Raw genomic sequence first — 142,662 nt, 5'->3', positions numbered from 1 at the left:
CCATTATGATCAGATAGGATGCATGGTATTATCTCTACTCCTTTATATTGTCTAAGAGTTTCCCTGTGACATAATATATGATCTATTTTTGAGAAGGATCCATGTGCTGCTGAGAAAAAAGTGTAACTGCTTGATGTTGGGTGGTGTATTCTATATATGTCAATTAAGTCTAGGTTATTAATTGTGTTATTGAGTTCTATAGTTTCCTTATTCAACTTTTGTTTGGAAGATCTGTCCAGTGGTGATAGAGGTGGGTTGAAGTCTCCCATGATTATTGTATGGTGGTCTATTAGACTCTTGAACTTGAGAAGAGTTTGTTTGATGAACATAGCTGCACCATTGTTTGGGGCATATATATTTATGATTGTTATGTCTTGTTGGTGTATGGTTCCCTTGAGCAATATGTAGTGTCCCTCTTTATCCCTTTTGATTAACTTTGGCTTGAAATCTATTTTATTTGATATGAGTATGGATACTCCTGCTTGTTTCCGAAGTCCATATGAGTGATATGATTTTTCCCAACCTTTCACCTTCAGCCTATGTATGTCTTTTCCTATCAAATGTGTCTCCTGTAGGCAGCATATTGTTGGGTCTTGTTTTGTGATCCATTCTACTAGCCTGTGTCTCTTGATTGGTGAGTTTAAGCCATTAACATTTAGGGTTATTATTGAGATATGGGTTGTTCTTCCAGCCATATTTGTTTATTTATGTTACTAAACGTGGTTTGTTTTCCTCTTTGATTATTTTCCCCCCTTTAGTGTCCTACCTCCCACTGTTGGTTTTCATTGTTATTCTCCATTTCCTCTTCCTGTAATGTTTTGCCAAGGATGTTTTGAAGAGATGGTTTTCTAGCTGCAAATTCTTTTAACTTTTGTTTATCGTGGAAGGTTTTAATTTCATCTTCCATCCTGAAGCTTAATTTTGCTGGAAACACAATTCTTGGTTGGAACCCATTTTCTTTCAGTGTTTGAAATATGTTATTCCAGGATCTTCTAGCTTTCAGAGTCTGTGTTGAAAGATCAGCTGTTATCCTGATTGGCTTACCCCTAAATGTGATCTGCTTCCTTTCTCTTGTAGCTTTTAAAATTATCTCCTTATTCTGTATGTTGGGCATCTTCATTATAATGTGTCTAGGTGTGGGTCTCTTATGATTTTGCACATTCGGCGTCCTGTAGGCTTCTAGGATTTGGGGTTCTGTCTCATTCTTCAAGTCTGGGAAGTTTTCTCGTATTATTTCATTGAATAGATTGCTCATTCCTTTGGTTTGAAACTCTGTCCCTTCCTGTATCCCAATGACTCTTAAATTTGGTCTCTTGATGTTATCCCATATTTCTTGGATGTTCTGCTCATGGTTTCTTAACAGTCTTGCTGAGCTGTCTATGTTCTTTTCAAGTTGAAATACTTTATCTTCATTGTCTGATGTTCTGTCTTCTAAGTGTTCTACTCTGCTGGTAGTATTCTCAATTGAGTTTTTAAGTTGGCTTATTGCTTCCTGCATTTCTAGGATTTCTGTTTGTTTGTTTTTTATAACCTCTATTTCCCTGTATAGTTGATCTTTTGCTTCTTGGATTTGTTTATGTAATTCATTGTTGAAGTGATCTTTCATTGTCTGATTTTGCTGTCTGATGTCTTCCTTGAGACTCCAGATCATCTGAAGCATGTATATCCTGAATTCTTTATCTGACAACTGCAGCTATTACCTCTTCTAACGTTGAGTTGACCTGCATTGCTTGTGGTCCTTTCTTTCCTTGTCTCTTCATACTGTTCGCGTTCCTTTCTACTTGGTGAAACTGTTGTGCTATTGAATTTTCCCCCTATATATTTATATTGGTCTTGTATAGTTGCAAAGTCTCCCTCGCAGGCACGGGCGGCGGCTCTGCCCCTCCTCCAATTGGGGCAATGTGCCTACCACGCCGGCAGGCCGCTGGGCCTGCTCTGCCGGTTGGTAGCAGGTCCGCCGACCTTGCAGGCACAGGCGGCGGCTCTGTCCTTCTGCGGGCCGCTAGGCTTGTTCTGTCGGTGGTCGCAGTTCTGCCTACTTTGCAGGCGCAGGCAGCGGCACTGCCCCTCTGCAGGCCTCTGGGGCTGTACTGCCAGTGGGTCGCAGGTCCGCCTACCTTACAGGCGCGGGGGGGGGGGGGCGGCTCTACCCTTCCTCAGGCCACTGGGCCTGTTCTGTCTCTCGGTTGCAGGTCTGGCCTGTTCTGATGGTGGTCACAGTTCCGTCTACCTTGCAGGCGCGGGGGGGAGGGGGCGGCTCTGCCTCTCAGCAGGCCGCTGCTCCTCTTCTGCCGGTGGGTCGCAGGCCCGCCTACCTTGCAGGAGTGATTGGAAGCTCTGTCCCGCCGCGGGCCACTGGGCCTTTTCTGTCGGTGGTCACAGTTCCGCCTACCTGGCAGGCGCGGGTGGTGGGGGGCGGCTCTGCCCCTCAGCAGGCCGCTGGGCCTGTTCTGTGGGTGGTCACAGTTCCCTCTACCTTGCCGGCGCAGGGGGAGGGGGCAGCTCTGCCTCTCAGCAGGCCGCTGCTCCTCTTCTGCCGGTGGGTCGCAGGCCCGCCTACCTTGCAGGAGTGATTGGAAGCTCTGTCCCGCCGCGGGCCACTGGGCCTTTTCTGTCGGTGGTCACCATTCCACCTACCTGGCAGGCGCGGGGGGTGGGGGGCGGCTCTGCCCCTCAGCAGGCCGCTGGGCCTGCTCTGTGCGTGGTCACAGTTCCCTCTACCTTGCCAGTGCAGGGGGAGGGGCGGCTCTGCCTCTCAGCAGGCCGCTGCTCCTCTTCTGCCGGTGGGTCGCAGGCCCGCTGTAGGCTCCTCTTTGTAAGAAATATCTGTTTGTCAGAGCTTGAGAGTGCAGGCATGAACTATGGGAAGGGATCCTGGGTTTATGATGGGCAGGCCTGAGGGAACAGAATCCTGTGCCTTCACTCATGTCCACGTGAGGACACCTTCAACTGTGAAAGTCCTCTTTTATTCCCCCAAAGCCACAGTCCTTTCCTTTCCCAGAGGTAATTTGTAATGGTCTGGGCAAATAAACAGAAATCCTCCCTATATCAAAGAGGAACAGAGCAAACCAGGAGAAAAGGCAGTGACCAAATGTATTCCCCTCTTTCAAAGGCAATGCAAATGGAGAAAGAGCCATTCATATTTCAGTGACAATTCAACACTCCCAAAGATCTTATTGGATGTTTTTGTTTTAATTATTTAATTTTGATCTTATTTTCACTTTACAATATGTTTTAAAGGCACGAATTGCCTTTCAAGCAGTGTTAGACAACACCAGAACTTAGGTGATGCCTGATAGAGGCTTTTGGGAATCCTCTACTTTATGGCTCTGCTGCCTGCTCGAAACCATGCCCTTCTCTGCCCAAATGGAACTGAGCTGGTTGAACCAGTGAAAGGCATGATGGAAAAGACTGGGCTTGGAAAGAAGAGAGGAAAGGATAGAGAAGAGGGAAGAACTAAAGGGGGAAAAGGGAAGGGAAAAGGAGGGAAGAGTTGGTCAGATGGTGGTGTAAGACTCTAGAGGCAAACAGGGCTCAGAATGGCCTCTCCTATAAGGAGAAAACTGTCTTATAAAGTACTTTATGCAACATGTGACTTGGGGTAAGAACTCAGTAAATATCAAGGCGGCCATGATACTCAGCCCCTCAACTGCCCTCTCATGTCCCGTGGGGCTTCATTACTACTTCTAGGGAAATAAAGCAGAATTAGATTCTGGTTATAATGTATTTCACTTTCCCTTCTCTTGAGTCCCATGGAGCTTGGGGCTGCTACTGCTGCTTCAAAACTCAGGGTGGCCCAGGCCTACCCCCAATCATCCTTACTCTTCAGACAGCTTGAGAATAGAATCCCAGTGGTGTGCCTTGCACCTAGAGACAGGCGCTCCTGAGAACAATGCCCTGTGTACTCAGTATATTTGGTGGCAGTTGCAGTCAACATTAGACTCCTCTTGAGGACACCATTTCACACACCCACAAAACCCAGGGCTGTGCCCACCATGCTGTAGGGTGAGAGGGTTGTCACTGACAGGTCCTCATAGGCTGAGTACAGCCTGGGACACATTCTCTTTCCTCATTCAGGTAATTCTTATAATGCCTCTCATTTCAATGAGTCCTTGAAATCCAACAGATGGGGCCAGGCATGGTAGCACACACCTGTAATCCTAGCTACTCAGGAGGCTGAGGAAGGAGGATCACAAATTCAAAGCCAGCCTCTGCACCTTAGTGAGACCCTTTCACAAAATAAAATTTCAAAGGCACTGGGGTCATAGTTGAGGGGTAGAGCCCTTGTCTAGCATGTACAAGGCCCTGGGTTCATTTAGAAGTACCAAACACAAACTAACAACAACAACAATAACAACAACAAAAACCCAAAACCCAACAGGTAGTGCTAGCCTTGGGGATCAGAAGTGCCGCAGTCTGGCTGGGCACAAAATCACGAGCCACCACACACCTTGTAGATTCAAACAGCAACTCTTTATTCTCGAACTGTCACCGGCACTTTACACACACGTTCTGGGGAAATCCACATTCTGGGCCAAATCCATGTTCTGGGCAAAATCCCCAAAATCTCTGAATCCCGCGAGAACTCAACGGGAACTCAAGGAACGGGCGCGCCTGAGGCAGCAGGATACGCCCTATTCCCAGCAGGGTACACCTTAAACCTGGAACCGCCCTAAACCCAAGGAGTGGGATACTCCCTAATCCCAGCAGGATACACCCTAAACCTGGATCCGCCCTGGTCCTTGAGCAAGGTCACCTTACATGCAATGTCACTGCAAATGACCTGGGTCCAATATGGAGAGTCCTTCCTCTAAGCAACATTGGGTAGGCTGACAAAGAAATTGCCATGCGTTATTCCTACTTGGCAATGGCTCTCAGCATCTCCCCTCTTCTGATTAATAAAACAACAAGCAAAGTGGCTTAAGGACTGTGCCTGGTAGGTTGTCCAATTCAACATATGGTTCTTACCCGTCATGGGAAAAACTGACCTCTAGGCGTCAGCCTCCTTGTCTTAGGTTGATACCACTGCAATTGGATCATACCCTTCACTGACTACCGGTCCAGTATACAGCCATACTTGTGGATAAGCCTATGCACCAGTGGGGGGATGAGGTTCTTGCCTCACCTCTGTTGGCCCCCAAATTTGGCCTTGGTGCCAGTGGGGGGGTGAGGTTCTTTGCCTCACCTCTGTTGGCCCCCCAATTTTAGACCATCACTAGCAGAAGGGAGGAGGATACAGAAATGCCACGACACCAAGCCAATTGACGGCTCCTTTGGAAAAATTGCATCACTGGTGACACCATCAGCAAAGATATGCCAGCACTACCACAATTCGCTGCACCAAATGATAGTTACATAGTCCAGGCAAGTTCTGCAAGCAGTTCAAAGTGGAGGAGTCTATCAATATGTCCATTTCCTCCTAAAGTAAATCGAGTCCTTGATTGAGCATTACTTGTTGAGTTATATTCATTGATGCATCAGTTTATACAGTTTACTGTGATAGCTATCATAGAAGCTGTAGTTTGGTTTTATCTTCATCTTCACCGGCACTGGGATGGAGATGGGAATTCTGACAATGATGCTAAAGAGACATTATCCTGAACAGAATTATTAAATATAATGAAAAGGAAAGGTGAAAGTAAACAAACAGATCTGTTAACCTCCTTTAAAAACAATCCTTAACAGCTGTTTACCTAATTTAAATTAAACCATTTAAATCATGTGAATAAAAAAAATTTGGATCCATTTTTTCATGAGCGCTCCTCATATATGATCTATGGACATACGCACATATAGACATATAGCACAACAGAAGTGTGCACACATGACATACAACACATAAGACAATAGTAAAGGCCTTGTAGCTTTACCTAGGTGAAATCTCCATTGCAATGTTTAAAAACTTCATAGTCAAAAAATAAAACTGATCAAAAAAACATTAACCTAGGTTTGTATGAGCTCAAAAAATAAAATAGAACTTTATGATGTGGGAAAAGGCAATAATAAAATAGATATTGAAAAAAGCATCCTGGTTAATCAATGTCACAGATGTAAGAATAGCCAAGCTGGAGCTCTGGATATCAGCTGTTATAGATTTGAGTCAAATCATCTTCTTTTTGGTCTGTAGAAATTGTTTTGGTTAATCTCTCTGGAATCCAAATCGGCTGCTGTTCTCCCTGTGGAAACACACAAACAGACCTCCGACTACAGACAATCACTGGGTCAGGACCTTTCCATTGTCCTGTTAGAATATCTTTCCAAAGTACCCTAGGCTTATGTACGTTTTTTGGATACATATGTCTTTCCGCAGCACTAAGTCCTGATAAATCCAAATTTAAAAAGTTTAGAGTAAAAAGGGTTATTTTAAGTTTATCTTTGGGGGATATATACCCCTTTCCAATTCCCTCTTTTTGTTTTAATAAGTACGTTTTAATAGTTTGATGAGCTCTTTCAACTATGCCTTGTCCTTGTGGATTGTATGGGATTCCTGTTATATGAGTAATACCAAATGATGAACAAAATTGTTTAAAAGAGGTAGAGGTATAGCCAGGACCATTATCTGTTTTTAACTGTTTAGGAATGCCCACAGTGGCAAAATTTTGTAAGCAATGAGCTATAACATCTTTAGTTTTTTCTCTGGCATGAAGGGAGCCCATCAAAAATCCGGAAGAAGTATCAACTGTAACATGTAAATATTTTAATTTTCCAAATTCTGGCAAGTGTGTGACGTCCATCTGCCAAATATGGTTAGGTATCAGTCCTCTAGGATTGACTCCAAGATTAACTTGTGGTAAAAATGTCACACAATTTTGACATTGTTTTATTATATGTCTGGCTTGTTCCTTAGTTATTTTAAAACGCTTTTGTAAAGTATTAGCATTAACATGGAATCTTTTATGAAAATTTGTAGCTTCTTCTAGTGTAGAGAAAATATGTATGTCATGTGTAGTTTTATCTGCTAAATTATTGCCCAAACTAAGGGCTCCAGGCAATCCTGTATGTGCCCTGATATGTCCTATAAAGAATGGATCTTTTCTGTCCCAGATTAGACTTTGTATAGTGGAAAACAAAGAGAAAACAGTAGAGGAAGGGGAAATCCTACCAGCATCTTCAAGGGATACTATAGCATTAACTATATACTGACTATTGGAAAATAAATTAAATACAGAATCTTTAAACATCACAAAAGCTTGTAAAACTGCATTAAGCTCTACCTTTTGAGCTGATTGTTTGGGTATAAAAATGTAAAAGTTTGTTCAGGGGTAACTACTGTAGCTGTACCATCATTTGACCCATCAGTGAATATATTTGGAGCATTCATGATAGGGGTTTTTCTTGTCATTTTTGGAAAAACTACAGGATGCTTAGACCAAAAAGACAATAAAGGATTAGATGGTAAGTGGTTATCAAATGAAACATTAGATTTGCACATGATTATTGCCCAAGTATTTAACTCATTAGCTAACTCATCAATTTGATCCATAGTATATGGAGTAATAATTTTATTGGGAGAAATTCCAAACACTCCCTTTGCTGCTTTTATTCCTTTGAGTATTAATTGTCCTAGAGCCTCAGGATACCTAGTAAGAATAGTGTTAGGAGAATAAGATAAATGTATCCACAATAATGGACCTTCTTGCCAAAATACTCCTGTAGGAATATTTTTTGTTGGTAGTACAATAAATAATAAAGGCAAACTTATATCAATTCTATCCAAATGCATATTTTCCATATATGTTTCAATAATTTTTAATGCCTTTCTTGCTTTAGGAGTTAACATGCGGGGTGATTTTGGATCTGATGGACCTTTTAGAATATCAAATAAAGATCCCAACTCTCCTGTTGGTATGCCTAGATAAGGCCTTATCCAATTTATGTCTCCCAATAACTTTTGAAAGTCGTTAAGTGATTTGAGTTGATCTGCTCGTATTTGAATTTTTGGGGGACGGACCATGGTTGAGGATAATAGAACTCCTAAATAATTAATTGGAAAATTTAATTGTACCTTATCTATTGCTATCTCTAGATTATAATTTTTTAATAAGTTTGTAAGTGTGGCATAACATTCCAGCAATGTGTTTTTATCTTTATGTGCTAATCACACATCATCCGTATAGTGAAATATTTGTAGTTCAGGATTTTGATTTCTAAGTGGCTGGATTGTTTTGTTAACATAGATTTGACACATAGTTGGACTGTTAGCCATCCCTTGAGGGAGTACTTTCCATTCATATCTCTGATCAGGACCTTCATGATTTAATGCAGGGATAGTAAATGCAAAACGTGGAGTATCCTCGGAATGAATTGGAATCGAAAAAAAAAAAAACAATCTTTAATATCTATAGCTAAAACATACCAGGTTTTTGGCAAAGCAGACAATTGAGGAATCCCTGATTGAGATAGGTCCCATAATAACCATCTCATTATTAATGGCTCTTAAATCTTGCAATAATCTCCATTTACCAGATTTCTTTTTGATGACAAAAATGGGAGTATTATGGGGAGATACGGAAGGTGGTATATGTCTCTCCGCTAATTGTTGTTTGACCAGATCATGGGCTACTTGTACCTTTTCTTTAGTCAGGGGCCACTGAGGAACCCACAGTGGTCTTTCTGATTTCCAAGTAATTTTGATTGTCTCAGTGGCCCTTTCTGAAAATCCAACCCATGTTTGTCTGTTCCTTGATCTATTTGTATTGGTGCTGCTATACCTTGTTCTTGTTCTCCTAATCTTTTTTCTTTCCTAAAACCTTGTCTAGCCCTAGTAGTGGGCGCATTAGGATTGATGTTATTTGTTAACGTCAAACCTAATTGATCTAGGACATCTCGTCCCCATAAATTTATAGGAAAATGATCCAATACATATGGCTGTATAGTTCCTTCACATCCTTCAGGATCCTTCCAATCTAATATCATTGCACTTCTATGGGGATTAGTCGCCACTCCTAGGTCTCGAAGCGTTTGAGTGGCTTGTTGTAATGGCCAATGTTTTGGCCATTCTTGACGAGATATGATGCTAAGGTCAGCACCTGTGTCTAGTAGCCCATTAAACTCATGTCCTTGAATATTTAGTTTTAGCATTGGGCGAGAATCTAAATTTAAAGACAGCATAGCCCAATCTACACTTGTGGAGCCTAATCCCCTGGAACCTCTTTCTGCACTACGGCTGGAGAATTTATCATGTAGGCTTGGTATTATTAACAACTGTGCTATTCTATCTCCTGGTGAAATTACTGATATACCCTTTGGAGAACTAGCTATAATTTTTATTTCACCTACATAATCGGGATCAACTACCCCAGGACTTATCATAAGTCCTTTTAATGTAGATGAACTACGTCCCAACAATAAGCCTACTGTTCCTTGGGGAAGAGGTCCTTTTACTCCTGTGGGAATGATTTGAACTCCCATCTCTGGAGTTAGTACTGCTCTGGCAGAGGCGCAGATGTCCAACCCTGCGTTCCCTCGGGTTTGTCTGATGAGGGATTTAATGGACAATGTGTCCTGGGTACTACCCTGATGGTTTTGCTGGGTTCCTCCACTGCCCCGTATATTTGTGGTTGTGGGCCCCGGAGCATTGGGCCCCCCAGTCCGTTTTTTGGCAATGGAGCCTGATGCCTTTCTCCACGATATCTTGGGTAAATACCTGGTCCTTGTCTGTTTTTTGATAAGGGAATACCCTCTATGGTGGTTTGAGAACGGCATTCATTAGCCCAATGTCTCCCTCTATGGCATCGTGGGCAAATACCCGGTATTCTATTCCTTTGATACCTACTTTTGTTAAACCCTCCTCCTATGGGGCAATTCCTTTTAAAATGTCCTGTTTGTTCACAATTGTAGCATGTTTTTGGCCTGGCATCTAAAGCCTGTTGTACTGCAGCTGCCAAGACTTGCCCTTGTTCATTAATGTCTCTACATAATTTAATATATGTGTTTAAATCTTCATGTCTCCATGGTCTAATGACCTCTCTGCAGCAACGATTTGCTTGGTCATAAGCCAGTTGTTTTATTAATGGTATTGCCTGTTCTGTATCCCCAAAAATTCTGGAAGCTGTTTGAAGAAGCCTATCTACAAATTCAGCATAAGGTTCATTAGTTCTCTGTATTACCTTAGATAGCTGACCTTGTAAATCTCCATGTCCTTGTAAAGTCTTCCATGCCCTAACTGCGTCTGCAGCAATTTGTGCATATATAGTAGGATCATATTCAGTTTGTTGCCGTTGACCCTCATAAAGTCCTTTTCCTAACAACATATCTAGATTTCTTTGAGGGTAACTGGCTGCTGCATTTCACCTTGGTGTCTCCGTGCAAAATTCCTCATTGGCAACCTTCCATAACAAATATTGTCCTCCATTTAGCACAGATTTATACATGCTAGCCCAATCTGCTGGTGTCATGTCCAAGTTAGTAATGGACTCGACCATGCTTACCGTGAAGTGTGCTTGGGGACCATAGGTTGTTACAGCCTCCTTTAACTGCTTCACTGTTTTAAAATCTAAAGCACGGTGAATTCGCTGCCCTCCTACCTATTCAAGTACAGGGCATGCTAATCTTTGAGGTCCTGTCTCAGGATCCCATTTATCAACTACGGGGTTTGAGGGCCACTCAGCTGTCTCCATAGGTGGGGCTGTTGGTTGAATTACGCCCTCTGGTGATAAAATGGAGTTAGTAACAGCCTCCTGTTGTGGCCTTTTTTCTAATAACCCCTTTTCCTTTAAATTTTCTTCCTCTGTCTGACTAGCTCGAGAGACCTTCTCTTTTGCTTGATCTAAAATGTTTTTTTTCATGGTCTGAACCTCTAACAATTTACTTAACACCTTTTCGGTTTGTTTTTTACTAATTTTTAATCTACTATAAAGATAACACAACCCAATAAGATAACACAAAACAAAACCGAAACTGAATGAAACAAAAACGGAATAAAAAATCGTTCTATCAATTTTCTCTTCCTCAGGGCCGATAAACTTCAAACCTTTAGCCAACCATTTTTCCTAGTTTGCCTGAGAAATTTCTAGGGATAGGCAGCTTGAAACAAAAACAAAATAAATCAAAACAAGAACACATTGTTTTTTGAAATGGTCACCCATTCTCTCGCCTTCCCTCAGGGACGAGCAATTTCACTTACCTCCAAGTTTTAGACGTTCCCCGTATGGGCCACCAAATGCCGCAGTCTGTCTGGGCACAAAATCACGAGCCACCACACACCTTGTAGATTCAAACAGCAACTCTTTATTCTCGAACTGTCACCGGCACTTTACACACACGTTTTGGGGAAATCCATGTTCTGGGCCAAATCCACGTTCTGGGCAAAATCCCCAAAATCTCTGAATCCCATGAGAACTCAACGGGAACTCAAGGAGCAGGTGCGCCTGAGGCAGCAGGATACGCCCTATTCCCAGCAGGGTACACCTTAAACCTGGAACCGCCCTAAACCCAAGGAGTGGGATACTCCCTAATCCCAGCAGGATACACCCTAAACCTGGATCTGCCCTGGTCCTTGAGCAAGGTCACCTTACATGCAATGTCACTGCAAATGACCCGGGTCCAATATGGAGAGTCCTTCCTCTAAGCAACGTTGGGTAGACTGACAAAGAAATTGCCATGCGTCATTCATACTTGGCAATGGCTCTCAGCACAGAAGTGAATGGAAGAGTCAGAGACTACCCTCAAGGAATGCCCATGCATGGATCTTGGAAGCAAGAATGAGAAACAGTCTTGAATTGTCCTGAGAATCAGGGAATATTTGCTAATTTACTGATATGTTTTACCCCTCTCCCCTACCCCAAAAGTGGAGGTGAAGTTGAAGTTGAAGGGCAAGGAGACTTGTGGTGCCATGTTACTTCAAAAATGTGGAGTCTTAGAACTCCCCTCACACCAGGTTAGCATAGTTTAGCTACAGAGGGAAGCCCCCGCCCCCCTGCCGAACTTCCTGTGATGTTGAAGCAGCGTGGGGAGGCAACTGAGTGCTATATGGGTTTGTAATTTGGAGTGGACGCTGTTATGGACAGGTTGCCAATGAATTGACCAGATATTCTGTCTCCCTACAGACCCTGAGACAGAATTTATGAGCCTCACAGAGTGTATGTGGTAGTCTGGGGCAAAGGAGACAAAAATCCTGAATTGTTTGATCACAATATTTGGAAATCAGTAAGAAAATCCTGGAGTAACTGGGAAAACATTGGTATTGACTAAGTTTTCTATTAACTGGTAAAACTGACACTCAAGCTCATTTGTGTTAGGTGAAATTCTAGAAGGCTCCAAGATTTTTTTTCCCCTTATGTATTTGTCCTTTCATAATCCCCTTCCATGAGTTTTGGTAGAATGTACTACTTGCTTATAAAAAGTAGAGTATGGCAAATGTGAAGGGATTTTACAGATAATTTTAAGGTCACTAATTGTTTGACTTTGAGTTCATTAAAAGGGAGATCATTCTGCAGAGATCTTGCATAACCAGATGAGCCTTTAAACTGAAGAACAGGGGCTAGAGATGTAGTTTAGTGGTCGATAGCTTGCCTAGCATTCGTGAGGCATTGAATTCAATCACCAGTTATTTAAAAAAAAATAACAAAAAAGGCCAGGTCTTCCCTTAGGTTAGATCCCACTGCTGGCTTTGGGAATATAAACTACTGTATTGTGAAAGCACCTATGAGAGGCCATCTGACAAGGACTGGGGAGCAGATTATGGAACTGAGAGCATCCATTAGATGATAGCCAGCAACAAATTGGCAGCCTCAGTTTTATAACCACAAGAAATTGTATTCTGTCAACACCATGAATAAGCTTAGATGACTGTGAGCCTTGAGGGAGAGCATGTCCCTTCATTACAGTTTGTGAGACCCCGAGCAGAAGACCCAGCTAAGCTGTGCCTAGACTTCTAACTTGCAGCAACTAGAAAGTGATAAACAAGTATTGTTTGCAGTCACTAAGATTGTAGTAATTTGTTACACAACATTGTTTGGTCCCTCCCCCTCATGCATTGAGGACTCAGGCACCTGGATCAGACTTATTTGGCATCTTGAGTCCTGCCACCATCCTAAGTGACTTCACTGTCTATATAAGCAGTGTATGCCACACACAGCCTGCTGATTTCTTCAACTATCACCTCTAACAAACTCTCTTCTTTGCCACCTTGAAGGTGATATCTTAGACCTTTCCACCAAGATCTGGTGGTTCTTAAAGGTCTTAAACTTCAGTATCCCACTGTCTGACTAAAACAATCTTTACTCCCTCTCTACTTGCTCCTCCACTTCCTCCGTCTTTCTTTGTCTCCAGTCAACCAGTTTTATTAACCATGACCAGTCTCCCAGACTGCTCTTTTACTGGCCTACTTAACTTGATTTCCCTCTTGTCCTTCTGCTGCCATGGCCCAGCAAACCTCAAGATAATACCAGACTATAAAAAAAATAGTTGTGCCAATTGGTGCATATAATCTTCTGTATCAGCTCACCTTCTACACAGCTCACCAATATCCCTATTTCGAATTGTTTTGAAAGTTGCATTCATTTTCTAGGGCTGTTGTAACAGAGTATCTGTATCATGAATTACATGGCTTGGAAGAACTATATTTTATAGTTCTGGAGGCTAAAAATCTGAAATCAAGATGTCAGCAGGACCACTGACTGTCTGAAACCTGCAGAAGGAAGAATCTTTTCTTGCCTCTTCCTAGCTTCTTATGATATTCTGGCAATATGTGACACTCCTTGGCTTATGGATGTATCACTTTAGTCCTCCATCTTCACATGAATGCCTTCCCTCTTTGTGTCTGTCTGTGTGAAAATTTCCCCTTTTCGTAAGGATACCTGTCATGTTGGACTAGGGTCTACCCTCATGACCTCCTTTTAACTGGATGAATCAGTTAAAGACACTATTTCCAAGTAAGTACATATTCTGAGGTGACGTAGGTTAGGACTTCAACATATCTTTTGGGTGACATTGTTCAACAAATAATCAAAAGGAACTCAAAGAAAACAAAAGGCATATAATGCAAAGCAAAGGTCCTCTGCATTACACCTCTATACCTCTATTTTCATTTTCAGTGTTTTTAGTTTTAGTTCTGGTAGTTTGTTTCTTAATACTGTACTTATATCTATATCAACATTATAATCTTTTCAACTTTAATTACAGACTTCCTGCTATAATAATGAGCTTACAAAGTTCCCTTATGCCTTCCTTTTTATATGTGTCTATTTTAATCTTGGACTATAAAAATTGATCAAATCTATAGAAGAGTACAGAAAGTAGTATTAGAAACTCCATGTGCCCACCACTGAGATCTATCACTTTTCAAAGAGTGGCAAATTTTGTTTTATCTCCTCCTACCATTTTCCCTTTCTTTCACTATATAGTTATAGCACCATTTTGAAGTTTTCTACTGGTTACTTTTGTGTCTTTAAATAATATCCCTAAACCTCAGTTTCTCCTTGCACAAACTGGGGACAACATCTATTGATTTTTAATTTGTAATGAGGGTATTACTGTGCCTATTCTTCCCTCTACTTCTCTTCCCTCTATCTCCTCCAAACTTTGTTCACTGTTGTTTCAGGTTGGGCTCCCAGGGAAGCACATTCTAAGGTGGATATTAATTTGCAGGAAGTTACTTAGGTGTGCTCCTAGGATCAACACCTGTGGAAAGAGATGAAAGGGAAAGGAGGGGAAGGAAGGGAGGGAAGGGAAGGAGAGAGGTGGGGTGAAAAGAGATGAAGAATAGGCAAATGGACGGAGTACTCTATGATACAGTCTCAAAAAGGCCTTAGTCAACTCTACAGGGAGTTCTGAAGCTGGATGGCCTTTTAGAGATGTCCCAAGTTAGGGTAAGGGGATGGATCTTTATTTTAACATTAAGTTGAATCATTGGCTGTGGGATTCCAGAGAACAGACATGATGTAGGTCAATGTGACTGTCTTTATCTAAAGTAATTTTCCCAAGGAGGACTAACAGCAGCTAATACTTTCAAAATGCTAGGGAAATAAAGATTTTTTATATTGAAGGGAGATCTGAGCATTGCACAGCACCATCATAGCTGTATTTGTCATAGCTGTATTTATACTTTCCAATTGTCCATTGTTCTTTAACTATAATTAAGTCTTCCAGGCTTTGTTACAGATTGATTTTTAAAGTTGAAAGTTAAGCTATGTTTGCAGTATTATGACTATGGGGATAGTATTCATTATAGTACAATGTAGGACTGGGATTCCATTTCTATTTCTGTAGTTACAGTATCATGAACCTAATGCTGCTCAAAATAGAATGTTTGAGTGTCCTTTTTTTATCCTTTACATTTTGCCCCGAATTTCACCACCCTCTAGTTTGTTTTATATCAAACCATGACTTTCTTTTTTTTTTTTTCATGACTTCATTTCTTTTTGCTTTTTAAAAAAATGTTCTACATTTTAATTGGTGCATTATAGTTGTACACAATGATGGGATTTGTTGATATATATTTTTACATGCACAAAATATGATAATGTAATTTAGCTAATATTACTCACCAGCACTTCCCCCACATCTCCCCCTCCAACCCCTTGATCCCTTTCCTCTACTGATCTCCCTTTGATTTTCATGAGATCCCTGCACCCCACCTTTCTTTTCCTTTTTCCTCTCTATATTCTGCATATGAGAAAAAACATACAATCCTAAACCTTCTTAGTTTGACTTATTTTGCTTGACATGTTGGTCTCTAGTGACATACATTTTTCTACAAATGCCATAATTTTATTTTTCTTTATGGCTGAATAAAACTCCGCTGTGTGTGTATGAATATTTTATATAGATATATCACATTTTCTTTATACATTTGTTGGAAGCCATGAATGAACTGTGGATGTGTCTGAGCCATCTCTAAGCAGAGGTGACCCCTCGGAGAACTCTCAGTATTATCATACTGATCTGAGATCACTTTGTTGAATTGGTAAACATCCTGCTCAAAAAGAATTCTGTGATACCGGGGAATTTATTGGCTTAGACAGCCCTAGGTTCAAATTCAACTCCCTGGAGGTGGAAAGAGATGTCAGTGCATCCTACTAGTCTTGTGGCACCAGCTGCCTGGAGGAGGAAGAATTACTGTGCAAGTGATCAGTCCCCAAACAGGCCAAGTTCCCCGTAGCCTCTTGCTTCTTGTTTACTTTGAAGAACTCCTCACAATAAATTCTTTTGGTGTGTTTCACTGTAAACAAAGTATTTGTGGGCTTTTTCTCTTTGTTAGGATCAGACCCATCAAGTCTCTTCCACCTCTTAAGTCCTCACTTTCAATATATTTCTTGTCCTTTGTGTTTATTTCTCAATACTACTTTTTAAGATTTTTATTTCCAGTTGGCCCACACCTCTGAGGGTTACTTATACCCTCCTCACACAGGCAGTAGGTGAGATATATTCATCCATTGATGGGCACCTAGGCTGGTTCCATAATTTGGCTATTGGGAATTGTGCTGCTATAAACATGGGTATGCATGTATCACGGTAGTATGATGACTTTAATTTTTCAGGATAAATACCCAGAAGTGGTATACCTTGATTGTATGGTGGCTCTATGCCTAGTCTTTTGAGGAACCTCCATGCTGATTTTCACATTGGTTGCACTAATTTACAATCCCACCAACAGTGTAAAAGTTTTTATTTTTTTCCTCCACATCTTGTTCCTATAGTTTCTGATTGCACTTTTTTATAGTGAAATAGAAATTTTATAGTGCCATATAAATTTTCATTGCTTATTCATCAGTCAGCCATATAGCATCAGTCATTGTAGAAATGATAATTCAAACACTCAATGGAAAAAGGGAACATATACCTTCTTCACCATAATCCTAATATCTTTTATTCTTATTCTATTTATTTCTTGGAATCCACCCCATTTTTTTATTGAAGTTCATTGGATCTCTGTTCCTGTTTGAACTAGTTTAATAATATCTGGATTGAGACATTTAGGGACTTTTGTTTGTTTTAAGGTTTTGTTGTAGGTATTCTCTATGTTTAGCATATACTTGATTACTTCAAATATTTCATCTATACTTTTTATTTTTTTAGATGTAGTTGGACACAATACCATTATTTTATTCATTTATTTTTATGTGGTGTTGAGGATGAAAACCAGTGCCTCACATGTGTTAGGCAAGTGTTCTACCACTGACCTACAACTCCAGGCCCTATACTGTCTCTTAAGTGAAATTATCTTATTTCCTAGAGATTTTCCTCTCAGAATCTCTGACTTTTTGTTTAAATCTGGACTCCTTATTCTCTAGACTTGTTACACAGTTGTCATGTTGGAAAAATGTTTGGCTATGTGTTTTTCATTTGATTGTTTGTGGTGGTAGAGGTGATGTTGGTATATATTTCCATTCTTCTTTGGGCTTTTTGGAATACATTTTTCTCTCTGTGGTAAGACATAATAGAGTAGGAGATAAGTTTTTTAATTATTTCATATCTGAAAGTCTCTATTCTAATAATAAAAGACTTTATTTTATTGTTCATTTGGTCAGCCTTTTTGCTTCTGTGACTAAAAGACCTGACAGAACAATAGTAGAGGAAGAAAGAGTATTTGAGGGCTCATGGTTTCAGAGGTATCAGTCCATAGACAGCTGGCTCATTCCTCAGGGCTGGAGGTGAGGCAGAATATCATGGCGGAAGAGTGTTGGGGAGGGAAGCAGCTCACATGATGATCAGAAAGCAGAGAGACAGAGAGACTCTACTTGTTAGATACCAAATATATACTCGAAAGGCATACTCCCAATGACTCACTTCCTCAAGCCACCACTATCTGCCTTCAGTCACCACTCTGTTAATCCCATCACGGACCTATTAACTGATTGGGTTAAGGTTCTCATAACCCAATCATTTCTTCTCCACATCTTCTTAGTGTAGAATAGGAGATAATCTCAAAAATGAGATTTTTGGGCTACACATCACATCCAAACCATAACAAATGTTGTCCTTATTTGATAATTTGGCTATATTTAAAATTTGATACAGTCATTTTAATTTCTGGAAGCTTTAGGATCTTTTTTATCTTTGGTGTTCTGAACTTTCAAAAAGCTGTGAACGTGCTTGGGTATGTTTCAATCATTGGGCTGGGCACCCAGTAAGCCATAACACTCTGAACTCAAGTTTTGCAGTGGCACACCCCTATAATCTCAGCAACTCAGGGGGATGAGGCAGGAGAAGCACAAGTTCAAGAGTACCCTGAGCAATGTTGTGAGGCCCTAAGCAATTTAGCAAGACCCTATCTCAAAATAAATAAAAAGGACTGTGGATGTGACTTAGTGAGTAAATGCTCGTGGGTTCAACACCTGGTACCAAAAATAAAAATGAACTCAAGTTTTACTTTAGCTCTAAAGTTATTTTCTAATATATCTTTAATAATTTCTTCTCTATCTTCTCTGTTCCATTTTTATAACTTAGTAAAATGTTGGTCTTCCTAATTAATATATTTTGTTTCATATTTCCTATATTTAGCTTTACCTACTTTGAGGGATAATTTATCATGGTTATTAGAGCTTAATTTCTGCCTATGAGCCGACTCATGAAACTGCTACTCATATCAAGTATTAGAGTATTTCCAACATTCTTTATAACTTCCTCATGCCCCTCTTCTTGGTCAGTACCTTTCACAAAATGATCTTCCACAAAGATGTTCTGGCCTATATCACTAGAGATTAGTTCTTCTGTTCTAGAAATTCACATAAATGTAATTATACGCTATGTACACTATGTTCTTTTTTTTTAATTTATGACTTATTTTGGTCAACACTATATTTTTGGAATCAGCAATATTGTACATGTATCAGTAGTTTCTTTTTATTTCTACTTTGAATTCTATTTTGTGACTATATTACAGTTTGCTTATCTAGACGATTGGATACTATTGAAGGATGTTTGAGTTGCTTCTTGTTTGGGGCTATTATGAATACTCCAACTATGAATATTTTTGTGCATCTCTTTTGGTGGTCCTAATTACTCAACAACTGTTGGGTATCAACACTGGAATAGCATTGCTGGGTCACAGGGTAGTCATATGTTTAGCTTTGGATTTAGTAGGTATTGACACAACATGTCCCGAAATAGTTGTACTGAACTTATATTCCTACAAGCAATGTATGACAGCTGGACTCACTTAACATTTTTTTGCCAGCACTTGAGGTTGTCCTTTCTTATATCTTGGCTGTACATTTTAAAGTTCCCCTCAGCTTGCTTTAACAATTATGTTATTGACTATTTAATTTTGCTATTGTAGTTTTCATTTCTATGTGATTTTTCATGTTTTCTGTTTGTTTTTACAGAAAACTGAAAATTGAATTTTGTAGATTCAATATTAGAACTCTCTGAGCATATTAAAAGCTATTTTTGTTCATTTTACATTGTTCTTTTCTTACACATTAATTGTTTCTCTATGGTCAGCTCTGATAATTAATTTTCTTGATATTTTTATGTCATCTTGTAGATCATCCTCAAATGTGTGCTCTTTGTTGTCTGATTGCATTTAGGAATGAGGCTGATTGGCAGCTATGTGTACATGGATGAGATTTGTGGATTGGAAGGCTTTGTTTTAAGATAGTGTACTGATAGTTTTATTGGGGCCTTCAGGAATGTCATAATCTGAAGAAAGGTAGGTGTTTTTGTTTGTTTGATGGTTCCAACACCCATTCCAACTTTCCTAGCCCTCCCTAGACAATTTATTGAATTTCTGTAGAGAAGAACCTTTCTCTTTAATTTCTTGCTTTGAATACTGGTTGTGGGACTTTCTGGGGATGATTAACTTCCATATGGAAACCTTCAATAATCTCTCTGGTTTAAGTTCCATTTCTCATTCCTGACCTCTATGATTCCTTCTGTCTCTGAGTTGGAAGATTGTTTATGCTAAGTTTGTTCCCTCCTTAGCTCAAGTTTCCTTTCTAGGTATTCTAAGATGTGGTTTTATCAGTCTTTACTATGGCAGGTTCTAGAAATTTTATTAGAATTCTAGAATTTTTAGCCCATCGAAGTTGCATTATATATTTTTTTTCTAAAATTATTTCAGTGATACTTATATAACATAATGCCCATAATATAACATAATATTAACCATTTAAAATGTACAACTCATTGACACTATATTCATAATATTGTGCAACACTACCACTAATCTAGTTCTAAAATACTTTCATAATCCTCCAAAGCAAATCCTATTTCTATTAGACAATTTTTCCCTATCCCCTCTCTTCCAGACCCTAGAAAACATCAAACTTCATTCTGTCTCTGTATATTTATCTATTATGAATATTTTATATAAATGTAATCATACAATACATGACATTTGTGTCTGGCTTCTTTCATACAAACTTGTGCCTGGCTTCTGGTATGCTGATTTTAAAGATTCATGCATATTGTAGCATGTATTCAAACTTAATTCATTTTTATGAATGAATAATATTCCATTGTATGTTCTGATGAGATTGTTCATCCATTGATGGACCTATGGATTTTTCTGCCTTTTGGCTCTTATGAATAGTGCTGCTATGAAAATAGATGTATATTTTTTGAGAGTTTTAAATTCTTTTGGGTATATATAACTAAGAGTAGAGCTGATGGGTATGGTAATTCTATGTTTAACTTTTTGATGGACTTCAAAACTTTTTTACAGCAGCTGAATAATTTTAAATGATTTAAATGCAAAGCTTCCAATTTCTCCATATCCTCATCAATACTTGTCATGTTCAACCTTTTTTTTAGCTTTCTTAGTGGCTGTAAAATACTATCTCATGTGGGTTCTTTCTTCCTTTCTTTCCTTCCTTCCTTCCTTCCTTCCTTCCTCCCTCCCTCCCTCCCTCCCTCCCCCTCCCCCCTCTATTTCTCTCTTTCTTTTTTGGTACTGAGATTGGACCTATGGCCTCACACATACTAGGTAAGCACTGAGCTACATCCCCTGCTCTTTTTAAAAATTTTGTTTTGAGACTGGGTCTTGCTAAGTTGCTCAGACTGGCCTTGAACTTTTAATCCTCCTGCCTCAACCTCGCAAGTTGCTGGGATTATAGGCATGTGCCAACACACCTAGCTCATTGTGCTTTTTAAAAACATTTTTTGTGCATTCTAATTTTTCATAATAGTTGGATTTGGCATATTTGTACATGCACATAACATTATTTGATCAACTTTCCCCACTACTTCCCCCTTTCCTTTCTCTCTTTGTTTTTCCTCACCCCCTCCTCTACTCCACTGGTCTTCCTTCTATTTTCATGTGACCCCCCACTTTAAAAAAAACTTTTTTCTTTCTAGTTTCCATATATGAGAGAAAACACTTGACCATTTTCTTTCTGATCTGGCTTATTTCACTTAGTATAATGTTCTCCAGTTCTATCCATTTTCCTACAAATGACATACTTGCATTATTTTAATGGATGAATAAAACTCATTGTGTATACAAACCACATTTTCTTTATCCATCAATTTGTTGATGGACACTTAGGCTGGTACCATTATTTGGCTATTGTGAATTGTGCTGTTATGGGATATGCATATATCACTGTAGTATGCCGATTTTAATTCTTCCAGATAAATACCTAGGAGGGATTAAGCTGGGTCATATAATCTTTCTTTTTCTAGTCTTTTGAGGAAGCTCCATATAGATTTCCATAGTGGTTGTATTAATTTATAATACCACCAACAGGAAAAAAGTATTCCTTTTTTACCACATCCTCACCAGTATTTATTATATTATATTTATAATATATTTATACTTGCCATTATAATTGAACTGAGATGAAATCTTAGGGTTGGTTTGACTTGCATTCCCCTGTTTGCTGAAGATGTTGAACATTTTTTTCTTATAATTCTTGATCATTTGCATTTCCCTGTTTGCTGAAGATGTTGAACATTTTACTTATAATTGTTGGTCATTTGAATTTCTCCTTTTGAGAAATGTGTTTAGTTCATTTGCCTATTTATTGATTGAGTTATTTGATTTTTTTTGTGGTATTGGGGATTGAACCCAAGGCCTTATGTATGTGAGGCAAGCACTCTACTGACTGAGCTATATCCCCAGCCCTGAGTTATTTGATTTTTGGTGTTATCATTGTGTTTTTGATTTGCATTTCCCCAATAATTCATAATTTTGAGCACCTTCTCCCTTTCTTTCTGTCAATTTATGTTATTTTTGTTCCTTTTTATTTTTATTTTTTATTTTCTTGGTACTGGGGATTGAATCCAGGGGTGCTTTTCCACTGAGCTACATACCTCGCCTTTTTTATTTTTTATTTTGAGACAACGTTATGCTAAGTTGCTGAGGCTGGCCTTGTGACCCTTCTGCTTCAGCCTCCCAAGTTGCTGAGATTACAGGTGTGTGCCACTGTCCCTAGCTTCTTCATGATTATTTTAAATGGAGGAAGAGAAGTGTTGAACATAGAGCTTTGCCACCTTGACCCCTCTTTCAATGTAGACTTTTTTGCCTCAGTTGCTGGGAATCCTGGGAAGACAGCCTTCTGCTTTCCCTCTCTTCAGGACTTGCCTCAGTTCCAGAAAGCCACCTTGCCTAAGATCAGACCTTTTCTGGAGTATTCATATGCAATGACTTATCAAGGTGGTTTATAAATGTTTGGCCGTCTCAGCCTAACTCAGGACAACTCTGAAGGGCTATTCAATCATTAGATTGTCCCATGGGGTAGCCATGGCCCATATTACAGTTTGACTGATTCCTCTGCTAATCTTGCTTCCCTTCCTTTCCTTCCACAGGTGTTCTTTCCAAAGGCATTCCATAACAACATCCTGCATGCTTACCTCTTTCAGAGTCAGCTTTCTGATAAACTCAACTCACAAGAGGTAGTAAGTGCATGCATATTTTGGCACATTGATTTGTACTGAAAAGGAACTGATCATTAATTATTTAATATTTTAGAAATTTGTTTGATATTATTTATATACATTTTTATAGAAAGATTGAGATTGTTTGCTTTGAATATTCCTAGTAAATCTCATGTGAGAACTGAGGTATGAAGGAGTGCCAATCTTGAGGCATTAAATATGAAAATAGAGGTTGAGTTTATGATATTTTCAGCTAAATATTTTAGTTTTTGTGAATTTCACACTTAAAAATATTCAATGAAAGGAAGTTAATGTGTGAATACTGCTGATATTTGGGTGGGGATGTTTCATATCCCAGTCTGTTGGAATGAATATTTAAGTACTTTGTAAACATATCAGCGTTGCCCTTTCAATAGTGGGAAATATTCAAGGCTAGGGTGTCGATAGCCAAGCTGGGACATTTTGTGTTTCTTAAACTGAACTATGTGACTCTCTTCAGCTTTGGTTTTCATTTCTACTGCACGATTATCACCATCTATTTTTGCATTTTAACCCTCAAACCCTCTCATTGCCCTGCAAGTTCAGTCTTAGTTATAGATCTGTCCTCATTTGAGCCATGGCCATAATCGGAAAAAAGACTGAGGGAAAAGAGACATCTTTAATGTACCCCATATGTGGATGGGTGATATTCAGGAAACTTATTTGCCAACTAGAAATGAGTCCACAAAAAGAACTGAACGTATTTTTCGAAGCAGGAACTGTGTTTACCTTTTTGCCTCATTCCCTTCTTTGAGCATCCTGGGGTTTATAGAATTATTAGTTTTTTAAATGACTGTTCAATAAGGGCAAGAATGATACAATAAGACCCTTAGCTTGTAGGCTCAAAGCAAGTGCCTATTGCTAGTAAGAAGGTATTACAGACGATGAAGAAAGAAAAAAAAGGTAAGAAAGCAAACTTTCTAAAGATCTATTGGAGTTCTTTTTGTCACAGTGTTTCCTGAATCATTAGGGATGTTGTTTTAGGAGGGACCCTGAACTGTCATCAGTGAAGGAAAAGTGTTAGGATGATGAGGTATAGCTGAAGTGTCTAAGGCCTGGCAGTTTAGGCCCTTGGCTAGAGCTGACCCAACCTGAGGATCTTCTTATTCTTTGGCTTGAGGACTGCAGACATAAACTGGCCCTTCCCAAGGAGAAACCTGCAAGGCTGCAGCGTGAAAAGCTATCAGTTCTTGTGCCTGAAACAGCAAAGCAGGTGCATTAGCAATAGCAGCAAGGCATGTGTGATGGCCATGCCCTGGCTACCTTCTGAGGAGATATGCCTCTCAATGGAGAGCCACCTTGTCCTCCATTTCCTGGCTGTGTGTCCTTGATCAAGTGATTTAGCCTGAGTTTTAATTTCTAGATCCATAAAAATGGGAATGTTACTAGCATCTAGCTCATGGTGTTGCTATAAGGAGAAAAACTATTGCTTTTAGTTTACCATGGTGCCTGGGCTATAGGAGCCCCCCAATAACAAAACTAATGCTTCTGCATTCATGTATTCAGGAGAAGTGTCTGGTTTACTTAGCATTGAGCTAAGTTATCTTACTGGAGGATTGGAGGTAAGTTAAAGATGGAGGGCCCACTTTTCCAGAAGCTCTGAGTGTGGTAGAGAGAGGCTCACTGTCTGTCCTGATTTTCAGCCAATGTGGACAGTGAATGATTTTTGCTACAGGGCATAAGACACACATTCCTCAAATCTCCTTTGCACTCTGTCCAGCTGCTTTTCCCAGGCCATCCACTACTGCTTCTATGCCATCTAACACTGGCAAGCATGTTCCCCCCAATTGCTGCTCCCTCTGCTTGGACTATCCTTCCTGTGACAACAATGGGGCTTGCTCCTTTCCTGTAAGCTTTTGTTTAAATATCATTTTCCTAGTGAGGCCCTGCCTGGCCACTGCATAGAAAACAACAAGCACCCTTTAGCCCCACTTTTATTTTTTCCAAACCAGGTATGTCCACCAACATTCTGCATGTTTATTTATTTGTTGTTTTAAGCTCTACAATGGCAGGACTTAGAACTCCAGGACTACCAACAGTATCTGGTGTACATATTTGTGTTGCTTACTAAATACTGAACAAAAGAATAGGAAAGAGGATCCTTACAGATGGAGGAAGGCGGTTCTCAAAAGGCCTCATTGAAGAACAGTGTTGGGGCAGGGCTGTAAGGAAAAGTGTTACATTTATACAGAGATGGGGGAAGTGCGTAGCAAGAGCAAAGGCAGAGAGAGGCAGGAAATTGCTAGTTGAGGACAATATTTGAATCTCAAAACCTTCACAACACCTCCAAAGATTCTCGCAGCTGCTGTCTACTGAGGCCTGTGTTGACAGGTCTGCTGGTCTGCGGATGGGCAATACCAGCAGGTAGCTGGGAGGCTCAGGCTCTGCCCTTGGCCCCGCCTACTGTGGTTGGGATCACGGGATCACTCGCTGGGATCTCCGGGCTTCCCAGCTGCGCGGAGGGTGGGGCAGGGAAGAGGCGCGCAGGCGCACTCGCACTGCGGCGGTAGCCCGGGCCTCTGGGCCCGCGGCGCTCCGCGTCGCGCTGTCTTTGCAGCTTCCCAATAAGGCACCTGTGGCGGCAGCGGCAGCGGCAGCAGCAGCAGTTCCGCCTTTCAGCCTCAGACTGTCATTGCTACCCTGAGCTGCTACGCGGAAGCAGAATGTTGCCGCCGTCTCCGCCCGGCTGGCGCCTGCTCGGGCTCGGCCTGGTCCTGGTCTCCGTCGGCGCCGTCCTCGAAGCCTCAGTGCAGGCCGACTCTGCCACAGGTGCCTTCCGCACCCGCCCTCCCGTCTCCCTTCCATTCTTCCCTCCTTCCCGGCTCACATCCATCCTTGCCTCCCTCTCCCTCCTAACAGTTCCTTCTAACCATCCATCTTTCTCCTATTTCTTAGCCCCCTCCCCCATTTTCACTCCTTCTAACCTTCCATCTTTCTTTCCTTCCTTCATCTGTTCATGCCTCCATCCATCTGTTCTACCTCCCTCCCCCTATGCATCCTTCTGTTTTTTCCTCCATTGTTCCATCCCTCCATCAATCCATCCTTTTCCCTTCCTCTCTCCTTCCAACTCTGTCATTATATTCTTCCTTTTCCTTCCCTTCCTCTATCCTTCCCTCTGCACATTCCTTCATTTTTCTCTTTCTCTCTTACCCTCTATCCCTTCATCCATCCTTTCTCCCCTTAAACTCTGTGCCCCACCCCTCTCTCTATTCTAGGCTTCAAATTATGGCCAAGCCCAACCCATCTACCCAGAATCCAGGCTTCCTCTTTACACCCCACTCCAACCCAGGCTGAGACACAGCCTTGATTGTCCCCATCCTAGCTGCATTATAAAGGTGCAGGGGCCAGGTTTGAGTCTCTCAGTACCATAGGATGAGGAGTTTCAGCATCCCTGCACATGACATCACTAAGCCCCTCCCTCCTGTGCAGGTGCTTTGAATGTCCTTCTCATCATTGTGGATGACCTGCGCCCATCCCTGGGCTGTTATGGGGATAAGCTAGTGAGGTCCCCAAATATCGACCAGCTGGCATCCCATAGTCTCCTCTTCCAGAATGCCTTTGCCCAGGTAAGTCTGGGGACCTCTAGGTATGGAGGTGTGCCTCCTTGTGCATTGAGGGTTGGGGTCCCTTCAGCTACAGTTTGGTGGTACTGAGTGTGCCAGATACCTGCCTGAAAGAGGGAAGCATTTTCTGGAAAATTGTGGTCCAAGAAATGTGATTATCCACTTAAGGAATCTTATGCCTTCAAGGCCGCCTCACTTCATTGGGTGGAGGGTATCCTGGCCCTAACATGCTCAGGGCCTTGGCCAGCTCTCTCCTGGTAGCGGGTATGGCCTGGTACTATAGAATGCCACCCATGGGCAAGGGCCAGCCAACTAGCCATGGTAGCCCTCCTCCATGAGCCTCTTCTTGGAGTTGCCTCCAAGCGTATTTCTCCCTTGGGGTGACTGGGGACACTGTCTCATTGGAAGATACAAGCATCTGCTTGTTTGAGGGGCTGACTTCTGCCTTGTCTTGCCAGGAGGATGCAATCTCTGGCACCTGGGTGAGGCCCAAATCCCACTGTGTGGCTTTGAGATCTGCATGACTCAGCCACCAGGCTGTTGCTGAGGACCTGGGGAGGTTGCTTGGTTACCCTGGAGATGGCAGACACATTATACTGTGATGATGTTGACCTCTGCTTCTGCTCCCTAACAGCAAGCAGTGTGCGCCCCGAGCCGCGTGTCCTTCCTCACTGGGAGGAGGCCTGACACCACACGCCTGTATGACTTCAACTCCTACTGGAGGGTGCACGCAGGAAACTTCTCCACCATCCCCCAATACTTCAAGGAGAATGGCTACCTGACCATGTCGGTTGGAAAAGTCTTTCACCCTGGTACTGCTCCATGCCCAAAGTCTGAGTTCTCTTGTTCTGTGATGAGTGTGGGAATCCCCTGCTGGGCATGAGGCTGTCTCTGCAGACACCTTTTCTGCCTGGATGATTACACTGCTGCCTTTCTAGAAAAACCACTTCTCAGCTTGGCTTCAGTTCTCAGTCAAAGTGAAAAGAGGGTAGAAAGAGTCTGGCTCCCTTTCAGAGCTCTGGGGCCTCCTCTGGCTCCTCAGGTGGTGGGAAGGGCACTGGGTGGGGAGGTGACAGTGCTGGGTGTGAGTTCAGCTCTGGACTGATCCTCTGCCCTGTGAGGTCCCTGTCTGTGAAGGTATGGGTGGGGTATGCACATCTCAGGAATTTCTTTGTGAATAGTACTGCTGTGTTTGCTTGTTTGGTGAAGGTACTGTAGTTTGTTGTGTCCTACTTCCCACTCTCAGTGACCTATGTCAGAGTAGGAGTATAAGGTACCACCCAGAACCTGTAGAGTGCCAGGGATGGCCAGTCCTGACTTGGAACATTGGTGTTCTCTCTCTCATTCTCTTTTGGTTTGGGGGATTGATCCCAGGAGCACTTTACCACTGAGCTGTATCACCAGCCCATTTATGTTTTTATTTTGAGACATGGTTTCACTCAATTGCTTAGGCCTCACTAAGTTACTGAAGCTGGCCTTTAACTTGGGATTCTCCTGCCACAGCCTTGTGAGTTGCTGGAATTATACACAGGCATGCCTGGCAACACAGGCTTTAATGCCACAGGCTCTCATGCCAAAATTAAAATCATGAGGGCCTAAACAAAACTATTTTTATTTGTAGAAACAATTCATGATTGACAAAAATGGAAAATGTAAATTAAAGAATATAGATCACTTTTGATTTCAGCATCTCAAGAGAGGATGCATTTTAATGTTCTTATTTTGGGCATATTATTTTTTCCTGATTTAGCTTGTATATACATTTTTATATCCTGAGTTATTTTAAACATTTTCCCATAATGTTTTCTAAAAGTCATTTTTAATGACAGTATAGCAGTCTAACATACTGTACTATTTTTTGTACCACTTTTTTTTTAGGTTTTCATTGGGATGACCATCTCTAGAAGCAGATTGAACTGCTTATTGGCACTAGTAACAGGATTTTGGGCACCTGGGTTCTAGTCTCAGCACTACTACTTCTTAGCTTTATGGCTTACATTGGAAAATTGTTTATCCTCTTTGAGCCTTGGAATCCTTATCTAAAAAGCTGAAGTTATAGCTATCTTGACCTTCCCAGAGGAGTATCTCAATGTAGGTAGGTTGTAAGTATGGAAGGAAATTGAAAGCAAGAGCTCCATAGGGTTCATGGGGCAGGGTGACAATGTGAACATTTGCAGTGGCTTTCTCTGTGTACCAGTTATATTAGCAGGCTTGGCAGTCTTCTCCCAGAGACTAGTTGGCTAGTCCAGATTGGGGATAGCATTAAGCTGGGCTAAATTAGGCCCATTTTGAAAGTAAATCTGCCATGAATCATATTTTCCAGTCAAAAGTTCAATATCAGTCAGTTTCTGCAGTTTGATAGTCACATCACAATGCTCTTTGCCTAAGGGCAGCTGGGAGCGAAGTTATACTTTTGGAGAGAGAAGGAAATACATCAGAGGCAGGAGATTGGACTTCTGGAAGGAAGGCCAAAGAAGGCCTGAGTGGAATTGCTTGGCCTCCTTCCTTATGATTGGCTTTGGGCTCTGAATGTGATGCCCAACTTAGATCCCAAAAGCTTGCTTGTGGTCCATGGTTAAATATATTTTTCAATGGGGTCTGTTCTCAACACCTGTTCTATTAGAATTCGGCTTGCTCAAGGATGGCAGTACCCACCACTAAGTGCCAAGTACATGATATTTACTATGTTGGCCTCTAGCATGATCCTCTCAGTAGCAAACAAGGTATATTTTTATCATTTCCTGAGGAGGAAATTGAGGCTTGCACAAGTAGTTTTCCCAAGCAGGCATAGATGCTGAGGTACAGTGTCAGGATTCAACCGCAGGTCTGTTAACCTCCTGTGTGCTCTTTTCACCATGCTTGTTGTGTCACTGGGCCCTTCACCCAGCACCCCTCCCTCCAGTCCTGTGTCCTCTGGTGCTCCTTGTTGAAGCTCCAGTGTTCTCCTGTGCTAGGGATGCCCTTTCTCCCTTGGTCTTGGCTGTGATGTCCTTTCTGCTCCTCCTGGATAACCACCACAGGTGTCACTTCCCTTCAGATCCCTTACAAGCCTTGCTGACTTCTAAAGACCCTCCTTGCCAACCTTCACCAGACCCACATCACCTCTGTGTCTTGGGGATCCCTTTCAGAGACTTCAGTACTTTTGTCAACTGTCAGTCTGTCCTTTGGTGTTTGTTTGGTAGACTGTAAGCTTCTAAGTTTAGGGGTGGGTTTGTGCTTCAAAACTGAGCACTTGAATTTGGAGTCTGAAGGAATGGGTTTGAGTTCTAGCTTACTTACTTGATGTCTGATTGGCACTGGGCAAGGTACAGACCTCTGAGCCTCTCTTTTCCTATTTGCCTCATGGTGGGGAGGTTGCTCTGCTACTTCCTACAAAGGGTGGGGAGAGGCTCCAATGTGGGTTTTAAGGAACTGTGCTGCTGTAACAGCCTGACTGATCTTTTCCTTGTGAATCACTTCCACAGAACCTACTACAAATCTCCAGGTCTTCTGGACAGGAAGTCATACATTCCTTATTTAAATGGAGACCTATAGAGTTCTTGTTGGTGGGGATATCTCTTTATCTCACCTCAGTTCCTTAATTTTACAGAAGAGGGGACTGTGGTCCAAGAAAGAAAGTTCTACTTCCCCAGTTTTTACAAAATTTTAATTTTGAAAGACGAGGCACTAAAAACCCTTTATATTTTATTTAACAACTTTCTTTTTCTCCTCCTTCAAGGTATATCTTCCAATCATAGTGATGATTCTCCATATAGCTGGTCTTTTCCACCTTATCATCCTTCCTCAGAGAAGTATGAGAACACTAAGGTAAGGTTATGGAAGGGTCACTGGTCTGGGGAGGAAGCACTCCTTGTTCTTCTAAGCTGGTTTTGACATGAGTTTTGTGGGTTTCACTTATGTTATTGTCTTGTCAGAGACTAAAGTTGGCATTTTTAGCATTAGGACCAATGGGAGCAGTGGTTTCATTCTAGAAGCTGATAGGTACTCCTTGTTGTAGAACTTTAGGCTGTAGTGTGTCAAACTCACTTAATTGCTCCTTGACACTTACTCCAGATGAGGCTCTGAGCTAAGGATTATAGAAGGTACTGAGACATGAGAGGGAGAAAGGAGATAAGAGCTCTAGGAACCTAAACCCAGAATGGTACAAAGGCATGCTGTCTGTATGCCTGTCTTGGGCCTAGTGCAGGTGTTCAGCTGCTGAAAAATCCAATAGAAGTTTTAACATTTTAGAGCATTAAAGAAAAAGAATCTTCAATGTATAGGGCAGAGCTATGAAAGGACACGGGTCTTTGAGATGGGGCAGTAGCTGACATAGCTCATGGGTCTTTGTGATTTGGAAGTCATGATCAAAACAGACTTTGGCTTTGTAGTCAGTGTGGCTACTTTGGAAAATGAAGAGGTTTCATTTTGTGTGTGGTAAAGCTAAGGATATGGAAATTCCTTGAACTGTTACCTTATCCAATTAATGTGGACCCTCTTGCTCACAAGCCTAACTCTGTCTTTGAAATTTAAGATAGTTTTTTTTCTTATTGAGACATAATTCATATACCATAAAAAGTCCCTTTTATTTTATATTATTTATTTTTACAGACCAGGGTATGGAACCCAGGAGTGCCTTACTACTGAGGTATATCCCCAGACCTTTTTATTTTATTTTGAGACAGGGAATTGATAAGTTACTGAGGTTGGCTTTGGATTTGCCATCCCCTCCCTGACTTAGGGTCCTGAATTGCTGGGATTACAGAAAAAAAACCTGTCTCTTATTTATTTATTTATTGTTTTTTTAAACTTTTAATTGATTAAAAAAATGACAGTGGAATGCATTGCAATCCTTAATACACATATATACCACAATTTTTCATATCTCTGTATATAAAGTAGGTTGACACCCAATTCGTGTCTTCATACATGTACTTTGGATAATGATGTCCATCACATTCCACATTCTTGCTAACCCCTGGCCCCCTCCCTTCCCCTCCCACCCCTCTGCTCTATCTATAGTTCATCTATTCCTCCCATGCTCCTCCTCCCTACCCCACTATGAATCAGCCTCGTTATATCAGAGAAAACATTCGGCAATTGTTTTTTTGGGGATTGGCTGACTTCTAGAACTCGTAAATGAATTCAGCAAAGTAGCAGGATGTAAAATCAACACCCGGGGCTGGGGTTGTAGCTCAGTGGTAGAGCACTTGCCTTTCACGTGTGAGGCCCTGGGTTCTATCCTCAGCACCACATAAAAATAAATAAATAAAAATAAAGTTATCATGTCCATCTACAACTAAAAAAATATTTAAAAAAATAAATAAATAAACATAAAATCAACACCCATAAACCAAAGGCATTTCTGTATATCAGTGACAAAGCCTCTGAAAGGGAAATGAGGAAAACTACCCCATTTACAATAGCCTGAAAAAAAAATACTTGGGAATCAACTTAACAAAAGAGGTGAAAGAGCTATACAATGTAAACTACAGTACCCTAAAGAAAGAAATCAAAGAAGACCTTAGAAGATGGAAAGATCTACCTTGCTCTTGGATAGGTAGAATTAATATTATCAAAATGGCCATACTACCAAAAGCACTATACAGATTTAATGCAATTCCAATCAAAATCCAAATGGCATTCCTCATAGAAATAGAAAAGGCAATCATGAAATGCATCTGGAAAAATAAGAGACCCAGAATAGCTAAAGCAATCCTTAGCAGGAAGAGTGTAGCAGGTGGCATCACTATACAAGACCTTAAGCTATACTTCAGAGCAATAATAACAAAAACAGCATAGTATTGGCACTAAAACAGACTGGTAGACCAATGGTACAGAATAGAGGACACAGAGACTTACTCACAAAATTACAATTATCTTATATTAGACAAAGGCACCAAGAACGTATGTTGGAGAAAAAATAGCCTCTTCAACAAATGGTGCTGTGAAAACTGGAAATCCATATGCAACAAAATGAAATTAAACCCCTATCTCTCACCATGCACAAAACTCAACTCAATGTGGATCAAGGACCTAGGAATTAAACCAGAGAGTCTGCATCTAATAGGAGAAAAAGAAGGCCTTAATCTTCATCATGTGGTATTAGGCCCCAACTTCCTTAATAAGACTCCTATAGTACAAAAATTAAAAGCAAGAATCAATAAATGGGATGGATTCAAACTAAAAGGTTTCTTCTCAGCAAAAGAAACAACCTGTGAGGTGAATAGAGAGGCTACATCTTGGGAGCAAATTTTTACCCCTCACACATCAGATAGAGCACTAATCTCTAGGATCTATAAAGAACTCAAAAAGCTAAGCACCAAAAAATAAATAATAACCCAATCAATAAGTGGTCCAAGGACCTGGACAGACAATTCTCAGAAGATGATATAAAAACTGTCTCTTTTAACTCTTATTTTTTTAGTGTATCTACAGAGTTGTGCAGTTGTTAATCAAATCAATTTTAGATCATTTTCATTACCCCTGAAACAAACTCTGTTCCCATTACCAGATACTCCATATTTCGTCCCAATCTCTGGCCTGTGACATCAACTAATTTACTTTCTTATTCTGTAGATTTACCTATTCTGGACATTTCATATAAATAGAATCATATAAAATGTAACCACATATATCTAGCTTCTTTTATTTTAGCATAACGTTTTTGAGGTTCTACCATATAGTAGTATGTACCATTCTTTATATGAGTACATAGCATTCTATAATATCACATTTTGTTTGTCCATTTATCACTTAGTGGATATTTGAGTTCTTTCCACTTTTTGGGTGTTAGGAATAATGTTGCTATCAATATTCACATATTTTTGCAGACATTTAGAAACATTTTCCTGGGTATATACTTAGGGATACAATTGCTAGATTATATAACAAATATGTTTCACTGTTTGAGGAATTATTGACAAACTATCTTTCAAAGAGGCTGTACCATTGTATACTTCTGTCAGCAATGTATGAGGGTTTCAGTTTCTCTAAATCTTTGCCAAAACTTGCTATTTTCTGTTTTTAAAACATTGCCATCCTTGTGGGTGAAGTGGTATCTCATTGTGGTTTTCATTTGCATTACCCTAATGACTAATTATGTTAATCATATTTCCATGTGCTGTTAGCCATTTGTATATTGTTTTGGAAATATGTCTATTAGAGTCCTTTGCCCATTTTTAATTGGCTTGTTTACTTTTCATTGTTGAGTTGGATATAGATTTTTTTCCTATAATTAGTTTACTTGGGTTATTTTATAATGAGTTATGGCTTGGAGACAGATAAATAGCAGTAAGAAGCTTAAGTGCTGTGGATTTCTGGCTCCTGCCCAGAAAAGAGTTACCTCTCTGGTTTAGTTCTACTTCTGATATGCCTCTTCACTCTGTTTGACTAACAGCTAAGGGACTGGTGATATGAATATTAAATCTCTGTATGTAACCTTCATGATTTCTGTTTCTTGTATTTAAAAATCTGATGTTACATAATTTTGTTTTGAAAGACATGTAGGGGACAAGATGGAGAACTTCATGCCAACCTGCTTTGTCCTGTGGATATAGTGGATGTGCCCGAGGGCACCTTGCCTGACAAACAGAGCACTGAGCAAGCCATACGATTGTTGGAAAAGATGAAAACAACTGGCAGTCCTTTCTTCCTGGCTGTTGGGTACCATAAGCCGCACATCCCCTTCAGATACCCCAAGGTGAAGAGCTGGCTGAGGGCTGATCTAGCAGCTACTACAACTTTGTTATTTGTTGAGGAAGGGATTTGTGTAGTGAAGCTGGCTTCACCCTGCCATCCCCAGTTACCAGGGATGCCTGATAGGGGCTACCTAGTATGCATAGTGGAGTGAAGACAGGAGTCAGATCTCAAGGACAAGTAGTCTTAGAACATGTAAGGATCTTACAATAAATATTTGGCTTTCTACTTCTCTCCACTGGAGGATTTTATTTCCTTTCATTGAACTCAATGTGCAAATGTTGGGTGGGATTATGATCATAGATAACTGAGCCAAAGCCACTAAAAACCTATAATAAGGGATAGTCCTCAGGACACAGTTCCAGGGAATTTGGAGCTCTCTTCACCAACTCCCTTTTCTTCTACCCCCATGAGCCTGTCAGATTAGATCCTATACACACTGCATTGCTTGTTGGAACCTCAAATCCTGTTGCCTCAAATCCAATCACTTAGAGCATGTAGTAATTTCCTTTTAATAATATTTTTCAGTTTTATTTATTGTGTTTTCCTTGGGCCTGAGCAGCTCAGCTTTTTTGACTTCACAAAGACGGCCCCTCACTTGTAATGAGAGTAGAGACCAGAAGGTATATTCTTTGATGTTGCAGGTATCTTGTTTTGACTGGCCTAGGGTATCATGCCTTCCTGTCAGAAACTACCAACCCTCTTGATAGAATTAAGAGACTTGCCTCTTCTGCTTCTTTGCAGAAAGGAGTTCTCAAAGCTATCCTAGCCATGAACCTTTGAAAGACCTGCTTATAAGGCTGGCCCTTGGTAGGCATTTAGGAACTTTGATTTTGGGAGTGTTGCCACCATTCCCAGAACTCATAAGTGTGGCTTACTATGCCTAAACTGTTTAGGCAAACATTAAGGTATATGCTGAACCCCTGGTTTCCTTTTGGGAGCCTAGACTTTTGGTGTGTTCCAGGTTGAGAGTGCCTATGTGATCAGGCCCAAACCACACTGGGTGCTGAGGCTTTAATAGACTTCCCTTTCTGGTAGCATTTTATACATGTTGTCACACACCTCATTATTGGGACAAGAAGGTGCATTCTGTGTGACATTTTGGGGAGAGGACTCTAGAAACTTGTTATTGTTTTCCTCCAGATTTTTGCCTCATGAGCTTTTTCCCTTTGCTGATTGTATCTGGTAATACACCATAGTGGTGGGTGTGACTATATGTTGAGTCCTGTGAGTTGTAATGAATTATTGGGCCTGAGAGTGGTTTGGAGAACCCAGAACACCTCAGCACACTTTCATGGGTTGGAAGTGAGATAGGACCGAAACAGAAGGGCATCTGCCCACATGAGGGAAGAGATATACCACTGCTTGTTTCCTAGGAAATAAAAGTTGCATGATTTCATTGCTTTTTGCATCTCACGAGGGTGACCTAAGGCCTGACTTCAGGAGGGGAATGAGTACCTGGGGGTCATTAGTAAGCCATGATGTAAATACATCTCAGGCTTAGAGAAAAGGCCACATAAACACCTGAAGAGCCACAGCCTTGTGCCATTGCCAACAGAATGACAACCTTGTGGCTCTGTGTTTGTTTTTCCCAAAGGAATTTCAGAAGTTGTACCCCTTGGAGAACATCACCCTGGCTCCTGATCCCCAGGTCCCCGATGGCCTACCTCCTGTAGCCTACAACCCCTGGATGGACATCAGGCAGCGGGAAGACGTCCAAGCCTTAAACATCAGTGTACCCTATGGCCCAATTCCTGTGGACTTTCAGGTACCAAAGACATATTTCCAGAATGTATCAGGCACTTATGTCATTGGTCAATCCAATTTCTTCATTACAACATCCACTACTCCATTTATAGTGTTTTATTAAGAACTTTTATGCATGGTGTTGTGCCAAGTGCTGGGTGGGGCGTGTTCTGTAGGACATGGACAGTACTGGGTGAATCAAAAGTCTCCTGGCCAGTGTTTAAACTTTCAGAGAAGGGAGAATCCAGAGATTTGGTGACTTGCTACAGGAGGGATGGGGGAGAGGAAGGAGTCTGGTTCAATATCCCTAACTCATGGAAGATGCTGTTTAATGTGAGTTACGATTCTTCAATTGTAGGATATGGGCAACTCTTGAGCAGCTCAGAATACTCACTTTGCTGGTACTGGAGGTTCCCTCTGTGGGAAAGCCTGTATTGGCACCTGTCACTCTCAATTTGACTGGGTTAACTAGGTCTTGGCACAGAGGTGACTGGGTGCCATCATGGCCAGTGCTGTCCAGCTATGATGTCTGATATCCCTTTGCCATGATTGGGGGGAAGAGCAGCCAGAAAATTAGAATTATCATGCTGACTGATTATCCACCATCTCTCCCACCTGAGTGAAAAAGACATGCTGACCAACAAATCTTTCCAGAATCTTCCATGTAGAGCCCTTCCTTTATTACATGAATGCTGAGATGGGTAGGCTATAGTGAATGGAAGGAACATGGCAATGTTTTCAAAGTGTGTTTCCTGACACACCTGCATCAGAATTTCCTAGTAGGCTTGTTGGATATAAGATTTTTGACCCAGAGTTGGAAGCTGGAGATGGAACCCCAAAATACACATTTCCTCAAAAGGCACATCAGTGATTCTGATGCACTCAGAGTCATCCATGTGACTCCTGAGTTTGCACAGCCAGAGTTTGAGGGGTGAGGGGTATATGCTCCTCAAATCTGTTTGATTCCTGAGTTTCCTTATTAGCAAGTGGTGAAAGTTTGTAAAGCAACAAATTTGACAGTTTGTTTATTTTCTAATTTTGCATTGCTGGGTTCTGATAATGAGGTGGCTTAAATTGCAGCTCTGAGTCTTATGTCTGGAAGCCTTATTAGTGACAGTCACTTAAAATGGACTTTGCAATGGACTGGGTGTTGGGATGAATACTCGGTGCTGGGATGGGTATTGAGCATTTGTTTTGGCCATCTGCTTTGGCCCATTTGGGAATCCAGTGGTGTCTGTCCCTTCTGTTGTCAGGTGAGGAGACTAAAGGCAGAGAAATGACACTGGCCTCACTGCATCAAGTTAGCATCAGGTGGAACTAGGTCACCCCAGAGAAGTGTAACTAAAACCACATGGTTGGTTTTGTTAGTTCCAAACAGTGTGAGTTCAAATTCCCTTTCTACCTCATACCAGTTGCATGAACTCTGCAGAGTTACTTTATTTCTCTGAGCCTCAGTTTCTTTATCCTTAAAATGGAAACATGATGGGTGAATGTTTTCTGCAATAATACCAACTGAGGAGGTTTTCAGAGAGAACTAAAGGGTACATGTGGAAGCATCTAGGACAGTACCAATTACATGATGAGTTCTCTTTGAAGTTTTCCAACTCCCTTCTTTATACCTGTGTCTGTTGGACAGGTAGCAGAGAGCGTGACCCAGAGTGAACCCTGATATTCTCAGGACCTGAAGCTTTGGATGTTCATGTCTAAGCCCTGTCTCACTTCTCTCTTGAGCCTCTCAATTATATGCTCTTGTCAGCTCCAGCCCTCTTACTCAGCCCTATGTGAGCCAGTGTCCTCAGGTGTTTGCCATCTCCCAGGCCTGCTCCTTCTTGGTCACCATACCATGACCCCTTCAGCTTGCAGCTCACTGCACACCTCCAGGGATTGCCGGAGTGTGGACTCTTCCTTGTCCACTCTGTCTAGGTGGCCTCTTGGCTTTTTTTCTTCCCTGAATTGCTAAGGCCCTGTGGCTTGCCACTTACTGTTCTTGCCAGCCCCTTAGCACTCTTTTTCATTCATCCTTGTCTCACATGTAGTATTCTGATCATGAGACAGTCCATAATGAGGGCTGCTGGAGAGAATCTATGCAGCCATGAGGCAGCAACGCACTCAGCTGCCCATGTGAGCTCTCTACTTGGCTTCTTTCCCGTGTTCAGTGAGTTTTCCCTTCCCATTATCTTTCCCTGCAGCCTCTAAGTCTGCTCATGTCACTGACATCTTTAAAAAGTACCTTCTCCTTTGCAGCTGCCTATTTCTCCTCTTTTCCTGCTTTCTCTCTCCCTTTTTGCCCCCTCTCCCCACTCACCTGCCCTTTGAGCAAGAGTAAGGAGTGGTCTATTCTACCTGTGTCCATGGCTTCCTTGTGCATTTGTTCTTTTTATCTGCTTGGGCTTCTGCCTTCCCAACCCACTAAGTTATCTCACCTGAGTGGTCGCTGACCTTGTTAGTAAATAAGATCCATCCTTGTTGTTCTTGACCTTACTTGAGCTCTGTGCTATTTTCTCATCATTGACCAGCCTCATGTCTTCTGGAAGTTTTCACCTCCTGGGCATCCTTGCCAGCCCTCCTGGGACCCCTCTGCTCCAGTCTCCATGGCAGGCCACTGTTTCTGTTTCCCCCCACTTACATGCTGTCATCCAGGGTCCGTCTAAGTTCCCCTCTGTTCTTCCCCTTCTTATCTGCCTAGCTCATCTCAGACCTGCTGACAGATGACTCCCAGAAATACCCCTTCAGCCCAGGTCTTGCTTCTGATTTTCAGACTTGCATGTCCACCCACCTTTGAGAGCCATTCTCAGGCAGGTTACTGTGGAGACCTCAGCTGCATAGATTTCCATGTGGTCAGGCCACCACCGTGGTCTGTCTCTTCTTCCTCTTATATTTCCCTGCTCATCACATGCCTGTGAATCATGCCACTAGCTGAATGTGAACTCTAGAGTCACCCTTGGATTTATCATCTCCTTCCTCTTCCCTGCTTCTTCCCCTCCTCCACATCTGCTTGATCTCCCCAATTTCCTCTAAAATCTACCGGTTCTCTGGATCTTTCAGTACATCTTTCTGGTCTGGGTCTTGCAATGTTTTGTTCACTCAACAAATTGTTGAGTACTTCTTAGGTGTCCAGCAGTTATCTAGTGATGTTTGTCTAAAGCCACTAGAATTTGTACTCTGGACAGTAGTTTTATTTGTACTCTTATTAACCTGTAGCTCAAATTGTGTCATCTCCTCACCTTGAAAGACCCCAGTGATTCCTTCCCTTGGCCTGCAGCCTGGGACTTCGGCTACTTGGAGGGACCTGCTAGGTCCATTTCATCTGGTCCTGGCCTACTTTTTCAGTGTAACTTGCCTCCCTCTGCCCTCCCAGGTTATTCTTCAGCCCTAGGGATTCTCTGCTTTGTCATGATTCCACACCATTCCACATCCCGCAGCCCCTGCTTAGAACATCCTACCCCCATTTGTCTGATAGCAGCTACTCTTCTGCAATGTGAAATCCTCTCTGAAGCCTTCCCTAATTTTCCAAGCACACTTGAACACTCATTGTCCTTGGTCAGCCCTGGGCCCCACCAATAATGTATGTGTAATTATTTTTCACTGATCATATGGCTCAATAGAGTTGAGAACCATGCCAGTTTATTTATTGCCTAATCTCAAGGGACCAGGAGAAGAAGGAGGGAATACCCTTATATAGGGCAGAGACATCCTGACTGGTGTCTCTGGTCTCCAGGAGGACTATAGTTCTCCAAATTACAGACTGAAGACTGTCTACTAAAATGTATAAATAGGCCAGGATTCAGATTAATTCTTCTAGAAGGCTAGATGTGTATCTGTTCTCTTCCTCACAAGTAGAGATTTGGGAAAGGTTTATGACTGTCCTAACCTTAGCAATGAAAAGAAGCTGACAGGTCCAGATGATAAGATAGGGACCATATGTGCAAAAGAGGCTGTGGCTGATCTGATAAGTCAGCAGCTCTCATGCTTCTTACCCCTTGGTGAGGGGCAAAGGGGGATTCATCCTTTTCATTAACACTTATTAACAAGGCTGAAGGCGAGCTGGCCTAGGAGAGGCTGATGGCTCCTTTACTTCAGGGTATGATATAGCTGTCCCTAAAGTTTCTCCTGGGTTCAGGGACTGTGGCTGCTCCTTTCTTGTTCTTCAGTTGCTCTTCTCTTGCCTGATGAGAATTTTGTAGAAATGAGCTACACATGAAAGTCATGGCACAGAGATAAGCAATTGCCATCTCTTGCTGGGTGTGAAAGTGGTCAGAACACTGACTCAGGACTGTTGTTGTGGGTTAAATTATGATTCCTAGCAGATACACTGAAGTTAGAACCAGAACTAGAAAGAGGCCTAATCCTCCCCTAGAACTTTCAGGCAGACATGGCCCTCTCTACCCCTTGATATCAGCTTTCTAGCCTCCAGAGCTTGGAGCCAATCCATTTATGCTTTCTTAAGCCATCCAGTTTATGGATCTCCTGGGACCCACCAGAATATGTGAGGGACACAGAAAGGAGTAGTAAATGGCATCCATCTTCCATGATCTGTGTGCTAAAATGAAAGCTAGTTCACTTAGAAATGAATCTTTGGACCTGCAGATCGTGTTGACTCAGTGTGTGAGGGGATGCAGAAAGTAGGAAAGGGAGTGCTATTTTTTTTAAATGAGAGCATCAACAGAGGAATTGGGATTGAGAGAGATGCTCAGGTGGATATTATCTCTGTGTATGCCACAGCGATTAAAATTACACTCACTTTCATTATTGATTTATTATTGTTTATTTTATTTGCAGCGGAAAATTCGCCAGAGCTATTTTGCCTCTGTTTCCTATTTGGATACACAGGTTGGCCACCTTTTGAGTACTTTGGATGATCTTCAGCTGGCCAACAATACGATCATTGTGTTTACCTCTGATCATGGTAAGCATTTTGAAATGCCCTGATGAGTCACTCAAAGCATCTCAGCTTTCCTGTGAAACATACTTTTTAAAATTCCATATACATGGTCATGTTCTTTTTTGTGTGTGTGTGAATCTGCAGTACCCTGAGTCCAGGTTCTTGGGTGTTTTAGGATCAGATTATTAGTCCTGGGACCTCCATCTTTGATACTTGGAGGTGCAGGTAGGTGGGGGGGCCTGTAGTAACTTTTGCTTTATGCACTCAGCAAGAACCTTCCATTTGTGGGAAAGCTCTTCTAATCACCATTGCTAACCTTGAGGGTTGGAGGACTTTTAGGGTTTTTTTTTTGGGGGGGTGGGGGTGGAAGAGAATCCAGAACAGTCTTGGCAGAACCCAACAAAGCCCTCAGATATGGCTGGTTTTGATATGTCTTACCCCATCCCTACTACCCTTTCCGTCAAGAGACCAGGCTTCTCAACTGTTTATATCTCCTAAGGTTGTTTCCTACTTTTTCCAAATATAGAAATGCTCTTTAATTTGAAAAATGTGCTCTTTAATATGAAAATTTTTCAGCATGCCCAAGAGTGGAAAATAAAACAACAGCTTCCACATTTTCTACTAGTGATAGTCTTGTTTATCTCCTCCTTACCCACTCCTTCTAACACTGAATTTTTTGAAACAAATCCTAGATGGTTCTGTTTTCTAATCACTGTTTCTAAAAAAAAAAAAAAAAAAAAAGCATTGCCTCTTTAAGTGTAACCATAATACCATTATCATACATAGAAAAAGAAAGATGGTTCTTCCATATCATCAAATATGCAATGATACAGTAGTAAATCATAGTATGTTCTCATAAAGAAAAAAGGATATGAAGAATATAATACAGGGCCAGAATGCCCTATCCTGTTATGCTACCTTCCCAGGACTAAACAGGTGCCAATAGATTGGAGTTCCGATGTATACCTTGTACACATACATATATGGGGATATATGTATGTATGTAACATATAACATATCATAAGACATAGTTGATTATACTATGTTTACTGTTATATGAACTTTTAAAAACATTTTTCCTACTTAACTTTGTCACAGAAAATTCTCCCTGTCATCTCTCAGGCCTGACTTTTCCTTTGTAAAGGTCTGTTGTGTTGTATTATATACAGAAATGCCATAATTGTTCACATATTCCTAATGCTCTGTCATCCACTTCTTACCCCACTTCTCAGTGCCTAGCTTACTTAGACATACTCTTTGCTCTGAGGCAGTTGCAGTTGATTATAGTAACCCACCTCAGTGTGCCTTCCTGGGATATACTGCATCAGAACCACCAGAGAATTGGTAAAACATGATGGTTTCTGCACATCTAATCAGGAACTGGCAGGTCTGAGCATGAGAATGAACCGGCTCCCATCTAGCTCATAATTCTTGGGCTGGCTTTTACTGCCTTCCCCTCATGCAAGGCTTCTGGGGAAAGAGCCAGAAGCCTTCTCAGTTGCTTTTCAAAGTCCTTGGTTTCTTCTTCTTGGTGTCAAGATGAACCCTTGGGACTCTCACAGGCTTATGTTCTCCTTTCTCAAATATTTGCCCCTGGCTATAGCAGACCAGACGGAAACCCAGCACAAGACTGAGCAATGTGTTCTTGCAGTTAGGCAGTCCATAGCTATCCATTGAGTATTTGTCAAGTACCAGACCCTGTGCTTGGTGGGCTAGGGGGCTGTCCATGCATGGTGCTAGACAGCCTATCATGGCCAACAGGCCTGTGGGCTCTGAGTGCCCATATTTGGGGATGCCGCAGAGAACTTGGCTGGTGTACCTTTAGGACTGCTGTGTGTACCCCAGTTAGATTTCAAGGAGGTGACTCCTGAGGTCCCATTGCTGGGACCCTTCACTTTCCTGTCCCAAAGGCTTCTTGGACCTCATATTCTTAAGTTTATGCCAATATAACCTGCAAGTTGGTGCCCTAGGAGCCTGCTGATAACTGACCAAGTCACCAGGCCTCATGGGTCAAGGCTACCTTGTCTTCCTAGAGATAGTGGACATGTGGAGGTATAGTGCTGGCCCTCACCCAGCTCACTGAGCTCATGGACCCTGGAAACTGATTCTCATTGACCTCCTTTAGAGTACTTGAAAAATCCCTACCTAACCTCAGCACTGTTGGCCAGAGAGAAGGAGGGAGAACACGCCAATCCTCCAACTATCTTGCATGCTTAAAAACCTTGAGCATTTATAACAGACATGAAGTCTGCTTTGATTACTGATATATGAAAGGTTCTTTTCAACTCTGGGTTTTCTAGGAGAGCACTGTTGACTCAGAACATGTTCCAGCCCTATTCTGTAATTTGTAGCCCCAATATCATCTGTAGATTGAGTCAGTGAGTTTTTGTGCTGGACTCTGTACCATCCTCTGGGAAAGTTTAGCAGATATAGCTATGATGGATAAAATACAGAATCATTCCAATGCCTTATTGAATCCACTCATAGCCACTTTCAGTGTCTTTGATTGTTTTGTAAATACTTCATGAACAGTCTATATCATGAACAGTTTTTGTATCAAAAAAGATAGTACAAAACAAGTTTTGTATTAAAAAGATAGGGAATTTCCAACTTGGAATATGTAAACTATTTTCTACAAGGGTATTTTAAATAAGTTTTAAGGATGGTTTTTAATCAGGGTTAAGGATTCAAAACTAAAGGTTTGCTTTTCTTCACATATGGTATGTCTTATGAAATGTGCAAGGTATCCTTGTCTAATGCCACAGTACCATAGCCTCACATTTTGGTGGTACAACCCCAGATGTGTAAACCTGAGTTTCTGGGGTTATGAGTCAAGAGATAGATGAACATAGGACAGGGAAATGATGACACTCTGTCTTTCAGGGTCTCCATATAGTGAAGAATGAACTGCTGGTGATGTAGCTGATCAATAGAGCACACGAGGCCCTGTGTTCGATCCTCAGCATTAAAAAGAAAGCCTGTCTTGGCAGTTGGGACTTGTCTGCTTGGGGCCCACTGGTTCTGCAAAGCCCAATATGGGTGTATTTGTTAGTTCCTGATTAAAAGAAGATATTTTACCTTGGGAATTTAATATATATTTTTCCTTTTTAAATGTTTCATCATTGAGGATGTATGTTTGACTTTGAATAAAGCAGCATCAGGTGAAATCATCTTTTTTGTGGTAATTCTAGAGGAATTTCCTTGAGGTGATGAGGTTTTAGTTCTTTTGGCCTTTACAACAGGAATTGAAATGGTGGCTAAAGTATATAAGTTTTGATCTGATTTTTAATTTCCTGTCATTCTGTGCTTTTTATGATCCAGGGTGGGCCCTTGGTGAACATGGAGAATGGGCCAAATACAGCAATTTTGACGTCACTACTCGTGTGCCCCTGATGTTCTACGTTCCTGGAAAGACAGCTTTGCTACCAAAGGCAGGAGAGAAGTTTTTCCCTTACCTTGATCCTTTTAATTCCACCACAGAACTGATGGAGCCAGGTATAGTATATACAGGGGTGATATTGCCTAGCTAAGAGTGCCTTTAGTTTACATGTGAACCACCTCATTGAATCATAGGCTGCAGGCTCACATAGTCCCCACTTCTGGTGTATGTTAGAATTTCTTCTCAATATTTTTTAGTCTGCATGTGGTTCCTGAACATCTCTCATGCTGTGGGTAAGGGAGGATTGGCAGAGCCAGAACTGAAAAGTATGGCTTCTGTCCATGAGGGGCCTTAGAAGGAGGTAGGGCAAAGCAGCAGTAGCCCTCCCAAGGTAGGGAGGGCTGTTGTAAGATGGCAACAGAATGCTACAGAGCATAGAAGGGGCTGTCCCCCAAACAGATCAGTGGTGTCCTTAACCTGTATACTTTTGTCATGGACTCAGCCCTTTTTAAGGGGAGTATTTTCCCTTTTGGCAGCTCATTGAACTAGTTAACCATTGGATCTGTAAAATTTACTGGGTGATTCTGCTTTGTGTCATGCAATAGTAAAGGGCAAGCTGACTTGGGCTTTTAAGTGCCAGTTCTTCAAAGCTTTGAAACCAGATATCCTTTCTGCCCATATGGGGTGATTTGTGTGGGTTCCTGTGAGTTTTATCATGACTTAATCTACCTGGTGCATTTCAGAGGTAAATAATGCACTTCAGATGCCATGCTAGTCTTATATGCTCTTTTTAGAGTGTTTTTTTTTTCATAAACTGTGCTAAGCCAGGCTCCCCATTTTGGGACTTACATATTTAATCCATCTTTAGCATCTAAGCCTTGTACTTTATATTGATTCCTATTTCAATTTATCTTGGGATTCATTATTCTGGCCTTTCTGGACCGTGGAGTTTGCTAATTATACTGCCTGATTTTATTTCCTGCACACTTAATTTTTGGTCAATGCATACTCTATCTTCTTTCCCATCATTGAAAGGTTAAACAATTTCAGTTACAATTTTAGCCCTTTGTTTGCTGGGAGAAATATTCTTACAGGTAAGACTCTTTCTTGAAACCTTTGTTGGGAGATAATCACCAAGTTGTAATTTCATGTACCTGTGCCATCATCCATCTTATCTCCAAATTTTATCGCTAACCTGTATCTTTTCTCTGAACTGTAAATTTCATGTCCAGTAGCAGGTTCTACTTGGCTAGTCTTTCATCCCTGGAGTTGAACATCTAGCTCTTTTACCTTAAGCCTTGCCTTTGACACTCTTTTCAGGACATGACTACAAAAATTACAGAATCTTCTTAATCTTTCTTTCTCTCATATTCCATATGTGATCTGCAGTCCATCAGCAAGCACACCACTCTTCATTCAGAATCTGTTCCTTTCTGCTTCTCATCATCTCCTCTGCCACCAGCAGCTGCTTGCTGAAGGGTCTCTTTCCTTGTGCTATTGATCCACTAGAGTGTTTCCTTCTCAGAACACCCTAAGTGATCCCTTTCAAACTCAAGACAGGGGATGGGGCTGTAGCTCAGTGGTAGGACTCTTGCCTTGCATGCAGTGAGGCCCTGGATCCTGGTTCCATTCCTACCACCAAAAAAAATTCCTCGGCAAGTCTTGCTACAGACCTACTCAGGAGCCTCCTGTGCTCTCATCTCACAAGTACATGTCCTCACAATGGCTGACAAGGACTTTAGTGATCTGATTCCTCCCTTTTTGACATGCATCCAGGGTGGTTTGTCCTGTAGAGTATCCCACACACTAGATTTGTCTCTTTGTTTTCTCATAGTGAACATTTTTGATCAGGGTACTATATACATGTGAATTCTGTTGTCACAGTGGGGGGAATCTTTTGGCAACTTGTACCATTGTTAGCGATGCTCACTTTGGCCACTTGGTTAAAGTGATGGTAGCAGCAGCCAAATTTTGCCATTGTGAAGTATCTTTTTAAAAAAACTTCTTTTTTTTAAGACAGAAAAAGTATGTTTAAACTTTTTTTAAAATTTTTATTATTGGTTGTTCAAAACATTACATAGTTCTTGACATATCATATTCAATACATTTGATTCAAGTGGGTTATGAACTCCCATTTTTACCCCGTAAACAGATTGCAGAATCACATCAGTTACACATCCACTGTTTTACATATTGCCATACTAGTGTCTGATGTATTCTGTTGCCTTTCCTATCCTCTACTATCCCCCCTCCCCTCCCCTGAAATTAGGTATTATTAAACAATCTCTTAACCATCCAAAATGCCAGAATGATAGTACAAAACCAAGATCAGTTTTAACAGGAATCAATGTAAGATGTAAAGATAAGTGTAGGATTTAAATTTTAAAGGTGGATGTAATACCTTCTCATGTTTTTGGATTGCCATTGAGGATAATAATAAAAAATATAAAACACCAGGCATTGGTGAGGATGTTGAGAAATTGGAACACTTGTGTATTAGCAGCAGGAATGTAAAATGGTATAGCTGCTGTGGATAACAGATTGGTAGGTCCTCAAAATTACCATATGACTGAGCAGTTCCACACCTAAATATATATACTGCACAATTGAACACAGGTATTCAAATAAAAATCTGGACATGAGTATTCATAGCAGTACTATTCAAAATAGCCCAAAAGTGGGAGAAACCTGTGTCCATTGACAAATGGGTGGACATACACGATGTGGTATTATACCTTCAGTGAAATATTATTTAGCTTTGAGAATGAAGGAAATTCCAACATATGCTAGAGCATGGATGAACCTTGAGGACATTATTCTTAAAGTGAAATAATCCAGACACAAGGGAGCAAATACTATATGATCCCACTAATATGCAATATTTAGAGTAGAGAAATTCACAGAGATAGAAAGTAGAATGAGGGTTGCCAGTTTCTGGGGGTGGAGAAATGGGGAGCTGCTGTTCAGTGGAGACAGAGTTTCTGATGTGTAAAATGAAAGAAATTTTGGAGATGATTGGTGGTGATCATGATGAATCAATATGAATATACTTATTGTCACTGAACTGTCCACTAAAAAGTAGATATGATAATAAACTTCATGTTTTGTGTACTTTACCATATTAAAAGAAAAGATGGGGAAAAAAGGAAAGATGGATCAAAAAGTCATCCAGAAAAGGGCGATCTGTGGGGTGCCATTGTGAAACTTGAAATATTCTATTCCATCATAAACTTTTACCCAATAGTTAGAGCTTAAATTGATGAAGCTGGCCAGAATCCAGTTACTACACTAGTGGTTTCAAAGTCAGGTAGTTTTCTAAAGTGCCAATAGGCTGAGGACCAATTTTGCATCTTGATATTTTATTGGATGAGTATGTAGTGGAGGGTGAGGTGCTGAGTTAGTGGTGTTTCTACACTTCTTTTGCTAAAAATAAATGTTGAAAACAAACATACAAGCAAATAGAAAACATGTGGAGTCTAGACAGGTTCCTTAACTCATCTAGTTTGGTGTGGCAGGCTTCTATAATGTAACAAATTCAGCTGTGTCATTTTCTGTTTCAGGCAGGCAAACCATGGACCTTGTGGAACTTGTGTCTCTCTTCCCCACGCTGGCTGCACTTGTAGGACTACAGGTTCCTCCTCATTGCCCTGTTCCTTCATTTCATGTTGAGCTATGTAGAGAAGGCCAGAACCTTCTGAAGCATTTTCAATTCCATGATGTAGAAAATGATCCATATCTCCGCAGTAACCCCCGTGAGTTGATTGCTTATAGCCAGTACCCCCGGCCTGCAGACTCCCCTCAGTGGAATTCTGACAAGCCAAGTTTAAAAGATATAAAGATCATGGGCTACTCCATACGTACCATAGACTATAGGTATACTATATGGGTTGGCTTCAATCCTGATGAATTTATGGCTAATTTTTCTGATATCCATGCAGGGGAACTGTATTTTGTGGATTCTGATCCATTACAGGATCACAATATATATAATGACTCCCAACATGGAGAACTTGCTCAATCATTGATGCCTTGAGTTTTGCCACAATGGAGGGCAAATGCAACATGCTCCTCTTGAGCTGGTGAGAGGAGGCATTAGAGGTTGTTATTTTGTCATTACCCATAATATTGGAAGGAACCAGAGTATGAGGTAATCAAAACATGCATCAACCATTTGGCCCAAGAGGATGTGACAGCCAATCCTTTTCATTTAGTCTTTATTAATTTGTAATTGTTAATTAGGTTGGGGCTGGGCTGAGCCTTTTTCTCTTGTTTAAAAAGTCCATAGTGTAGTCATTTAATAAGTACAAAATGAACAAACCAAAATTATGTCATACTTTTTTATACCAAGGCCATACTAACCAAATAGTAACATATATATAATCAAGAAATAATTATTTGTGGAATTTGGTACATTTCAAAAAGTTACTGTATATCAAATTAAGTTCTACTCTAAATTCCTGATTTTTATACTTTAATAACATATCTTAGGTTTACCAGTATATTAAAAATATATCAATTTTAATATACAATTCACATTTCTTTCTCAATTATAAAGTTAAATACTAATTCTAGAAGCCAGTACCTTAAAGTCTATTTTCAATTTTCTAAGACCACAAGGTTTCAAATTCCAAAGATAAAATATGCATCGTTATTAATGTGTTATTTTTAAATCAAATAAAAAAATGCTTAGTAGATTAGAGACATGAAATTCATGGGAAATTAAGTTAAAACTTTTGAGATGTTTTCTTGATCCAATAATAATTTGTTAGCAAATAATATGACCTTTAAACTTAGTGACCATCTATTAGAAGTCTGTTATTTACAGTGAAAATATTTAAAGTTATAACTATATCCATGGTTTGACTCGGACTCATTTAAATGTTCTTATTTAGGTATAATTGATTACAGATGTCCACTTATGTAGGTGGCAGGAAACATTCTATGTTTAATTACTTATTAAAGGAAACAGCAGTTTTCTTAAATTTGTTAAATTTTGTTAAATTCTGAGTTATTTTGAGGATTGTAAAAACTTTTCATTAGTATATAGTAAGTAATTTTCAACTCCCCCCAGAATATAGTTCCATATTTCCTAAATAAGAAAATAACCAGAAAGGCAAGTAATAGTAATAAGTTTAGTCCATATTATCTTGAATAGAATACTTACAAGTTGTATTTATAACATGATGAGACTGATCAAATATCAGAAGTCATCAAAACAACATCTTTCTCAGTAAATATCTAAAATAGTCTGTCTTGTATCAAAATGAGTAATTTTAGTAATTTTCTCTTTACAAATGGCTCACTCAATGTTTCAAGGTAAATGTGAAATAAAATATAGCAAATTAGATTAAGTTACTGTGGTGCATTGAATTGTGACCAAAATGACAAGATATTATATTAAAATTATTGAAATTTCAAAGGCATTTTTAACTAATTAGCTTATGATAGAAATGTATATAACATAGTGATCTTCTACGCAGTTGAGTGACTTAGGCAACAATTTTTATTTAAGGAGTAAAGGATCCTATTTATCTCTCCCAATTCCAGAATTTCACTCTCCTTTGGAAGCTTCAGCTTTTGTAGATGGTTTTCCTCAGCTTTTTCTTTCTCATTATTTGTCTTTTTTATTGCTCTCTTTGTGTGCACTAACTTTTATGATACAGTCTAGAAATCCTCTTGACATATTTGCAGTGTATTTAGCTCTATCTCCTACTTTATAGTTATAATGATAAGTTTTAATTTAGGTTCTCATTTCATATCCATTTGTAGCTCCTGGTTGGTTACAATATGTATGCTTCATTTTTCTCACTGATTTCCTGAAGCACAGTTTTAGTATAAAAAATCTCCAAATTCTCCTCTTGATGAGTCCTAAGCTGAACTGTGCTGTCCACTTGGTAGCCACTAGGCATATGTGGCTATTTAAATATAATTTAATTTAAATGAAATAAAAGTTAAAAAGAAGATTCCCAGCCATACTATATTTCAAGTGCTTGCTAACCACGGATCTAGAGCATTTCCATCATGGCTGAAGGTTCAGTTGAACAGAGCTGTCCTGGATTATCTCTAGATTTGAGCTGGATTGCTGGCTGTTGGTGAGTTACTCCTGCGAGAAATTTCTTTATCCTAAACTTTCCCACAAAGACTTGTCAGGAGGTGAGCAAAGTATGTTTGGTTTAGGCGTAGAGTAAGTAGTGAGTTCACAGTGGTCTCTTCCTCTCCACTTCCATCACCATTGCCTCAGTCCTTCTCCCCTCTTTCCCAAGTAGTTTACCTCCCCTCCTCTTTCCTCCCCTTTTCCTAAAGGAATCCATGTGTCTTCCTAAAATCCCTCTTGCCCCTGCCCTTTGAGAACACCGTCAGTGCCTACTATGGGTCTAGACAGACCTCCGCTGAGCAGTCAGAGTCTTCCCTGGCTCCACGATGCCCCTGCCCTTGGCTGACTTTCCCTTGCCAGTCCCTGCCTCCCCCTCCTAGCTGTGGCCCTTCCTCTCTTCACCTACCCACTCACAGCCATTTTTCACAGCCTGGCTCCTGTGCCCCCACCAAGAGACTGAAGCTTTTGTGTCTCTCTAGTGTGTTTTGGGATGAAATGAACACCCCTGAAAGGTCTTCTGTTCACCTTACTTTAAAAAGGGTGTTTTTTTCTAATTACAAATTGATGTGTTAATTATAAAAAAATTCAGAAAACAGAAATGTAGTAAAAGGTGAAAAAAAGTATGTTTTATCTTAAATAATCACTTAATATCTTGTCTTTTTGGGGGTGTGAATTTTTCACATTGCTGTGAGTACACTATGTTCTTAATCATGAAATTTATGTTCTTACTTTTCCACTAACTAGTATGTGTGGTTATTACAGATTTTTGAAAAGATACTTTGTATTGCTGGTAATATATTTTATTGTGTAGTTTTATTGTAACTTAATCTTCTTTCAATTGTTGGAAACCTAGGTTATATACAGATTTTCAGTATTATAAATAATGCTGTGATGATCAACTTAGTGAATAAAGAATTTCTATGTATTTCAAATTATTCCCTTAGGAGAGTCTCTCAGTGCCAAATTGTCAAAAAACACACCCATGTTCTCCTTTCCTAACTCTTTTGCTACCTTAGGGTACTAAAGTTAAAAATAGAGTCAGCAAGCATGCAAATAAAAAACATACAGCAAAAAAGCACTATTAGAATAATAGGTGAAAGTGAAAGTGATATCCTGTTTTATCTTTTAATTCTTTATTGGTGACACCTTTATCATTGTTCACTCTGTATGATTGTTCGACACTTGGCATTTGCTGCTATATGAATTTTCCTTTCAATTTTATTTATCAATTTTACTTTTTAAAGTAAGTGAATAAATCAATATTTTCCTGTGTGATATTTTTCCTATTGAATATGGAGACCCCTTCCCAATCTGGAGTGAATAAATAGTCATTTTTCCTTGATTTTTTTGTGGTTTGGTTTTGTACGTACCCTGTTTCTTCACTCCTTTATAAGAGTAATGTATGCTCATTGTGTGAAACTTGAAAACTGTGAAAAATAGCAAAGATGGAAAAAAGCCCACTCCTTCAGAATATGGCTACTGTTGTTGACATTTGTGTTTCCTTACACTTCTTTTCCTGCCTACCTGCATATGCACAGATACAGACATTTCATCTTTACATAGCTGAAATCTACCACATATAATCTCTATCTTTTGTGATCTAACATTAGAATGGTTTTTCATAATAGCAGACAGTTATTATTGTTAACACATCCTTACATTAATCTTTTTTACTGAACAATAAACATTTTAATATGTATTTAAAATTGTGGCAAAATATATACATAAACATAAAATTTGCCACTTAAACCATTTTGGTACTTTTTATATTTACTGGGTATTGAACCTAGGGGCACTGTACCCCTGAGCTAAATCCCCAGTCCTTTTTTTTAAATTTTAGATTTTGAGATAGGGTTTTGCTATATTGCTGAGAGTTTTTCTAATTTGCTAAGGCTGGCCTCAAATTTGAAATCCCCCAGGTTGCTGGGATTGCAGGTATGCACCACTACACCTGGCTCATCTTAACTATTTTTAATGATGTAGTTCAGTGGTGTCAAGTGCTTTCACATCATAATGGCACTATTGCCACTGTCCATATACATAAATCTTTTCTTCTTGTAAAACTGAAACTGTCCTATTAAATATGAACTCTATCCATTTTCACTTCTCTCCAGCTCCTAGTAACTACCACTCTACTTACTGTCTCTAGATTTGACTACTCTAAATACATTATATGAATGTAGTCATACAGTATTTGTCATTGTGTGACTGACTTACTGAAGTTAGCATAGTGTCCTCAAAGTTCATCCATGTTGTAGCATGTGTCAATTTCCTTCCCTTTTAAAGCTGAATAATATTCCATTGTATGCATAAGCCACATTTTTGTCTCTCCATCCATCCATCGATGAATGCCTTGGTTGTTTCCACCTTTTGGGTGTTAAACATATAATGCTGCTATCTACACGGGTATACAAGTATCATTTAAGTTTCTCTGGGGAGTGGCAAGGGGAAGTCTCTTTCCCACCCTTGACCAAAACTTTCTGCTGCCTGTCAGGTGTTCAAGCCAATCATATCTTTGCTGTGTGAAGGGCTTCGGTTATGAATTCTCAAAAGTGTGCCCAACTCTTTTTCTACCCCCAAGTCCACCCTGCAGGTTGTAATTCTTTGGAGGATTCTCCTATTTAAGTATTTTTTGGTAGTGGGAGTTGAAATCCAGGGGCACTCTACCACTAAGCTATATCCACAGCCCTTTTTTGTTTATTTTTTATTTTGAGACAGGGTCTCACTAAGTTGCTAAGGCTGGCCTCAAACTTGAAGTCCTCCTGCTTCACTCATCCTCCCCAGTTGCTGGGATCACAGTTGTGTACCAGTGTGTCCAGCATTTGAAGAGTCTTGAATTATGGTCTGGGATCTGGGAATAAAATAGAGCCTAGATTCTCCCTTGGCCTCTCCAAGGTCTTTTTGGCCTTTGACGTAGCCCACTGTCACTGTGGTTGATCTAGCCTAGTTCCCTCATTCCCCACTGTGATTGGGGGCCTCTTGATTCCTCTGGGAAGTTTCTCTCTTCTGCATATGAGACTTTGAAGCCCAGAGGGATGACATAGTTGATGCTCTCAGATAACCCATAGAGTCACCATCATTGCTTTTGTTTGGATCTTGCCTTTCCACATGCTACTTTCCAGCTGGCATCCCTATCCATCTCCTTGCTTGCTGGATGGAGCATATGCCACTTCTGCTCATTGATTAATAAAATAAAGGCCATCTGATGTGATAGAGAGCCCACCCTTAAGAGTTTTCTTTGTGATCAGTTTCCCGATTATCACTCTATGTCTTCCAAATCACTGTCACCCATGATGTGATCAAAGGATGCTCTTATTTGAATCTGAATTCTAGGTGATTTCCCTAGTCTGCTGATGGGGGTTGAGTTTAGGCTGGAGAAAACAAAAAGTGGTTTAGGTTGACTTCCAGACAGAAGGAGCCCCACTGCTGATAAGGAAGAGCAGAGTATTCATCACCTGATCAAAAGCAAGATTTAAGCCTTGGCCAAAGAGAGAAGCAAAGGCCAGGCATTACCCACTTTTGTTTTTCCCTCTGTAAAAATCAGGGACAGTGATTTATATGGGTTAGAAGGTTTGGAGCAGACTTGAAGCTGGCATTTACAAAACCATTGCCCAATTTATAGTTGTTCTGTGTGTGTTTCTGAAAGAAACTTTTGCAGGTGATTTATATTCAAAACTCATTAACTTTTTTAATGAATTCATCTCTTCCACACTATTGAAAAATGTACACTCATATTTGTGTTAAGTGCAGCATGAATTATTGTATGAATAAATCATTAAGTTTGCCTTTATCATTGTGCAATTCTTGCTGCCATTTCAGGACTGCTAGATGCTTTCTTAAAATAAATGAAGCCATTTAACAAACCTTGATACCACTGCTTGTATTTGCCCCCTTCAAGTACCCAATCTGAGGCCGGAGTTGTGGTTCAATGGAAGAGCACTTGCCTCATATGTGTGAGGCACTGGGTTTGATTCCCAGCACCTCATATAAATAAATAAAATAAAGGTTCAACAACTAAAATTTTTTTTAAAAAAGTAACCAACCCATTCCTTCCTGTGAGAGGCCAGGGCAGCTCTGTTGTGGGTTTTGCCAAGGAGTTTAATTCTTCAGGGTAGGTGGTGATTTGCAGTTGAGTCTAGAAGTACTTTTCGGGCAGTGGCATGTCTCTCGTCTTGCACTGCAGTTATGATAGACTCCCCATAAAGAAAGAGGACTCATCAATGGGACTTCTGTTTAGGAAAACCAGTTAGGTAATAGCCACCAGGTAAAAGAAGGAAGTTAGTGGGTTTGTGGGGTGCCAACTAGAAAACTGCATATTTAGTGTCTTGATTTAGTGCCTTGATGAGCCTAGGCTTGTCTTTTTCCACCTATCCGTATTAGTGGCTTTCACCAAAGATTTTGAAGGCAATGCTTATTATATTTGTAGAGTAAATGAGGTTGTTGGAAGACATAAATTTCCAAATGGATCAGGATAGGCTGGGAGGATTGGGTGAATATCATCAGGTGAAACAATTTTAATGTATTTATTTGCTGGATTGTTTGTTGTGACCAGGTAATATATGTGCATGGTGCAAAGTTTAAACCCACATACACAACGAATGGTCAATTTCTCTTGCCTTTCATGGCTCAGCCTCCCTGCTGTCCTCAGACAAGCAAGCTTACCAGTTTCTTATGAACTGCAGGAATTTGAAAGGGTTTAAGTGTAGGCCTAAGGGATAAGTGTGGACCCTAGAACCAAGATGTTAGGGTGGGGTGATCCAAGCACCTGTAAAAATGTGCTTAGTGGAGTACATAGCGCTGTCATGAAGATATGGACAAACAGGAACAAGGTCAGAGGACAGCCCTAATACAGGTAGGACCCAACATATCATTTGAGAAACAGTTGAAGGAGGACATGTTTTAACTTGGGAGAGAGAAGACTTGAGAATGAATAGAGGTGGGTGACTAGGGAACCCAGCATGGCAGTGTCATAAAATTACTTCAGACCCATCATAGGCAAAGCAGATTAAATTTGCCATCTATTGCTGCAAGGGAAGACTGCAGGGGAATGGAAGGCCAACCAGAATTTGAACTTTCTAACATAAAAGTTGAATAGTTGGAAGAGACTGCTCCTAGTTATGGTGAGCTCTCTGTCATCTACAGTATTAAGCATCACCTAGGCAGGTGGTTCCCATGTGGGTTTAATTTTGCTCTCAGGGCACATTTGTCAATGTCCAGAGTCATTTTTGGCTGTCACAACTAGGAAGGGGGTGTTGTTGGTATATAATGAGTAGAGGTCAGGGATTATAGGAAACATGCACAAGCAAGGCCCCCACAACAAAGAACTATTTGGCCCAAAAGGCAATAGTAGCAACATCAAGAAACCTAACACAGGCAAATATTTGACAGAATCAACTACTAAAACTCTGTCTCTGAGACTTTTATGACTGAGGAATGCATACTCAATTATTAAAATAGTGTGCTGACTATAAGATGAGTGGCCCTTTGAGTTTAGCCTTGCAAAATATCTTTAAAGATGGTATGGAGCTTTCAAATAGAGATGAAGATAAAAAAAAAAAAACTTTTTTTCTGTAATAGTAGTTGATTGGGTTTCTGTTTCCTACTATCCAGAGAAACTCTGCTATCCCAGTTCCCTGGCCTATATAGGAGTTACACTGGATTATTTCTTTTAAAATGATATTATGTTCCTCATTGAGAAAGTATTGCTCAGTCATAGAAGAATTAGAAAACTGTACAAAGAAAACAACAACACCCACTTGGAATATGTCATCCTCTGTATATTTTTAAATTGGCTCATATTTCATCTCCTATTTACTTTCTGCATCCTATTTTCCATCCTGCTTTTCATGCTGAATGATTTCTAAGGGCTTCCCCAACTCAAACTTTCTATGATATGCTAATTGGGAAAATTTCCATGTGGGCCATTTCCTAGAGGACAAAACTACCTCTGGGTTTCCTTCCCCCCATGACATCTAATACATAAGAATTTTTATTTAACAAAGATTAATGTCAAAGCTGCTATTTTTTCCAACCTTGAGCTTTGCGATTCTGTTTACTTACAATGGGGCCTCAACTGCATAGCCTTTCCAAAAACAAAACAAAACAACAACAACAAAAAACTCTACAACAAAAACACCTTTTCTGCTTAAATTAACTAGAATCTCTAGAGTCTAAGTCATGAGGATCACAAATTGAAGGTCAGCCTCAGCAATTTAGTGAGGCCATTAGCAACTTAGTGGACCCTGTTTCAAAATAAAAATAAATAAAAAGAAGGGCTGGGGATGTGGCTCTGTGGTTAAATGTCCCTGGGTTCAAGCCCTGATACCCAAAATAAAATTAACTAGAGTCAATCAAGCAACTGGGGCTCCCTAATTATGCAGTGTGTACATTTGAATACCTGGAAGCTAGTGCTAAATTGTCCTCTAAAGACATGGCACAAAGTCACAATCCTTTAGTGAAGCACAGCATCCTGGTTTCTGTCTTTCCTCTAGTACTATTTATGTTGCTTTGTTATGATTTATTTCTAGGAGAGGAGATATTTATTATTTATTTCTGTATAGTACGTCCCTAACCTAGTGCCTAGCACATTTTGGACATATATACATTTGCTAATGAATGAAAAAAATTTTATTTCAAGAATCTGAGGAAGACCAAAGGGAACATAGTCAGAATCAGAGACTGGGAGCTGGGTGGACACCCACCTAGCTCCTTATTCTATGAGGTGGGAGCCTAAGCCCAGAGGAAACAAGAGACAGATTTACAGCTGGACAGGCAGTCCTCAGAACCAAGTAGGCCAAGCCTATTGGAAGCCCACCTTCAAGTCCAGATCTCGGTCAGGGAGGATGCAAGGGCTGCTGCATCCACAGCCTTCCTTTCCTAGGGTAGGGTGGGGTGGGGTGAGGGGAGGAGGGCAGATGTCAGCTGAAATGATGCACAAAGGAATCAACTCAAAGCTGTGGAGCTGCCAGAAAATCAACTTGTAAAAGGAGGAAGGCTGGAGACCACCCGTTTGGAAAATTGCCTTTGTATGTAACTGGAGGGCATGCACGTGTATGTTAGGATCAAGCGTCCACATTTCCATGGCTATCTTTTTCATTTCCCGTTTTTCTTTGTATTGCTTTTAAATCAAAGGGAAGCCATGGCAGAGAACCTCTTGCCCTGAGCTACATATATGAAAATGATGAAGGTTATGGAAGTCGTTTGGTTTCAATAACGAATCATGGTGCCGCCCTTATAGGAAATGAAGTGAGACTGTTGCTAGGTTGTTGGAGAGAGGCTGGGTGGCTGGGTGGGGGGTTCTACTTCCGCTGAATTTGCCTTTCCCACCTTCCCCAACTGTTCATTGAGATCCGAACAACTGATAGAATAAGAATAAATTCTAAGCTGAATAGTCTCTCATCCTATTTAAGGGGGCCTTTTGGTGACATTTCTGTCACCACAGCTTGATAGAGAAAAATATTCACAAAGCCGAGTCCGTTTTGAAGGGAATATCTGTAAAATTGGGTCAGCAGATATGTTACCGTAGGCAGGGAAGATGAAATAGGACTCTGTCTTGTCTAAGCCTCACAGCAACAAGGAAGAGCTTTACTTCCAGGGCGTGCACTTGGATTTGTACCTTTTGGCTCTAATGGTGCCACACAGTGGAGGCCCCTAAGCAGCCAAGGGCGCCGCCGCCGCCTTCCGCCTTCCGCCCTGGCTTTGGGTCGGCTGGACACAGCGTGTGGTCGCTCAGGGGGCCACTGGAGGCCGCTGTGGCATCAAGAACGCACGAAGGGCGCCCAGCTGGCGGAGGGGAGCCTCTCCAAGGAGAAATGATTGTCACACACACTGACTGTTCTCGAATTCTAGTCCAGGATTTTAAAGACACTGTTATGAATTAACTAGAATAAAACACCCGGCAGATGAAGCTCGGGTCTCAGATCCCCTGGGGTTGTTTTCTAACCGCTTTCTAACTCATTTTCCCCCCTCTGGGACTGGGTCTCATTTGCAGCCCAGAGGCACAGGCTTTATCTATGGTGAAAACGTCCTCCAAAAATGACACAAATGTTGCGGTTGCAGCCTGTAATATTTATTTCCAAATACTTTCGCAAAACAGGATATTATGCTGTTTTCTCAATCGGCTGGCATTGGCAGCAGGTGCTAGCCACCATGTGGGCTGCAGGAAGTCTCATTAAATATGAATTTCACATGAACAATCAATAATTGGTTAATATAAGTATATCCTAAATATTGCACAGGTCATACTTATATTAAACACTTAATTGTTATTTATCTTAAAATTGAAATTTAACTGGGTGTCCTTTATTTTTATTGGCAAAATCTGGCCTCCCTACAAGGGTGACTCAGGAGCTGTTGTTGGGAGTTCTCCTGAGGGAACTCAGAGTCTTCGGGTGGTAAGAGCTGAAGCCAGGCAGAGGGTCATATTCCAAGCTAGGAAGTATTATGGTTTGGATATGAGGAGCCCCCAAAAGCTCATGTTTGAGACAATCCAAGAAGCCTTAGAGGAGAAACGACTGAGTTCCAAGAGCTTTAATCCAATCAGTGAATTAATCCCCTGATGCGAATTAACTGAGTGGTAACTGTAGGCAGGTAGAGTATGGCTGGAGGAGGTGAGTCATTGGGGGCGTGGCTTTGGTGTATATATTTGTTATCTGGCAAGGGGAGTCTCTGATTTCTGATCATCATGTGAGCTGCTTCCCTCCATCACACTATTCCACGGTGATGTTCTGCCTCATCTTGAGCCCAGAGCAATGGACCAGCCGTCTATGGACTGAGACCTTTAAAACTGTGAGCCCCTAAATAAGCTTTTCCTTAGGTCTTTTAGTCACAGGTGGGGAGGGGCTGACTAAAACAGGCAACAATAAATGCCACACATTCACATAGAGAATAGGCTCTTAGACCTGCCTACTGGGAAGAGACTTCAGAGGAAGAGATTGGCTCACTTAGAGGAAGCCAGTAGAGGTGATGTTCCACTTTTTCATTTTGGTTATAATCTTATTCTAATATCTGCCTGGGCACACTGGTTTAGCCTCAGCATAAGGCAAAATTTGAGTTCAACTACTAGCCATTGTGCCCTGGCTCTGGGAGGCCTTGTATACACATGCCCCTTGTGTGATCACCCCAGATCCCATGTGAGCCTGGGTGTACAGGAAGAAGCAGCACTGGAGGTTACTCCATGTAGCCAGGAAAGAGATATAAGGCAGCAAAGTGGCATTGGCATTGTGTTATCTGTGGCACATCAAGCAGCTTGAATCTGGGGCTTCTTAAGTTCCCAAGGACTGAAAGTGTTAATGTTGAATTCCTCTGATTCTTCTTCACAAGGTTCTTCCATCTGGTTGGAGATCTCCCTGTGTCAGAGGGTCATACGCCTCTGGAATTTCTGGTTTCTGGTTTGGTGGATCAACCAAGAGCTCACAATCACTGGTCCCCCTTCTAGGTCTGTGTGTTGATTCAGACAGCCCAGGAGAAGTGCTGCAGTCTCAAGAGCATCAGCAAGGTAAGATTCCAGCTTGATCCTGTTTTGCCACTTGAGTTCTGGACCTTATACAAGGACCTTCTCCTCTCTGGGTCTGTCTGCTCAGCTGAATGGGGGAGAGCAACCACTCTTCCTGAGAGGGCTCATGAGCTCTCAGTGAGCCGGTACTGTGTGTGGCATCTGTTCCATGAGTGTGTCCTATTCATTTTTCCCCTCCACAAGTGAGGAAGAAGGGTAAGCAAGACCCACCTGAACCCATCTGAAAGCAATTCATCTGCACCTGCCAGGATGCTGCTGCTGATGAGTAGGAACATTTAAGAGGGAAGCAGTTCCCCAGTTAGGGGATACTTTTGAAAAAAGCCAGTAGTTAACAATGATTACAAGTATCAAGATCTGTGGCAATTAATTGGACCATTTGTTTCTTGTTTGCCTATGCTCTGAGCATGTGGAGGTTAGGGATTGTGTTCCATCTGTGCCTTCCCAGTGCAGAGATTCAAATACTGATCTTTACCCTGACCAGACCCACAGGGCAGTCTGAGATTGTACCACCCTGCCCAAGATTGTCCTTCCAAGTTGTTATATTCTATAGTCTTACAAAAGACCACTCTTCTGTACACAGGAGCTGTGTTCATTGTGAGTGGCAATGCACATCCCATAAGTTTATTTTCCTTCTTTCCTTATAGAGTAGGTTTTGAAGAGCCTCCCACTTTCAGACTCACACACATACACATTTCCTGACTTTCTTGGGCAGCAGGACCCTGGACTCACATGGTAATAGACCAAAGTGTGTAGCCTTAGAGTAATTTGCTGGGCAGTGGGGATCAGGCCTAGGGCATGCTTCCTGCCAGAATAGGTGTGTGGTAAGGGCTTCCCTGCACTTTCAGAGGCCAAACTCCAGTCTGGTCAGTGGGCCTTTCCCTTTCATGCACAGCTTGGGGGATCAGAATGTCCTTAACAGGACCTGAGCTCCAGAGAGCATCTGTCTTCTTCCTCCAATCTTTAGACCTGCACCATTCCTTGCATTTAACCTGGCTTTGTTCACTCCATTAGAACCTGCCATTTTATGAATTTTAATTATGTTCTTGTTAATGGGTCATTGTATGTTTACCCCCCTAGAATATCAGGTCCATAAAGCGGCAACCTTGTGGCATCATATTTACTACTATATCCACAACACTTAAAATAGGGCCTGACAAGTGTTGGGAATGTTTGTGGCATCATGTTTTGATCACTCATTTGAGAGCATGTAAGAAACTATGGAGGATGAGAATGTGCTCTGAATTTGAATGTGATTTCTGACTCAATCCCTGACTAGCTGTGTGGCTTTGGTAAGTGCATTCATCTGAGTCATAATCAGCCTTTTCATGTGTAAAACGATATAATAATCCCTCCTTCCTTGCCAGTTGAAACAACTTACTTTGCCTTGATGTGTTCCTTGCCTAAATGTGATCAGATCATGTGAACTGTTCAGATTGTCTCAAAGTGAAGCATCAGAATGGTTATGCTATTGTGTTACCAGTCCTTGACCTTGGGTGTGTCACTTAGGGGGAGAGTTGTGATACTGACAGTAGAAGCCAGGTCCTTTCATACCTGGACCAGATGATTTTCAGTTCATTGTTCATGGCTTTGTCAAAGCAACCTCAGTGAATTAATGTACTTATGCTGGCAAAATTTTTAATTTCAATGTCCTGGATCTTTGTTTCCCTAGCTGGGCCTGCACGTCTCTTAGATGGGATGACAGGTCAAAGATGAGGGCAATGGTACATAGGTCAGACCTTGTTTGCTCAAATATTTCCTATCCTGAAGTTTCTGTGATCTCTGTCATCATTTCCTACTCAACCTGCCACCTAGACTGCTTTGATGATTTCCTACTCTTGATAGGCTGCAGCTGTGCATGCCACAGGCCTGCAGCAAGCACGGGGATGGGGTGAAATTTCTAAGGCTGAAGACAGACCTTGCCCAGAGCTCCATCTATTAGAAGTTGCCCTGAACATTGGAGACGCCTTTGTGTCCGGAGATAGTTTGAAGAGGCCTAGCTGGCTAGGGGATCCTGTACCAGCTTGTTTTCTATTAACCTGTTAGGGTTTACTATCTGGGTCATGTTTATCTTGTAAATCCTCTCCCCAAATCCATGGTCTTCATTAGTTTCTATGAGAAGAGGAGTTGCAGCATCTGTAAGCACTTTGGCAAATATTTGAATGAGCTTTAGTTTTCTGTGTGGGGACTCGGGAATAACAGGACTGCCTCTGTGAACATTTTTTTTTCTTTCTCCTTAGCCAGTTTCCCCAAATCTGCTGGAATAAGAGACTTTGAAACAGTTGACTTTGCCTAGATGTGATCATTGACTCATTTTCGCAGTGCATCAGTGCAGAGTACCACTTATGCTTGATCAGGCCATGTTAGGCTCAGAAGCTTCAAAGGAGCCTGGAGCAAGATGGCTCAGCTGTGGATAGACCTTCTGATCTGGTCTGTGGGGGTGACACTTAATTTCCAGTTCCAGTCCCTTTATTTTTTTTTTCCTTTTTGGTGGAGGTACTGGAGAAGGAAGTGGAGTATATATGAAATACATGAATCAACATTTAACTGTGTGGAAATAGTAGGGTGGAAGATGGTGGGGGAAGCTTGGAAGACACAACTACATTCAGTCTGGACTGGAATACAGCCCAGAACAAGGATGGTGAATGGGTTCCTTCTTGCATGTCAAGCACCATCAACTGCAATTGCAAAATACTTCTTAAGAGTGTGTGCTGAGAAAGTTCCTAAGGAAGCAACTGAGCCCAGAGGAAAAAGTCAACTCACAATAGCTGCCATGGACACAGGAAGAGGAACAGAAGAAAAATTTTGGCCACATCTTTATAAGTAGAAGTAGTATTAGTGAGAAGATCAGGCTTCTGGTCTGAGCTTTAGATTTAAACAGTTTTTTTGACCTTAGCAAGTCACCTGTCTGTTCTGTATAATTTAGGATTTGAGCTGAAAGTAGTTTGTTTGGGAGTTTGTATTGGTGTATGAGTCAGGGTTCTAGAGAAACAGAAACAGTATGAAGAATATCATCTATTGTCTTTCTTGCCATGTATCTCTGTGTGTGTATATGTATACTTACACACACACATATACATTATATATAAATAAATATATATAAACTTTATATATATAAAGTTTATATATATATATATATATATAAATATAAACTTTATATATATAAATATGTATAAACTTATATATATTTACATAAAATTAGAGAAAGCAATTGATTTAAGCATTTGGTTCATATAATGATGGGTAGTGGTATGTTTGAAATCTGTAGACAGGAAAACAGGATGGAAACTCTTCTGAGCTGATGTAGCTGCTTGAGTCCAAGGGCAGTTTGGAGACAGAATTCCTTCCTTCTTGGGTGACCTCAGTTATCTTAGGCTCTCTTCTGATGGGATTAGGCCATTTACCTCATGCAGGGTTATCTGCTTTACTCAAAATCTACTGATTTAAATATTAATAATTTTATGCAACATCTAGACTGTTGTTAGACCAAAAAACTTGAGTATCATGGCCCAGCTTAGTAGATACAATTGACCCCAGAAGTGAGCTCAGGAAATACTGGTAAAGGAAGGAAAGGGAAAGTAACCAATAAAAGGATGTGTTATCAAGCAAGTTATCACTGTGGACAACTGGAGCTGAATCCTTAATGGAAACATCATGGTACCAGAGTAGAACATATGCCTCAAAGAGATGACAGAGTGGGTCATTCATACACTAACTTCCATCAGTCCTTGGTTCAAAGCTGCTTCCATGTGGGAGTCAATTATTCATTCTTCAGAGCTCCTTTGTGGGCAGGTGGGACAGCATAGCATGTAAGCAAAGAGACTCAGGTAGTGGCAGTAGGAAATTAAGTCAATCTGCTTGGAAATGATATGGGCTATGGGGCATGGGAGGACCACAGAAAAGCATCTATAAAACAAACTAATATATCCTCAATTTTCCTAATTGTGAATTTATAACAGGTAAAATGAGGAAATAGATATAAAAGTGCTGGGATTTTACACTTTATAAATGAGGTATTAATTATTTAAGTTAAAAGCTAGAATTTTGATTGATGTAAATATCCTCTTTCTTGAATATTCCATTTAATCAGGAGTGTGCTGATAGATGCCATGCCAGGCTAATTCCTATTCATCTTTCCAATCTCAGTGAGGATGTCATATTTTCCAGGAGGCTTTTTTGGTCCCCTCTGACCATGTCAAGGTCCATGTTGTTTTCCTTTAGAACATTCCCCAACTCCCTGAAGGAAGGAACCATTTATTTCTTGTTTACTACTGATTCCCTAATACCTATCAAAGTCCCTGAAATGTATGCTTAATAAACATTTGATTTTAAAAATTAAGAAAATGTGGTAGGAAACCTTTCTTGGAATCCATTACAAATTAGTGAATACTATAAAATAAATTCATAAAATCATTCAAACCAGGATCTGAAAGTATCTTTAGAAACCTAACCCGATAAAAGTCATTATTTTCTCTTTATCTATAGAGCAATTTTCCATAAGTAAATGGGTACTCTAAAAGTACTTGAGAACAATTACTTCCTTAAGTAGATTGACCCCTAAAATTATGTTTATACTACTAATTTTCTTGGAAAACTATTTCAACAAAGATAGTCTACATTAGTCAATATGGGTTAGGATATGTTGGGGTACAAGCAATCCACACACCTTAACATGACAAAGTTCTACTTCTTTCACAGGACTTCCCCAATGTAGATCAGGGATTTCGTGCCTCATAGTCATTAAGGAAAGCAAGCTAATGGATGTTCCCTTGTGAATATTTATAAATAAAGTCCCTGAGAATCAACATATACATAAGAAACTGAGTCATTTGCAGAAGGGTTCCATTCTCTGATATGGTCCACAAATGTGCTGTTGATACAGGTTTAAGAAAGCCTTGGACATTGTCACAGAGGAAAAAGGTAGGGGTGTGTGTGTGTGTGTGTGTGTGTGTGTGTGTGTTTTATCCTCAGTGACTCATTATACAGATAGTGAAAGGAAAAATACTATTTCATAAATTGAGTGAAGCAACTTCTGCATTGTATGGTGGTAGAACATATTATTCTCTTTCCTCAATAACCCACAAAGGATGAAACATTCCTGTTCATTGCTCTATGACCTTCAGAGCACCCCTCCCTTTATGGAAGAACCATACAACCTTGTTCCATGGGGGTCCAACCTGGGTATGTGCATTTCTTTGGATAAAGGAGTGTGTGTGGATATAACCCAACTATGTCCCATAGAAGCTTTAAGAGAAATTTTGAGTTTTTGTCAGCTTTTTCTTTCCCTCTGCCATGAATAAGAACACTGTGTCCCAAAGGGAGACTGCACCCTTAGCCTGGGTGTTAGAATGAAAAGACACATGGAGCAGAGCTGACCCACAAACAGTGACTTATCATGTATATGAAAAATAAGTTTGTTTCTCTAAGCTACTGAGATTTAATGATTGTTACTGCAGAAACATCTAATACACTAGGGAATGATGATGTTTCAACTAAAAGTAAAAGGATGTTTGGTCTAGGGATGTTTTTTTAAAGTCCTCTGTAGCATGCATGGGGAGACCCTACAACAGAATCTGTAAAGAGAGGAGTTGTTATTAAGGTAAATCCAGGGGCTGGGGTTGTAGCTCAGCAGTAGAGTGCTTGCCTACATTTGTGAGGCACTGGGTTCAATCCTCAGCACCACATAAAAATAAATAAAATAAAGGTATTGTGTCCAACTATAACTAAAAAAAATAAAAAAGAGATAAATCAAATACCTGCATATAATAAAGAAATTGAAGAACTTGAGGGGAGATTTTCAGCTTTCTTCTAGAGCAAGGGTTGACAAACTATGGCCTAAGGGCTAAATATGGCCCACTGTCTGCTTTTGTAAATCAAGTTTTGTTAGTATACAGTCATATTAACCCAATTATGTATTATTTGGTGTATGTTTGCTCCATAAAAGCAGAGTTCAACAGGGATGACAGAGACTATATGACTTCAAAAACATGAAACATTTACTTTTTGTCCTTTACAGAAGACTTTTGAAACCTCCTGTCCTAGAGAGTGGGTGGGGTTTAGACTTGGATTTGTAGACAAGGGGAGGTAGGAGAATGACTGCTGTGGGGGACTGGACACCAGTAATGAGGTTGGGGTCAAAGAAGAAAGACATTTGAAGACAGATATTATGGCAGGGAAACCATGCCATTAGATATCTTAATTCAATTCTGAATTGCTTCCTTTTCTGTGTAATAATTTTCTTCCACTGTCCCCAATCCTGAAGTAAAAGTCTATTACGTAGAGTATTCTGGTTCAGGGATGACTGTTACAGACATGACATGATAAACAGGAAAAGAAGAATAGTAGCAGCAAGAGTAAGAAGGCAAGTTAATGAAAATCAGTGGAATTAAGACATTTGGAAGAGGAGGTGTGCAAGACCCTCGGGGAACCCTTGAGAATACTGAAGATAAATCCTCTGCCCTTATTGTGGGCTTGAGTCATTTTACTTAGATTTCAAAGTCCAGTTATAGTGCATTAAGAAGCATGAAGGATTTGGGAATATTTGCATTATTTTCTAATGTGTTGGAATTTTCTATGACAGTGGACAACACACTTCTCTGCCTAAGTTCCAATTCAAGTGTAAGGCAAACAGTTAAAAATACCACTCTTATTCCACAGAGTGTTGTTGGAGACCATGGCCTAGGCATGAGGGTTTAATTGGATTGGCAATTTCCCCCTTCTTATCTTTCCACAATTCCCTAACCCTCAGTTCCATCTTCATAATACACACATCAACTAAATTACTCATCTTTCTTCCTGTTTGCCCCTAATGTTTGCTGTCTTTTTTTCTCTTAACTTCACAGGGTGCTGAAGTCATCTGAAGTCTGGCTGTCATCCTTGGGTAGAAATGGCAGATCACTAGTCTCTTTATCCAACTCTGAATTTACACTCTGCCAATACCAACCACTCTTTCTTTGGGTAACTTCTTGGGACTCCTTGGAAACAATATAGATGTTTGCTTCCAGAAGATTCAGGAATAGGTCAGGTGAATTGACTAACTTCATTTCAAAACTACTCTGTACCCAAGGCTGAAAATCAACTCCTTAATTTTATTCATTCTATGCTGTACTCGCCCATCTTGTCTAATAGAGCTCTTCAGAGATTCTGCAGGGAGGTTGAATGACAAATTTAAGATTTTCCAAATGTAACATGCTGGCAACATTTCAGTGTCTTGAATTTGAATGTAACCCCTCCTCCATGATCGAATTCATGGAAAAAAAAATGAAAGCTAGAAATTAAATCCCCTAGTTTTTAGAAGGTAAGTTCTAAAGACATAAAGGTCCCAAGTTAAATCTCTTCTTATAAATCTAAGTTCAAAGCTCAGAATTCTTCAGTCCAAAGACAATCCAAAGAAATCAAGCACAAGGATAATCCTAATTTCTTATTCTGTCCAGTTATAGTCAAGTGTACTGGAATTTGGGGTAGACTTGGGCCCATTTTCAGCCACTGCTGCCTGTCTTCCTTTGGAGTGGGTACTATTCCTTGGGAATTGAATTAATCACTCTTGTGATCCACAGCTTGGAATCAGCCTCCAATCATTGTCATCTGCTACCATAGCTGTACTCCATTCCACTCACAATAGCTTTGTCACAACATATAATGGACATATTTTGACCCTTGTTTTAGTGAATGATACCAGCATCTAACAGACATCCCAGACAGAAACTTGGATTCTTTTGATGACCCCTCCTTGTTCTTAACCACAGTACCCAATTAGTTGCTGAGTCCTGACAATTCCATTTTCTAATATCTTTTGTACCCATCCATTTCATAGTTCAGAAACTCACTCTCATCTAGACCATATCAATAACTTACTCACCAGCACTTGCCTGCTATTTTTGAAATTAAAGTTCTTTCTATAATAATTATATAGGAGAGGCTGGGGTCGTGGCTTAGTGGTAGAGCACTTGCCTAGCATATGTGAGGCACTGGGTTTGATTCTCAGCACCACATATAAATAAATAAAATAAAGGTTCATCGACAAACTAAAAAATTAAAAAAAAAATAATTACATGGGAAAATTATTTCAGATTCAGTGAATCCGCCCATCATATACATCCACAAGAATGCAGTCTTAATTAGAATGAGATCTATTCCATGCTTGTATAATTCTATCAAAATTAGTTCTACTGTCATGCATAACTAAAAAGAACCAATAGAATAAAAAAATAATTACATAGGGTCTCCATCATCTGCACAGAACCTATAAAGCACTTCAAATTCTAGTTCTTACCCATCAGTCTGGCCTTGTCTCTTTGAGTCTCTTCTTTCCCATCTCAAGGTTTTATATGGTCTTCTTTGCCACCTTTCTCAACCTTCTTTAGCTCATTACTTAAGACTCTGAACAGATACTTCACTAGGAAGATATACCTGCAGGATTGTTTAGATATTTCACCTCTGTGCACCTACTTTCCCTGTACCTCCTTTCCTTCAACACATGGGACTTCTGTCATTGTCTGTTTAACTAGCCTGGGAATTCCTAGAGTGCGGGGACATGTGATTCATCTCTAAATTCTTAGTGCCTGGTCTAGGGCTTAGAAAATCTTATTTTTTTACCTGAAATTGTGAGGATTAAATAAGATACATGAAGCGCACCACTTTCATACAAAATAAAGGATGCTGTGAAAATCATATAATGAACTTATACATTATAATGAAGCAGTTCAGCTTAAAATATTTAAATATCTATTTACTTCAAGTATTTTAGATTTGGTATTAGGTTATAATTTTGAAGTTTCTAACATGTTTTAAAATGTTGCACTCTATAATTGAATACAGTCCAAATGTTGCTTTTAACATCTGAATTCATCTATATCTCAATTGTACTGATCCTAAGACCTATACAACTTATTACTTGAATCAGCATTTTGATTTGTAAGTTTTCCACTTATTTAATGGAATACTATGGCATGAAGCAATAACATATTTGAATAATTGTACAGACATTGTGGGGCAAAGAAGGTGGTACTGCTGAAATTGAGTGGCTGGCAGCACCATCAAGCAATAGCTTGAAATGTTCATTCATCAACAATTCAGAGAAAGTGAAAAGTCTGCAGACACAAAGCACCATGGAGTACCAATGTATAATGGCACATTAGAGTGAAATTATTAGTCACACACACATGAGAATATCAAGGGCTTCCTGTTAATTTATGTAAATGAATTGTACTTTGGTCACCAATGTGGCCCTAGTACCCAACCAGTTTCTATTATACAAAAAATACTGTTTTCCTTTGATATCAGTTTAGTATTTTGAATGCTTTCAATATGATCATCCAGTGCCTTAAAGAAGTGCAAAGGCTATTATGTACTTACCGTATACCAGCATAGGCATTTGTGTTTTGAGGAAGATGTCTCTACCTTGTCAGCAGTTGTTCACTTTACTTCAATAAGAATATCAGGTTCAGAAAAAAAAATCCACAGGAACAGAACCTGTTAACCAATTCTACAATTATAGTATAATTGCAAACATTAGTAAGTTTATTTCTTGTGACACTTGACATTGCCCACTCCAAGTCATCATCAAAGTCATGGAGCTAGAAGGTATGCATCAAATGAGGGTCTGCATTCTGGTGGGTGACTCTCCAGAACAGATAGCAACCTAGTCTTCATTCAAGGTTATAAGGATAATAGCATTTCCCTTCAATGTGCTTTTTTATCATCCCATTTTTAAATTATAAACAAAATTATCCAGCTAGACACTGTTTTAAGTTACTAAAGTGATAATGCCATTGTTTCTATTCAGTACATTGGGGAGAAGGTGACTGAATCAGAAACTGCTGACTTATGAGATGATCATAAATAAGTCATTCCATCATGTTGATCCTCATTCACCATATGTAAAATAAAAGACAGGATGCAATGGCTTATCTTGGAAAGCCTATGCAGCCATAGTTTTGAGGGATTTGGTGATTCTTGATATTTCATTGAAGACTCTTTAGTAGCCAGACTTTGCTCAAGGAGATATTACAAATTTTGCTTGGTCTGGAGGGCTTTAAAAATAGGTGAATCCTCACAGTCCATTTTCTTTGGGAGTCAAATAGAACAAAAACATCAGCCTTACATGTTTCTTTGTACAGATACTATCATGGAGAAATATCTGGTGGAGTTTACAGTTATTTTTGTTTTTGTTGTTTTAGTGGTGTTTGTTAGCAAATGCAGGGTTTCACAGGTGCTAGGCAAGCACTCTAGCCCTGAGTTATATCCCCAACCTTGAGTTTACAGTTATGAATGCAGTATACTGATTTTCCACAGCCTAAGTAATTATGAGAAGAGTCTATAATTATGCCCATCTTTTTGGTTTAGGCAACTGGGTACACAGTGAGGCCAATCTCTGAGTCACAGGAAAAAGCAGATTTAGGGTAAAGATGATGATGTTTTGGATACATTGAGTTTGAGGTGCCCATGAGACATATTGCTGGAGATATTCCACAGTCAACTAGAAAATATTCTGTTTTAAGGGGGAAATCATGTTACCTTTCATAATCTTAATTTATTCTTATACCATCTCTATAACATTACTTCCCTGTCTTAGATAAGTTGTTAGTATTATTTTCACTTGGGAAATAAATGCCAAGAGGTTGAGTCAAGTAAAATGAAGTGATGAATGAAATAGTGACTTAGATACATTAAAGTGCTGTGCACATGAGGAAGCTGATTATCTACAGGTTTACAAGAAAGGGGACCCTGGGGTTAGAATAGACACTGGCCTCTGGCTTTACTCTGTTTCTGGGAATTGCATCATATACCTAGACATTCATTCATTCAACAAATCAACTAAAGAGCCAATATTTATTTAGCAACAGTGTTTGTTAAACAATATACTGGATGCTTGTTGAGTAACAAGACAATTTTTGTCCTGAAAAAACCTTTCAGTCCAAAAAGGAAGGTGTTCCCATAAAAACTGAACAAGATAGAGTGGCGAGTGCTACTTACAGGAGCAATAGACTGGGCTCCGACATAGTCTGGGAATTTAGGGAGGATTTTCTGAGATGTTAATTTAAGACATGGAGAATAAAGTCAGACAAATGAAAGAGGCTGGTAGTAGTGAGACATTGTGTGTGGAAAGTCTTGACACAAAAGATATCAAGGATGGTTAGTGTGGCTGCATCCAGAAGAAGAAAAAAAGAGTGTCATTTTTTAAAAAAAAGTTTGGGAAAGAGACAGGAGGTGGATCATACTTGATTTTGTAGGTCATAAATTCCTGCTGTCTATTCTTGCTCAACAAGCTGCCCCCATACTTAGCAGCTTAACACAGTCATTTTACTTTGCTCAAAATTTTTCTAGGTTAGGAATGAGGGAATGGTAACTGGGTGGTTTGTCTCCGATCCATGTGCTATCACCTTGGTGGGATAGGGCATGGAATTGGGTTTTACTTTCTAGCTGGCTTGTTTCCTCTCATGTTTGAAGCCTCAGTGTTCTTTCACAACTTTCCCCACATGTCATTTACTTTTCCAGTATGGCTATCTCAAGGCATTTGGTCTTTTTATATGACAGCTAGTGGTCCCCAGAGTGAGCTCTTAAGAAAGCTGGACAGAAGGTGACTTAGCTTTGGAAGTCCCAGAATATCACATCTGCCACATTATATTAGTTCAGCAAGTCAAAAATCCCAGGCCAGATTCAAGGGTATGACAGGTATATTCCACCTCTCAATGAAAATGGGAGAGGGCAAAGTTAGCAAAGAATGTGCATCCATGTTCAATCTGCCACACCATGGTAAGTAGTTTGGTCTTTATCCCAAGTTCAATGGATTCATTGTGGTATTTTAAGAAGGAGGTTGACATGAGAATCAGATATGAATTTTAAATAGATCCCTTTGGCTGCAGAGTGGAACATAACTTGGGAGAAGTTTGAGATGGGTGGAAGAGAAGCCAGAAAACATTTGAAGGGTCTCGTCTAGACTTGATGATAGGGTGGTGACAGTGGTGATAGAGAAAAGTATAGGAGTGGATTTTAAAATTTCAGGAGGTTAAATCTACAGTATTGAGTCAATGTGGAAGGTTAATGTTCTTTTCATTTTATGCGTATATTGTTTTTCCTTTTATTCATTCTTTTTTCATCCATTCATTGAAAAAATATTTACTGAACACTGACCATATTGATGCTATCTTTTGAAAACTGCACCCTGTAGGTTCATCAAGAAGTATTTGTTTGCAGGGAGCTCAGTCCTGTTCTATAACTTGGTCAGAGTTTCAAACAACTATATGACAATAGCAACATCTACCATGTGTTGATTCCTTATACTGTGTCAGCTGCTTTATATATTCAGTGGCCCTTTGGCTTTTGTACATATATTTATTTAATATGTGTTTTGGTGATTGCTTCATAACATGTAGTCATTTTTAACTCTGATGGAGGCTGGTATGTGGGAGAGTGTAACCTGGTACCCAGCATCTGTAGATCCACATAATTTTGGTCTTTTCTACTCATAACTGTCCACAGAAAAGCTGACTTAAAGATTCCAATGTTCTTATGAAATTTACAACTGATCTTTCTTTTCATGGGGTGATCAATGTGTTATGGTCCTTTTTGAACTCTAACTATACAATTGCATGTACTTTGGGAGTCATGGATTCCCACTTTGTTTGGTCTCAGAGACCAGAACACTGAAAGGGCTCTTGTACAGGACATGGCTGAGATTCACTTGTTGGAGGAGATGAACCCTTCTCCTTATTTTTTTTAATCCCCAAAACAGTCATCAATATTTCACAGACTGAAAATATGTGAAGTCTTCATTGTTGAGAGCTCCTAATGGATTTGAAACCATTGTTCTGCTCCTGGTATTAATGGGCCCATTTTGGGGGGCCTGGACCTTGAGTAGTCCAATTGCTAAGAATTCTGGTTTACCCACCTTTCTCCTATCTCTACTCATCACCACTTTCTCCCCTCTCTTGTTAATGTTCTAAAACTTTGATATCTAGAAATTAAGTCTTAGTAATGTGGTTTGGTAACAACCAGCCCAAGGTGGATTCAACCCACTGACCTCAAGGGGAAAGAATTTTTATAATGGCTTTTGTTTTCTTTCAGATTTTCAAAGAAGCTGGTATTATACTTTTCATTTCACACATCACAAATTTACATCTTCAAAAGCTGGAAAATGTCAACACCTCAGAAAAATATACTGTAAAGTATGTAGACATTTGCTCACCTGGAGCAACAATAATCACAAAAAATTGTAATCTCCTGGGCTAGGCAGCTATAGGCATTAGTGTAGTGCTAGGACCTGACTTGGGCCATCTTCAACCTTCTTAACTTTATATAGCATAAAAGCCCAGCCAGCATGTACCCCGAAATAGGCTGCTGGTAAAACCAGAAACTTGTTTCAACAGACATGGACAATGAAGCCATTGTATTCCACTGGAGTGAGGCAGGGTTGGAGAGCTTAGCTTCCCACTGTGGTGTAACACCTTCAATGGGGCCTTCCTCTCCAGCCTAGGCCTGTTGGGATAGGAGTCAGCATTCCATAGGTATTTCCTGAAGGCCTCTCTCACAGTCCCCTCTCAACGTATGCATTCATGACCAGGTCGTTTATCCTGCCTGCCACCTTGTGCTGATGAAAATGTTACTTTGACTTATGGCTTGAGCACTTCCTCAGAAAGTTGGGGACCCCAAGTGAGTTCTATCCCTAACTTTTCTTCATGGAATGGTTTTCATTGTTTATAGTCTGTGAATTTTGGATGGCAGCCAATGCTGAAGCCAAGAGGAAAGCTTTCTCTGTGGGATTTTGCCTGCAACCACCACCATGATAAATATGTGATATTATTATCAGTCTATTTGACTATACAGGAATGCTTTCTTTGTCTAAGAGGACATCTGTATAGTTTGCAAGTTCAAGTCCTGTGCTGTTAATTGGCAATTCTGTTTTCATTTAATTACTATGAGATTAATGTACTATCTTTCTGAGTCCTGATATATCTACATGGTAAAGAAAATCTAGACATTTGTGTTTTGAGCAGAACTAGCCTTTCCACCAGACTTCTCTTTTAATTCCTGAAAGATGAGTCAATTACACTAGGATTTAGCAGTCCAAAAACCACAAACTTATTTGTGGGGTAGAAAATTGGTAGTTGATAAAAGGAGAATAATTTGACTTTGAGAATGCCTGTCAATTCTGAAAAATAAATGAGGGGGGTGCTATAATCTTTCTTGACAATCTTTAGGATCAAAAGGAATCATCATGGTTAGCATGGTTTAGGCATTACATTGCTTCAAATTGGGGAGTAGCAATGATGTCATCTAGGTCCCTAAGTGCCATCTAGGGTGATGGCTGATGGGAGGCAGGGTTTCTCTTTGTTAGGTGATCATACTCTAGAGAAGTTATTTTTAACTTTTTTTTGTGGACTATTTTGGGGATCCGAGAGAACCCGTGGTTTGCTTCATACCCCACATACTCATATGAAGGTATATGCACTTTTATACATATAATTTTGGGGGCTCATTCAACTTCTAAAGATTTATTCTAAATGTTCAGGTTCCCTAGGTTAAGAACTCAAGTTCTGGAATATGGCTCTCAGTCTTGAACTGTTTCAGGTTACCAGAAGTGAGGATACATTCATGATAACTGCTATATCAGACTGCGATGTATAAGGTAAATTAAGGAATTTATTATAGGGCTTCCTCCTTTCCAGAAGCCAAAAAGCTATTTTGTCTGCTTTTCAGTATCCAGAGACCTGGGAAACAGAATTATTTAGTTAAATATTGTGGAGAGATATGGGTGCTTCTGGGGGTAGGCCATTTTTACCCTGCCACTGAGGAAGCTCAATGGACTCTGTCCTCCAGAAAAGATACTCTTCAATGACCCCAGATACAGGATTTCCCTCCCCTAGGCAGTATTGGACACACATGACAACTTGTGGCTTCTTTGGACTGTTTCCCAGGTTGGGTAGGCCCTTGATCAGTACATTGTTTCTTTAGACAATACCTGTTCCCTTGAGCCCCCAAATCTGTTTGTTTCCTCCCATTAAAAGTTGCCCATTGTCTTAGCTTCACAGATGTGGAGGATCCATGAGAGCAGGAGCTGGACCCAATCTGTAGTTTTCACTGAAACTAATTGTCACAGGAACTTGCAAGAAAACTAGTAGGTGCTCCTGAACGTTTGATGCACTTTGTGATGGTCGTGTTTCTTTTGTGTCTACCCCAGCCCTGCAATACAGTAGTACTTGGATGAGAGCAGTGGTCAAGGATAAAAAGTTGATTTCCCTATTAGGGCCTTGTATAGGTAAGGAAGCTGTGATTCATTATTTTTATTCATTATTTTCCCCAAATGACTGAGTCCAAAATATTTATACATATCTTGTTTGTTTATACTTTAAAACCTCTCCAGTCACTTTGCCAAAAATCCACATGTACAATATGACCCATTGGGTCTATTATTAGAAGATGTAAGCTAGCCTACAGAATGGAATGGCTGAGTGACAACTTCAGTGTGTGTGTGGGGGGGTGATGATCCTTTTGAAACACTGATATTTGGGATTTTCTAATGTTCAAACCCATCCTTATTTATTCATGTAACTTAAGATGTCCAAAGGAAACTTCTTGCCTAATATGAAGACTCTATTAGCCTTTTCCAAACTATGTGCAAGTTTGCTTTGGAATGCAAAAGAATCTGGCAGAATCTGTACTGTAGCAATGCCTGGGCAGGGAAACCCTACTCCATCCAGGCTTTTATTCATCAGTGAGAGAGTTAGACATCTGGAAGGATGATAAGTATCTTAGAAGAGTTATTACCTCCCTGTCAAAAGTTTGACAGTTGAGCTGAGGTCTAATATTTCTAACAATAAGAGCAAAATGTTGCAAACTAATGACTGGTCCTGGAGAGAAAGGAGTGTCTGTGGCATAGAGCACTCGTCCCTGAGGCACTGCCTTGTATTTTCATTCTTTAGACTAGCCTTACACCTCATAAATCTGTCAGTCATTTCGAATAAGATTTCTGTTTGTGTTGGGCAAACCATTTCCAACATTTTATATGAACTATCTGGCAAGCTGGTAAGACAATGAAGACTGGATTTCACATTGAAATAAGGCAAGAAAATGAGTTTTAATCTTGACTGATCATTTCTTTGCTACCTCTAATGCTGCACACCTATTAAAAAGCTAGTGTCACATTTCCTTCAGTTTGGAGAATTTAAGTTGAATCTTCTCATTTGGGTTGCCATCTGGTGTGCTACTAACAGCCTCAGAGAGTAAGAGGCCATCTGTTAATACTTTTTCCAGGAAGCTTTTTATAGAGCAGTGAAGTGGCAACTCTCAAAAACACATTGTAATGACTTACATGATCTTGGGTGTATGTACAAGTCAAGGCTGGTATTTTATTTCTACAAACACTATTTTCTTCCATTGAGGAGAGACAGAGGAACCAAGAAATAGGGCATATTTACAAGCATAAAATGCTTATCTCTAATATTTCAGAAGCTATAGGTTAAAATGTGATTTGCCTCATATTTTAAAAGTAAGATTGTAAATACATGCTGAGAAAAAATAATAATCATGATGATGATGTTGGTAGTCATTTACTGCATATTCACTGTCTTTCCACCACTATGCCAAATGTTTTATATGTTTTGTCTTATTTTATACTTACAATAACCTTGAGCAATAGTTGCTGATATTATACAATGGATAAAAAAGAATTGGTGCTCAGAGAAGTTAACGACTTGCTTATGACACAGAGTTAGTAGTAGACACTTGAATGGTCTCATTTTTTTCTGACTTCAAAGCCCATGCTACTCTTTCTGGTATATTCTTTCTCATTGTCCTGTGAAACTTTGAACAGTCTCCTTTTGTAACCAACTAGATACCAGCGGCAAAACTTTCTATTACTAGAAATAAAGGTTTAGATAAATTTGATCAAGGACAGCTGATGGTTTGGATTCATAACAGTATGGGTCAGTATGGGGTAAGTATCGTTGTAGTTACAAACAACCTCTAAATCTCAGTGGCTTAGCAGAAAAATATTCTTATTGTCTCTACTGCATGCTCCACGTGGGTCATAGAACCTCTGCACACTGTGATCGCTCATATTCTCTGCCCTTCCCCAGGCTGTCATGATAACTTCCTTGCACATTCCATTGGTCAAAGCAAGGACTTGCCAACCCAACTGGGAAGATTAAAGGTAGTTTTGCTTCATGGGGTGGGAAATTTGAATCCTTTCACATGTGTGCCCAGAAAGAGGAGAACTACAATATTTGGGACTAGCCCCATCATTACTGTAGCAACTTATAGCAGTTGATTGAAAGCTTCCTAATTTCTGGCCCTTTGCTCATAAGCATTACAAATTTACAATTTAAGATTATAATAAAAGTCCTAAACTATACTTTTTCATTGACTGTGCTATATTTCCATTTTTTGCCTCATGTCATTAATTGCTCTTTAAGGTTCACACCTTGTCTTTTATATGTGGCATCTACCACATTTTCCTTTTGAAGATACATCCTATGAATATAGGAGGATACTATCCTACATACATCATCTTTTACAACCAATTGGAGTTTATTCCAAGCATAATTTTAAATATTTTTTGTTTAGTATGGTATTTCAATTTCCAATGGTGTTTAAAAAATTTTGCTCTTTGCAGGTTTCCAGCATATTCAAAGTAGATTTTATTCTTGTATTTGAGGTAAGGTAGTGGTGACGGTATTTATGTTTTGACATGAAGTTTACAACAAAAGTGGTTTGAATAAAGCTATTTCTTATGTGTCCTTTTGTGTTAGTGTCCACTTCATCAGGCCACAGGGTTGAAGTATATACAAGGATCCAAATTCAGGATCCAAATTCTAACAAGCCATACTTGTTAGAAGTATGGCTTTTGGAGGCCTGGAAAACTAGGCACTAATATTTAAAATGTCTATTTTACTTTACTCTTGTTTATGTTTTTCTTTTACATTTACTTTCTCTCTCTTTCTCTCCCTCTCCCCCCTCCCTCCCTCCCTCCCTCCTTCCCTCCCCCCGCCCTGCCAGTGATTTGACCCAAGGCCTTGTACATGTTAGGCATGTGCATTACCACTGAGCCAAGTCCTCAGGCCACATTTAATATTATTTCTATGATCATGTATACAAATAATACATATTGTCTTAGTCCATTTGTAGTACTATATCAGAATACCACATAATGGGTAGTTGTAAAGAACCAAAATTTGTTTTCCCACAATTCTGGAGGCTGGGAAGGACAAATCATGATGCCAGTATCTTGCAGTGTCCTCCAGAGGGGAGGAACACTGGGTCCTCATGTGGCAGAAGAGCAAAGAAGTAAAAGGGAGCCAAAATTCACCCTTTTATACTGACACTAATCTTATAACCTAAGTCCCTCCCATTATGTCCCATGTCCCAACACCATTGCATTGGGGATTGAGTTTCCAACACATGCATTTTGGGGGACAAATTCATGCCATAGCACATGTTCATTGCTAATAATTTTTGAAAAAGTGATAAAGAGGAAAAATAAATAGAAATTACTAAAGAAAGTCTTTTAAAGTATTAATTATTTTCAACATGTTAGAAAATAGCTTTTAATTATTATTATTTGGGTAGGGGTACCAGGGATTGAATTTTGAGGCACTTGGCCACTGAGCCACATCCCCAGCCCTATTTTATATTTTCTTTAAAGACAGGGTCTCATGGAGTTGCTTAGCACCTCATTGTTGCTGAGGCTGGCTTTGAACTCACAATCCTCCTGTCTCAATCTCCTGAACTGCTGGGTAATTATTTTTGTATTCTCTGCCCATTGAACTTATCCTCCCAACAAACCAGTAGCTTGTTATGTATTAGAGTGGTAACCTGTAATATTTCTTCAAGGTACTTATTGAAATCTGTAATTATGTGTTTGTGTATTTAATGTTTAATACACCTGCTGCACCAGAGTGTAAATGCCATGAGGAGAGGGCTGTGTTCTTAGTTACAATTGTATTCCCAGAGTCTATCAGATTGCTTGACATAACGGGTACCTGATAAATATTTATTGAATAAATGAATCACACACATATGTATGCACACACACTAAGAGTTTCAAGTCAGGTAATTGAATTTTGTGTTAAAATATCACAGTATTTCAATTTAAATTGTTTACATTTTTTCTGCTCTGAGAAGTTTTCCAATGAATTCAAAATAGACTTTTGTAGTTACATTTGAAATAAGCCAAATAGTGGAGGTATTTATATATTTTAATATATTTTTTAAAAATTTGTGATCATATTTAGCATATTATAGCATGATTTTACTGTATTAAATTTTATTTTACAGTATTTAATACTTATTTTTCTTGTTAAATTGTGACATAATTTTTGATGGTTATGGGTGAATCTTATAATAGACCAGGATTTATTTAACCCTTCCCTTTTTTTTTATTAGTTGTTCAAAACATTACATAGCTCTTGACATTTCTCATTTCATACATTTGATTCAAGTGGTTAACCCTTCACTTAATGTTGACTATTCTTATTGTTTTCAAAGTTTCCTCACATAATTACTGCTGTATATTATGTATGCTTCTTGGGGGAACAGTTCTGAAATAGCCTTAGGATGATTGGAAGTACTGAATCCCAGAAAATGGATTTTTTTTATTTATATATGACAGAATAATGCATTACAATTCTTATTACACATATAGAGCACAATTTTTCATATTTCTGGTTGTATACACAGTAAATTCACACCAATTCGTGTCTTCATACTTGTACTTTGGATAATAATGATCATTACATTCCACCATCATTAATCAGAAAATTGATTTCTTTAAGGGTCTTGTTATATTACATTTAAGAATAAGTTTGACTAGTTTATCTCATCATCCACAATATATTATAAGAGTGCCCTTATCTCTGTATCCTCACCAACCAACCATGTTTTTTTTTTTTTTGGCGGGGGAGAGATCTGTTGTTCACTTCCCTTGTTTATTTGTAAGGCATCTTTATATATTAAATTATTAATCCTTGGGGCTGGGGTTGTGGCTCAGTGGTAGAGCGCTTGCCTAGTGCATGTTAGGCCCTGGGTTCGATCCTCAGCACCACATAAAAATAAATAAAAAAATAAAGGTATTGTGTCCAACTACAACTAAAAATATAAATATTTTTTTAAACAAATGTACCATGTCTATCTATAAGTTAAAAAATTAAAAAGTATTAACCCTCTTCTGCCACATGCTATAACTATTCGTTTTTTAAACTTGTCATTTCTATTTTATTATTATTTATAGTCTTGTTAAAATAAATTAAAAGTTTTTATGTCATCAAAACTGGAAATCCTACTTTATATACAACCAGAGATATGAAAAGTTGTGTTGTATATGTGTAATAATAATTGTACTGCATTCCACTGTCATTTTATTTTTCAAAAATGAATTAAAAATTAAAAAAGAACTCCTTTCCTTTATAGCTTCTACCTTATGTATGCTTAAAGAATTATACTATTTTTTATACAAAATACATGTATGAAGATGTGAGGAAAAAAAGAATAGCATTACCTTAGATCAGGTAGAGAGGATTGGAGGGAGAGGAGGGCAGGGTTTGGGGAGATAGGAAGGATAGTAGAATGAAGCAGACATTATTATTACTGTGTGTATACATGTGACTGCATGACCAATGTGATTCTGCAACCTGTATATTTAGAAAAATGAGAAATTATATCCCATCTGATTCAAATGTATGATATGTCAAGGTCATTGTACTGTCATGTGTAACTAATTAAAACAAATAAAAAAAGAATTGTGCTATTGTGCTAATTATCCTTATTTGATTATTACACTTCATACATGTGCACCAAATTATCATGCTGTACCCCATAAATATATACAATTAAAAAGATAATTTTTAAATAGCTTTTTTTTCAAAAAAAGAATTATTCCTTTCCCTGAGATACAATATTCATCTATATGATTTCTAGCTTATTTTCCCCCAGTGGTTAAACATTTCAAATTTAGCTATTGAATTCATAAGGTGTTTATAATGCATATGGTACAAGATATTGTTTCATTCCTTTCCCCCAATATTTAACCAGTCCTATTAGCTTCATCCAATTTCCTTTCTAGCTTGAATTTCAAATCTCTCCTACCAAAATGGAAGTTAATTTCTGGAATTACATAGGTTATGTTTGTGAATGGGACCTCCTTTGAAAATTACATATTCCATCTTGTTATTGTTGGCAGATAGAATATTATAAATCCTGTACATTTATTTTGTAATCATCTAGCTGCATTATCTTAGTGGTTCTTTAGTGGATTCTCTTGCATTTCCAATTTAGAGGCAGGGCATAGTATCTACAAACATGATAATATTGTGACCTAATTTCCAGTATAATCTAACTGCTTTTTCTTGCTTTGCTATACATATACTTATGGATAAATTTTATAAAGTTGGGATCATGTATAACATAAAACTTACAAACATATATGAGAGGCATATAATTCAAAGTGTGATAACTTAATATAGTGAGTTTTTTTCTTTTGGTACACTGTTACTCTAAGCAAGCCCTAATTTTAATATTTACATAGATTCGATTATGCAAGACACATAATTAATTTATAATTTTTTGTTCTAATTTATTTTGTTCAACTTGTGAATTTTTATAAACCTGACTTAAAATTTAAAACATGGTAGAAAGAATTGTCATAACCTTCACCTAGCTCTCAAATATTTACATCTTTTGCAGTCTCAGTATCACAATTAGAAAATTCACATTGATGCAATAGCATTACTCAATATGCAGACCTTATATATATATATTTTATCAGTTATCCTACCAAAAATAATCTTGTTTCTTTTCCTTTATTTTTTCCTTCCTCCCTCTCTCTCCCTGTCCTTCTTTTTCTTTCCTTCTATGATCCAATCCACAATTTCACATTGCATTTAGTTGTCATTTCTCCTTAGATGTCTATAATCTGGAACGATTCCTTAGTGTTTATTTTTAGTGATTCTGAAACTTTTGAAGAGAACAAACCATTTATTTTGTAGAATGACATTCAATTTGAGTTCAAGGTTTTATTCTGATGAAATTCCAAGTATATATTTGTGGCAATAACTTAAGGGAGGTGGTGCTGAGACTTCACGGGGCATGCAAATATCCTGTTCATCATTATACTGTTACTTTACTAATTTTAGCTTCCATGATGGTTTTTCTTGAATCAACTATTGCTGTGGTGTTTGCCAAATTCTGATTTTCCCTCATCATCCTTTCTATATGTATTAATTGAAAGTCTTCCTTTATCTCTCATTCATTTATTCAATAAAACTATAAAAGTGGCTTAGGCACTAAATAGCATAAATAATGCATAGTCAAGACGCCAAATTGATGGGGCCACCTAATCTTAGGATTTCAGCCTCCAAAAGTGAACTAAATAAAACCACTTTTCTTTTTGAGGTACACATCCTTGGGAACTTCATTATAGTAACAAAGTGGACTAATACAGTATCATATTTTATACTTGGTATTAATTGTGTTTTCCTCATACATGAGTGTATAACCTACATGTAATTATTTAATTCAAAAGTGTATGTTTATGTAGCAGGATATGCATGTGATATAGATAGACAAGGTTATAGTTATTGGCATCTGGTAATAAACTGACATCTGATGAGTAGTACTAATATTTTATTAATTGATTTATGTTCAGAATTGATTTATGCATATCACATAAATATCACTTATTTTTATTTTAAAAATTAACCATACATTTGTGATATTTTTAATAGCAACTAAACTAATCATATCTCATCATATTAAAGAGCTGCTATTTTCACCATATGCCATAGAAAGTCAGGCTCAACTTTTAATCGGGATACCATCCCCAGAGGGGCCATTTGAACTTATGAGTTGAATTTCAATGGGAATATACATCTTCTGCCAGACAAAGAGAATAACCTGAAGAAGGCCAAGAAGATTAAAAAGCAGGGATTGGCAAGCTCTGCAAGGAGCATGTGTGACAGACAGTGAGATGGGAGGAATGATCAGTGGCCCAATGCCAACTTGGTGGAGGCCATTCTGTGAAGGGTTTGCAGGAAGGTAATGTAAGTTCTTGCCTTCTCCTGCAGAGACTGCTTGAATGTCCTAAATCTTTTCTACTTTTAATTTGTTTTATCTTCAACCCTATGACCCTTGGAGGCTCATCTGGCTAGGAAGGGTGTTTAATTCAACTTTACCCATGCTATTCCAAACCAAAAAGTACCAGTCAAGATCCAGAAACTGAGGAATGCAATTCCTTTGAATATTCCCCTTCCACTTAAAAATATTAATACATTATGCAGTGCTAATTTGTACTTGAATAGTTATTATTTCTAGATTTGCCCCACAGTACCTGGTATAAAACTGAACATACAATAATAATTGGCTGCAATTTCCTTTAGCACCTACTATGTGCCCATTGCTCACTTAAGTTAGCTCAATCATAACACACACACACACACACACACACACACACACACACACAAAAGATGACATCCACCTCAGAAGCTACTGTGAGAATTAAATGAAATTAACTGTGTAAATCACTTAACACAGTGAGTAGCTATTGTGAGACTGATTTCATATATGAGGAAGTGGGGGGTCAGAAAGGTGAAATGACTTGCCTGAAATCACATAGTTAGGAAGTAATAGGGCTGAGATTTTAACCCAACCTCACCAGGTTCAAAGCGCATGCTGTCTTGTTCTATGCTGGAGGTGGGTTAACCCATGTGGAAAAAACAGTTTTTAAAGGTTCTCTACCCCAGGAGCACATTAAGCTAGTTATTTGTCTCTACTGTTTTGCTAATTAATTTGGCTTGCTTAAATCCAATAAAAATGATTACTGTCAAGTTTTAGAATTTCCAGAGAAAAGATTAGAGCTAGCAGGAGAGAGGAAAAGAGATGGAGAAGAAAGGAGGCAGAGGCCTTCATTGTAATATCATGTGCCTGTTTTTCAAATTAGCATTCTAAATTCTTCCATCAGGGTAGCTTGGTATGACCATCTAGGCAGTTTTCCACTGCTTGGAAAAAGCACAAAGGCTTTCGTTCATCATGAAAGAATTTTCTCATTCCCACCTACAGTAATTGCCAAGAATAAGATCTGTTACAGTCATTGCAAAGAAAAATGATTGCCTTTCTTTGCCTAACGCCACGTAGTAGCATTCAGCACCAACTTGAGACTTTGCAGAGGCGTCAGCCTCCTATGTGGGGCAGAGGTGCTGTGGTTTAAGAGGCATACTTGAGCTTCCTTTTACATTACACTGATTGCTTATAACTATTTCCCTCCAGGCAAGTCCAGTGTGCTTCAGCCACCTCATAAAGGACTGTGTGCTTTTGAACTTGTTTTTCAGATGCATACCTGAAGCCAGTATAGAAGGGAATTGCCCCATGTTGCACAGCAAGTTAGTGTCAGAACTGGGCTGTGAACCCAGTCTTTTGACTTCTGTGGGGAAACTGAACTTCATCTAACCTCACTGAGGAATGTTGAAGGATGCGACTAATCATATGTGTAAGATCAACTGTCAGGGGAAACTGTAGGAGGTGCTGATAAAGAATTATAAAGAATAAAATGTCAGAGTAAGCCTTATAATTAGGAAAAAATAAGAGTTCAGAGTAACTACTGTCAAGTTAACTACTGATATAAGTTGAATATCTGCTGCTTCTTAAAAAGTAGGATGATGTAGAATAACTGTAGCTCTAACTTCATATAAGGACAGTTGAAAACCCACGTGTGCTTTGTAGACACTTGCTAGCCACCTGCATGCATTTAGAGCATTTGCTGTGCTCCACAGCATGATCAGATAATTCTACACTTACAAATTTCCATGCCCCATTGGCTCTTGACTTTTTAAAAAATTTTGTTTCTCCCAACACTTTCAAACCAACTCATTCAGCTTTTTCACTTCTTGTCTGTTTGCTGTTAAGGACTGCAAGATTTTTTTTTTCAGGTAATGAGGGAGAGATCCTGTTGAAAGAAAACAGAACCAAACACATCTTTTTCCAACTCCCCAAACTTGAGTGTTTCCACTCACAGTTCCATCCTTTGTGAATTGGTAATAATATTATTGTTTTATGTGGGTGCATAGCATTCCCTGATGGACACTGGGCAGTTTTTTCCCATCTCTGCATTTTGGGGTTCTGAGACAAATGATATATAGGCACCAATGTGGTGGACTGAAATACGGCCACCAACAAATGAGGACCTAATCCCTGGAAACTGAAATGTTACCCTATTTGAAAATAGTTTTTGCATATATGATTAAGGATTTTTTTTTTTTTTTGCTATCAGGGATTGAACCCAAGGCCACTTAAACAATGAGCCACATCCCCAGTCTTTTTTAATTTTTTTTAAAAATTTAGAGACAGGGTCTTGCTAAGTTGCTTAGGGCCTTGCAAAATTGATAAATTGCTTTATAGTCTCAATCCTTCTGCCTCAGACTTGTGACTGGCTAGGAGTACAGGCATCCGACACTGTGCCTGACAAGTCAAGGATCTTGAGATGGGAGAATGTACTGGATTATCTGGGTGGGCCAGAAATGCAATCATGTGTATCCTTATAATGAGGCAGAGGTTGATTTTTCTTTCTCTAACACACACACACACACATACACACACAAAAACAATATGAAGATGAGTAGAGATTTGAAGATGCTATTTTTAAGGACTGGAATGATGTGGCCATAAACCAAGGAATGTTGTGAGCCACAGCCGAAGTGGCCCCAGCAACCAGCTGATTGGCTCACCGTGGCCCCAGCACCAGCTGATTTGCTCCTTTGCAGTGATGCTCATTGGGCTGTTTCCCCGCCCTTTCAGACCACGGAGCTGCTCATTGGGGGACTCTTTTGGCTCCGCCCACACGACCCAGCCAATCTGCCTCAAGAGCGGTTGAGGTGCTGCCAGAAGAGCCAGTGGTGACAGTTGGGCTCTGAGGGAATTACTGAAGAGCTTGTGTGGTGCGGCGTCTGTGTTCAAAAAATAAAGTTCGTTCCTGCTTAATAAGTGGCGCGTGAATTGTGCCCAGCCAGACTGCGGCATTTGGTGGCCCCTACGGGGAATGACTGAGGATAAGTGATAAGGTAAACTGCTCGCCCCTGAGGGCAGGGCGAGAGGATGGGTAGCCATTTTAAGATTCTTCTTTCGTTTTGTTTCGCTTTTGTTTCAAGCTGCCTGTCCCTAGAACTTTCTCAGGCCAACTGGGGAAAATGGTTGGCTCAAGGTTTGAAGTTGTTCGGCCCTGAGGAAGAGATAGAGATAGACCACGAAAATACATTTCAAGAAAATAGGAAAGTTGATACAACGATTTTTTGTTCTGTTTTTGTTTCATTCTGTTTCGGTTTTGTTTTGTGTTATCTTGTTGCGTTGCATTATCTTTATAGTAGATTAGAAACTAGTAAAAAACAAACTGAAAGAGTGTTAAGTAAATTGTTAGAGGTTCAGACTATGGTAGAAAACATGTTAGATCAAGCAAAAGAGAAGGTCTATCGAGCTAGTCAGACAGAGGAAGAAAATTTGAAGGAGGAAGGACTATCAGGGAAAAAGTTACAACAGGAGGCTGCTACTAACACCTTTCTATCACCAGAGGGCATAAGTGTCCAACCAACAGCTCCACCTATTGAGACAACATGTGCTGGGGGGCCCCCAACCCCCGTAGTTGATAAATGGGATCCTGAGACAGGACCTCAAAGATTGGCATGTCCTGTATTTGAGCAGGCAGGAGGGCAGCAAATTCACCATGCTTTAGATTCCAAAAACAGTGAAGCAGCTAAAGGAGGCTGTAACAACCTATGGTTCCCAAGCACCCTACACTGTAAGCAGGGTCAAATCCATTACTAACTTGGACATGACACCAGCAGATTGGGCTAGTATGTGTAAAGCTGTGATAAATGGAGGGCAATATTTGTTATGGAAGGTTGCCAATGAGGAATTTTGCACAGAGACAGCTAGGCAAAATGCAGCAGCTGGTTATCCTCAGAGAAATCTAGATATGTTGTTAGGAAAAGGACCTTATGAGGGTCAACGGCAACAAATTGCATATGATCCTGCCATATATTCACAAATTGCTGCAGATGCGATTAGGGCATAGAAGACTTTACAAGGACATGGAGGTTTACAAGGTCAATTATTTAAGGTAATACAGAGAGCTAATGAACCTTATGCTGAATTTGTAATTGGCTTATTCAAACAGATACCAGAGTTTTTGAGAATACAGAACAAGCAATGCCATTAATAAAACAACTGGCTTATGAGCAAGCAAATCGTTGGTGCAGAGAGGTCATTAGACCATGGAAACATGAAGATTTAAACACATATATTAAATTATGTAGAGACATTAATGAACAAGGGCAAGTCTTGGCAGCTGCAGTACAACAAGCTTTAGATGCCAGGCCAAAAACATGCTACAATTGTGAACAAACAGGACATTTTAAAAGGAATTGCCCCATAGGAGGAGGGTTTAACAAAACTAGGTATCAAAGGGGTAGAATACCAGGTATTTGCCCACGATGCCGTAGAGGGAGACATTGGGCTAATGAATGCCATTCTTAAACCACCATAGAGGGTACTCCGTTATCAAAAAATGGACAAGGATGATATCGTGAAGAAAGGCATTGGGCTCCATTGCCAAAAAATGGACAGGGGGGCCAAATGCTTCAGGGCCCACAACCACAAATATACGGGGCACTGGAGGAACCCAGCAACACCATGGAGGAAACCAGCAACACCATCAGGGGCAGTGCTCAGGAAACATTATCAATCAGATCTCTCATCAGACGAACCAGAGGGAGCGCAGGGTTGGACATCTGCACCTCCGCCAGAGCAGTACTAACTCCAGAGATGGGAGTTCAAATCATTCCCACAGGAGTAAAAGGACCTCTTCCCCAAGGAACAGTAGGCTTATTGTGAGGATGCAGTTCTTCTACTCTAAAAGGACTTATGATAAGTCCTGGGGTAATTGATCCCGATTATGAAGGTGAAATAAAAATTATAGCCAGTTCTCCAAAGGGTATATCAGTAATTTCACCAGGAGATAGAATAGCACAGTTACTAATAATACCCAGCCTACATGATAAATTATCCAGTCGTACTATAGAAAGAGGTTCCAGGGGATTAGGCTCCACAGGTGTAGATTGGGCTATGCTTTCTTTAAATTTAGATTCTCGCCCCATGCTAAAAATAAATATTCAGGGACATGAATTTAATGGGCTACTGGATACAGGTGCAGACCTTAGCATCATATTTAGTCAAGAATGGCCAAAACATTGGCCATTATAACAGGCCACTCAAACGCTTCGAGGCCTAGGAGTGGCGACTAATCCACAACAGGATTGCCTGGAGCCCTTAGTTTGGGTAATGATTTAGCAGATAAATCTACACATGACATACATATTTTCTCTACACTAGAATAAGCTATAAATTTTCATAAAAGGTACCATGTCAATGCTAATACTTTACAAAAGCGTTTTAAAATAACTAAGGAACAAGCTAGACAAATAATAAAACAATGTCAAAATTGTGTGACCATTTTACCACAAATTAATCTTGGAGTCGATCCTAGAGGACTGATACCTAACCATATTTGGCAGATGGACGTCACACACTTGCCAGAATTTGGAAAATTAAAATATTTGCATGTTACAGTTGATACTCTTCCAGATTTTTGATGGGCTTCCTTCATGCCGGAGAAAAAACTCAAGATATTATAGCACATTGCTTACAAAATTCTGCCACTGTGGGTGTTCCAAAACAGTTAAAAACAGATAATGCCCCTGGTTATACTTCTACCTCTTTTAAATAATTTTGCTCATCATTTGGCATTACTCATATAACAGGAATCCCATACAATCCACAGGGACAAGGCATAGTTGAAAGAGCTCATCAAACTATTAAAATGTACTTATTAAAGCAAAAAGAGGGAATTGGAAAGGGGTATATATTCCCCAAAGATAAACTTAAAATAACCCTTTTTACTCTAAACTTTTTAAATTTGGATTCATCAGGGCTTAGTGCTGCGGAAAGGCATATGTGTACAAAAAATGTACATAAGCCCAAGGTACTTTGGAAGCATATTCTAACAGGACAATGGAAAGGTCCTGACCCAGTGATTGTCTGGAGTCAGAGGTCTGTTTATGTGTTTCCACAGGGAGAACAGCAGCTGATTTGGATTCCAGAGAGATTACCTAAAGCGATTTCTACAGACCAAAAAGAAGATGATTTGGCTCAAATCCATAACAGCTGATATCCAGAACCCCAGTTTGGCTATCATTACATCTGCGACAGTGGTTCTCCCACACCTAGACACTAATGAAACCAGGATGCTTTTTTCAATATCTATTTTGTTATTGCCCTTTCCCACATCATAAAGTTCTGTTTTGTTTTTTGAGCTCATACAGACCTAGGTTAATGTTTTGCTGATCAGTTCTATTTTTTGACTATGAAGTTTTTAAACATTGCAATGGAGATTTCACCTGTAAAAAGTTACAAAGCCTTTACTATTATGTTATATGTTGTATGTATTATATTATGTATGCACACTTGTGTTTTGCGTTGTATGTTTGTATGTGCGTATGTCCATATATCATATATGACGAACGCTCATGTAAAAATGAATCCAAATATTTTTTTTCTTATTCACGTGTTTTGAATGGTTTAATTTAAATTGGGTAAACAGCTGTTGAGGATTGTTTTAATATATGAACAAAAAAGGAGGTTAACAGATCTGTTTGTTTACTTTCACCTTTCCTTTTCATTATATTTAATATTTCTGTTCAAGATAATGTAAATTGTTCACAAAATTGCTTTCTTTTAGTGCCTGCTGGAATGTTACATAAATTTTCTTTATCCATCACTGCCAGAATTCCTATCATCATGCCAGTGCTGGTGAAGACAAAGATAAAACCAAACTACAGCTTCTAAAATAGCTATCACTGAACTGCTTGCAGAACTTGCCTGGACTATGTATCACAACTGCTTGCAGAACTTGCCTGGACTATGTATCACTTATATGCATTGTGAACTATCTGTTGGTGCAGCGACTTGTGGTAGTGCCGGGGTATTTTTCTGATGGTGTCATCGGTGGTACAATTATTCCAAAAGGAGCCGTCAATTGGCTTGGTGTATTCTTCTCCCTTCTGCTTGTGATGGTCGTTCAGCTAAAATTTGGGGGCCAACAGAGGTGAGGCAAAGAACCTCACCCCCCCAACTAGTATCCACAGGTATGGCTGTATGCTGGACCAGTAGGCAATGACGGGTAAGATCCAATTGCAATGGTACCAACCTAAGACAGGAGGCTGATGCCTTGAGGTCAGCTCATCCGATGACGGGTAAGGACTATATGTAGTATTTGACAACCTAAGACAGGCACAGTCCCTAAGCCACATGCTTGTTGTTTGATTAAACAGAGAGGAGGAGATGTTGAGAGCCGCAGCTGAAGCGGCCCCAGCAACCAGCTGATTGGCTCACCGTGGCCCCAGCACCAGCTGATTGGCTACTCTGCGGTGATGCTCATTGGGCTGTTTCCCTGCCCTTTTAGACCACGGAGCTGCTCATTGGGTGACTCTTTTGGCTCCACCCACACGAACCAGCCAATCTGCCTCAAGAGTGTTTGAGGTGCTGCCTGAAGAGCCGGAGGTAGCAGTTGGTGCTGTGTATGTGTTCAAAAAATAAAGTTCGTTCCTGCTTAATAAGTGGCTCGTGAATTGTGCCCAGACTGACTGCAGCAAATGAATATCAGCAGTCATCCAGGCTGGAAGAAACCATAGATGCATGGATTCTCCATTAGAACCTGGAAATGGAGTGTGGTCCTACCTACACCCTGATTTCAGACAAGTGAAACTGATTTTGGACTCTTGGCCTTCAGAACTCTGAGAAATCTATAGTTATAAACCATCGAGTTTGTGGTAACTTACAGCAGCTATAGGAAACTTATGCAGTTTATTACTCACATAGTAAATAGCAAAATATCTCCCTAAGGAAAAGGCCTAAGGCTTAATCTGTAGTGAGTTGGGAGTAAGGTGGTGGTGAGTCACCTATGGTTTTTATTATGGTTAAGAGTGGAGCTGGGCTTAGAGGTCATGTGTGTGTTTGGGGTGGGGGCAGCTAGGTATTCATGGTTTGAAATTTCTACTGGAACCAAATAACTGAGCATCTAATTTGGGTAAAAATATTAGGCAAAAGGGCAAGGAGGAATTGGCTTGAAAACTAAGCAACTCTAAGCAGGAAGTGTGAATCAGGCGGTATAGTGATACCAGATTTCAAACTATATTACAGAGCAATAGTAACAAAAACAGCATGGTACTGGTACCAAAACAGGCGGGTGGACCAATGGTACAGAATAGAGGACACAGAGACTAATCCACAAAGTTACAGCTTTCTTATATTTCATAAAGGGGCTAAAAGCATGCAATGGAGGAAGGATAGCATCTTCAACAAATGGTGTTGGGAAAACTGGAAATCCATATGCAACAAAATGAAACTGAATCCCCTTCTCTCGCCATGAACAAAAGTTAACTCAAAATGGATCAAGGAGCTTGATATCAAATCAGAGACTCTGCGCCTGATAGAAGAAAAAGTTGGCTCCGATCTACATATTGTTGGGTCGGGCTCCAAATTCCTTAATAGGACTCCCATAGCACAAGAGTTAATAACAAGAATCAACAAATGGGACTTACTTAAACTAAAAAGTTTTTTCTCAGCAAGAGAAACAATAAGAGAGGTAAATAGGGAGCCTACATCATTGGAACAAATTTTTACTCCTCACACTTCAGATAGAGCCCTAATATCCAGAGTATACAAAGAACTCAAAAAACTAGACAATAAGATAACAACCCAATCAACAAATGGGCCAAGGACCTGAACAGACACTTCTCAGAGGAGGACAATCAATAAACAAGTACATGAAAAAATGCTCACCATCTCTAGCAGTCAGAGAAATGCAAATCAAAACCACCCTAAGATACCATCTCACTCCAGTAAGATTGGCAGCCATTATGAAGTCAAACAACAACAAGTGCTGGCGAGGATGTGGGGAAAAGGGTACTCTTGTACATTGCTGGTGGGACTGCAAATTGGTGCGGCCAATTTGGAAAGCAGTATGGAGATTCCTGGGAAAGCTGGGAATGGAACCACCATTTGACCCAGCTATTGCCCTTCTCGGACTATTCCCTGAAGACCTTAAAAGAGCGTACTACAGGGATACTGCCATATCGATGTTCATAGCAGCACAATTCACAATAGCTAGACTGTGGAACCAACACAGATGCCCTTCAATAGATGAATGGATAAAAAAAAATGTGGCATTTATACACCATAGAGTATTACGCAGCACTAAGAAATGACAAAATCATGGAATTTGCAGGGAAATGGATGGCGCTAGAGCAGATTATGCTAAGTGAAGCTAGCCAATCCCTAAAAAACAAATGCCAAATGTCTTCTTTGATATAATGAGAGCAACTAAGAACAGAACAGGGAGGAAGAGCAGGAGGAAAAGATTAACATTAAACAGAGACATGAGGTGAGAGGGAAAGGTAGAGAAAAGGGAAATTGCATGGAAATGGAAGGAGACCCTCATTGTTATACAAAATTACATATAAGAGGTTGTGAGGGGAATGGGAACAAAACAAGGAGAGAAATGAATTACAGTAGATGGGGTAGAGAGAGAAGATGGTAGGGGAGGAGAGGGGGGATAGTAGAGGATAGGAAAGGTAGCAGAATACAACAGTGACTAGTATGGCATTATGTAAAAATGTGGATCTGTAACCGATGTGATTCTGCAATCTGTATTTGGGGTAAAAATGGGAGTTCATAACCCACTTGAATCTAATGTATGAAATATGATATGTCAAGAGCTTTATAATGTTTTGAACAACCAATAATAAAAAAATCAAAATAGAATTAAATGCTTTATTGCAGTGACCTAACTCATAGAGTTGTTGTGAAGACTAAATATTTCAAAATAATTATAACCTTTAAAACATTGCTTAGTGGGCTGGGGATGTGGCTCAAGCGGTAGCGCACTCGCCTGGCATGCGTGTGGCCCGGGTTCGATCCTCAGCACCACATACAAACAAAGATGTTGTGTCCGCCGAAAACTAAAAAAATAAATATTAAAAAAATTCTCTCTCTCTCTCTCTCTAAAAAATAAATAAAAAATTAAGAAACATTGCTTAGTATAAATGAAGTGTCTGATAGTATTATTTGACCATTTTTCAGAATAATTTTTTTTTGGTTTTTCCAAGCCAAAATTAATATGCCTAATAAATTTGGTTCTGAGCTCTCTTCTCATTCTGTACTTACTCCCTATGGCTACTTAGTCCATCCTTATACCTTTAAATAATACAAACATTTGCCTGTGACATGGGCCTCTCTCCAAGATCAAGATCATTTCCAATCTTCCATACTCACCATCGCTACATGGATCTCTGGGTATCTCAAGCTCTATATGTATCCTAAATGGAATCCATGATCTTCCCCCTTCAAATACTGTTCTGTTCAATCCTCCCCACCTCTTAGAATCATATTACCATCCTTTCTGTTGTCTAAGACAGGACTCTAGAAATTACCTTTAACTCCCATTCATCCTAATCATCATCAAGCCCTGATGATTTTTTCTCCTCTCTAGCTCCACTGGATACTTTATTTCAGCCCTTTACAAAATACCCCCTTTAAAAAATAATTCCAGAAAAAAACACACAACCCACCAAACAAACAACCCCCAAAACACCAAAAACTCCTCAAAACCACAAGGAGACCTGAATATCCACTCTGAATTTCTGTATCAATGCTCCTCCATCTTGGCTCTGCACGAGAATTACATTTTATTTCTGATTTCTAGGCCATATCCCAAAGTAGGTCAGAGTGCCTAGGGGTACAACTCAGGCATCTTCTGGAGGCTCTGATATATAACCAAGATGAAGGAAAACTGTTAGACTTCAGGTGAGAAGCTGGACCCTAATGTTGGAACAATGGTTGACAGGGCAGATAGATTGTAGAGCTCTGTTAGTATCATCTGACTCTTAGCTGAAAACTCTTCTGGCCACTTGTAGCCAAACAGTAAATACCCCTTTAAAATATTGACAATGTTTTATTTATTTCTTTGAATTATTTAAAAAACAGAACATGAAATGTATCATTTTAACAATTTCTAAGCACACAATACAGTTATGGTAACTGCATTTATACAGTGGATACAAAAGATGTGTAGAACTTTTTCATTTTGAAAATTGAAACTCTGTACTTCTTAAATCACAACTCTCAATATTGCCTCCCCCAGCCCTTCCTAACCACCATTTGACAAATTTTACTACCTCATGTAAGTGGACACATAAACTATTTGTCTTTTTCTTTTTTTTTAAAATTTTTTATTGTTGGTTGTTCAAAACATTACATAGTTCTTGATATATCATATTTCACACTTTGATTCAAGTGGGTTATGAGCTCCCATTTTTACCCCATTATTTGTCTTTTTCTAACTTATTTGACTCAGCATAATGTCCTCAAAGGTTCATCCAACTTGTAATATGGGATAGAACAGGATTAAAATGGAATGGGAAATGGTGAAGGCTATGGTAAAAGATTTGGAGGAAATACTCTTTTCCTTCTGTGTATATAGATGGTGAGAAATGGTAGCAGGTCAGTTGGGGCAAGATTTACAAAGGTGGTGAGAAAATGCCCACTTTCTTGGACCAGAGCAAATTCATCTCCCCAGTGCCCTACCCTTTGAGAAGAGCCAGGAGTGGTGCTTTGTGATGTCAAAGGTCTCCCTTAGTCACTATTGGCTGGGGAAAGTGCCTCTCTGAACAAACAAAGCTGAGGGTGTGGCTCCGCATCGTGATGGTGACAGGTATTTTGTAAGATCTTAGGAGTCCTAGCAAGACCACTAGGAGGTTTCAGTGTCATTAGTTCCCAGAAAACTTAGCACGATTATATAATAAACAATATGAAACAGGTAACCTCCAGCTCAAGAGGTAAGAAGAAGAGGAATCCATACCAATCCAGATACCGAAATGCGAACAAGGTGAGACCACATCACTCAAGTTCTCCATCTTGATTCTTTCTCCCACCAGTCTCCTACCCTTTCTCTGCCTGGCACAAACCCTCTAATTATTGCATGCCCCATATTATGAAGCTCTACTTCTCATTCAGTCTCCCTCCATCTTCTTCCTGCAACCTAATGTCATTCTGGGATTTACCCTGTTGCCCTTTCAGGTGAAGAAGATGGAAAAGGGGATAAAAAACTGCTTCGTTTGACTTCAAGAAAAAAATCCTCCAATACTAGGACAAATAAGGTGAAGAGAGTGAAGAAGTCCAAGAAGTTTCAACCATTATCCGGGACTGATTAGAAGCCAAAGCCAAATCACTCAGGCCAACCTCCAGGGACTCCACAAGATAACACTCCTTCAAGACACAAATCCATCTGAAGCAAAGCTCCTTACTCCAGAAGACTGGCATTTGTGTAAGTTCTTTGATTGTGGGGAAAGAGGGAAGGAAGGGAAGAAGGAGGTGTATGAGAAGGGAGCAAGGTGAGGTTCAGCAGTGAGGTGCAGGTCTACAATTAGCTGAACACTGGGGAGAAGGACTGGGTCAGGGCTGAGCACTGCAGACAAATTTCTATTCTTCACATTTTAATCCACAGGCAAGGAAAAAATGGCTTGCTGTTTCTGTGTGTGTGAAATGGTGGTTGGGGATTTTCATTAGAGTTTGAATTGCCCGATCATAAATGGGGAGAAATGTGATATGGGGAAGATGATAGGGTTATTCCCTAAGAAAAGGTGGACAAGAAACCACTTGCAAACCACCTACTTTATAATGGGGTTTGCTTTCTTCCATACTATATACCAAGCAACTAAATGCCTCCAAAAAGGATTCCAAACTCATCCTAAGAAGTTATTGTCAGCATTCTGAAGGTCTAAAATAATGGTGTGTGAATGCTACAAACCCAAAGTAGAATAAAACACTTTCTTCTTAAAGAAATTTGGAATGAAACAGTATCCCATAATGCTATCAAAATCTCTGTCCAATAATCACCTGACCAGTAAGTTAAAAGAAGAGATACTGTAGTGGCTTTACATGACAAATAATACTGACTTTACAGAATTAGTTCAAAAGTCACTAAACCAGTAAACAACTGCAATAAGCAGCAGCAACAACACCCAAGGGAGTGGGGAGAACTTTATTTGTAAAATTGCTACATTATGTGGTTTCAAGTACCTGTTTTTTTTTTGGTTAGGTTTTTTTTTTTTTGGTACCAAGGATTGAACCTAGGGGTGCTTAACCATTGAGCCACATCCCCAGCCATTTTCTTATATTTTATTTAGAGACAGGGTCTTGCTAAGTTGCTTAGGGACTTAGTAAATTGCTGAGGCTGGCTTTGAATTCTTGATTCTACTGCCTCAGCCTCCCAAGCCACTGGGATTACAGGCATGCACCATGATGCTCAGCTCTTTAACTGCTCAGTTTTAAATAAAAAAACAACATAATCCCCCCCACGCCAAAAAGATATACTCCACACAACAATAAAAGCTATCAATATAAGCATTTCCTGAAGAACCCCAGAAGTTCCTATTAATTTGAAATAGCATTTCAACTAAATAGTAAAAAAGACAAATAAGGATCTGAATAGACATTTCTCCAAAAATAGGCTTTTATATAAAGCCTAGTATCCATGTGAAGAAGTTGTTCAATGTAATTGGTCATTAAGGAAATGCAAATCAAAACCACAATTAGATACAACTTTACACATACTGGGATGGCTATTTTTTAATAAAAAGGAGAAAAATAAGTTATCTTAGTGTGTTTGGGAAGCTCTCACAAAATACTTTACATTGGGTAACTTACAAACTATAGACATTTCTCAAAGTTCTAGATGCTGGGAAGTTCAACATAAAGGTGCCAGAGATTCAATGTCTTATGAGGGCTTGCTCCCTGGTTCACAGATGGCACCTTCTTGCCACATTTCCACATGGTAGAAAGGGATAGCTGGCTCTCTGAAGTATCTATTATAAAGAAACTAATCCCACTCATGAATGTGAAGCCTCATGACCTTATCATCTCCTAGAGGCCCTGCTTTCCAATACTCACATTAGTGTTCAGGTTTCAACATATGAATTTTTCAGGGACATAAACATTCATATCAATAGCATACATGTTGGTGAGCATGTAGAGAAATTGGAAACTTCATGCATTGCTTTTGAGAATGTAAATTTTTATAGCCATCATGAAGACCAGTTTGTCAGTTCCTAAAAATGTTAACCATAGAGTGGCTATATTACCCAGTAAATCCAATTCTCGGTATGTACTCAAGAGAATTGAAAGCACATCCACATAAGGTCTTGTACAAAAAATGTTCATAGCAGTATTGTTCATAATAATCATAGGCAGAAATGATCCAATTGTCCATCAATTGAAAAATGGATAAACAAAGTATGCATACAAACAACATAATATTATTCAGCCATAAAAATCAATGGTGTAATGATATATGCTGCAATATAGAAAACCCTTGAAAACATAATGTTAAATATAAGAAGTCATCAAAAGAGACCACATAATATACAATTCCATTTATATTTGACACTCAGAAAATTGAAGAGTTACAGAGACAAAGAGTACATTTTTGGTTGCTTACTTAGAATTGGGAGGAGTATATGGAAAGATAATAGAGTGGTGATAGTTTAAAGGGCACAGTTTTATTGAGGTAATTAAAATGCTTCAAAATTGGGTTGGCTGATGATTATACATATCTGTGTATATACTACAAATAATTGAATTGTCCACTTAAACTGGATGAATTTTGTTATATCATGGCATGTAAATACTATCTCAATAAAGCTGTCATAAAATCAAGAGAAAAAATGTTTAGTGGGAGTAAATACTATTGATTAATCTTGTGCCTTGCTAGGGATCTAGTAGAGCACAGAGATTGATAGTTCCACTAGACAATTTCTAATGCGGGAAAACATATTTCAAGTAAGAAAAGTAAGTTGTCATTAACAAAGAAGATAGGGTGCATAAAACCCTATGATGAATTACAATTTTATTTGCAAGAAAATCCTAATATATTACCATGTAATATTATGTTCATTGTGATCTCTCCAATTTATTCTCTCTCTCTTAAATTTCCTCCTTGTTGCTCCTTAAACAACCTGAGATCATTAGGGCCTCAGGGCTTTTTTTTATAAGCTGTTCTCTGTGTTGAATGCTTTTTTTGATACTGAGGATTGAAATCAGGGGCACTCAACCACTGAGCAACTTCCCCAGCCCTATTTTGTATTTTATTTAGAGACAGGGTCTCACTGAGTTGCTTAGGGCCTCATTATTGCTGAGGCTGGTTTTGAACTCGTGATCTTCCTGCCTTAGCTTCCCAAGCTGCTGGGATTACAGGCATGTGTCATGGTGCCATGATAACATATTAGGCCCCAGTGAGATAGACTACTTTTTGATCAGGTCTTTACATGACTTTTTCCTTCTCATCATCCAATTCTCATATCAAAGGTTTTCAGTCAATTTCCATTTTATCACTTTGTCTTCATAGTGATTTTTATTATTTTCCCTGTTTTTAAAAAATTTGTTCTTTTTAATTATACATGACATTACAATGTATTTTGACATACATACATACATGGAGTACAACTTCTCATTCTTGTGGTACATGATATGGTGTTGAGAACCACAGCCGAAGGGGCCCCAGCAAACTTCTAGCTGCCAGCTGATTTGTTCCTCTGTGGTGATGCTCATTGGGCTGTTTCCTCACCCTTTCAGACCACGGAGCTGCTCATTGGGGGACTTTTTTGAATCCGCCACCGTGACCCAGCCAATCAGCCTCAAGAGCAGGAGGAGTGGGGGGGGGGGAGGCTTGTGGGAAGCCGGTGGTGGCAGTTGGTCTCTGAGGGAATTCCTGAAGAGCTTGTGTGGTGTGGCATGTGTGTTCTAAAAATAAAGTTCATTTCTGCTTGATAAGTGGCACCAATTCAAATAGATCAAGAAACAAATAGACATGGATTGGGTTTTCAGAAAGGGCCACTGAGACAATCAAAATTACTTGGAAATCAGAAAGACCAGTGTGGGTTCCTCAGTGGCCCCTGACTAAAGAAGAGATACAAATAGCCCATGACCTGGTCAAACAACAATTAGCGGAGGGACATATACAACCTTCTGTATCTCCCCATAATACTCCCATTTTTGTCATTAAAAAGAAATCTGGTAAATGGAGATTATTGCAAGATTTAAGAGCCATTAATAATGAGATGGTTATTATGGGACCTGCTCAATCAGGGATTCCCCAATTGTCTGCTTTACCAAAAACCTGGTATGTTTTAGCTATAGATATTAAAGATTGTTTTTTTTTCAATTCCAATTCATCCCGAGGATAGTCCACATTTTGCATTTACTATCCCTGCACTAAATCATGAAGGTCCTGATCAGAGATATGAATGGAAAGTACTCCCTCAAGGGATGGCTAATAGTCCAACTATGTGTCAAATTTATGTTAACAAAGCAATCCAGCCACTTAGAAATCAAAATCCTGAACTACAAATATTTCACTATATGGATGATGTGTTATTGGCACATAAAGATAAAAACACATTGCTAGAATGTTATGCCACACTTACAAATTTATTAAAAAATTATAATCTAGAGATAGCAATAGATAAAGTACAATTAAATCTTCCAATTAATTATTTAGGGGTTTTATTATCCTCAACCATGGTCCGTCCACCCAAAATTCAAATACGAGTATATCAACTCAAATCACTTAACGACTTTCAAAAGTTATTAGGAGACATAAATTGGATAAGGCCTTATCTAGGCATACCAACAGGAGAGTTGGGACCTTTATTTGATATTCTAAAAGGTCCATCAGATCCAAATTCACCCCGCATGTTGATGCCTGAAGCAAGAAAGGCATTAAAAATCATTGAAACATATATGGAAAATATGCATTTGGATAGAATTGATATAAGTTTGCCTTTATTATTTATTGTACTGCCAACAAAAAATATTCCTACAGGAGTATTCTGGCAAGAAGGTCCATTATTGTGGATACATTTATCTTATTCTCCTAACACTATTCTTACTAGGTATCCTGAGGCTGTAGGACAATTAATACTCAAAGGAATAAAAGCAGCCAAGGGAGTGTTTGGGATTTCTCCCAATAAAATTATTACTCCATATACTATGGATCAAATTGATGAGTTAGCTAATGAGTTAAATACTTGGACAATAATCATGTGTAAATCTAATGTTTCATTTGATAATCACTTACCATCTAATCCTTTGTTGTCTTTTTGGTCTAAACATCCTGTAGTTTTTCCAAAGATGACAAAAAAAACCCCTATCATGAATGCTCCAAATGTATTCACTGATGGGTCAAATAATGGTTCAGCAGCAGTAGTTACCCCTGATCAAACTTTTACATTTTTAGTACCCAAACAATCAGCTCAAAAGGTAGAGCTTAATGCAGTATTACAAGCTTTTATGATGTTTAAAGATTCTGTATTTAATTTATTTTCTGATAGTCAGTATGTAGTTAATGCTATAGTATCCCTTGAAGATGCTGGTAGGATTTCCCCTTCTTCTACTGTTTTCTCTTTGTTTTCCACTATACAAAGTCTAATCTGGGACAGAAAAGATCCATTCTTTATAGGACATATCAGGGCACATACAGGATTGCCTGGAGCCCTTAGTTTGGGCAATGAGTTAGCAGATAAATCTACACATGACATACATATTTTCTCCACAATAGAAGAAGGTATAAATTTCCATAAAAGGTTCCATGTCAATGCTAATACTTTACAAAAGCTTTTTAAAATAACTAAAGAACAAGCCCGACATATAATAAAACAATGTCAAAATTGTGTGACATTTTTACCACAAGTTAATCTTGGAGTCAATCCTAGAGGACTGATACCTAACCATATTTGGCAGATGGACGTCACACACTTGCCAGAATTTGGAAAATTAAAATATTTACATGTTACAGTTGATACTTCTTCTGGATTTTTGATGGGCTCCCTTCATGCCGGAGAAAAAACTAAAGATGTTATAGCTCATTGCTTACAAAATTTTGCCACTGTGGGCGTTCCAAAACAGTTAAAAACCGATAATGGTCCTGGTTATACGTCCACCTCTTTTAAACAATTTTGCTCATCATTTGGCATTACTCACATAACAGGAATTCCATACAATCCACAAGGACAAGGCATAGTTGAAAGAGCTCATCAAACTATTAAAATGTACTTATTAAAACAAAAGGAGGGAATTGGAAAGGGGTATATATCCCCCAAAGATAAACTTAAAATAACCCTTTTTACTCTAAACTTTTTAAATTTGGATTCATCAGGGCTTAGTGCTGCGGAAAGACATTTGTATCCAAAAAATGTACATAAGCCTAAGGTACTTTGGAAAGATATTCTAACAGGACAATGGAAAGGTCCTGACCCAGTGATTGTCTGGAGTCGGAGGTCTGTTTGTGTGTTTCCACAGGGAGAACAGCAGCCGATTTGGATTCCAGAGAGACTAACTAAAACAATTTCTACAGACCAAAAGGAAGATGATTCGACTCAAATCCATAACAGCTGATATCCAGATCTCCAGCTTGGCTATTCTTACATCTGCGACAGTGATTAACCAGGATGCTTTTTTCAATATCTATTTTATTATTGCTTTTTCCCACATCATAAAGTTCTATTTTATTTTTGAGCTCATACAGACCTAGGTTAATGTTTTTTCTGATCAGTTTTATTTTTTGACTGTGGAGTTTTTGAACATTGCAATGGAGATTTCACCTAGGTAAAGCTACAAGGCCTTTACTATTGTCTTATGTGTTATATGTTACGTGTGCACATTTCTGTTTTGTGTTGTATGTCTGTATGTGCGTATGTCCATATATCACATATGAGGAGCGCTCATGCACATGGATCCAAAATTTTTTTTTTATTATTCACGTGATTTTAATAGTTTAGTTTAATTTGGGTAAACAGCTGTTGAGGATTGTTTTAATATATGAACAAATAGAAGGTCAACAGATCTGTTTGTTTACTTTCACCTTTCCTTTTCATTATATTTAATAATTCTGTTCAGGATAATGTAAATTGTTCTAAATATTGTTTTCTTAGTACCTGTGGAAATGTTACATTTTTTTTTTTAGCATCATTGTCAAAATTCCTATTTTCATCCCAGTGCCGGTGAAGACAAAGATAAAACCAAACTACAACTTCTTCGAGAGTTATCACAACAAACCGTGTAAACTGATACATCAATGATTTATAACTCAACAAGTAATGCTCAATGAGTCGATTTATTTTGGAAGGATATGGACATATTGATAGATTCCTCTGCTTTGAACTGCTTACAGAACTTGCCTGGACTATGTATCACTTGTATGCTTTGTGATCTATTTGTTGATGCAGCGAATTATGGTAGTGCTAGCGTATCTTTGCTGATGTGTCACCAGTGATGCAATTTTTCCTAGGAGCTGTTAATTGACTTGGTGTCATGACATTTCTGTATCCTCCTCCCTTCTACTAGTGATGGTCTAATTTTGGGGGCCAACAGAGGTGAGGTAAAGAACCTCACCCCCCCAACGGCACCAAGGCCAAATTTGGGGGCCAACAGAGGTGAGGCAAAGAACATCACCCCCCCACTGGTACATAGGCCTATCCACAAGTATGGCTATATGCTGGACCGGTAGTCAGTGACGGGTATGATCCAATTGCAGTGGTATCAACCTAAGACAGGAGGCTGACGCCTAAAAGTCAGTTTTCCGATGACGGGTAAGAACCATATGTTGAATTGGACAAACCTACCAGGCACGGTCCCTAGCCAGATTGCTTGTTACTTAAACAGAAGGGGGGAGATGCTAAGAGCCAAGTATATGATGCATGGCATTTTGGGTCGAAAGGTGACGCCAGCTAGCCATTGAGATGATATGATTATGTTAAGATTTGCATTCATATGGATATTGGACTCCTGCTGTTCACCTAAGCCGGCTACAGGACTCCTGGAGAGTTCCCATTGGTTGGGGAAGTACAGTAGGAGGGAGTTCCTGGGGAGGAGCGCTCTCTGCGGTTCCGGGAGGAGGCCGCGTGGGTGGATAAAAAATCTTCCCGGGCGCGTACCGGACATTGGCGGCAGTTTCAAAAAATAAAGTTTGTTCCTGCTTGAGTGGCTCGTGATTTTGTGCCCAGCCAGACTGCGGCATATACAGATATTAAACAACCCACATCTATGTAACTGAAGGCTCAAGAAATAGTCACACACTAAATTAGAAAATAAGATACATGAAAAGAAGACATAACATAGCAAAATGTATGAGAAGCAGTGCTTAGAGGGACATTTTTAATACTAAAAGCCTAGGTTGCAAAAGAAGAGAGATCTTAAATCAATAATCTACATTTCTCCTTAAAAGCTAGAAAATTAGAGTAAACTAATTACAAAACCAGAAGAAGGATGGAGATAATAAAGACTAGAGTGGAAATTAATGAGAATACAGATAAAAATATGAAAAAAACCAGTAAAACAGAAAGTCATTAATTTGAAAAGATCAGTGATATTGAATAAACTTTAGATGGACAAATTAAAAAAGGGAAATGACTCAAAGATTAAAATTGGGAATGAAAAGAAACATAAAAATGTTTTATACAGAAATAACAATAATGCTGAAGCATACTTTATACAATTATATGAACTAATAAGCTACTTTAGATGAAATAAAAAAAAAATCTTAGCTGGGTGCAGTAGTGCATGCCTGTAATCCCTGTGGCTCAGGAGGCTGAGGCAGGAGGATCATGAGTTCGAAGGCAGTTTCAGCAATGGAAAGGTGCTAAGAAACTCAGTGAGACCCTGTCTCTAAATAAAATACAAAAAAGGGCTGGGGATGTAGCTCAGTGGTCAAGTGCCCCTGAGTTCAATCCCTGGTACCAAAAAATTCTAGAAACACATACAATAAAAACTGACTCAAGAAGAGATGAAAATGTGGAAGAACTGATAAGTAAAAAAGATCAAATTTTTTAAAAATTTCACAAAGTAAGTCCAGGCTCAGATAGTTTTACTAATAAAATCAAGTTAATATCTAAAGATGAATTAATAAACATTCTCCCCAAAAATGTGGGAGAAGATTCACCAAATAATTCTATAAGTCTCGTATTATCCTGATACCAAAACCAGACAAATAAATGATAAGAAAACAATAACTACAGATAAATCACCCTCACCATCATAACTATCCTTGGCATGATATTAAAAATTAGTTCCAAAACATATAAAAAGAATTATACTATGACCAAGTAAGATTGATCCCAGAAATGCAAGGCTGGTTAATCACATGAAAATCATTTGATAATAATACACCACATTAATAGAGTGAAGGATAAAACTTGTGATCGCCTTAATAGAAGAAGGGAAAAATCCACAACTTCAACACTCATTCATGATTTAAATTCTCAACAAGGTAGAAATAGAAGATCCACAGCTAACACTATACTTATGACTAAATGTTTTCCTTGCATGTGAGGAAAAGAATGGAAATGAGGCAATTTTATAGAATTTTCTGTTTTATGCAGAAAATTCTATAAAATACATCTACACATGAAAATATTAGAATTAATAAATGAGTTCATCAAGATTAAAGGATGAAAGCTCAGTATAAAAATATCAGTTATATTTCTATATAATACCAATGAGCAGTCCAAAAATGAAATTATAAAAATAATTTCATTCATTCTGGTATCAAAAGCATAAAATTGTAGAAATAAATTTAACATAAATTAACATGTCGTATCATAACCCGAAAGATACAAAGCATTGCTCAAAGGAAATAAAGAACATTAAACAAATGGAGAAACATTCCATGTATTGTTAAAATAACAAATTTTCCCAAAGTGATCTTAAGATTTGATATAATCCCTGTCAAAATTCCAGCACAAATGCTCACAGTATCATTCATCATAAACAAAAAGTAAAAACAGTCTAAATACCTATCAACTGATGAATAGATAAATAAAATGTAGTCTAGCCATACAATAGGATGTTATTCATTCATAAAAATAAATGAAGTGCCGATACATGCTGCAACATGGATGAACCTTGAATACATTATGCTAATGAAAATTGCCAGCCACACAAGGCTAAATTTGCATGATTGAATTTACATTAAATATCCAGAATAGGTAAATCCTTCAAGACAGAAAAATGAGTGGTTGTTTAAGGTAGTAACTGAATGGCCACCAGGGGTTTCTTTGTGTTGAAATAAATATTCTAAAAACATGGTCAAAAGAAGTGTTCACTGTGGCAATGGGTACACCAATATAAATTCACTAAGAATCATTGACTTCTACATTTAAAATGGATGAGTTTTATAAATTATGTATCAATGAAGCTCTTAAACAAAAAGTACTGCAGCTGTAGACCCCAAACTAGCTTCTAGTTATATGCAAAATTGAGGAAGAGAGAGGCTTTGCTATCAAGTAGTTCACAATTTAGAATCTCTAATTTGAATGCTAATCTCATTTTTTTGTCTTTTGTTAATTGCTCATGATAATCTAGATCGTTCCCTCTGATTAGTGAAATAAGCTTAGGACAACCTTTGTTGAAGTTATTACATTAAAATAAAAATCCATCCTTTCTCCCCTACCTCTTTGCATCATTAACACCACACTAATTGTACACCTGCTAAAAAGCAAAGAGAGCTGAACTTTTATTATAATGTGTGAACAATAAGGTGTGTAGCCCCAGTATGGCAGCAGTGTCTCTACAAGCTCACCTTTGGTTTTTGCTTTCAGTATTCAGGATGTAGAGCTGGCAGGTGGGGGAGTTGTATGTGATAAAACTCAATCTTTATACTGCCCCTCCAGAATGTTTATTTCTTCCCATCACCCAGACAGCCTAAGCAATCTATAGTATAATTGTATTCTGCCACAGAGCTATCAGCAATACAATAATGCAGACCTTCCAAATGTTTAATGTAGTCATTAGCTGTGCAGCATTGTAGAAATTTGTGGATATGGTAGAGGGTTGGGGAGAAGCTATTTTTTAAACTGAGACAAATAACAGAACATCTGCAGCCTTTCACCAGGAGAACCTGCTTTCCTTTCTTCTTTAGGAATTTGGAATTAACTCCACAGAGAGCAGTTGAAAAATTAGCATTGGACTGAACCAAAATGTTCTAGAAGGTGAAGGGAAGGCATCTGGGACTCAGAGAAAATGCTCTTCTCTGAGGGTAAACGGCTGCCTTCTGTAACCAGCAGCAGGCATTGCAGGTAGGGGAGGCTCAGGGTGGGTACCAGATCCTTCTGTTGCTAATGTGGGGGGCATAGTAGCATTGGTGCTGCTACCCTCAAATAAAAAGCTTCAGAGGAAATAGGAGAATCCAAGTTGTAAGAAGAAAAACCTGGAGTGAGAAAAATTAGTATATGTTAAAAAAACATTAATCTCTCAGGAACTTGTTTTCATTTTTAATTGAGCAGTAGTGTCCAATATGGTAGCCACTAGACACATATTGCTTTTTAAATTTGAGTTAATCTAAATTCAGGAAAATTAATAGTCACATGTAGTTAGTGGCTACTGTACTGGACAGTATAGATATAGGACATTTTTCATCATCCTGAATGCTTTTTTTAACAGTGCAATTTAATGTAGAACAATATACAATATGTAGTGTGTTTTATTTTGGTTCCATTCCTTTGTCTTATAAGCAGGGGAACCATATTTGTTGAAAAACTTAGGTTTTGTGGGAATAAGTTTGGGCCAATAGGTATGTGGCATTGTCGTTATGATATAGCTCCTATGACTTGCCTGTACATTGTCCTCAGCCTTAGGTGTTCATCCAGTAGTTCTCAAACCTGGCTGCATAGGGAGTTTTAATTTTAAAGGAAAATTGTAAAGATACTACAAATTTCTATGTATTCCAAACCTAGGTTTCTGTATTATATTTCCCTATTATATCTTTTATTAATGTGGTATATTCATCATAATTAATAAACTAATATTAAAATATTATTATTACTAAGGTTCATACTTTGTTCAGATTTCCTTAAGTTTACTTAATACTATATTTCCATCCCAGCATAGATACCATATTATATTTATTTTTTTAATTGCTTTTATTTTTTAAATACATGACAGTGGAATGCATCACAATTCTTATTACACATATAGAGCACAATTTTTCATATCTCTGTATAAAAGTAGGTTAACACCAATTCATGCCTTTATACATGTACTTTGGATAATGATGTCCATCACATTCCACCATCATTTCTAACCCCCTGCCCCCTTCCTTCCCCTCTCACCCCCCTGCCCTATCTAGGGTTCATCTATTTCTCCCATGCTCCCTCTCTCTACCCCACTATAAGTTATTCTCCTAATATCAGAGAAAATATTCAACATTTGTTTCTTTGGGGATTGGCTAACTTCACTTAGCATTATCTTCTCCAACTGCATCAATTTACCTGCAAATACCATGATTTTATTGTCTTTTATTGCTGAGTAATATTTCATTGTGTATATATGCCACATTTTTTATCCATTCATCCACTGAAGGGCATCTAGGTTGGTTCCACAGGTTAGCTATTGTGAATTGTGCTGCTATAACCATTGATGTGGCTGTGTCCCTGTAGTATGCTGTTTTTAAGTCCTTTGGGTATAGACCAAGGAGAGGGATAGCTGGGTCAAATGATGGTTCCATTCCCAGTTTTCCAAGGAATCTCCATACTGCTTTCCATATTGGCTACACCAATTTGCAGTCCCACCAGCAGTGTATGCGTGTGCCTTTTCCCCCACATCCTCACCAACACTTGTTGTTGTTTGTCTTTATTATAGCTGCCATTGTGACTGTAGTGAGAATGTTCATCATGTCTAGAAATTAGAGAAATGCAAATCAAAAGTACTCTAAAATACCATCTTATTTTTAATCATCATGTTTCCTTAGGCTGTAACACATTCCTCTTGGCTGTAACAGATTTAATTTTTTTTTTTAAATTTTTGATCATCTTCACAGTTTCAAGAAATAATAAGTATTTTGTAGAATGACTCTTAAGTATAGTTTGATATTTTTATCATTATATTGGGATTATGGGTTTTGGGCAGAATATCACAAGTGCAAAGTACTGCTCTCATCACATCATATCCAGAGGATATATGCAGTCAGCATGACATCACTATTGATGTTGGTGTGGTAGAAGTAGTGTTGTATAAAAATACTATTATTGTCTACCCTGACACATGGTAGGTACTTATAAATATGTGTGAGATAAATGAATAAATTCTAGGGGTTCCATATGCTTGATGAAGCTACTGGGTATTCTTGAACCCTCTTTTCTCCCTGGTTCCTCGATGTTTTGAGTCTAATTCTTTAATTTCCCCATAATCCCATGAACTTCCCATGGCTCTCAAACACATTCTAATTTTTGCTTGTTACTCAGAATGTTTTTAATTGCTTATTTTCAAAAGCCTCCAGCTGAAACATTAACTTATGGGAATATCCCTTAAATCTGGAATAGTATAATGCCTATATCAATGGGGGGGGGCACAGGACATGTGATCTGTGATGTGATCTCTGGAACTTGTTAAAGATGGTGTTACTATGATTATTGACTCAATTATGCCATTATTTACTGAAACATTGACATTTCTAGAGTACTGAGGAGTTTATGGCAAATGTTCAGTATGGTATTTAATTTTATAACTTTCCTGGAAAGAGAGAGAGACAGATATTTGCTGTATATTATTTATTTGGCAAGAACTGCAAATATCCATACCTGGCTATTGTCTGTTTCTAAGGGTGACTGCACAGTTATTAAGGATAGTTGTTGAGAGCAGGAGATCCATGATTTGTATTTTGGGTGTGTGGCAGACCCCAAAATTTAGTGTCAAAAGACCTCATTATGAATCTATTTCTATATATTATCCATTGAGGTGGTGTCACATCCATTCTTCAGGTGGCTGTGATGCTATGGCACCAATAATATGAAGGATAATGCTTAGAAGAAATGATTGTGCTGAAGTCACAGGTCCTCTCTGTGGCAGTCTCACACTTTTCTTAGGATGCAATTCCTGATGAAGTCATGAAATACATTATCCGCACATCAATGCTAATTTAATAAGCACTACACATTTAATTTTGTGCTTTCTAAAAAAAGCTTTGAGGGGCCAAGAACAAGTTCTAAGTTAATCTGTAACTAGATTAGCAGGCTGCTTCATCAAGGGCTCCTTAGTGGGAAGACAGCTGCCAAAAATCTACCTCAAACTCTTTCTTTCCCTCTAAGAATATACCTCAGTGTGTCTGTAAGTCTCTCTTCCTTATTGCTTAGCAGCTTTATCTGAAGCCATTCTTCAGATTATTGCCATCTGGACTGTTAGCATTACCTCCAAAAGATTAGCAATCAATCACTGTGCAGAAAGTGTTTACAAATATATATGTGTTTCCCTGGATTAAACTGGTGACAATTTGTTTCTATGCCTTCATCCTTTTGTGCTTCCAGAAACAACATTTCCTAAAATAAAGCAAGAAAGTGAAAATTCAGTGAGCAAATAAAATCTTCTTTAGTAGGTTTCTAGAACTAGTGTAGGAGGAAACACCAGATTTCCTGGTAGATGAATTTGTGAGAGACACTGTTGTAATGCCTTGAATTGAAGGCATGCTGCCAAGTATGTAAATTGAGCAAAGCTCACTCCAATAGTACTGTTAGTAAAAGCAAATAATCCCTTCTGAGTGAGTTTACAACTGCAAGGCTATAAGCTGGCTATAGTTCCTCTAGATACTAATGCTGGACAGTGTCTTAGCCACATTGAAATCATTAGTGCCAGAAACATTGGTCTCTACTCAATATCATACCAACCATCTTCCTGTATAATGCTATTTTAGCAAACAGCTGGCCTACAAGTTGTCTTATTTTGACTGGTTATTTGCTGGATTTTGAGCCAAATTTCTTTCTTATGTGCGAAGAGAGCACGTTTTAAAATACTTTTTTAGATGTTGATGGACCTTTATTTTATTCATTTATTTATATGCAGTGCTGAGAATCAAACCTAGGGCCTCACACATGCTAGGCAAGTGCTCTACTGCTGAGCCACATCCCCAGCCCAAGAGATCAGTTTTAGAGAAGAGAATTTCAAGACATCTTGGAGATTCAACTTGCTTATGGTTTAGTTTCTGCCATCTCCAACTTGTGGTTACTTAGATTTTCTCTGGAAGAATACAGATGGGTGGCCTGGCATTGTAAAGTGCCTGGGAGTAAGATAAATTCAAACCATGTCACATACCCATCATTTTACCAAGAAATTCACTTCCATCCCAAGACTTATCTCCTGCACAACTTGCAACTAGGCTCTTTGGAAGAAGTGTGGTGGTGGACTTCTATGCATTCTCACCTGAGCTTCATGCAATAGGGAAGGATCATGAGTGAAGTCCAGAGAGGCTTGGGCTAGTGCTTAGAAAGGTGGTAAACAGAAAACTTCTTTCCTATAATTATTGTACTCCTTCAATCTGCCCTTTCTGTTTTCACCAGATTCCTGACTTTGGATCTCATTCAGCAGGGAAAACCTCCGTAGTTACTGTAAAGCAGTGACATGAAGGACAAGAAGTCTTCCATGTGATGATCTTAGGAAATTTGTGGTCAAAGTTATTTCAGTTGTGACAGAAATTTTCCTTCATAGCTTATGCAGTCAAAAGAATTTTTGGGGGAGAACACTGGGGTAGCTCTCAGAATGAATGGAAGAGCTGCAGGAACCAAGGCGGCTCAGGAGATTTCAGTGATTGGAATTGAGAATTTGATAGCATCAGTGAATGTGAGTTTATATGCTAGTATGGGCTAGATCAATTCCCCTGTTTCTCCCTCCCTCCCTCCCTGCCTCCCTCCCTCTCTCTCTCTCTCTTACACACACACACACACACACACACACACACACACTCACTCTCTCAAACCACTCTGCCTATCTACTCATGGCCTCAAACTTAGGGTAATTTCGTTCTGGCATCCTTGGATCTACCAAATTCCATTGTGGATGCCCCAGAGGCAAGAGAAAGCAGGTTTGTTCTCTTGTTGGTATTTAAATATACTCTAAGGAAGGTTTCTGATTTTGAGTGTAATTCTGGGGTTTTAATTGGACATGATATATGTCTGTGTCAGCTGGTGTCTTCTCTTGGAACAGTTTCACTTTTTTGTGTGTGTGGTATTGGGGATTGAACCCAGGGCCTTGTGCATGCCAGGCAAGCACTTTACCAAGTGAGCTGTATCCCCAGCCCCATAATGTGATATATGTAACATGCAACTGAGGAAAATATGATCATGATCAGAACCATGATGATATAAGCATACTGTCTAAAGCAAAGACCCTGGTGGATCCAAAGTAACCTTTATTTTCTCTTTTTGGAAGGATAGAGATTTGAAGGTCTGGAAACCATGAATTATGAGATAAGTTTGAAGAAGCTGAGAATGATTCATGTAGAGGAGCAAAGGCTCAGGTGGATTGGTTGGTATGGTGTGAGTACGTGAAAACTGTCTTCATATAATGAAGGAGATAGACTCAGGTTTACTGTCTGCTACAGAAGGTGGAACTAGCAGTGTTGCAGGAATAGAGGGTAGGTAGTATTACATAGTAGAAAGTTCATTGATCTGAGGGTCAAGAGATCTGTATTTTGATTTGGTTTTGCCTCTGTCTGAATCTCCTCCTTGTTAGGGACGATATGGCCATGGCTTTGATTGACTAGGCTGTGTAGCTCAGAGAAGATTGTTGAGTTTATGAATTGGAATAAATAGAGGCAAAGGTATAGGCCAGGGTGGAGGCGCAAGTCTAATTCTATACAAAGAGCTGGAGATAAAATCCAAGACCCAATTTGAAAGTTTTAGAGGCAGGTCTAAGGTGTTATGATCACAGTGAAGGATATTTGAGTAACTCCCATCAGTGGAGTTATTGCAGGAATCAGATATTGGAGTGGGAGAAGATTAGGAATAAGTTGGAGTAAATGGGCCTTGGGGGATTGGTAAAAAATGGCTTGGTTCTTGTTGATCTCTAGGTTTGTGAAGATCCAAGTGGGGCATACCAGCTTGGAGAGCTAAGGCAAGTCTTCATGTAGCCATGTGACATTGGCTAATTCTCATCTCATACCTGGGCCTTAGTTGCCACAGCTGGAGAGTACGAATATTAAAGCTAATGACCCTCATGTTCCCTTTTACCTATGATTTTAGGAGTTTCAGGACAGAAATCTTGGGTCTACTGTTAAAACAGCATTTTCTACCAACTAGAACAGTACATTCTTGGAGCTGGCCACCTTGGCAAATAGAGAGTGGGTTTCAGATCTATTGGCAAGATGAGGGGGTTAGATTCTGTATTTTACCTCTTTTTAGTAAGAACTTTTCTAGAAAGGGTGACCATGTGCCTTGTATGTCGTATTCTATTGGCAACAGCCTCTCCATACTTGGGTGGTTTCTCCCAGTCAGTGGACTTATTGCAGGAATCGGATGTTCTCTATTTTGCCACAGTAGGAAGCAATATAAACACTCTTCAGATTTTTGCTGGTGAGAGTATTTTTTGTTGTTGTTTTGTCTTCTCTTTGGAAAATCTCCACGGCTGCACCATTTGGCTACCCAAAGCTTTTGCATGCATCATAAACACCATCTGTTATAACCCGAGACACACATACTGCATGTAATTAGTAATATAAGCTAGTGTTGCAGCTGTATGTGGCAGGGGAAATTGATAGAACCACAACTTTCTTTGTAGGACTGATATGGTGAATAGGGCATTTGTGGTTTATCTGAGCTTTTGTGTTTTATTAATTAAAGTTCTCTTTTTGCTGCTATGGAGATACCACTTATTTGATTATAAATTGTGCCTTTAAGAAAACAGTAGTTGTTGAGTGTACATTCTCCTCAGGCACCTTGGGCTACTTCAAGGTGCCAGAGGAGAATTCCTTGGCCAGGGAAATTCAAGTTCAGTTGCACAAGATGTGGTACTTTTTTCTTTTCTACCACCACCATTCTCAGAAGGGATCCACAGTGTCACTGGCATACTCTTTTTTAAAATTTTGTTTTGGAGTTGGACAGCATGTCTTTATTTTATTTCTTTATTTTATGTGGTGCTGAGGATCAAACCCAGTGCCTCACACATGCAAGGCAAATGTTCTGCCACTGAGGTACAACCCCAGCCTCTGGTGTACTCTTAAACTTCCATTTTGCCACAATAACCTCTTAGCCTCCTTATTTCACCATTTCCTTTCATGCATATGATTACTGTAGTCTTCTAAGATGCAAGGAAAGTTCTACTATTTACTGCAACTCAGGGACATTACTATTATGATCTGGAATATATCACAAAGGATCCAGTGTTGAAGGTTTGGTCCCTAGTTGGTGGCACTATTGGGAGGAGGCAGAAATTTAAGAACGTGGAGTATAGTTGGAGGAAGCAGGTCACTGGGGCATGTCCTTAAAAGGTATATCTTGTCCCTACTCCCTTCTCTTTCTCTCCCCTTCCCAGCTGCCATGAGATGAGCAGTTCTTTTTTAAAAAAATATTTTTAGTTGTAGAATGAGCAAATACCTTTATTTATTTTTATATATTTATGGGGTGTGAGGATTGAACCCAGTGCCTCATGTATGCAAGGCAAGTCCTCTACCACTGAGCTAGAACCCCATCCCAAGATGAGCAGTTCTGTTTTGTAACATGCTCCTTACCATGATGTTGCATCTCACCACAGGCCTGTAGTGATGGGGCCAAGCAATCATGGAGTGAAATCTCTGAAACCATAAGCAAAATAAACATTCCCTTCTGTAAGCTGATTTTCTCAGGCATTTTGTCACAGCGATGGGAAGTTGATTAACACAAGGAGAAAACTTAGACTCAAGGATGATGTGATTTGCTTATATCATGTAGAGCACAACTGGGATTAGAGCCCAGATTTGGAGCTCTTGGCCTCTGTCCTTCCCCATCTTTCCTTTATTCTTGTTCTGCTTCAACAGCCTGTACAACTCTTGGCTTATGAAAGGCTGTGAGAGCTTCCCAAAGAATATGCTTCTGAGAAATTACAAATCAGACAAGGTTCATAAAGGTACAAAGTTCAGGTGTGCATGTTGAGTGTGATAGAATAATCATTCCTGTGTATGGGTGAGCCCTAGCTTCTAGATGTCTGACCAGCATTATAGGATGTTGCTCTTATAAAAGGGTTTCTTAGTTCTTTTTGAAGATGTCTATGCAGAGAGATTCACCATGGACACTCCTTAAAGTCAGGGACCATATGCATCTTGTTCTTATAATCCACAGTGCTCAGGTCAAGGCATAGTTGCTGGTATGGCCAAGACAGCCCTGGGCATCAGATTAACAAGCAATGGGGGCATGAGTAGGGCCTACTCTATGCCAGGCCCTTTGCTATCAGGGGATTAGGGGCATAACAGTAGCAGGACTGAGCTTGTCCTACCCCTCATCTGGTTATGGAGATAATGTATTTAAGGAGACACTCCAACAATAAGTGAACAAAGAAATGATTACAAGCTATGAAGAATGTTTAGAATAAATTTCACACAAATGTAGAGAATTATATGTGAGGCAGCTACTCAAAACAGGGTGTTCTCACTTCTTAGAGGAGATGGCATAGAAGCCAACACAAAGGATAAGGAGGCAGCTGTTCAAAAAATTGGAGAAAAAGCACTTCAGGAAAAGTTACCCATATACCATGACCTTTTATGTCCCTGATGAAGAGAGGTGTGCCAAGGGGATATCAAAAGATATCCCTGACTTTTGATGGGGCTATAGCCTGTAGTATGGTTCCAATGTGAAGTGCTTAGTAGCCTGTAGGCTGGCTGATGTGGGCTATCACCAGTGCCTGACTGTATGATGCTTCATATACACATCGCCCTGTTGTCTATGGGGCCCTGGCTCAAATGAAGCCAAACATACAGATACGGACAACTGTCTTCTATTAGTAATCTGGACAGGGTTGCAGTTGCTACTCCTCAAAGGTCTTACTAGCCATAAGACATTTAAGAACTTCAAGGGCCCTTTAATCTGTTATGCAGCTCTTGAAAATATCTTCACACTGATTTCTGGCAGTGCAAAAATCACAAGCCAACAAATTTGGCAATACATTCCTAGTACCACAGAATGTCCAGGAATTTTACTTTTGAAAAATATATACTAAGGAAAATAATTCAAGCTGTTTATATACATATTACAGAGTTGGATGAATAGAAAATTTGGAAGCAGTCCAATGGCTGATACTAAGAGACTGGATAAGTTTTAAAATGATATCAATAGTAAGAGCAGCTAAACTGTAGTTCCTGCTGGCACCAAGCTATATACCTTATGGCATTATTTCATTAAGCCTCAAAAAAAAAAAAAAAACAAAAAACAAAAAAAACCTCTGGTGTTGGTTACTCTATTATTTTTAGGAGGAAACTGAAGCTTGGAGGTTGAATCATCTGTGCAAAATCACAGAGCCAATAAACACAGTAGGGTTGAGATTTTACTGAAGTTCTCCTGATCCCAAAGCCCACGCTCTTAACCAGCTATGGCACATTTTTTCCCTATCACATCTACTTCATGTGACTCTAGAAGTGCCAATTGTAACATGTAAAGATGCTTGTACTTGAAAAACAGAGTATGCAAGTGTAGATATTGTTTGATTACGACATTGTAAACCAAACAGGTTTTATAACCAAAAATGAAAAAGGAAATTGTCTTAGTCCATTTGGGATGTTATAAAAAATACAATACACTGGGTGGCTTAAAAACAACAGAAATTTATCTCTCACTGTTCAGGAGGCTGGGGATTCTATGATCAAGGTACTGGCATATTCAATGTCTGGTAAGGTCCTCTTTCTTGCAGACGGCACCTTTTGGTCTGCACTCATATGTTGGAAGGGAAAACATATGCTCCTGGGCCCTCTTTCATAAGGGCACCAATTCCACAGCCCTCATGACCTAATCACTTTCCAAATAATCTCACTTCCTAACATCGTTGCTTTGGGCATTAACTTTCAATATATGAATTTTTAGTGGACACAAACATTAACACGATAGCAGAACTATGTCAATGTTAACACTGGTTATTTCAGATTGGAAACTCAATTTTCTTTTTGTATATTACATTTTCCAAATTTTGTATAGTGAGCATTTATTACTCTTATAATAGAAATTCTGTGAATAAAGTTGTCATTCAACACAAAAATACTAAAGAAAACCCCCTGCATCTTTACTCAGCAAAGTGGACTCAATTCTATTTGCCTTTGGACATTAGACCAGAAGCCTCATTTGTGTATAGTGAACATAGACAAGGAAGAGAAATTAATGAAGCACTTAAATTGTTTGTCCTCAAGTCATTGCAGATTGAATATATCAGTTCTTCATACATGTGTCTTATAAGAGAAGACTTTAGTAGCAAATAATACTACAGTTTTGCATATCCATATAGGAAAATATTATTGTTCCCTTTGCTCTGCTTTTATCCTCTTTTCTCCAATTAGCCAGATTCAAGATTTGAGAGCTTTAAGATATATCATCATTTAGACTTGTCAGGTTAAATCACATGACTCTAGACCTTGCTGGAAAAGATTAGTGGCAGAAAGCCCTCTTTCTTTCATCTGTGCAATAATTTACAGACTGGAAATGAAAGTCAGGTGGGCAGTTTACTTGGCTCTTTTGATGGTCCTTATTTAGACACCCAATACCCATTTCAGAGCTTTTAACACTCACTTTGTGGGTTGAAATGGTCTTCCATTTGCTATGAATACCAAATGAGCAGGTGTATGACTGATCATGATTTGAGTGATCACATTTACTTTGATTAAATATTCACCTTTTATGTTTGGTTTCTTTTAAATGATGATTCAGAAACTTCATTATATAATATCCCATTTATAAGCTTTGTAATTTATTTAAAAATTTTTCAGCATTGGAGTGTGTGTGTGCGTGCATGCTTGCGTGCATGTGTAGTTATGGAAACATTTTATGTCTAGGAAGTAACATTATTCAGTCAAGATTTTTCTCACCTTGCAAAATGCTATTTCTAGCCAGATTGACAAGTATTACTTTAAAGGATTGAATGGTCCTGGTTTTGGAACAAGAATCGTGATTTCTTGTCCTCTGCAAAAAGAAGGCAAGTTTAAGGACATTGAGTCATCTATGATTGGGCTGTCAAGATATGACTTATAGGAGTTTCTGGATTTCAGTATTTGAAGCCTTTTTGTTTGAAATATCTTCTCACATGTGGAAGCTGTCTCTGTGAAATGGATCATCTTGTAATGGCTGAAACAACTTTCTCCTAATTATGAGAAGCTGACAGGTTGCCTGTGGAGTAACAGCGGGTCTATATCAACAAGGACCTAAGAGTCAGTATGGAGGCAGGAGGTGTCTTGGGGTAATGAGCACTTTGCTCACAGCCAATCAAGGATCTTTAAGACCAGGATCAGATTTAGATCCTTTTAATAATGTCCAATGTAGTTGCAGGACAACTCTGTTGAATTCTTATTGGGCCCTCTGTTTGGAGCATTGATCCCCAATTTCACCCAGCTCAGCCAAGGATAGAGGGTTTTTCTTGTGTTCTTCATAGCTCCTGAACTTGGTTTAGTCTTGTTGTGAACTATTTGATGGTTTCTACGATATTGGCTGCTGTAGCCCCTCAGTGGGGATGCTCCAAGGAGGTGCTAGTATTTTCCATAGAAAAACAGAGTTCACAGTAGAGTTGGGATTGGACCACCCAAATTTATATCTATCTAGATTTTGCTATACTTAATTTAAAAACATGTATATGTGCATTTTCAGGGTTAGGGGTCTTGGACTGGTAGCTCCTTGAGTCTTTGGGGTACTGATGCTCATGGTCAGGATAATTATTTCCTTCCCAGAACACTCCCATACTCTGACCAGTGAGGAAGACAAGTGGCTAGGTTCCAAGTGCACACTCTGCCTTCTCACGCTTTCATCCCAGTGTTGGGGGAGGGAGGCAGAAAGAAGAGAGCCTCCCTGGCTACCCCCACAGTCCGCAGCATGGTGACTGGCCTCCTGCCTGCCCTGCTCCTGCATCCCTTGGCTTCCTCAGGCATTTCATTTCCACTCCCAGCAGGACTGGGGCATGGGGCGGGGCTTCCATGTGAGACTGTTTCTCTTGCACTGCTTTATCCTGGCTTCCACTTATTTTTTTGAGAACCTCAAGAATTGACATAATCTCACAAAATCTGCCTGCTCAGTGTTCTCTTCCCTCAGCAGCAGATTTTACTGTGGTTTTTCTTTTTTACTTCTTACTATTTTTTTTGGGGGGGGGGGCACATTTTCCAATAAATTTAGAATTCTGCAGTAATCAGTAACTATAATTGTAGTCATCACCCTTTGAATCTGTGGTTTAAGTCCTCCTTTCAGACTGTCCCTGTTTTCCCTGTGAGGTGTTTTTGTTTTGTTTTGTTTTTTCTTCTTTTCCATCAAGCTTGATCTTATCACTGATTTTTGTCAGTGGACATTTCGGATATGAAAGTTTTCAAGTGGTTTGTTGTTTCAAGTGAACATGCAAAGCAATCAGTGATGCTGCCCAAGTCCTGAATGACATGTTTTTCCCTTTGCTAATTTTAAACCCACATTTTCAGATTGACAGTGTTAATATTCTTCTGTCTGCTCCCTTCTTTTCTTGTATGAATTGGCTGTATGGCTGTGTGCTGTGTTGTCTGGGCTGGGGATTAGGGGAGCTTGGTTTTTGTCTCTAATGCTTTCCTTATGCTCATAGAGCTCACCAGTTTCTGTGAACAGTGGCACGTACTACCAGTGAAGGGAGCATGACTGGCTCAAACCTCTGTCTCCTGGGTGACGGGAGAAAGCAACTGTGAGCTGCAGAATGATTTAAAAACTAAAAGAGCACTCAAATGGCTGTTGCTTGATGTTTTTAAATCCTCATTCAAGTGACGATTCTGTCATTAGATGGACTGGCTGTGAAGGAAGATTCAGAGGGACCAAGGGGGATAATGCCATAGAGCTCTGAAATGCCAGGGATGGAAGGGCCTGTGGCAGATCATCCAGGCAATAGGCATTTCCAGGTAGTGTCCTGGGGGCTAGGAGTGCAGTGAGAGCAAACATCATGCAGTCCAATCCCCTCTCTCAGCAATTTCCTCAAAGAAGGGAGGAACTTTGCTCAAGGTCACAAAACAAGTCCATAGCAGGGCTGGGCTAGAACCCAGGACCCCTTGCATCTAGACAGCTGCCTTTTAGGCCTTGACTCTATTGCTACCCCTGATTGTACTTTTTCCATGGTTGGAGAGATTCTTCTAAGTGACTTGAACAAATAGCCTATGTCACCTTCTACCCATCCTGAAAACAACAAAATAGGTTTCATACCACCAGGTAGGTAACTCTGGGTATTAGTCACCTGGAGGGTATGCAGCAGGTCTGCCACCATGGAATGCATATTTAAGTTCATAGATCTTGAAATGAGGTGGGACATGTCTTCAGAGCAGATAATAGAAAGAGACAGCTAGAACTAAGGCCATATAGCTCAGTGAAAGTTCCTAATACTATTTTTTAAAGCCTTTATTGACCATAGCCCCTTTGAAGCACTTGGCTTGTTAATCTTTAGAGTACCTGTGACCGTGCACATGGTAGATGATCAGTAAGTGTGGATAGAAGTGATTCAAGTTAGCAAGAGAAGCATTATAGAGGAATATGATGGAATCATTGAACAAAAGGAGCTGGTGCTGGAGACAATGTGGGTGTTTATCTTAAAGAATTAAAGTGAACATACTATAGTGAAGCATACACACATGTACACACACATTTATAGTAGTACAAGTCATAATAGCCAAATCATGGAGCCAGCCTAGGTGTTTGTCAACCGATATATATACAATGAAATTTTATTCAGTCATAAAGAATAATGTGATCATGTTATTTTCAGGAGAATAATGGAACTGGAGAATGTTAAGTGAAATAAGCCAGACTCAGAAAGTCAAGGATCATATGTTTTCTCTCATATATGGAAGCTAGAGAGAAAACTGGAAAGAAGTGTGGTGATTTCATGAAAATAGAAGGGAGACCAGTAGAGTAGAGGAAGGGGGACCAAGGGGAAAGAGGAGAGGAGGGAAAAATGAATTACTGGGGAATGAAATTGACCAAATTATATTGTTACATTGTGTATATGTGAATATGTAACAACAATTCCCACTACTATTATAGCTCACCAATTTTTTTTTTAAAGGGAGGTGTTTATTGAAATTCTGGACCATGAACTTCTGCCCTGATGGCAGGTGGTTTCTGTGGCCTAGCTCCAGAGAACTGTTGCTTGTCCCTCAACCCCCACTTGCCAAATCATCCTGAAAAAGGATCTGGCCAACACATCAGGTACTGAGCTGATAGCTGTGGGGATTAGGAAGCCTGCCACATTAGCACATCTTTCTCTTCTCAGAGACAAGAGTGCCAGTCACTGTGATGGACAGCAAGACAGTGTTCATTGTTGATTAATTATTAGTTGTCGACTCAGACACTGTGCAGAATCAAGAAGATTCAGGCAGGTTGTTGGATTCCTCCTTTAAAGATACCACAACAACATTGTTTTGAGGAAATGGAACACCCTTAATTATCAAAGTCTGCTCAAAGCTTTTCATGTTTGCCTCTGATGGCAGCAGTGGGTTAGATGAGATTTGACATTGTGGAGTCCTTACCTATGGTTTGTGCTTTGCATAATGACTATGCAAGAAATGGGAGATCTTCATTATAAGTCCTCTTAACATTTGAAAGGTTATTTTTTTTGTTTTATAAGGAAAATGATCCACAGAGGGATGACTGGGGCCTTCTGTTAACTTCCAGTTTGGAAGTTTGGACTCTAGCATTTGGAGATATACTTTTTAAGAAGGGTATCACTTGTATTCACGGTGTGCTTGTTTACTTCATTTGATATTTTCTAAGTTCCTATTAGAGGAAGACACATTTATAGCAATTGCCTAGTTATTTACTGACTTCCAAACTTGTATAAATGGGCTTTGGTGGTACAATGAGAGTGTCTCAGTGGAATTTAGTGTTGGGCCAAGCTCTTTATGATATAGAGGCCACAATTCTTTTGGTCTGTTGTCTGGGAGCCAGTTCTAAGGCTAACTACTGTTAGCTTTTTCTTTCTGTTATCTCCTAGGAAGGTTGAGAAAATCATGCCCATTTCTTGGTCATCACAGCTTTTGGTATGTGATGTCCCTGATTGGTGAATCAGAGGAAGTCTATAGGCTAAAAGTCTTCATGTTTCTAAGAGAGAAGAACCATGTTGTTGGGTCTTTCCTTTGTGAAACAGGGACTTCTAGAGCCTTGCCATTCAAAGTGTGGTCTGAGGAGGACAGAATCAGCTTGTCAGAAATGCAGTTGTCAGGCCTACCCCAGATGCTTTGAATTAGAATTTTTCTTTCACAAGATCAGGAGGACTAGTATGGTCTTCAGAAAATTGGACTTAATCTTGGTTTCAAATTCTGGATCCACCACTTATTTAATGATGTGAATTTGAGTGTGTTAGTTAGCTGCTTTAAGTCTTGGCTATGAAATTAAAATGGAGATAATAATCAGACCCATCCAGTGGAATTTAGGTGATTAATTATATCAGGGCACAGAGCATGAAGGACATTACATATTAAGTTCCTAACAAGGGAGTGACGTGGCCAGAGGTGTGGTTTAAGAAGGATGGACTAGGGCAGGGCAGGATCCTTATCCTGTTCTTACAGGAAGATTAGTTTTTAGTAATAGACCCTACCCTAAGGATCCCATGGTTTTTCTAGTACAGCATAAGGTGGTGGGACTTCTCTTTCAACCAAGGGTAGGTGAGAGGAAGTTTAAAGGTAGGAGTCACAGCTGTGAGAGGAGGTGCCTCTTGACTCCTCCACTGATTAGGGAAGACACAGGAGAAAATAAAAATAGTAGACCACAGGTTGGAACAAAAGTGGGTCAAGCCTCTGCCTCAGCACCAGAGGAAGGTAATTTCTACAAAGAGCCAATTTTAGCCTGGGTTTTTTTTTTTTTTTTTTTCTGTAGTGCTAGAGCCTCTGGCTAGAGCCAAGACTGAGCCTCCAGTTAAGCTAGGCAATGCAGGCGGGGGGGGGGGGCACTTTCTTTAGACCTGGCTGTTTTGAGATAATTCCTATCCTTACAGGGACAAGATACCACCTCGACTGCTCTAGATTCTTTGAAACCCTACCAATCCTGCCAGGGGGATGTGTTCTGAAGCTCGGAACATTCGAAGTGCAAAGAGGAAAAGATTCTGTCAACTGACACCATCTATGACCTGAGATAGCATCTGCATACAGAGATCTCCCTGGACATGCCATTGTCTCCACTGAATAAAGCTGGCTACCTTGATTGTGCTAATATCTGTGTCATACGTTGTCTCTTTTTATATAACTGACTGGCCTCATTCTCCTGGTTCATCCCAGAGGTTCGCCATTAACCTTACTCAGAAGAACGAAAATCATGAAATTGCCTTGTGTGCACCTCCAGAAGTCGCAGTCTTTGGCCTTCCTTCCTTTGCATTCCCTACCCTTCTTCTCCTTTCTCTCCCTGCCATTTTATGTCATATTCACTTGGTTTACAGCTCATAAAATGTCATTTTGTTAAATCATGTTTTCATTTATGTGAGATGACTGTCAGGTTGAAGCTATTTTATTGTGTTAGGAGTCAGAAAACTATAAATAAAAAATGCACTTTAAAATGGAATAATAAAACATTTTAGTTCTATTCCATCCAGTGGCTGGGGCTTAACAATCTACTAGTTGACAAACTGATTCAATGCTCATTGTGGACTATCTTCCATGTGGCTTGAGAATAGTGAAATTGAGATAGGGGTTTAGGAAAAGGAGAAAGAAATATGGAATCTTAGGGGAAATAACACACAAGCCATTGAAATGCAGAATCAAGCCATTGAGATCTAGACAACATTATTGTAAACCTTGGCCCATGTCCTTGACCCATGCCCTTGGCCTGGGCCCTTGTAAACTAAGGGAAATATTCAAGCAGAGAAAACTGGCATGAAATTGTGCTGCTCCACCCTGGATCCACCCATAGTCCACCTGCTGATATAACCTTTCTATAAATATTGGACTCTTAGCCCAAGTCAGGGTGGCTTCTCACTCTTGAGACAGCTCACATTTTCCCTTGAAAGAGTATCTGCCTTTCTAAATAAACTACTGTTGTCTCCACCTTTCTGGTTCATGCTGAAATTCTTTTCTGTCATGTATGTCAAGAACCCTACTGGTCCTCTGTTGAGTTTCCCATCTCTTCTGGGAACTCCTTGGACCCTTCTCTGGAGACATTTCTTTTCTAGTGACAAAATCATTCAAGATGTATTCCCTGCCCTCTGAGAACTAATAACCTATATGTAGGGATGATAGGTAGAATGTTATTCTGTGGTAGAAGTGTGGAACATTAATGTGGGAACATTAGTTAGCTACAGAAGAGTAGCTAATTCTTCCCCTGCACAGCCATGCAGGTCATATACTGTACAACGGTGACAAATTTAAATAGAAACCATTCAAACTATAGATATAAAAAATAAGCATATTTATTAGAACAGTTTTCTGGTCAATGGAGAGCAGAACTGAAGGAAATGGAGCATTTCAAATTTCTCACATGGACTAACAGGTGGCCTTGAGTAGACACCTGATTAGAAGGACCATATAGAACAGATGGCATTACCTCTGGACTGTGCGTAGATCATAGGATTTGGCTCGTCAGGCTAAAGGCATTCCAGGGAGAGGGAGCATGAGTTGTTACAGAGGCAGAAGTCACAATGGTATGCCTGAGAAATAAAAGAGTGGCCTGGCAGGGCTGGTGCAGAGTATACATGGCCGGATGTATACTGTGTGGTCTGGAAACATAGTTTGGAATTAGTTCATAAAGAATATAATGTTGTGCTGAGGTTTTGTGAAGCCATCAAATTTTTTGTATTAATCTCTTTAAGAAAAATAACATGTAACATATATATTTGGCCTCAGAAAAAATGATTTAAGATGGAAAACATATCAGCATTGTTACAAATATGGGAAATGAAAAACCATTGAAGCAAGAGTCTCAAATTAAAAAGTCCACAGGTAATGAGTAAAGATAGTGGAGTGGATTTAAGAGACTAGAGGGTGACCTGAAGAATACGTAACCCTTAAAAGTGGGAACCATACTCATCTGTGGCTGAATGTCCATAGGAGGTATTTACTGTAAGCTAAGTGTGGCCAGTCTCTTGAATCTTCATGAGAAGCTGTAAACTCGAATACTTTTGTATAAATCTAAGTTCTAGATTTTGGTAAGTAATCCAGATTCTAAAAAATTACTGTGTGCCATACAACACAGGCAAACAAGAGCCAACCAGTATACACTAGAGTAAATCAGTGGACCACTGGTTTGCAGCATCTCAACAATGAGAAATGGAGTAGAAAATTCTTCTAGAGACCTTATTTGAGATAACAATGAATATTAAGTAAACCTCTGAACTTGATTGTAGGCAAGACAATCATGGATGCCAGCTTTTGGTCATGACAAGAAAAGAAATGGAAGCAAATATAGCATGCAATAGGTGGTCTTTTGTGGATACAGAAAAGTGAACTGAGATTAAATGGTTCATGCATACTACTTATACTAGTCATTTTGTGGCAAATCCTTCCTATGAGAGTGTTTCCTTAATGAACTTTGAGTTGATTGTAGCAGGATTACCAGCTAATCATGGCCCTAGGAATATTGCTGGAGAGAAGAGGTTCAAGGTGAAGAGTGAGTGGGTCAGGAATTTTCTATCACACTGATTTTTCTGGGCTATAATCCTTAAGTGTGGCTGTAAAGGAGTCAAGTACCACATCTAAGGGATTCTCTGCCCCTAGATTGAGGAGGCTTTGGAAATGTCTACTATTGTCCCTGTCCTACCCTCAGTCCCAGTTCAATTCACAAATGCATATGCTCATTGATGAATTAGCTGATGGTGTTTAAATTCCTAGTTACCATTGTTTCTGTGGATTTATGCCCTTCTCAGGGCTTGGATTTTTAAACTTTGCTTGAATTTTTTGTTATCTAAAACATTACTTTAGGAAACTGTCTTTTTTTTTTGAGAAACTTATGCTAGCTTTGGTTTGGTTTCTGTCACTTGCAATCAAAAGATTCCTGAGAAAGGGAGGTAGCCAAGGATGTATTCTGTGTTTTCTGAAAAATACCAAAAGAACGAATCATGAGACTAGTTAGCTGAAACTCAAAGGATATCTATACAGAATAATAAGTGAGTCAGGGTACAGGGATTCTAGAAATCATTGTTTTCCTCATTAAGTGAAGGGTTTAGAGGGAAAGATGGTGTGCGTTGAAGGAAAGCCCATGTGACTTAAAGTCAAAATGGTGAGCTACTTTTCTTATAGTACCTCTCAGAGGTTTACTCAGAAAAAGTGAAGCATCATGATGTTGAACCCTAGGTCTGGCACTTCCTATTCATGTGATCCTTACTAAACTACTTATCCTCTGAGCCTTGGTTTCCTCATCTGTCAAATGAAGGGTGATAACAGAAACTTCTCAGGAATGTGTCAAGCAGCTTACATGAGGTAGCACACATGAAGTCACCTAGTCCTGTGCCCTTGCTCTGGAGAGGCTTCATGAAAATTGATTTTCTTCTGTCCCTTCTTTACTTGATTGAATGTCATAAAGGAACCCATACTAATATTTCTTAAGAAGCACTTGATGGAGCTATTTGTCTTTGGAGCCTAACTTCAAATTTTAATCAACTATTTGCCACCTTCTTTCAGCTGTCCTGTTTATAATCATTTCCTCCTGTCCTGGTATTTTTCCTTCTCTTCATCATATAGAAGAATTTCTGATAATATGTGAATTATTTTTAGACTAGGGGTTGGCTTGACATGGAAGTGATTGTTTTATGTTGCTGGTTTGCCTCTCCTTGCAATAGTGATCTTAGAAAGATGATTTTAGTGATGATGTTGTGGATTAATATCATGTGTCTGAAAAGGTAGAACCTAGGACCAAGATGCAAGCTATAGGAAGTGTTGCCTTTTCTGTTCTCCAGGTAAGTTTCCTTTGTTAAGGTGTTTGTGCACTGCTTCTACTTCCCAAAGATGAAGGGGAAAACAAAAATAAAACCATGAGGCATTTTTGTTTATGTTACTGTTGTTTCATAGTAGTTTTATTACCTGCATGTATTTAGATATGAGAATTCAGAGAAGGCTATGAAATATATTCCAAAGCTTCAGAGGTAGAGGGAGTACACTTAACTGGTTACTCAGTGTGTCCCTCAGGAAAATTATCTTCTAGTCTGCAGAGTTTGACAGAAGGCACTCTCTGCCTTTTATAGCCCTGCTCACTGAAGGGGGAGATGGAGGAGGAGAGAGGCTCTGGAGAATGTCCTGCAGAGGACCCACAGAGCTCTGTATTGCTTTCCAAAAGATACTTCCATCTCCTTTTCTTACTGTTAAAATTACCTGCAAGCCACGTAGGCCACATAAAATGAAGGCAAAAGAAATGAAGCTCATTAATCTCCCAAGACAGACATTTGTTATACAAAAGTCAAGTGACAGCTTTGAACCATAGCTTTACCTTCTGCACAGGAAAAGGCTTAGGCCACAGAAACTGCAGGAGTCTTGGATCTGCTCCCTGATAGGGAAGTTGCAGCAGCATCCTGAAAGGAGGCTGGCCCTGGAGTAATGTCATCTCCATGAATGAAAGCCCAGAGTTTCAGTTGCTGAAGTTGCTATTGATTAAAGAATCATGATAAATGAGGACATGACTGTGAATAAGATCAATGCTATGGACCTCAGAAGCAGGCCTCTTGTGAAACTTCATAGGAACATCAAAAACTCCTTTGGAGAAGTACTGATCTCTGGTCTGAGCAAGGACTTGAGGATTTTCAGGTTCTTCCAGGTGTATGGACCTTCATTGAGCTCTCAGATATAGGAGAGGCAGTACCTTTTAAGGGACAGAGTACTGTAGGTGGAGCCCAAGCCTATAGTGACCTGTGACTCAGACTGAAAACAACCTCTGGTCCTTAGCATAGCCTTGTGGTGACAATCCCTGATTTTGGAGGTGGGTTGGCTGGGTTCAAATCCCAGCTCTGCTGCTCACAAACTGTGTGACCTGTGACAAGTTACTTAACCTTTCTGTGACTTAGTTTTTCTCTTATGAAATAAGAGAATAGCAATGGCATTCAATTCAAAGGATTGTGATGAAGATTAAATGAGTTAATATTTGTCAAGGGTCTAAGATAGTGTCTGCCACATCATAAGTGCTATATTAATTGCTTGCCAAATAAATTCCTTCCCTATTATTTTTCGTGCTATGTTCTCGCCATATTGCAATTACAGATATTATATTAATTGGGGTTCTACAGAGAAACAAAACCAATAAGGTATGTCTATCTATTATACACACACACATACATAAAGATTTGAATGAGATATATATGTGTGTGTGTATATATATATATACACACACACATACACACACACACACATATATGTAAAGATATATACCTAAATGATATATATGATGACTATTTTATATATAAAATATCTCTAAATTTTATGTATATCTATATCTATCTCTCTCTCTATATATATCTTTACCTATATATGTATACATAAAAGGAGGGATTGGCTTATGTGATTAAGGGGACTGAAAACTTCCATTATCTGTTGTCTGCAAGTTGGAGACCTAGGAAAGCAAATCGTGTTGTTGCAGTACAAATTCCAATGCATGAGAAGCAAGGAAGTTGAGAATATTCAGTCCTAGTCCAGTCTAAACCCCAAGAACCAAGAGTGCTAATATTTGAGGGCAAGAGAAGGTGAATGCCCCAGCTCAAGTAGAGAGGGAATTCCTCCATCCTCTGCCTTTTATTGTACTTAGGCCTTCCATGGATTAGAGACTGCCTGCCCACCCACATTTGGGAGGGCCATCTGCTTTACTTAGTCCATTAATTCAAATGTTAATCTCTTCCAGAAACAGCCTCATAGACACTCAGAAATGTTTTACCAGCTATCTTAGCATCCCTTATCTCAGTCAAGTTGACACAAACAATTAACCATCACAAATCTACTCCTTATCAACTTGGTACCCATATGCATCTCTTTAATCATACTTAATCTCCAAATAAAGCCATAACAAGGCCATAGTTCACATTAACAAGATACAACTATCCTTTGTATCACTGAAAACATACTAATCCTTACTCCAGAAAAGGAGGTAAATAACTTGAGTGATAAGCTTTAATGTAAATACTATGTTGTAAAGTTAACATTACTGAAAATACTCATATAAAGTGAATGCATTGTATGTTATATGAAAAAAATAAAAAAGAAAACAAATATTTTCTTTGCATACACACACATATGTATACACAAACACATTCATAGCAAAATAAGGAGAATGTACTGCCTTCATTATTGTAACTGGTATGTAGTAGGAGCTGGTATTTATATGCACCTCCTTCCACTGCCCATTCTATATTCCCTTTGTCTCCAACAAGTACCTCAGCAGGTCATGGTGTTGTTGGGATGGCTCAAACCTTCATTCTTAAAGTGTCTGGGCCATTTGTAGTCCTGCTTGGATCAGGTTGTCAAGTTTCCCAGTGACCTTGATCATAGGGCATAGTAATACAGTACTGAGATGCCCTAAGAAATCTCCTGTGTTTCAGACCTATTCTTCCTTACCTCCATTGTGGATCATTTTCCTTTGGTAATCCAGATCAATCACCCCATCCAACACAGTAACTCCCTTCTTGGCCTGTTGAATCAGACGCATGAGGAAGCCAAAATGGCCCGATGATAGTTTTAACTTCCAGCTCAGTGGAATCACACCTCTCCTGGTGGTAGTGTTCCTCCCACTAGAACCAAGACCTGTAGGCCAACAGAGCATAAAGTCTCAGAAATAGGAAGCAAAAATTTTGCAAGTGAGCTACTTGGGGTAATGGTGAATGGTGTCACTCTCATTTCTTCCTCTTGATTCCTGAATCCATGAATTATGGTGATAAGAGAGTTAGCAGCTCATATTAAACACTGATTCAGAGTATATACAAGTTTCTGGAGAATATTGCCCCAGCTTGACAAGGTAATGCCACTTAGCTGTCATGGTAAATGAGTCTTCAAACGGGCTTTCCACTTTTCTATTGATGGTGCTTCAGAATGGTTGGGATGATGGCAAAACCTTTCAATCCTATGAATATGGGCCTACTGTTAAACTTCTTCTGCTGTGAAGTGAGTATCTTGGTGAGAAGCAATGCTCTGTGGAATATCATGAAGGTGAATAAGGCATTCTGTAAGTCCAGGATGTTAGTTTTGACAGAAGTATTGTGTACAGGGAAGGCAAATCTATATCCAGAATGTCTATTACAGTAAGGACCAAACACTTTTATTTCGATGATGGATGTACTCTAATGTAATGAACCCTCCACTTAGTACCTGGATGATCACCCTGGACAATGGTGCACGTCAGAACTTCCTGATGCTGCAGGGATCCAAACAGGGCCTGCATTAGCCCTGACCGCTGCTACTGTAGAAGGGATTAGACCATCAGTGGGGGCTGGACTGCCTGCTCTTAAGAGTGTCTGAAGTCTAACTTCCCCACACTCACTGGGGCATTACGTCATTGCTCTTTGGGTGGCTGGTGTTCCTAGGAGTACAAATGAGGTGTGAAGTAACTTCTGATCTTTTCTGGCACAGTGCAAAGTTGTGCAAGGCTTAGGGAAATAGTTAGCTACACTGAGCAAGCCTTTCCCAAGTCAGTATTGGGGAAAAAAATCACTCCATTAGAAGTGCTAAATGAGGATCATAATGAGATATCCAAAGTCTTGCCAAGTGAATTTAATCACTTTCTGATCCCAACAGCCACACAATTCAACTCTTTCTTAGCATAATTAAGCAAGTGACAATGAAGATACTATTCTAAGACATGGTAATGAGATGCCGAGGGGCCTGAATTCAGCTGGAGGGGAATTCCTATTAAATATTTATTAGATATGCAAGTTCTTTAATAGCTAGAAAAAATAAAAAAAGGAAATTTAGTTAAGTGAGGTCCATTTCCTTTGAAATTAAACTGTTAAAAACAGAAGCTGCTGGGTCACTCCTTGTAAGCATCTTTATCTTTCTGGCTTGAAGGCTTGGCTAGACTTTCCAGCCATAAAACTCCTAGGTGCAGGAGCCACAGAGAAGAAGACTAAACTATGGAATGATGGAGTAAATAAGAAAGAAATAGTGAGAAGTAGCCGGCTGGGGTAGAAAGAGTGAGTTTTACAGTTTCCAGATAAACTGATGTTTGAATTTGAGTTAAAAACCACTAGGTGCCATTATTATCTTATGTGCATATATGACTACATGACCAGTGTAACTGTACAATCATGTACAACCAGAAGAATGAGAAGTTATACTCCATTTATATATGTGGATCAAAATGCATTCTACTGTCATGTATAACTAGTTAGAACAAATAAAAACACCCACTATGCACACATGCTCTCTCTCATACACACTATTCTGAGCCTACCATCTCCTGCTCTGTAAAATGGGTTCATTCATACCTACCTCACAGGGCTATTTAGGGACTAAATATGACAATGACTGTGAAAGTGTTTTCCAAACTGGGAAGCACTATACACACACAAAAGATGCTTGGCCCATTGGCTCTTAGGCCAGAGAATTCTCTGTGGTGTTAGCAAGCTCCTACCAGAATTCAAATCCTCCTCCAGCTGTCATTTCAGGGGGAAAGCATATGGAGCTGGCTGGAAGATTGAAGCTCTGCTACACATTGAATTGTTCCTCCTTAGCAAGGGACACCCTGCACACTGACAAGGACTGTGATCAAGCATTCCTCCTAATGGATGTTAATCACTATGCAAAAAAGATGCAGGCTCCAGGCCTGGCCAGCAGGAAGGGGAATTCAATCTCTGTTGGGTCTCCTAGGGGGGTGTTTTGGCCGATTATGGGCATTCCATGTGCAAAAGGCAGACTAGAGAGGGGCTTTTCTTGGGCCTTCAGGCCATCCCTGGGAAGCTTGGATGACTAAGGTTGTGGTGAGCAGGGGGAAAGCCTCCCAGCAGTCCTCTTCCACCAGAAACTCACAAATTACCTCCCTTTCTAGACTTTTTCTTGACTAATTTTATCATAACACAGAGTGATAGCAATAACTGCATTGTTTTTATGTGTTAGTGTTCAGGACTATTATTACATTTTGTTGGACAGTATCTTATATTTGTATAAATCTCTCTCTGTTCTGCTTAATTATGTTGCCTTGAACTCTGCTTCAATAGCAATGGTATGGATCCTGATTCCTTTGTATTTTTTTATTGTTGGTTGTTCAAAACATTACATAGTTCTTGACATATCATATTTCACACTTTGATTCAAGTGGGTTATGAACTCCCATTTTTGCCCCGTATACAGATTGCAGAATCACATCGGTTACACATCCACTGATTTACATATTGCCATACTAGTGTCTGTTGTATTCTGCTGCCTTTCCTATCCTCTACTATCCCCCCTCCCCTCCCCTCCCCTCCCCTCCCCTCTTCTCTCTCTACCCCCTCTACTGTCATTCATTTCTCCCCCTTGTATTATTTTCCCCTTTCCCCTCACTTCCTCTTGTATGTAATTTTGTATAACCCTGAGGGTCTCCTTCCATTTCCATGCAATTTCCCTTCTCTCTCCCTTTCCCTCCCACCTCTCATCCCTGTTTAATGTTAATCTTCTTCTCATGCTCTTCCTCCCTACTCTGTTCTTAGTTACTCTCCTTATATCAAAGAAGACATTTGGCATTTGTTTTTAGGGATTGGCTAGCTTCACTTAGCATAATCTGCTCTAATGCCATCCATTTCCCTGCAAATGCCATGATTTTGTCATTTTTTAATGCAGAGTAATACTCCATTGTGTATAAATGCCACATATTTTTTTATCCATTCGTCTATTGAAGGGCATCTAGGTTGGTTCCACAGTCTAGCTATTGTGAATTGTGCTGCTATGAACATCGATGTAGCAGTGTCCCTGTAGCATGCTCTTTTTAGGTCTTTAGGGAATAGACCGAGAAGGGGAATAGCTGGGTCAAATGGTGGTTCCATTCCCAGCTTTCCAAGAAATCTCCATACTGCTTTCCAAATTGGCTGCACCAATTTGCAGTCCCACCAGCAATGTACAAGAGTACCCTTTTCCCCACATCCTCGCCAGCACTTGTTGTTGTTTGACTTCATAATGGCTGCCAATCTAACTGGAGTGAGATGGTATCTTAGGGTGGTTTTGATTTGCATTTCTCTGACTGCTAGAGATGGTGAGCATTTTTTCATGTACTTGTTGATTGATTGTATGTCCTCCTCTGAGAAGTGTCTGTTCAGGTCCTTGGCCCATTTGTTGATTGGGTTGTTTGTTTTCTTATTGTCTAATTTTTTGAGTTCTTTGTATACTCTGGATATTAGGGTTCTATCTGAAGTGTGAGGAGTAAAGATTTGTTCCCAGGATTTAGGCTCCCTATTTACCTCTCTTATTGTTTCTTTTGATGAGAAAAAACTTTTTAGTTTGAGTAAGTCCCATTTGTTGATTCTAGTTATTAACTCTTGTGCAATGGGTGTCCTATTGAGGAATTTGGAGCCCGACCCCACAGTATGTAGATCGTAGCCAACATTTTCTTCTATCAGATGCCGTGTCTCTGATTTGATATCCAGCTCCTTGATCCATTTTGAGTTAACTTTTGTGCATGGCGAGAGAAAGGGATTCAGTTTCATTTTGTTGCATATGGATTTCCAGTTTTCCCAGCACCATTTGTTGAAGATGCTATCCTTCTTCCATTGCATGCTTTTAGCTCCTTTATCAAATATAAGATAGTTGTAATTTTGTGGATTGGTTTCTGTGTCCTCTATTCTGTACCATTGGTCCACCCGCCTGTTTTGGTACCAGTACCATGCTGTTTTTGTTACTATTGCTCTGTAGTATAGTTCAAAATCTGGTATTGCTATATGGCCTGACTCACACTTCTTGCTTAGAATTTCTTTTGCTATTCTGGGTCTTTTGTTTTTCCATATGAATTTCATAATTGCTTTATCTATTTCTACTAGAAATGCCCTTGGGATTTTGATTAGCATTGCATTAAACCTATAGAGAACTTTGGGTAATATCACCATTTTAATGATGTTAGTTCTTCCTATCCATGAACAGGGTATATTTTTCCATCTTCTAAGGTCTTCTTCTATTTCTCTCTTTAGGGTTCTGTAGTTTTCATTGTATAAATCTTTCACCTCTTTTTTTTAGGTTGATTCCCAAGTATTTTATTTTTTTGAGGATATTGTGCATGGGGTTGTTGTCCTCATTTCCATTTCAGAAGATTTGTCACTGATATACAGGAATGCCTTTGGTTTATGTGTGTTGATTTTATATCCTGCCACTTTGCTGAATTCATTTATTAACTCTAGTAGTTTCTTTGTAGACCCTTTTGGGTCTGTTAGATATAGTATCATATCATCTGCAAATAGTGATAATTTAAGTTCTTCTTTTTCCTATTTTTATGCCTTTAATTTCTTTCATCTGTCTAATTGCTCTGGCCAGTGTTTCGAGAACTATGTTGAACAGAAGTGGTGAGAGAGGACATCCCTGTCTTGTTCCAGATTTTAGAGGGAATGCCTTCAATTTTTCTCTGTTCAGAATGATGCTAGCCTGAGGCTTAGCATAGATAGCTTTCACAATGTTGAGGTAATTTCCTGTTACCCTAGTTTTTCTAGAGTTTTGAACATAAAGGGATGCTGTACTTTGTCGAATGCTTTTTCTGCATCTATCAAGATGCTCATATGGTTCTTATCTTTAAGTCTATTGATGTGGTGAATAACATTTATTGATTTCCGTATATTGAACCAGCCTTGCATCCCAGGGATGAATCCTACTTGATCATGGTGCACAATTTTTTTGATATGTTTTTGTATCCGATTCGCCAGAATTTTATTGAGGATTTTTGCATCTAGGTTCATTAGAGATATTGGTCTGTAGTTTTCTTTCTTTGAAGTGTCTTTGTCTGGTTTAGGAATCAGGGTGATGTTGGCCTCGTAGAATGAATTTGGAAGTTCTCCCTCTTTCTCTATTTCCTGGAATAGCTTGAAAAGTATTGGTATTAGTTCTTCTTTAAAGGTTTTGTAAAACTCTGCTGTATACCCATCCGGTCCTGGGCTTTTCTTAGTTGGTAGTAGTTTGATGGCTTCTTCTATTTCCTCAATTGATATTGGTCTGTTTAGGTTGTCTATATCCTCCTGACTCAATCTGGGCAGATCATATGACTTAAGAAATTTATCGATGCCTTCACTATTTTCTATTTTATTGGAGTATAAGGATTCAAAATAATTTCTAATTATCTTCTGAATTTCTGAAGTGTCTGTTGTGATATTGCCTTTTTCATCCCGTATGCTAGTAATTTGAGTTCTCTCTCTTCTTCTCTTCGTTAGCATGGCTAAGGGTCTGTTGGTCTTATTTATTTTTTCAAAGAACCAACTTTTAGTTTTGTCAATTTTTTAAATTGTTTCTTTTGTTTTGATTTCATTAATTTCAGCTCTCATTTTAATTATTTCTTGCCTTCTACTTCTTTTGCTGTTGTTTTGCTCTTCTTTTTCTAGGATTTTGAGATGAAGTGTGAGATCATTTATTTGTTGTTTTTTTTTCTTTTTTTAAGGAATGAACTCCAGGCAATGAATTTTCCTCTTAGAACTGCTTTCATTGTGTCCCATAGATTCTGATATATTGTGTCTGTGTTTTCATTTATCTCTAAGAATTTTTTAATTTCCTCCTTGATGTCTTCTATAACCCATTGATCATTCAGTAACCTATTGTTCATTCTCCAAGTGATGCATGATTTTTCCTTCCTTCTTTTATCGTTGATTTCCAGTTTCATTCCATTATGATTAGATAAGATGCATGGTATTATCTCTACTCCTTTATAATGTCTAAGAGTTTCCCTGTGACATAATATATGATCTATTTTTGAGAAGGATCAATGTGCTGCTGAGAAAAAAAGTGTAACTGCTTGATGTTGGGTGGTATATTCTATATATGTCAATTAAGTCTAGGTTATTAATTGTATTATTGAGTTCTATAGTTTCTTTATTCAACTTTTGTTTGGAAGATCTGTCCAGTGGCGAGAGAGGTGTGTTGAAGTCTCCCATAATTATTGTATGGTGGTCTATTAGACTCTTGAACTTGAGAAGAGTTTGTTTGATGAACATAGCTGCACCATTGTTTGGGGCATATATATTTATGATTGTTATGTCTTGTTGGTGTATGGTTCCCTTGAGCAGTATGTAGTGTCCCTCTTTATCCCTTTTGATTAACTTTGGCTTGAAATCTATTTTATTTGAGTATGGATACTCCTGCTTGTTTCCGAAGTCCATATGAGTGATATGATTTTTCCCAACTTTTCACCTTCAGTCTATGTATGTCTTTTCCTATCAAATGCGTCTCCTGTAGGCAGCATATTGTTGGATCTCTTTTTTTTTTTTGATCCATTCTACTAGCCTGTGTCTCTTAATTGGTGAGTTTAAGCCATTAACATTTAGGGTTATTATTGAGATATGGATTGTTGTTCCAGCCATATTTGTTTATTTATGTTACTTAACATGGTTTGTTTTTCCTCTTTGATTATTTTTCACCCCCCTTTACTGTCCTACTTCCCACTGTTGGTTTTCATTGTTATTTTCCATTTCCTCTTCCTGTAATGTTTTGCCGAGGATGTTTTGAAGAGATGGTTTTCTAGCTGCAAATTCTTTTAACTTTTCTTTATTGTGGAAGGTTTTAATTTCCTCTTCCATCCTGAAGCTTAATTTCGCTGGATACACAATTCTTGGTTGGAACCCATTTTCTCTCAGTGTTTGAAATATATTATTCCAGGATCTTCTAGCTTTCAGAGTCTGTGTTGAAAGATCAGCTGTTATCCTGATTGGTTTACCCCTAAATGTAATCTGCTTCCTTTCTCTTATAGCTTTTAAAATTCTCTCCTTATTCTGTATGTTGGGCATCTTCATTATAATGTGTCTAGGTGTGGATCTCTTATGATTTTGCACATTCGGCGTCCTGTAGGCTTCTAGGATTTGGGATTCTGTCTCATTCTTCAAGTCTGGGAAGTTTTCTCGTATTATTTCGTTGAACAGATTGCTCATTCCTTTGGTTTGGAGTTCTATACCTTCCTGTATCCCAATGACTCTTAAGTTTGGTCTCTTTATGTTATCCCATATTTCTTGGATGTTCTGCTCATGGTTTCTTAACAGTCTCGCTGAGCTCTCTATGTTCTTTTCAAGTTGAAATACTTTGTCTTCATTGTCTGATGTTCTATCTTCTAAGTGTTCTACTCTGCTGGTAGTATTCTCATTTGAGTTTTTAAGTTGGTTTATTGCTTCCTGCATTTCTAGGATTTCTGTTTGTTTGTTTTTTATAACCTCTATCTCCCTGTATAGTTGATCCTTTGCTTCTTGGATTTGTGTATGTAATTCATTGTTGAAGTGATCTTTCATTGTCTGATTTTGCTGTCTAATGTCTTCCTTGAGACTCCAGATCATCTGAAGCATGTATATCCTGAATTCTTTATCTGACATTCCATCTGCTGCAGCTATTATCTCTTCTAAAGTTGAGTTGACCTGCATTGCTTGTGGTCCTTTCTTTCCTTGTCTTTTCATACTGCTCGCGTTTCTTTCTGCTTTGTGAAACTGTTGTGATTGAATTTTCCCTCTATATATTTATATTGCTCTTGTATAGTTGCAAAGTCTCCCTTGCAGGGGCGGGCGGCGGCTGTGCTCCTCCTCCAATTGGGGTGATCTGTCTATCATGCCGGCGGGCCGCTGGGCCCCTTCTCCGGGTCGCGTGGTCTGCCTACCTTGCGGGCGGCAGCTGGGCCCTTCCTCCAATTGGGGTGATGTGTCTACCACGCTGGCGGGCCTCTGGGCCTGTTCTGCCGGTCGGTCCCAGGTCTGCCTACCTTGCAGGCGCGGGCGGTGGCTCTGCTCTGCCCCTCCTCCAATTGGGGTGATGTGTCTACCACGCCGGCGGGCCGCTGGGCCTGTTCTTCCTTTGTATTTTATTCATAGATGTATGTTGGCTTTTTTGTTTTCTGCTTTGGGCTTAAGTGGACCTATACTAGCCCTAAAAATGTTGATGGGGACAGTAATAGATTCAGCAGGACTCAATGACTAATAGTGAGGCTCAGAGGCAGTAGTCAAAGCACTCCCTTAGTCTAAGCAGCTATTTTATGAGAAGCTGACTATGACTTCTGAATGCTGTTGCCTGTTCCTCTCTATCCCTGATGTTTTAGTCAGCTTTTTCACTGTAGTGACCAAAAGATCTGACAGGAGCAATTAGAGGAGGAAAAGTTTATTTGTGGCTCATAGTTTCAAAGGTGCCAGTCCATAGATGGCCAACTCCATTCCTCAGGACTGGAGGTGAGGCAGCATATTATGATGGAAGGGTGTGCATAGAGGGATGTGGTTCCGGATATGGTTCCAGGAAGCAGAGAGAGACAGCCCCACTCTCTGGGGACAAAATATAAACTTCAAGGTGACATCCCAAAGGACCCACTTCTTCCAGCCACACCCTACCTCCCTTCAGTTACCACTCAGTTAATCTCTATCAGAGGATTAACTCACTCACAACCCAATCATTTTACCTCTAAACTTTCTTGCACTATCTCAAGAATACATAAGCTTTTGAGGGACAACTCATATCCAAACCATAACAATTGGCCTCTACCTGCTGCTTCTGGCTTCCTAGAACCAGCAATATGATCTTTGTCACTTTTTGGTGTCTACTTTCTGGGTCAGTTGTTTTCCCAAACTGAGTCCAGTCTAATTTTGCCTATAGTCCCATCTGCCAGTGAATGTAATGTACACACAGGTCTTGCTGCCTAGACACCTTCCCAGTCCTAGATAAAATTAATAAGGGTAAGTACTTTAGAAACTAGCAGAATTTATGCAGTAATAATCAATCTCTCTAAAATTTCAATCTCTCTAAAATTTAGAAACTATGTATCTATGATCTATACCAAGGTTGGATTCTAATAAAAGGAGTAGGAATATCAAGTCTACAAAGCCAAGTAGATTTGAAGTGTGGGTAATTCCCAGGCACCATGCAAACTGGCAGAGCCTGCTATCAGAAGCTGCTGGTGCTGCTCTTGGGTTCAAGGAGAGGCCAGCTGCAGGAGGCCATGCCCTGAATCATGCAATTTGTCGGGATGATGAGATACAGCAGCACTCAGATAGCCTGGAACTGGAGGCTTAATACATTTTAGATGGGAGAAAAGACTACATAGAACATTTCATCACATTCAAATGTGTGTCCTCTGTGCTGGGCACTCTGGTTGGGGTGGCTCCTGTGTGTTGTTCACAGACACAGTTTATATAAACAGACTAAGGGGAGGAGAGTTCCTTCTAGGGAGATGGTGGAAGCTCATCCTATGTTTATAAATTAAATAACTAGTAATTTGACTTTTCACATTCTGTATTTTTCCACTTATTTAAAAGAGTATGCAGTTTTTATAGGTGACTTGCACTTTATAGTTTAGAAATTATGTTCATGTATTAATTAGTTGGGTTCTCAATACAACTGCATGTTTTCCTTTCTACATTTTTTTATTGGTGGATTATAATAGTACATAATTATGTGATTTGTTGTTATATATTCATATATGTTCACAATATAAAAAATATAATTTGGTTAGAATCATAGAATCACTCCCTAGCATTCCCCCCTTCCTTCTTCCTACCTCATGGTCCCTTTCCTCTACTGATCCCCCTTTTATTTTCTCCCCCACCTGTCTTTTCTTTATTTTTCTCTAGGTTCTACATGTGAGAGAAAACACATGACCCCTTGGACCCTTGACCTTCTGAGTTTGGTTTATTTTGCTGAACACAGTGTTCTCAAGTTCCATCCATTTTCCTGTAAATGACAAAATTTAATTTTTCCTTATGACTGAATAAACTCCATTGTCAACACAAGTATTTAGATCAGGGTGGAATATATTTATTTATTTATTATTTTACTCAGCTATAACTTTTACTTTTATCCATAATTTTTGTTATATAAATTCCCTTTGTTTAGCTCTGTATGTCATCATTTATTCATTTATTTATTTCCCCCAGCTTTATGGAGGCATAATTGACAAATAAAATGTGTATATATTGAAGTTGTACTAGGTCTTTTTTTTCTGTGGAATTTAAATCCAGGCCCTTAGATATCTAGTTTGAGGTTCTCTGGGAAAAACCACTACTGCTGTCATCTCTCCGTATGAGCCATAACAAATAACCATGTTTGGGACATTCTCCACATACCATTAAAATACTAAAGAAGTATAGCTGCACAAACATTGGATTTCTACAATTGTGCTTCATTCTTGAAGCCTCAGGACAGAAGAATAATAAAAGCATTCATTAAAATATTTAGATCAACTGACAGCAGCAATAATTAAATACTCATGGCAGCATTAAGCTGTGTTTTAGATTAGTCTGAGTGGAGAAAATCTTATAGAAAAGGCTATCTTCATTATCTTAGGCAAAGGGGCTTCTGCTGAGCAGCTGTAGGTCATTGAGAACAGGCAGTGGAGCAGTGGGAAAATATTGAAGGTCTGTCGGGGAAGGGTTCTCATGTATCTGAGGACCAAAGAGTTGGAGGTTCCAGGAGGCAAAATCTTCTAATGATGGCAGCTTCCTTGCTTGCAGAAATGATTGATATTGAGATGTCAAGGGTCCCCAGGGCAGGTGCCCAAAGGGTATGGAAACCTTGAAATCACTTCCTAAGGACCTGGATCATAGTTTGTTCCATGCTGATGCTCAAGAGAACACTTACAAAGCACCTGTCCTAGAAAGGGCACTAAGCATTAGACCTGGAATTCAAGGCCTTGTTAATTGACTCCATCTAGGGTCACAATGGCTTCAGAGGGGTTCCTATTGGAGTTTTCCATTGAGAATCTTTGGTGCCCTGTGGCTGGGAGAGGTAAACTCACAAAGCTGGCAATTTCAAGGTCAGCCTAGGAAATTTAATATAACCCAGTCTCAAAAAAAGGGCCAGACCTGTAGCTCAATAATCAAGAACCTCTGGGTTTGATCCCCAATAAAGAAGAAAGGAAGGAGGAAAGAAAGAAAGAAAGAAAGAAAGAAAGAAAAAAAGAAAGAAAGAAAGAGTCAAAATCTGGACATTGCTGATTGAATCCCCAAAGTATAGGTTAACATGTTCCTCTATCTTTTATATTTCTTATGAATTGGTAGTTAGATCCTTAGTCTTGATCCAATTCACATCTGATTGGGAGACAGGCAAGAATAATATGTCATATAGGTGATATTGGTTATCTCTTTCAGAGGCATATCATGTCTAGGTCTTGTATACCAGTGATCATTTTTCAATGCCAAGATCCACTTCTTCACTACTGATTGCAAAATGGCAATATTCCAATTCTAATTACATCTTCAATTATTGGCTAGAATATTTTATAAAGAAAGTTTCCCTCGTATGTGATTTGGTTTCCCAGTATTATAGTCCATATAGATAATGCAGAATAATAATTTCCCCTTAATTACAAATTTTAAAAACATTAAGTTGGAGTTGGGCGCAGTGGCACATACCTGTAATTCCAGCAGCTTGGGAGGCCGAGGCAAGAGGATCATGAGTTCAAAGCCAGCCTCAGCAAAAGTGAGGTGCTAAGCAATTCAGTGAGACCCTGTCTCTAAATAAAATACAAAATAAGGCTGGGGATGTGGCTTAGAAGTCAAGTGCCCCTGAGTTCAATCCCTGGTACCAACAAAATAAAAGAAAACATTAATTTGGTTCCCTATCATCATTAAAAATTGACCTAAAATTTTTAATGAAAAAAGTCATAGATTTAAACATAGTTAATTGTGTTCAATCCATTGAATTCTGTTTTTGAACCTAAATTGTCCCATGTTTGGTCAGTAAGTTGGCTAATGAGTCATTTTGCCATGCCCCAATAGTCATTGATAGTTTCCTCATTTTGTACATTTCCTGCCCCAAATCTGTAATTAGCCATTTCTCCAAGAAACTCTTTTCTTCCTCCCTTCCTCCCTCCCTCCCTTCCTCTCTCCCTCCCTCCCTCCTTCCCTTCTCTCTCTCTCTCTCTCTCTCTCTCTCTCTCTCTCTCTCTCTCTCATAATGGGGATTGAACCCAGAGGTACTTTACCACTAAGCAACACCCTCAGTTCTTTTATGTTTTATTTTGAGACAGGGTCTTGCTAAGTTGCTCAGGGCCTTACTAAGTTGCTGAGGCTGGCTTTGAACTAACTCATGATCCTTCTGACTCAGGCTCCCAAGTTGCTGAGATTACAAGCATGTACCACTGTACGTGGCTTTTAATTTTTTTTAAAAGCAGAATGCATTAAAATTCTTATTACAGATATAGAGCATGATTTTTCATATCTCTGGTTGTATACAAAGTATATTCACATCAATTCATGTCTTCATACCTGTACTTTGGATAATAATGACCATAACATTCCACCATCGTTTCTAACTCCATGTCCCCTCCCTTCCCCTCCCACTCCTCTGCCCTATCTAGAGTTCATCTATTCCTCCCATGCTCCCCCTCCCTACCCCACTATGAATCAGGCTCCTTATATCAGAGAAAACATTTAGCATTTGTTTTTTTGGGATTGGCCAACTTCACTTAGCATTATCTTCTCCAACTCCATCCATTTACCTGAAAATGCCATGATTTTATTCTCTTTTATTGTTGAGTAAAATTCCATTGTGTATATATACTACATTTTTTATTCATTCATCTACTGGAGGGCATCTAGGTTGGTTCCTCAGTTTAGCTATTGTGAATTGTGCTGCTATAAACATTGATGTGGCTGTGTCCCTGTAGTATATGCTGTTTTTAAGTCCTTTGGGCATAGACCAAAGAGAGGGATAGCTGCGTCAAATGGCAGTTCCATTCCTAATTTTCCAAGAAATCGCTATACTACTTTCCATATAAATGGGATGGACTCAAACTAAAAAGTTTCTTCTCAGCAAAAGAAACAATCTGTGAGGTGAATAGAGAGCCGATATCTTGGGAGCAAATCTTTACCCCTCACACATCAGATAGAGCACTAATCTCTAGGGTATATAAAGAACTCAAAAAGCTAAGCACCAAAAAACCCTATCACCCAATCAATAAATGGGCGAAGGACCTGAACAGACACTTCTGAGAAGACGATATACATCAATCAACAAATATATGAAAAAAATGTTCATCATTGCTAGTAATTAGAGAAATGCAAACTACTCTAAGATCTCACTCCAGTCAGAATGGCCGCTACCAAGAATACAAACAACAATAAGTGTTGGCAAGGATGTGGGGGAAAAGGCACACTCATACACTGCTGGTGGGGCTCCAAATTGGCTTTTTATTTTTTATTGCGACAGGGTCTCACTTAATTTATTCTGGTTGGCCTCAAACTTGTGATCCTCTTGCTTCAGTCTCCTGAGTTACTGAGGTTACAGGCATGCACCACTGGAGCATATTGAGATCTTCTTCATTGCTTTCTTTTAGTGAGAAATGGTACTTCAAGACCATTTGTACATTTGCTGGATCATTAGCTGTTTCTAGAGTTTCTCATTGGAAAAGCTAGGAAATATATTTTTTAAGATTAGATCACACATTCATACTGATTCCAATTCAGGACAATAGGGTGTTTATATAATGTCTTCTAGCTTATTTCCACATTTCCTTACTCCCACACTACAAAATCATAGTTTTCAAGGCCACAGGGCATATTAGAATCAAAATATTATGCAATTTCTTATCTCATCTTACAAAACTATTTTTGTAGTCTAACAGTACTAGTGTTACTACCACCAGTGTGATTATTGTAAATAATTTACAATTTTTGTAGCTTTTTATCCTTAAAGTAAGTCTCTCTAGGGATGTATTATCAAACTGCTGTGTTTGGAAGTCATGTGGAATTGTTTCTCCCTGCCACCTATTACATACACTATTAGATTCATTAATTTCATATTGCTTTCAATTTTTAGGAATTACTATTTTATAGTGTTGTTTATGATTATGTAATATGATTATATGGTTCCAAAGTACATCTACAAACCAAATACATGTGTAGCTTCTATGTCTGTCCCCTCCATCCTGTTCCTTTCCCATGTTAGAGGTAACCATTGCA

General features: G+C 39.4%; 1 protein-coding gene across 3 annotated transcripts; it reads left to right on the top strand.

Annotated features, from left to right (window-relative positions):
• Positions 1–25,315: 25,315 nt before the first annotated feature.
• Ids (iduronate 2-sulfatase) lies at positions 25,316–90,180 on the top strand. Of its 3 annotated transcripts, none has more exons than XM_071606196.1 (10): positions 25,316–25,569; positions 26,230–26,366; positions 26,998–27,175; positions 30,082–30,170; positions 33,844–34,044; positions 35,638–35,808; positions 40,566–40,692; positions 43,990–44,163; positions 59,463–59,637; positions 88,754–90,180. In XM_071606196.1, exons 1-9 carry the CDS (start codon positions 25,464–25,466, stop codon positions 59,588–59,590), a joined length of 1,311 nt encoding a protein of 436 aa, XP_071462297.1. In that variant the 5' UTR covers positions 25,316–25,463; the 3' UTR covers positions 59,591–59,637; positions 88,754–90,180. The 3 variants fall into 3 exon arrangements, with proteins under 3 accessions (XP_071462297.1, XP_071462298.1, XP_027779910.2); XM_071606197.1 differs by lacking the exon at positions 88,754–90,180 and adding an exon at positions 61,893–62,681; XM_027924109.2 differs by lacking the exons at positions 59,463–59,637; positions 88,754–90,180 and adding an exon at positions 47,608–51,483 and having other exon boundaries at positions 25,318–25,569.
• Positions 90,181–142,662: the final 52,482 nt, after the last annotated feature.

Source organism: Marmota flaviventris, chromosome X (genome assembly GCF_047511675.1).
Source record: "Marmota flaviventris isolate mMarFla1 chromosome X, mMarFla1.hap1, whole genome shotgun sequence".
NCBI classification, from domain to species: domain Eukaryota; kingdom Metazoa; phylum Chordata; class Mammalia; order Rodentia; family Sciuridae; genus Marmota; species Marmota flaviventris.
The sequence above is the reverse complement of the archived record's forward strand: the minus strand, read 5'-3'. Positions and strand labels throughout refer to the sequence as shown.

Bases quoted from the DNA above. Each gene is read 5' to 3' on its own strand.
- Ids (XM_027924109.2), top strand. From the start codon at position 25,464: ATGTTGCCGCCGTCTCCGCCCGGCTGGCGCCTGCTCGGGCTCGGCCTG. The intron at 27,176-30,081 runs GTACTGCTCCAT...TCCTCCTTCAAG, and splicing joins TGGAAAAGTCTTTCACCCTG to GTATATCTTCCAATCATAGT. The intron at 44,164-47,607 runs GTATAGTATATA...TTTCTGTTTCAG, and splicing joins CACAGAACTGATGGAGCCAG to GCAGGCAAACCATGGACCTT.